This window comes from Squalius cephalus (assembly GCF_949319135.1).
Source record: "Squalius cephalus genome assembly, chromosome: 5".
NCBI lineage: Eukaryota > Metazoa > Chordata > Actinopteri > Cypriniformes > Leuciscidae > Squalius > Squalius cephalus.
Genome location: NC_137126.1, coordinates 5,256,722 through 5,400,900, shown reverse-complemented (window position 1 = coordinate 5,400,900; position 144,179 = coordinate 5,256,722). Strand labels below are relative to the sequence as shown.

General features: G+C 39.4%; 6 protein-coding genes across 9 annotated transcripts; 2 read left to right on the top strand and 4 right to left on the bottom strand.

Annotated features, from left to right (window-relative positions):
- Positions 1 to 7,946: 7,946 nt before the first annotated feature.
- LOC307158969 (cationic amino acid transporter 2) lies at positions 7,947 to 23,630 on the top strand (the record flags this gene model as incomplete). The annotated part of the gene is made up of 11 exons (XM_079872010.1): positions 7,947 to 8,316; positions 8,727 to 8,882; positions 9,007 to 9,169; positions 9,779 to 9,915; positions 10,886 to 11,108; positions 17,596 to 17,732; positions 17,960 to 18,062; positions 19,070 to 19,194; positions 19,781 to 19,947; positions 22,435 to 22,543; positions 22,846 to 23,630. The coding sequence occupies 11 exons, from the start codon at positions 7,947 to 7,949 to the stop codon at positions 23,016 to 23,018; spliced, it is 1,863 nt and encodes a 620-aa protein (XP_079728136.1). The 3' UTR covers positions 23,019 to 23,630.
- A 1,181-nt stretch (positions 23,631 to 24,811) lies between these two features.
- Positions 24,812 to 61,196, top strand: LOC307158966 (uncharacterized protein). Of its 2 annotated transcripts, none has more exons than XM_079872006.1 (19): positions 24,812 to 24,905; positions 26,768 to 27,345; positions 28,904 to 29,018; positions 39,143 to 39,189; positions 39,280 to 39,396; positions 42,313 to 42,438; positions 42,542 to 42,709; positions 42,947 to 43,068; positions 45,148 to 45,493; positions 52,638 to 52,722; positions 53,457 to 53,473; positions 53,961 to 54,083; positions 54,748 to 54,873; positions 56,823 to 56,963; positions 57,092 to 57,222; positions 58,392 to 58,509; positions 58,775 to 58,904; positions 59,090 to 59,211; positions 61,061 to 61,196. In XM_079872006.1, the coding sequence occupies exons 2-19, from the start codon at positions 26,809 to 26,811 to the stop codon at positions 61,109 to 61,111; spliced, it is 2,622 nt and encodes an 873-aa protein (XP_079728132.1). In that variant the 5' UTR covers positions 24,812 to 24,905; positions 26,768 to 26,808; the 3' UTR covers positions 61,112 to 61,196. The 2 variants fall into 2 exon arrangements, with proteins under 2 accessions (XP_079728132.1, XP_079728133.1); XM_079872007.1 differs by having other exon boundaries at positions 24,845 to 24,905; positions 26,801 to 27,345.
- Positions 61,197 to 61,387: 191 nt separating this feature from the next.
- Positions 61,388 to 71,395, bottom strand: tagln3a (transgelin 3a). Its single transcript, XM_079872009.1, has 5 exons — positions 71,035 to 71,395; positions 70,356 to 70,566; positions 68,256 to 68,430; positions 65,430 to 65,532; positions 61,388 to 63,754 (listed from the first exon to the last, which is right to left on the bottom strand). Exons 2-5 carry the CDS (start codon positions 70,533 to 70,535, stop codon positions 63,571 to 63,573), a joined length of 642 nt encoding a protein of 213 aa, XP_079728135.1. The 5' UTR covers positions 70,536 to 70,566; positions 71,035 to 71,395; the 3' UTR covers positions 61,388 to 63,570.
- Positions 71,396 to 71,568: 173 nt separating this feature from the next.
- On the bottom strand, positions 71,569 to 88,767 carry LOC307159405 (uncharacterized protein C3orf85-like). Its single transcript, XM_079872752.1, has 5 exons — positions 88,697 to 88,767; positions 74,443 to 74,522; positions 74,185 to 74,309; positions 72,601 to 72,686; positions 71,569 to 72,502 (listed from the first exon to the last, which is right to left on the bottom strand). Exons 2-5 carry the CDS (start codon positions 74,486 to 74,488, stop codon positions 72,427 to 72,429), a joined length of 333 nt encoding a protein of 110 aa, XP_079728878.1. The 5' UTR covers positions 74,489 to 74,522; positions 88,697 to 88,767; the 3' UTR covers positions 71,569 to 72,426.
- Positions 88,768 to 95,560: 6,793 nt separating this feature from the next.
- On the bottom strand, positions 95,561 to 104,492 carry abhd10a (abhydrolase domain containing 10, depalmitoylase a). Of its 3 annotated transcripts, XR_013821370.1 has the most exons (6): positions 104,343 to 104,488; positions 103,732 to 103,915; positions 101,508 to 101,619; positions 98,760 to 98,897; positions 97,062 to 97,663; positions 95,561 to 96,617 (listed from the first exon to the last, which is right to left on the bottom strand). XR_013821370.1 is itself a non-coding variant. In XM_079872746.1 (5 exons), exons 1-5 carry the CDS (start codon positions 104,425 to 104,427, stop codon positions 97,322 to 97,324), a joined length of 861 nt encoding a protein of 286 aa, XP_079728872.1. In that variant the 5' UTR covers positions 104,428 to 104,492; the 3' UTR covers positions 95,561 to 97,321. The 3 variants fall into 3 exon arrangements, 2 of the variants coding, with proteins under 2 accessions (XP_079728872.1, XP_079728871.1); XM_079872746.1 differs by having other exon boundaries at positions 95,561 to 97,663; positions 104,343 to 104,492; XM_079872745.1 differs by lacking the exon at positions 104,343 to 104,488 and adding an exon at positions 104,062 to 104,321 and having other exon boundaries at positions 95,561 to 97,663.
- A 6,545-nt stretch (positions 104,493 to 111,037) lies between these two features.
- On the bottom strand, positions 111,038 to 112,531 carry gsx1 (GS homeobox 1). The gene is made up of 2 exons (XM_079872880.1): positions 111,980 to 112,531; positions 111,038 to 111,866 (listed from the first exon to the last, which is right to left on the bottom strand). Exons 1-2 carry the CDS (start codon positions 112,353 to 112,355, stop codon positions 111,514 to 111,516), a joined length of 729 nt encoding a protein of 242 aa, XP_079729006.1. The 5' UTR covers positions 112,356 to 112,531; the 3' UTR covers positions 111,038 to 111,513.
- Positions 112,532 to 144,179: the final 31,648 nt, after the last annotated feature.

Sequence of the window (144,179 nt, the reverse complement as noted above, 5' to 3'; positions counted from 1 at the left end):
GCATATCCCTTCTCGACGGCCAAGTCCACCTGGGAGAGAGCCGAGGAGACTGAAGAGCGGAGCCTAGCGGAGAAAGGGGCAATGGCCGGCCGCTGCGCGTCGGGGAAGGGCGGGGGAGAAGGAGAGAGCGAGGCTCGCGGGAGGGGCTCCGGCGAGCGCTCAGCTGTTACATCCGGCTCGGGAGGCCTTTGAGAGCGGCGTTTCTTCTTTCGCGGCCCGGTAGAGGCAGCCGGAGAAGGGGGAGGATCGTCAAACATGGCGAGTCGAGCCCACAGGGTCGACATCGGCATCTCCTCACACTGTTTGCAGCCGCCCGAGGAAAGGGCGCGGGCTGCGTGGTCGAGGCCCAGGCAGAGAGCGCAGATCACATGGCGGTCTCTGTCGCTGAGCGGGGCTCTGCACGAGCCACAGGATGAGCGAGGCATTTTGAAACAAACGCCTCGCGCTCTTTTAGATGCAGAGTGTGTCGCGGGGCGAACACACAAACACACAACACAGAGCAATAAAAGGATATAATCGCCGGATAGCGAAGCAGGCAGGGAATGCCGAAGGCGGCGAAGACGGCCGGCTTCCTCAGGCTGAGATCCTCGGCATGCTGGTTGCTTGATTCGACGGCGGCTTCCTCAGAGTCCAGCGATGCGGAGAGCTTCGCTGAAGAGACAGAAATCAGTGAAGCAGCCTCTGAGCCTTGCTTATATACGCTAAGCCACACCCCTTTTCTTGCGGGCTGTGACGCATGAAGCGCGCCAAGCGCGCTCATTGGACATGACGTCACGCCAAGGGCTCAGCGATAGGCTGCTGCAGTTGCCGCAGGGCAACCAATGGGCATGCTAGTTAGCCTGCCCTAGGTCTGCATGCTGCCGCACTGCGTTGACAAGATTATTAAAAATTAAGGATAATTTTTTGGCTTCAGTATCTCGAGAAAGAAGACTTTCCCGTGACTTTCCCGAGTAATTTGGAGGGATGGTTGATTATGATTTCACTTTTCTAACTTTAGTTAGTGTGTAATGTTGCTGTTTGAGCATAAACAACATCTACAAAGTTACGATGCTCAAAGTTCAAAGCAAAGGGAGATCTTTTCTTTTACAGAAATCGCTTTTTATGGACTACAACCAACGGCTGGTAGGGATTACATGAGCTTCCTCCCGGGTTAGTGACATCACAAACCCTAAAATTTACATAAACCCCGCCCCCGGGAACATGCAACACAGGGAGAGAGGCCATGATGAGAAGAGTAAGAGTTGTTGTAATAGAGCATTTGGGAGTCTGCTCAAGCTGTCGCATCTGTCTTTTCACATTTATTGCAATACAGTACGTAACACAAATTCAATAGTATGTCACTCTGTGGGCATCTTAGAACAGTTCCCAAACAAGCAATTTATAGATTATCATGAAAGAACATGCTAATAAATGACTTGAGGATAGTTAACGCCACATCATGCAGCTACATAAATTCATCTACTAACCATTCAGAAACGTCCTGTTGCATTTTACGTATTGTCACTTCTTAAGTCTCTCCATCATTGTCTGACGAAGGTTTAAACATATAAGGCAGAAAAGTTTCTGACATTTTAGTGCTCGTCTGCAAGCTGCTAAGAACGAGCTCTTGAATCTCCGCCCTCTGAGCCGGGAGCAGCAGCTCATTTGCATTTAAAGGGACACACACAAAACAATGCGTTTTTGCTCACCCTCAAAAAGGGGACAATTTTAACATACTACAAAAAGTGATCTGAGGGGTATTTTGAGCTAAAACTTCACATACACACTCTAGGTACACCAGAGACTTATTTTACATCTTGTAAAAAGGGGCATTATACTACCCCTTTAAAAGACGGTTCTCTTTGTTAATTCATCTTCAAGAATATTCTTGGGCAACGTACCATGACAAAAGACAGAACCGATAACAGTGTTTATTTTGCGGCGTTTTCTTTGTTCTTTTCTTCATGGTCTTTTCTGCTATCAATTAATTAGCCTATTACTGATTTGATTTGGTTTAGTTTAGTATTTATAGTATATAAATAGTATAGTATAGTATTAAAAGTTTCCAGAGTTCAATACTGTCTTAACATCGTGATTGGTGATTGTTGCTACCTGTCTCTCTGTATTCCCCTGAGTAATTTGGATTAAAAGACTGTTCTCTTTGTCAATTCGTCTTTGTGAGTATTCTTGGGCAAAATACCATGACATCAGCTTTAGCTTCACCAGATAACCGATTGATTTATGGGTTGCCAGCTGCATGCCCTAAGTTGCAACAGGCAGGTTCTTCCCATACATCTGGTCCTGTGATCATGTGATCATCATTACAAAGAAAACTGACAAAAAGTTGTTTATATACATTTAGAGACAAGTTCATTAAACTCCAAATATTCAGCAAGGTTAATTAATTTAAACTAATTTGTATGATCTCAATACAATTAAGTTTGAACATTAGGGTTTGCAGTGAAGAAAAGTAAAAAAAAAAAAAACAAGAACAATAAATAACAGCAAAAGAGATTTTTAGGCAAATTTACATTGATTGTCAGTCAAGGTCAGAATGATTTCAGATCAAAGTCACTAAATACAGAAACAGTATTTAGTAGTAATTTCATGACTAGTGTACATACCCACCAAATAAGAACATAAGATGCCTAATTAGGAAGAAAAGCCTTAGGAGATCCATCATTAAAGATTATTAAAGAAAAATTAATGATTAGTCTTGTAACTTTGCATTCTAGCTGGCATATTAGACCTTTGGTCTTTTTTCTGCTTTAGTTTTTGCTTCTTTCAGCAAATGACTACATCAATCCACATGATCTCTTCCCTGAAAGTCACTCCAACTTTCTACCAACAATCTAAGCACATTTACTTAAAAGAAAAAACTACTCAACAGTCAAACATTTTAAGTCAGCTTCAACACACCTGTGGTTATTGGGTTGTTAAGTTGTAAATTGTAACAATCATTGTCCTTGTACCTTTGCTTTGCTGACCCTGAATAACAATATGATACACACGTACTGATTCCTAATGTGTTTTTAATGTGGCACCACAGAACCACTATAGTGGCTTTAGTTCATTTTGTTGTGATAGGTTGGCGTTGCCACATTTAGTATATAGCAGAAATAAAATGAGTAGAATTAATTCTACCTATGCTTGGAACAAAATCTTACCATGCACACTGTATATTATATAGGCATACTGTAGTCTTATATACTGTATATAGCCTTACCATGCCTTGCTTGGCCAATTATTGTTTAAAATGTAAGCTGCTCAATTGTAATTACTTGTTTAGGACTAATGTGTAAAAGCTTCGTAACATGACAGTAATATGCTATTCAGGATATAGTCATGGACTTTAGCCACTCATAATAAGAGTCAGCAAGAAGTAACAGATTTTGCCCCTTATCTTTCTAACTGTATCAGATTTAACAGTGCAGTGAACCTCAGTATTTCCATGATTCATCAGCCAGTCATCTTTATTTCCTGAAACATTCCCTGTTTAATTTATTTATTATACTATATACTTAGATATATGTTAGAGAACAGTAGTATATTTCATATGGTTAATACAGTATTTAAAAAAATACTGTCATTGCATTCATTTCAGCGTGGAATTACTTTCTGTTATGTCTTCAATGTGAAATATTTATGGGTCTTTGTCATTGTCAAGGACTGTACATGTACTTTGCAATCAGAAATGAGATCGATGTCTGGGATGTTAGAAGATGAGGTGAACATTAAACATTCGGTTGTGCCGTTTTCTCTTACACTGTAATAAATAAGTAGAATCAACTTGGTTGTACAAATTCATTTCAACTTAAATTATGTTAAACTGGCTTAAAAGTAACACATTACAAGTAACCTGAATTATGTAATTAGATTACTTTTCTCAAGTAACTTGAGTTGAGAATTTACAACAAAAAATCTGAGTTGCTTTTTCACATAACACAAGTTACTTTGTTTTCCCATGACAGCTCTCCTGTCCTCATGTTGAGAGGAATAGTGTAGAGGCATTGTGTGACAGATTCAGTATTCCTCAAAATGAATAAAAACAGTGAAATGCAAACTCAGTATGCAAACCTGCAATAATTATATACTTTTTGTATTTAATCTCACTTTATTAACCAAAGTCTTTTCTGCTGACATTTGATGATCTAGATCAACCTTTCCGGCAAGCAAAAATGTTTTAGATAATCATCACATTTATGTTTCACTTTTTTATTTTTATTGCTGAAATTTCTTATCTTTCGTCCTATTCTTCTTCAATCCAGAATGGCAGCAGCGGAAAGGTTTGTTTGAGCTGTGCCCTCTACTGTACAGACGTGAATTTGCATTTCCTTCAGCCCGAGGCTTTTTTATTTCACTTTTGGTGTGAAAGGACCGTTACAGTTGCCAAAATAGAGCTTGTTATTAATAGAATGTTATAAAAATAAAAATAAATAAATAAAGGTGAGATAAGGTAATACCAAAGTCATTTATAACATAACTTTATCACATAACTATAAGGTTTGGACAAGTGAGAGTTTACACCAAGACAAATTCCTAGTGTATGTAAACATACTTGGCAAATAAAGCTCATTCTGATTCTGATTCTGAACTTATTTATTTAGTACGTAATTTATTAAGTAACGTTATTAAGTACTTTCCAGAAAAAAAGTAAATAAGTAACGCCATTAGTTACTTTTTTAGGGAGTAACGCAATATTGTAACCTTCCCCAACACACCTAACATAAAAAAGTTTCTTAAATTATTTTGATGAGTTAAAGTTGCCATTACTTACTGATCATATTATTTTTTTACAGTGAGTCATTTTTACAGTGACCTTTACTGTAAATTTAATTAGCTACAGAATACAGGAAAAAGTATATTTTGTGAATTATACAGCAATTTAGCAGACGCATTTGCCGGTAAAATACTGTAATTTTTCTGCTAAATTACTAGATTGTGTGAATTAATAGGTACACACTAAAAAATGCTGGGTTGTTTCAACCCATGTTTGGGTCAAATATGGACCAACTAAACAATTGGTTTATATTTTTTAATTACATTTTGAAACCCAACATTTGGGTTTGTTTGTGTTTGACCCAAACATGACTCAGCATTTTTGAGTGTAAAATACTGTTTATAACTGTTGCATGTATGTGCTGTTTATAAGTTTACATATAAGTTTTTCTTTTTGCTGTAGATATAGTTTTTTTTTGGAAGGGTAACCTTTTGGCATCACAAGTTATTTCTGAAAATACTCAGTAAGCACCTTAGTTCTTCTGAGTATACACAAGTTTAACATTCAGCAACATAATAACGGTTGTTGTTTTTCCCCCCAATATTAATATTTGTGATATTACAACTTTAATAAAATCATATCCCTACACTCCACACTTTTAGAGTTATTTTGATAAATACCTTGTGTCAGGCTTACAAGTGCAAAATTCTATTTTTCAAGTGTACATCTCCTCTTCAGAAATCACACATTTCTTCTAAATGTAACAGACTCTGTCAAAAATTACACGTGAAGGTTTTGGACACGTGAGATTGGACAGGAGGGGCTCTGATATGGACTGTGCTCAGAAACTCTGCGCTGTGAGGAAACACTCACACCTTCACGCACCGCTTGGGATCTACACATGCAGGTAAGATACTTCATTACTGATGCTGTGAATAACGTGAAGATTCAGTTAGCTCTGTTCGGATATTATTCAGTTTTATATGCCTCACAGTCAAAGTCAAGATAGTTTAAGGAGACACTTTGTTTTTGTTTAAGATAAGAGAGAATACAAAAACATTTGAATGAACAACGTTTCATAACTGGCATAATTTCAGTAAAATTCCTCAACTAAAATTATTTTTGAAAAAGAGCCTTTAAAACAAATTAGAGAGATTTTAAGATAGACATGTTTTGTTGGTTTTACTGAGTTTCCAAGTTCCCATTTTATAGGAGCACATATTGTCAATTAGTCATTTTAAGCGAACATCATAAAAGCAAGATAAGAGTATTTACCATATATAACATGCTTATAATGGAAGGTTTGAGATAAGGAATATGCCTTCTGAACATTGAAAATCAGAGGATTGTAATGTAAACTATAAAAGATCAGGTGAACCAGTTTTTAGAAAAATAGTCAACCTCTTTCCAAATGAAATTATATAAGCTCTAAGCATTTGTTCCATAGTCTTTAATTAATATATTTTAAATACCTGTATTGTCATTGTATCCCCCCCCCCCTTTTTTTTCTAAGTGGTTTATGCTCTGACTTATAAAGTACTTTGATTTGCATTTTATGAATGATGGTATACATTTTTCTTTTTATTATCATTATTAGTATCTCCTGATAACGGAAGCACTGTAAGGAAATAAGAAAAATGAACGACTGAAAATTAACTTTCACTGTCAGTGTCCAAGTAGCAGGGCACTTGGCATGCTTTTTTATTGCCTTTTTCCCTGTCACATATTTTAGTAATCAACATAAATTTGAAAGCTTAAACCCTCAAAATTCATCCAACTGGACATTGTACTTTAAAACCCTTGTTTAGACATATGGCTTTGATTTTCTAGCAATTTTAGTGTCCAAATTATTTAGTGAAATACATGTATAAATGTAAAACGTTTAGTTCAGTACATTTGTTTTACAGTCAATTTAAAGTTATATAACGTTTTTGCTTTCATTTACCTATAAATCTGAGTGCTTTAAATAGGCATAATGAAGAAAACTGGTCACATTTCAACATTTAATTTGGAATAAGGAAAATTAACTGATGGAAATTGAACTAAAATGGGTTCAAAAGAATTAAAAAGAAAAAATATGAATAAAACACACAGAGAGAAAATGCTTAGTATATTTTAAGTCCCCACTATTGAACTTAAATGTCCAATTTAACTAAACTAAACTTAAGTTAACTAAACTTAATATTTTAAGTCAAGCAGGAACACCACATACTTTAAGTTGAAGCAACACATTATCTCTTATTCTAATGTAGAATTTTAAGTTGTGATAAACAATCAAAGCAATCATTTTTAACATGCAATCATTTATGTCTTTAGTGTTTAAGTGTTTATGGTCTGACCAATAAGTACTTTGAGCTGCATTTTATGTGCGAATAAAATGTATTATTGTTATCGCCTGATAACAGAAGCACTTTTCAGTACATTTTGTTATCAGGCGATAACAATAATACAAGTCTTAATCTAATACAAGTGTTAAGTCTTAAGGCAAGGCAAATAAAACTAATGGTGATTAAACATTATTTGTAATTTTATTATTTAAAATGGACTAAGGAAAATGAACGGGTTTAAAAGAATGAATAATAGCCTAAAGAAGGATAGAAGAGTTAAAGAGCAACACAGTGCTTAATTAGAGCATGCACATCTGTTTCTCTTAAAGGGGTCATGAACTGGCTTTTTAAAAAAAATGTATATTGTTGTCTCAGGTCAACTTATGACATTCGCTTGGTTTTTACATTAAAAAACATCAAAATGAATAAGTAATAGGCTATTTTCTGCCCTGGTTTTGAGCCTCACTCCTGAAACGCTCGGTTTTGCATTGAAGACTTGGAAGTAAACGCCCACTGCTATGATTGGATAACAGTTTTGCATATTATAATGAGTTTCATGTAATGCGCGAATCGGTGGGCGGGGCTAAACAGGCAGTGTTGAAGTAGGCGTTGATCTTCTTCTGTGGAGGCGGGGTTTTGATACCCTTTGACGTCATAGATCCCCACTTTGAAAAACCTGTCGTTCGCTGTGCCTGGTGTCAATAAAAGCTTTTACTGGAATAACAAGGAAGTTTTCAGTTCTGAAACTTACAGGATATTCTTATAGTATGATGACCTCTTATATGTCAAAAGCTCAAGGAAAATTAGATTTCTCAGTTCATCACCCCTTTAAATATATCCATTATTAACATAATACTAACGAATGCTAGACTAATGCTGCATATATGTGTTATAACATAATCACCTATATTTGTCTCAGGATGTCCTGTAACAAGGTGCTGTCGTTTCTGAAGAGCCTATCGAGGCGAAAGCCAGTGGAGCCCGATGGCGAAGAGTCCAACTTTAAGCGTTGCTTAACCACACTCGACCTAGTGGCCCTTGGGGTGGGAAGTACACTGGGGGCCGGGGTCTATGTCCTTTCTGGAGAGGTTGCCAGAACAGTGTCTGGGCCCAGCATCATTGTGTCATTCTTCATTGCGGCAGTGGCGTCTGTGTTTGCGGGGTTGTGCTATGCAGAGTTTGGCGCCCGGGTTCCCAAGACCGGCTCTGCCTATCTGTACAGCTACGTCACCGTCGGAGAAGTGTGGGCCTTCATCACCGGCTGGAACTTACTGCTGTCCTACATCATAGGCAAGAACAAACATTATTAAGCCCGACATTCATTGACCATGGATTGTTCAAAATTCCAGGAATCATTGGTTGTAATAAAAATGTTTTTATTGATGACACTTCCGCTTTGATAAGATATGCTGTATACACGTTTCCACACAAACAAACCAATCGTCTTCCGCAAGACGCATGATGTTACATAATGTAGCTTTAAAATATTTTGAGTATAATCACAAAATGTATTTACATAATATTGCAGAATCAACCCAGGCTGCATTTCCCAAAAGAATCGTAAACACAAGTAGACCGTTGACATTTATAGGGATATTAATCTGACAAGATTTATTTATTTATTTCTTGGGTTATAAACTTGCTTATCAAATGTCTGTAATGTATAAATGAATTGCTTGATCTGAATGACTTTATGACAGGTACATCCAGTGTTGCCAGAGCATGGAGCGGCACTTTCGATGACTTGATTGGAAATAAGATCGCAGGTTATTTGAGTGCAAATATACCAATGAATTTACCTGGCCTCGCTTCGTATCCAGACTTCTTTGCTGCTGGCCTTATAATGCTTTTGGCAGGCAAGTAAGATTTACAGTACATTTATTGTGGTGTCAATAAAAGGGCTATGGTAAAACACAGTAATACAATTCAAAATGAGAATTAACATGAGTCAGATTTGTGTTATTTGTTGTCATTTCTCAGGTATCCTTGCGTTTGGTGTGAAGGAGTCTGCCATTGTCAATAAGATCTTCACAGCTGTAAATATAGTAGTTCTGGTTTTTGTCATCATTGCTGGGTTCATCAAGGGAGACCTTGGAAATTGGCAGATAACAGAGGAGGACATTTTGAACTACACAGTAACCGCGTATGTTGCTTTATGAAATTTACAGAGCATTTGGGGTTATGGTAAAACTTAAAACTGCATGTTTTAGGGGCCGTTTTACTTCACACGACACCGTTTCCAACTAAAAACAAAAAACTTTTTATGTGTTTTGGCCGTTCATTTACACAACAACTGCGTTTATTTGGGCCCTGAAAACGGAAACTTTCAAGTTTTTGAAAATGAAAATGTTCTCATCTCTGTGTAAACTACAAAAATGCGTGAAAAGGTTGACGTCATGCGCATGTGTATTATGTGTTTAGTCATAGATGCGTAGTGTTTCTTTACAGTGACATCGCCATCTACTGGCCTGGCAGCAGAATAGAGCATTTTTAATCATTTTCGCAGATCCATGTGAACGAGGATCATTTTGACAATGGTGTCGTCTGTACGCGAAAAATACAAAGGAAAAACTTTTCCGCTTTTGGTACATGTAAACGTTGTCATGTAATGGTACCCTTAGATCTGTGACTCTGCAAAAAATTTTTATTTGAAAAATGTAGAGCCTCTTTGATAATGTGTTTGCTTGTTTTTAATTACCACACTATCTGCTATGTTGAAATAGTTTTTAACAGTGCTTTTTTTGTTGTCTAGAAATCTTTCAGTTTCAAATGAAACTTTGTCCAGTTTTGGAGCTGGAGGATTCTTTCCCTTTGGTTTTGAGGGAACGTTTGCCGGAGCTGCGACCTGTTTCTATGCCTTTGTGGGATTTGACTGCATTGCAACCACAGGTACTTCATCAATAGAGTGCAATAGTCTGGTTCCGGAAGCAAAACCTCCATTCACTTTCTCCATATAGGGAAATTGATTTTTAACAAAACCTTTAAAAACAGCCCTAATGTGAGAACTGAGGTTGTTAATCGACGCTTTATGCTTTTGCTGAAGCCATCAGGTCATATTATTTCAAAATTATCGTGATTAACAGTTGAATTTGTGGTAAAAAATGTTAATTACCCATGATTCTTTACAGAAATTTGCACAAATCAGAGAGTCGTGGGGAGCAAAAGAGCTCTGTCAAGCACCGCAAATGACATAATTGAGTTTGTCTCACTTTATATGCTCTCAAAATACTTAAATATTTGTATATATATATATATATGCATATTTTGCAATGAACTTAAAATAGATATAATCAACAACTTTAAATTAATAGTTTTATTTTTCTTCGTTGTTTTTAATTTAGATTATGTCGCAATGCTTTATGGGATTAGTTCTTTCACTAAAGCCGTAAAGTACACAGTTTTGTATCTTTTTGTCCAATTTTCAAATACGTTTTTGCTTCAAATTAAAGTTTGTAACGCTGTGATTCTCCTCATAGTAGCTGGTTGATTTGGTTCATGCCTTAAAATGCTTTAACAAACACTTTTTAAAATCCCTATGGGAAAAATGAGTGAAACAAATACTTCCGGAACCAACGCCGCTGAAAAAGCACTAATGCGCTCTATAGCGATATTTATAATTTATAAGAAACTGAGTATATAAAATTCTGTTGTACTCACCCACATGCTCCAAAACCAAATGCTGCTATTTTTTTCTGTGGAACACAAACATAATATTTTTGAATAATCTTTTCACAGTTTTTTGTAATTCCACAGTATCTTCTGATCATAGCATAGCAGGAAACATTACAAGAAGGTCTAATTCACTAGTCTAAATGATTTTTGTACTTTTGTACTTCAATCTCTGTCTCCTGTCATCTAGGCGAGGAGGTACGAAACCCTCAGAAGTCTATCCCTATAGGAATTGTGGCTTCTCTTCTCATCTGCTTCTTGGCTTATTTCGGAGTTTCGGCTGCTCTCACCCTCATGATGCCCTACTATCAACTAAATCTTCAGAGTCCCTTACCCGCAGCCTTCACTTATGTGGGCTGGGATCCTGCAAAGTATGCCGTGGCTGTTGGGTCTTTGTGTGCTCTCTCAACAAGGTAAAGCATCACATATGACCTATAAAGCACTTACTACACTAGACTCATACTATTAGGACAATAAAACACAGCATTGCATGATTAGTAGATACTACAGTAGATGCTCATGAACTAAAAAGGAAAGTGTGTCCATCGGTTTGGTAAAATTAGCATCATAAAGTCAAATGTAGTATGGATAATGCAGGACTCTATGACTGTCAAACACAGTTGTCAAGGATCGATGTTGATGCAGGACACATCAGAACAGAAGTTAATTATTTAATACCTGTGTTGGAAATCCAGGTTCATCAGGTTCTATATCTTTTTAACGATTTAGTTCTTTAAATGTATATATTTATAAAAGTCGGCATTAAACGGAAGTTGCCATAGTTCACGTACAAGTGAAAAAGCTTCTCGAACAAGAAAAAATGTAGGACGGGACTTGATTTTTTCCATAGGGAATTGATTGGATGGTGCGGTTTGCTATTGGTGGATCTCATGTGAGTGACAGGTTGCTCCGCCCTCACGCCAGTAAACAGAGAAAAGATGGGAAAGTTATTTTGTTTAAAGATTATGAGGACACATGAATTAAAAAAAAAAAAAAATTATTATTATGAATTCATAATAATTACTGCAATTACATAAAAAAACAAGAATAGTATATTTTGATTTCATGGTGACTTTATGCCCCTTTACAAAATTTTGATTTGATTTGTTTTTGGGGTCAACTAGAATAGGTTTTCATAGTTGGATGTTCAAAAAATACATTATTTTTCACATACTTGACATTGTTGCAGCTCCTTTCTTTCCAGTCTGTCAATAACACTCTGGGGTGCGTTTCCTAAAGCCGACTATGGTCGCAAGTTCTGTCATTACTAATAGAGTTCAATGGAAATTGCGATCATAGTTGGCCAACGATGCTTTTGGGAAACGCAACCCTGTTTAGTTTAGGCGGCGAGCTACATAGGCCTACCGTGCACCCCCCCCACCTCCCAACAAAACCATACTTTTTTGAAAGGTCTGGATGTGTAGAATATGAATCTGAATGTTAACATTGAAAATTTTGGGTTGCACTACCTGTTTTAGCCCTGTGAATAGGGAAACCCTAAAAAACGATTTTAAGCGATTTTAACACATCGAGATTGTCCTAGTCAATCAGAACAGCTTTTAGGTGACCCAATACACACTCAAACTTAACATATGATGACTTAGGTCAAATACCTACCATGCTGCTTATTGGTAGGTGTCTAAAATTAACATAGGTAAGGCTTTATGTCGATATAATGAGCCCATTTCAAGGCCACGACCTAGATTCGCCTATCATGCACCCCAACCCCCTCCCCTTAAAAAAAATCATGCTTTTCTGAAAGGTCTGTATGTGTAGAATATGAATCTGAATGTTAACATTGACATTGTTGGGATACACTAACTGTTTTAGCCCTGTGAATAGGGAAACCCTAATAAACGATTTTAACACGTCGAGATTGGCCTAGTCAATCAGAGCAGCTTTTAGGTGACCCAATACTCTTACTACACTAAATTGATAATTACTTTAAATAGTTGTTTTTAATTATTTTTAATTTAATATAGTTAAGGCCTTGTATGGATATAATCGATCAAGGACCATTTCCATAGCATCAGTTAATATGCTAACGTGCTAACATTCCAACATATCAAAGCTGACTACGAAATTATTCACAGCTCCTCCTCACCCTCCCCATCTTTATTTAATATAATTGACCCCTCTTACTACATTGATAGTTACTTTAAATAGTTGTTTTTAATTATTTTTAATTTAATATAGTTAAGGCCTTGTATGGATATAAAATAATATCCTTTATAAAATATATTATGGATATAATGCAAGATTAGCCAGAATGAAAGAAATACGTGACAAGAGATTAACTGAACCACTGGAATCTGCTCACAGAATGAATGTAACCTGTGAACTTATACCAGACACCATTACAGAAGGTGATGGATATCACAGAGAATGCTACCAAATATTTGATACAGAAAATAAATACAGTGGGGCAAAAAAGTAATTAGTCAGCCACCAATTGTGCAAGTTCTCCCACTTAAAAAGATGAGAGAGGCATGTAATTTTCATCATAGATACACTTCAACTATGAGAGACAAAATGAGAGAAAAAAAGTCCAGAAAATCACATTGTAGGATTTTTAAAGAATTTATTTGCAAATTATGGTGGAAAATAAGTATTTGGTCAATAACAAAAGTTAATCTCAATACTTTGTTATATACCCTTTGTTGGCAATGACAGAGGTCAAACGTTTTCTGTAAGTCTTCACAAGGTTTTCACACACTGTTGCTGGTATTTTGGCCCATTTCTCCATACAGATCTCCTCAGCAGTGATGTTTTGGGGCAGTCTCTGGGCAACACGGACTTTCAACTCCCTCCAAAGATTTTTTTATGGGGTTGAGATCTGGAGACTGGCTAGGCCACTCCAGGACCTTTAAATGCTTCTTACAAAACCACTCCTTTGTTGCCCGGGCGGTGTGTTTGGGATCATTGTCTTGCTGAAAGACCCAGCCACGTTTCATCTTCAATGCCCTTGATGATGGAAGGATGTTTTCACTCAAAATCTCACGATACATGGCCCCATTCATTCTTTCCTTTACATGGATCAGTCGTCCTGGTACCTTTGCAGAAAAACAGCCCCAAAGCATGATGTTTCCACCCCCATGCTTCACAGTAGGTATGGTGTTCTTTCTCCTCCAAACACGACTTGAGTTTTTACCAAAAAGTTCTATTTTGGTTTCATCTGACCATATGACATTCTCTCAATCCTCTTCTGGATCATCCAAATGCTCTCTAGCAAACTTCAGACTGGCCTGGACATGTACTGGCTTAAGCAGGGGGACACGTCTGGCACTGCAGGATTTGAGTCCCTGGCGGCGTAGTGTGTTACTGATGGTAGCCTTTGTTACTTTGGTCCCAGCTCTCTGCAGGTCATTCACTAGGTCCCCCCGTGTGGTTCTGGAATTTTTGCTCACCGTTCTTGTGATAATTTTGACCCCACGGGGTGAGATCTTGCGTGGAGCCCCAGATCGAGGGAGATTATCAGTGGTCTTGTATGTCTTCCATTTTCTAATATTTGCTCCCACAGTTGATTTCTTCACACCAAGCTGCTTACCTATTGCAGATTCCGTCTTCCCAGCCTGGTGCAGGTCTACAATTTTGTTTCTGGTGTCCTTTGACAGCTCTTTGGTCTTGGCCATAGTGGAGTTTGGAGTGTGACTGTTTGAGGTTGTGGACAGGTGTCTTTTATACTTAAAACGAGTTCAAACAGGTGCCATTAATACAGGTAACGAGTGGAGGACAGAGGAGCCTCTTAAAGAAGAAGTTACAGGTCTGTGAGAACCAGAAATCTTGCTTGTTTGTAGGTGACCAAATACTTATTTTACAGAGGAATTTACCAATTAATTCATTAAAAATCCTACTATGTGATTTTCTGGATTTTTTTTTCTCATTTTGTCTCTCATAGTTGAAGTGTACCTATGATGAAAATTACAGGCCTCTCTCATCTTTTTAAGTGGGAGAACTTGGACAATTGGTGGCTGACTAAATACTTTTTTGCCCCACTGTACCACAAATCCTGTAGAGTCCAATATACACAAAATTTAGAAAAATTGAGAAGTGCAAGCACAGAAAACAAGGCCAAACAAATCCAAATAGTAGAAGCTCACGGTGAGACATTTGGTGCTGTATCTCGAGTTATTGACAAGGAAATCATCGGCAGCAACAAAATGATGAAATTGACTGATCTGACCAAAATCTACATAGCTCATCTAGGATGCACAAACTTGCCTCAGCACCAAATGCCTCACCGTGAGCTTCTACTAGTTGGATTTGTTTGCTTGCACTTCTCCATTTTTCTAAATTTTGTGTATATTGGACTCTACAGGATTTGTGGTATTTAGCTTCTGTAGCAAATAGATCCTTTCCTCTAATTCTGCGAAGCAAATTTTCATCAAATTTTTGTTCTGCAACTTTGAGGACTGTTCTCCACCCATCACACTCAAACTCTCTTAACCCCTCATTCGTCCATATCACTTTCTTTTGTACCTTCTTCCGTGTAATTGAGTTGCAGAATATACAGTCAGGTGTGAAGAGCACCTTGTCACCAGTTGAGGCCCTCTGACTTTGCCTTGAACTTGCTGCTAATAGTTCAGGCTTCTGGTCGAGTCTTTTGAGATTCATGGTGAATCTTTGGTAGCATTCTCTGTGATATCCATCACCTTCTGTAATAGTGTCTGGTATAAGTTCACAGGTTACAGTCATTCTGTGAGCAGATTCCAGTGGTTCAGCTAATCTCTTGTCACGTATTTCTTTCATTCTGGCTAATCTTGCATCAGAATCTACGTTTGCCCATAATTGCAAGAGTGGTCTATATACAAGACCAGGGACATGCACAATGCATCTGGACTTTGGTTTTGTCCCATGACATACCCTATGCCTTGAAGGACCTGCAGTCACTTGGCCCACTGACTCATGTCTTTACTCAGGCATAACTGAGCAGTTCAACTATGAAGTATATATCTATCAATCTATCAAATGTAATCTAAAATAATTAAAAACAAATATTTAAAGTAAGCATCAATGTAGTGTAGTAAGAGGGGTCAATTATATTAAATTGTAAACTAAAATATTCAAACATCGAGCAATTCAGTGAAACAAATTTCTTGCTGTATAGGCAGAGGATGCAGACTTGGAGTATCTGTCTGTGTGAGTAAGAACAGTCTTTCAGGACAGTCTGCCTGACACAGAGGAAACTGTTAATGAAAATTAAAAAAATATCTTATTTTGTCATTGGATGAACAACCCAGACAGGTTTCTGATTTGTCAATGAAATTACTTCGATGGAAAGGGTAATGAGGGTTGGAATGTTAGCACGTTAGCATATTAACTGATGCTATGGAAATGGTCCTTGATCGATTATATCCATACAAGGCCTTAACCATATTAAATTAAAAATAATTAAAAACAACTATTTAAAGTAATTATCAATTTAGTGTAGTAAGAGTATTGGGTCACCTAAAAGCTGTTCTGATTGACTAGGCCAATCTCGACGTGTTAAAATCGTTTATTAGGGTTTCCCTATTCACAGGGCTAAAACAGTTAGTGTATCCCAACAATGTCAATGTTAACATTCAGATTCATATTCTACACATACAGACCTTTCAGAAAAGCATGATTTTTTTTCAGGGGAGGGGGTTGGGGTGCATGATAGGCGAATCTAGGTCGTGGCCTTGAAATGGGCTCATTATATCGACATAAAGCCTTACCTATGTTAATTTTAGACACCTACCAATAAGCAGCATGGTAGGTATTTGACCTAAGTCATCATATGTTAAGTTTGAGTGTGTATTGGGTCACCTAAAAGCTGTTCTGATTGACTAGGACAATCTCGATGTGTTAAAATTGCTTAAAATCGTTTTTTTAGGGTTTCCCTATTCACAGGGCTAAAACAGGTAGTGCAACCCAAAATTTTCAATGTTAACATTCAGATTCATATTCTACACATCCAGACCTTTTAAAAAAGTATGGTTTTGTTGGGAGGTGGGGGGGGTGCACGGTAGGCCTATGTAGCTCGCCGCCTAGTTCCTATTACTATGAACCTCCTCCTTCCAAAAAGCACCATGCGCTCTAATTGGTCGGCTGAACCTGTGTGTTGTGATTGTCACGCCCCTTTCCAACAACCGTGAGTTTCAACCATAGACTGTAAAAAAATATGGACGTAGTGTCCGTGATGTCACCCGTAGGTTTCTGAAGAGCATTTTTGAAGCCCAAAGTGGGCGGAGCCGACCGTCGCCATCTTGGCGCGTCACTCCCGAATAACCGAAAATAGGCAAAAAGGCAGGATTAGCTGAGGTGACGTGACGCTAACAGACAGCAGACAAATGGCTAGTAGTGACAGCAGAGACAATCCACCTGTCACTCAAGTGGCCACGCCCTTAATTATGCAAAACTTTAAGGCTTAATATAATTTAAACGGAAAAGTTATAAAAAAAATGTACTCCCCTCACAGTTGTCATGAAGGGCAACAGCTATATTGACCAAAATCACCTTTTGCACCAGGCTGTAAACATATTTTTTTCTATTGTAAAGTTTGGGATTTTAACATGGGGGTCTATGGGATTGACTCTCTTTTGCAGCCTGTTCTGAGTTCAGAAACAGTGTGCACTGATTTAGAGAGAATAACTCCCTTTGAAATGACTTTGCAGAACTTCTTCATGCGGCAAACATTACCCAATAAAGAAAGTTGGAAATGTAAACTAAAAATGCATAATAGGTCCTCTTTAAGCAAACTTAAAGCCTAACTTAACAGTCAATGATCACCATAGAGCAGCTATGAGAAAATAGCAGCTTAACACATGCATCACTCTCGTAGTTGTTATTTGCTGAAATGTACAAAATCATAAAAGGAAATACCTGGTTAAATGACTGTAACATCAGTGTAATGCACTTTTCTTTACAATTCAACAGTCTACTGGGATCCATGTTCCCTATGCCCCGTGTGCTATTTGCTATGGCCAGAGATGGGCTGCTCTTCAAACCACTGAGTAAGATGAGTGCCAGACAGAGCCCTGTCATCGCCACACTTGTTTCTGGAGTAATAGCAGGTATAATTCAGTTTGAGAACACAGTATAGTAACTAATCTAAGTGACGTACCTTAGTCTCATACCATAAACATATTTAGGGCCTTGTTGCTAAAAAGGCATGAAGGGATGTCCCAAAGCTCATTGAAGTTGGATACTTAGAACAACAAAGAAATATTATTTTGTTAACTATAGTACATGCAAATTTGGTTGTCTTGAAATTCTAAGAGTGAACTATTTGTGATTTTAGCAATAATGGCCCTGGTGTTTGACCTGAAGGCTCTAGTAGACATGATGTCTATTGGAACGCTCTTTGCCTACACCCTCGTCGCCATCTGCATCTTAATTCTTAGGTAAGATACAGATAAAGATACATATAATAGAAAGAATAATCTATAGCATAGATTTTACAAAAAAAAAAAAAATTCCCCCAAGAACCCATACAGGTTTTACAAAGCACACAGAAAATACATTCATACTGAAATATGTAATGCCACTGTAACTCTGTAAATCCTGACATTTATTGTCATTTAATTGTAAAAAATTATTATAATATATTTTTTTACTTTATTGAAACTTTAGACATAAAAAAAATCTACATATGTGTTTTTTTTTTTGTTGAGTACCATATTTGATACAGTACATCAGGATTTTATAGCTCATATAGTATGATATAGTGTGAATATGAAGTTCAGGAGGAGGAAAAAGACACTTTTAATTTCAATTTTATTCAGAGGCCAAAACTGAACCAAAAAAAAAAAAAACTATTTGGTGCAGTTGTGATGTTAAATAAAGCATTAGACTATTCCAACATGTCAGTTGGAAACACAGACTTCTATATTTTCCTCTCATGCAGTTACAGATGCAGAATTGTCACTGTACCACTTCTACGTAGATACGCACTTCTGCACGAGATAAGAAAGAACACACATTTTTATAATTTTTGGATCATGAAAGAGTCTTACTTTGCTAGAAAGAAAGAGTCAGAGTTGTGAGATAAAAAGTCTATATTAAGCTTATGACCTTACTCCAATAAAAGAAATGGGTGCTCATGAGATCTTTATAACAGTAGGCTATTGTAACAGTCTGGTGGTGAGCCAACACCAAGAACACTAGAACTAGAATTCAGTCTAAATCGTATAAATTCCTTCCACAAATAATGTTAACAATTACCGACAAAGTATTTTCCTCAAAAGCATTTTGGCATTGGTAGTACTGACTAAAATACTGGCAGTGCTCAGTAAAAAAAATTGCATATTATCCAGATCGAACACAAATATTCATATTCAGACAGCAAAGTTTGATGTAAATTACTGGCAACAGTAACAGTTGTGCAATAAAAGTATTTTTGTCCATGCAGGTACCAACCAGAGCAATCTGAGATCAGTGACAAATCACCAGTCCAGAAGTGGAATCCTTTTCGCCCCCCTGAATATGCTTCTGCTTCAAGTTCTAAAGCTGTGTCTCTACTGACCGTACTAACCGGTGAGTTTCGGCTTTCATCTTTTCATGCTTGAATGTGTGCAGTGATGAGAAGTATACAATTATGTTGAGTAAGAGTTGCTAATACTTCCTTAAAATCCCCCTGGTCTTTCTCACATCTTGTCAAAGATAGAAATCATTTAGGCCTATGCAACTAAACAAAGAGGGCCGGAGGGAGGGCCGCTGTCCTGCAGAGTTTAGCTCCAACCAGCTCCAACACACCTGTTTGAAAGTTTCTAGTATGCCTAGGGAGACCTTGATTAGCTGGTTCAGGTGTGTTTAATTGGGGTTGGAGCTAAACTCTGCAGGACAGCGGCCCTCCAGGACCGAGATTGGTGAACCCTGGTTTACACAGACACCAGTCACGATGTTGGCGTTCCCCATAGCGTCAATACCAAGACGCAGTGTCGAAGTTCCACCTCGAAAGGGAACTGCAGCACACGCTTACAATAAACAAAACGAATATAGTTTTCGTTTTAGTTATATTCATAGTTATCGTTCTTGGTGTGAACGGGTCTTTAATAGTTGTGGTTACTCAATGGGTATTTCAATGTTTCAACTTCTTATTAACTTTTAATGTCCTTTCTAGTTGTGCTTGCGGTTATCCTGAGTGTGATCATCACAAAAGGTCTACCAGCTGGTCTGATTGAGGAGTGGTGGATGATTCTGATAATCACTTTGGTTTTGGTGGGTTTTGTCGTGATTATCATTATTATTTGGCGGCAGCCGCAGAATCGGACCAAGGCTGCATTTATGGTAAGTTTTCACTGGGTGTAAAAGGCAACAACATATGACTTTTTATGTAATGCATAAAGAAAATGTGCCTGGATGTTGTTGCAGTGGTTCTCAACTGGTTTTGCTTTGGATCTAGATTTTACATTCGACAACTATACAGTTGTCATAACAATACAGTGCCAAATTGCACTTATTAAACTGCATTATCACAGTTAAAATCCTCCACATCCAATTTAATTTAATTTCCTACCGTTTCGGAGAGAAATCTAGTAGCATGTTGATCTGCCAGTCGTGGGTTTTTCATGCGGAGAACTCCGATTTAGAAATTTGCATAATGATGCATTTTAAAGTTAATGACCAAACATTTCATTACAAAATTTTACAATGCTGTTGCAGATGAAATATAATGTGGATAACATTAAAAATATATATATTTTCGTCAGGTTAGATACAAATTATTAATTGCGCAAACCCCTTTATCTAAACCTCTCTACATAACCGTTGGACTGACACATCCGCCATGTTTGTAGTTTTTAACACGTTTTATTCATGTTTGTAGTTCTAATCAAATCCTCGACCAAAGTGCAATGGGTTGTGGGCAATATTAGCCGTTAGCGTGTGCACGGATCTGCACTTTGGATTCTAACCGGAAAAAGTAGACCATCCGGGTATCTTTGGATTCTCATTTCATTCATACAATAATTCTAATTTCGAATACTATTTATGACGGATATAGTATGCGAATTGGGACGCAGCAATGGTCTTATTATTGGGAGAGGTACTATACGGTTATCCGTACCACATGTGATGACCTACCCCAACCCCGCCCCTAAACCTACCCGTCACTTGGGTTACGACCATAGGGTTACGACCAGAGAATGTCTAATAAGGCGAGAAGTTTCACTCTCAGTACACTTCCGGCTTCTGAACTGGTTGCAGTTCCACTCTGATTCCATATGAGGGAGCTCACAGGACGAGCGCAGAATGAATGGAGGTCTATGGCGCTATACCCATCAAAATCCACTTTTCTCAGGATATAATTTTTTGTCTAGTAATTTGAATGTTGTATTCGAAAGGAGATGCAAAGAAATTACACATTGCTTGGTGTTAGATTTTTTAGAGTCACTTATTTGCTTTAAAAAGTCTTTTAAAGTGTCAATGACGTCACACACATCGTACGACCAGAGATACTGCTTTACGGCAATCCTTCAGTCACTTTGGTGCTTTCACGGTCGCTCTGCACTTTCTTTTCTCTCGAGGCATCAACAACACAGCGGACACAGGTAAATACACGTGCTAGAAGAGTTTTTGTTTTTGTTTCTGGTCCCGCTTCGGATGCCACGATGCCATCAAGCGGTATCTCTGGTCGTAATCAGTCCTTCACTGACCAATCAGCGTTCATTAGCAGAATGCTAGTGTGTTATGGGCAACAACAACTCAACATGTAAGAAATCGAAAGGACATAAGTACTCGTTCATTCAACTTTCGACCTATAACCCATGTTGAACTTGCAAAACCTACAATCAAATCTGAGATTTCTCAACGGCAATCGGGTGAAAGAGACAAATTTAGCCGTCTAGCCTCATAGACTCCCATTCATTCTGCACTCATGGGCGATCGCCCCCAGTGGAACTCTGGTGGAACTACAACCACAATTCGGTACAATAGGACTTAATAGGGAGTGGGCAGGCTCTCCGTAGACGGGCTCTGGTTACGACCAACCAAGAGCGGTTGTGGTCACGTGTGGTCAGGTGTGGTCCGGATAACCGTATAGTACCTTGGGAGATATCATACAAGGGTCGGTTATTTTTTTACAGTCTATGGTTCTACCATTTGAGAAAGCATAACGGCTAACTTGGATCACTTGGAGTTGTGCGACAGTCAATCACTGAATGAGTGAGTGAATGTATGAGAAGTGCCGTAAAATAAAATATACCTGTCACACAATTGTCCATGAATTCTCTTATAAAATAGCAGGTGAGTTTTTATCAGGGTTGCACTAGCAGATATAACTATCTGTAATTATGAAATAAACAGCCACTTAAAGAGGAATAGGCTACTTACATTACTGTTACTTAACAAGTTGACAAATATACTTAAACACGTGTAATGTATAATGTAATGTAAAGTATCATTTCTAATTTGACCATACTTGCTTATCAGTACATTCGTCAGTAGACTTTCAAAGACAACAGAACTATGAAATTACATATAAAGATGTCCTTAAGTCCTACTAAGTGGGTCAAAATTAAATTATAATTGCATTTAATATACATTTAAATAATAATTAATTGCATTTAACATACATTTAAGTGTCCAAAAACATTACATCCAGTATGCACTTCAGTATAGTATATTCTTTCTGTAATAAGTATTTTTGAAAGTATGCTAAAGTGAACTTTTATTCACACGGTTGACTAAATAAATTTTGAGAACTACTGTTGTTAAGAACAGTTGCTATGGAAATTTTGAATTAGTCCTCAGAAACATTTTCACATTTTTCTGTAGGTTCCACTCCTGCCAATACTTCCTATTTTCAGTGCATTCATCAATGTCTACTTAATGGTCCAGCTGGGAAATGATACATGGATTCGCTATGCAGTGTGGATGGCAGTGGGTAAGACAACATAGAGACATTCATACACTGCCAGTTAAAAGTTTGAACACAATTGGCTTATGCATAATATAATACATTGTATAGGCTAGTCCATATTTCTTTCTCTCTCTCTCTCTCTCTCTCTCTCTGTATATTATATATATATATATATATATATATATATACACATATATACATACACTGTATGTGTGTGCATGTGCTGCATGCGTGTTTACAAATCTGCTAAAACTGCAAATATAGTATAAATTGATGTGGATGTGTATACTTGCTGAAGTATAATTGTCTTTCCTAATGAAACATAGGCTTGCTCATCTACTTCTGTTATGGAATGCACTTCAGTGAACAGAAGAAACGAAATGTAGAGAAGAAACGAAATCAGTCTCTCAAACAACCCATCCCTGTTGAGACAATTGCTGGTAACCTGGAGGACAAGGAAAGAAATGGATCCATTACATTGAACCAAATCAAGTTGTAAAGCCAACATTAGTCTTGTGCTTTGCACCTGGGACAGGGAAATTGTATATTAGATTTTTTTGTACTGAAATGTTTATTAATGAGGATGAATTTGTATCACAAATTTTAAAACAAAATGTTGTACACAGATGATGATTGAGACTGAGTACACTCTCTTTGTGATAAAAGTCTGAACCTATATTATATATTCGTATTAGTACCTCTGAGGGTACTGCCCCATATTTATTGTTATTGTTACTAATCGTAAAGCCTATAGATAACAGAAAATCTGGAAGCACTATGCATCAACCCATGACATTTCTCTTTCTTTGTCACCGCTGTTACGTTCAATATTTTGCTTTTGAAGATCAATGCCATTAGCTAACAAATATCATTGCACCGTCCACACCACATTATTATAGTTTATTGTTATTGTGCTTTGTGACAAGAGCTATATATTTTCTTGTAAAAAATTATTACTATGATTTTTTTAGTGTGTTCTTGTAGTTGAAATATTGAGCTTAAAGTTGTGTAAGTGTAAACACAATGAAATACTGAAAAAAGACTGTAAGAGAGATGTCTTTATGTGGCTCTGCTGTGACCTGCCCTATGAAGCATTAAAAACTTTTTCCAGACCTCTGTTATGACTGGATTTTTTTAAATCTGAGTGAACTTCTAACCTTTGAATAGCACATTGAATCTTTTTTTTAAATAAACACTTTTCAAAATGCTATCCAATATTAAAGGGATAGTTCACCTAAAAATTTAATTTCTGTCATTAATTACTCATGTCGTTCCAAACTCGCAAGACTTTCGTTCATCTTCGAAACACAAATTAAGATCTTTTTGATGAAATCTGAGAGCTTTCTGTCCCTCCGTCGACACTTTGACACTTCAAAAAGTTAAGTTATAAAATGTTATAAACATTGATCAGCGAACATAAACGGCACTTGCTTTGACGCTCAAACAGCAGCACGCGTAACACAAGAATTTATATTTGAATAAAAGCCTAAATTAAATCTGTTCATCATATAAATCAATTGTGTCGCTTCAGAAAATTTGTACTAAACTGCTCAATTCATATGGATTAGTTTTACAATCTCTTTATGAACTCTTTGAAGCATGGTAGTTGCATAGCTGTCAATGGAGGGACAGAAAGCTCTCAGATTTCATCAAAAAGATCTTAATTTGTGTTCTGAAGATGAACGAAAGTCTTACGAGTTTGGAACGACAAGAGGGTGAGTAATTAATGACAGAATCATTTTTAAGTGTACTAACCCTTTAATCTCAATGAGACTTTTTCCAGCAAAATAAAGGTTAAATAATACACAATATATACAGTGTGTGTGTGTATATATATATATAGAGATAGATAGATAGATAGATAGATAGAATTATTTGATCAAAATTATTGCTAGACAATTCAGTAGTCTCTGAATTTGGATAGGAACATGTCCTTGCATGATGCACCTGTGTATCTATACTCAAACTCGTGCTCCCTCTGTCCTCTTTACAGTTTCTTCAGAGAATTGAAACGAGGAAGCATCAGTACTGATGGGGTACTGAGAAGCACCCCATTAATATCGATGGTAAAACACCTTTTGGTTCCATGGAGCCTTTATTTCAAGAAGCAAATAGTGTAAAAGCAACACTACTAGGTGAAATAAAGGTGGAAATGCTTTTAAAATAAAGCTTAACTTACTCTATAAACTCCATCGCCATCGTGTTTTGGTGACTGGTGCCCATATATCTTTGTTTTGCCGTGCACGCGCTTCTTGCTTCAGAGCGATAGGTGGCGCTATTTGTACCATTTGCGTGAATTGCGACCAACACATTTCAGAAGAAGAAATCCAGGGATCCTTTCAGTATTTACAAATTGAACAAGGAGCGCTCCTTGACGGACATTTTGGTAATTATTAAAACTATTTGTTTTCTTTTCTCGTGTTAGAGCAATTCCAGAATGTCCTGTTATGGTCGGTTTATTAGTTATAGGTGTTGAAAAAACCAACAGTGCCAAAGTTAACCAAGCCATTTCGCGAAGTTACCACCGGTAACGTTAGTTATTTATCAGCGTGCGACAGCTTTAATGCTCGTGTTTACATCTAAAAGAGAATACCTGACAAATGTTATCATGTTGTGAAGATGCTCCTTTAGTTTCTGTGAAGAAGCTTTTGGCAAACTTCATGTTTAGCTTTGGGTTAGCTATGGGGCTAGCTGTTGTCATGAGGAGGGTGGGTACGGTCATGTTTTGATTTTTTTGTCATGTAAAAAAACTACATTGAAACATAAGATATGTCGAGTCAGCTAGAACTGTTAAATTAAACCGTGATTTTATCTACATTGACTTATAACCGTTGTCTAGTAACGTTAGTTAACATAAGCATTGTCTCGATCTTGTGTTTCTTAACCACCATCATGTGAATCGTTTATAATAGAAGGTAATTTGGTTTCAAACATTTGTGTGAATGTGTAAATATTGTATGTTAGCATGTGTACAGTGCTATAATTTAAAGGGTAAGTTCACTCGAAAATGAAAATGATCTCATAGTTTACTCACCCTCAGGCCATCCTAGATGTATTGTATAGCCTATGACTTTCTTCTTTCAGCCAAACACAATCGGAGTTATATTAAAACAAAATATCCTGGCTCTTCCAGGCTTTACAATGGGAGTCAATGGTACCTTTTGTTTTGAAGCCCCAAAAAAGCACATCCATTCATCATAAAAGTAGTCCATACGACTCCAGTGGGTTAACAAAGGCCTTCTGAAGCAAAGCGGTGTGATTTTGTAAGAAAAATATTCATAATTATAACTATTTAAAATATAATCACTGGCTTCCCCAAACGGCCATATGCGAGTCAAGTTCTGGCGGAAGAGTGACCTCATACATTTAGACATTTAAAAATATATGTATTTAAGTGCAAACTAATTGTCACATTTTCAGACACTTAACTGCATGTTAATTGCAATTAAAAGTAATTGTATTATAGTTTAAATTTATATTATATGCAGTTAGCTGAACTTTAGATTTTTTTTTTACCCACTCAAGTACATCTTTATATGTAATCATTCATAATAATTACTTTTATTGTCTTTGCAATATGGTTACTATAAGTGTACTGACAAGCATTTATGGTAAACTAAAGTATGTTCAAAGTTATTTTTATTTAAACTTGTATGTCATGCATTTAAATAGAATTGTAATTACACATGTGTAATGATTAAGTTGCAATTTAGTACATTCAAATGTATTTTAAAGTACTTTACATGTGCTTTAGTCAACAGATCAAAATAAGTGTACTTCTTTAAAGCACGACAACAGATTATTAAAACAATTATTTAAAATGTGCTTTAAAATAAAACTGCCATATAGCAGCATAGTGAAGTTAAATGCTCAAGATTTTGAGTACACTTCAAGTGCAGATTGAATAAAACTAAGTGCACTTCTTTTTCACATGGAGACTGTGTTGATCACCAACACCTGCCTTCGAGTTTCTTAATTGTCCATTATTTGTTTAAAATCTGCTGGCGAAAAGTTATTTCGCCATGATGTTGTTAAGAATAATCTCAATGTTATATAATAATAATAATATCAGCCATGTCATGTATTGTTGAAGTATAATGAATTTTTATTGTCAGAAAAGCAGATAAAAAAAATCTCTGGTTCCATTTCAGTGATTTCATTTGCTCAGTTTTTGAAACAGTTGTTTATTACCACATCCATAATCAAACTTCATTAATTTCCCTTTTCATTCTGACTGTGAATTCTCAGATGACTGCTTGACTCCCTCTGCTGTCTGTAAAGGCTTGACGATGGATGTGTTAGATGGTGGTGCCAGTGAAAACACAAGTGGAGCCGAGACTGTAGGCGCGTCGAGCCTGTACGCGGCACTCGGCCTGTCGTCAGAAGATGTGGATGCGCTTGCTCAGATTCCAGAGAGTGAAATCAGCGTTGAGACCCTCCCTTATCTGATTATGCAGCTCAAAGCGAAAAGAGCCCATAAAACATCATCTACCACAGACACTGACCACAGAGGCAAGTCACAGGACAAGCTGAACACACCCGAGAGATGCAGCAGTGACCGACGCAAAAGCCCCTTGTCTTCCATCTCAGCGAGGCGCTCTGGGAGCCACGGGAGCCATGAGCATGAGCATCACGGCAAAGGGGAGGGTAATAGGAAGGGCGAGAGGTACGCGGGAGGAAGAAAGGAGGACACAGGAAGATACAGGAAGTCATCCCGAGAAAGTCAAAGTGGGGATCACGTGGCTGGCGAGACAGAGTTTGGCGACACCCCAACGGTTTTCCCACACAACTGCTCTCTTTGCAATTGTAAACTGAATTCCATAAAGGTAAGTGAGTGCCACGATGAAGCAAAATACATAAAAACATCAAAAACACCCAGAATAGATTAGAAAATATTGTAAAAACACTCTACACGGTGTCCTCCATAAGGAATTTAGCCCATTCTTTTTGTAAGATTCACCCCACCTGTTTCCCACAATTAGATCTTACTCCTCTCATCTTTCTGTTTAATTGTGGAATCCTGCCAGTTTGATATATTTTCCAAGGACAGTCAGCCCTTTCCCAGAGGCAAGATACCTCCAAGAGACATGTATTTCACGCCTCTTAATAATGGTTTGATATCTTTGGTCTTTCACAGCCGTCTGTTGTTTGATGGAAATCCCCTGACTTTACAGTCACCGCTCAGTGCGCCACAAGACTTTCTCAGATGCTTCTCACAGCTTCATCATAATACTGCTGCTACTGTTGTTTAATATATATTGAATAAAAATACTCTGACATTAATATATTGGGAAGTGGAGGAATGTGAAAATACTGAAAGTGTCCCAGACAAGACAAGACAAGAATGAAGCTATTAAGGCACAACATAAAGTGGAGTTTATTTACTGTGCCCTCATAGAATTATTAAAAATCCATACAGATTTTCATACTACACTCCATACTCTTTTGCATGGGGATATTGTATCTATATTTTCAGGGAGTGAATTTCAGCGAGTGAGTATTGTAGCGAAAAATAACTCTATAACGCCGTCTAGCGACCAAGTTATATGATGTTAATGGCAAATTTATGTATTTTCAATTATAGCAACCATATAAATATGATTCAGCACATTAATTACATTTCATAACTGAATACTGTCATCTTCGACTTGTTCATTGGGGCGTTTGTAAGGATGTTCTTTGTAAAACTGCTTAAAACAATATTTAGTGTAAAAACTAATGAGTTGAGTGTGAAAATATTTTTATATGACAACTGTAATTTCTATTAAAAAAAGTCTAAAATACGAGGAAGGAAAATATTGACAGAGGAAGATAGATATGAAGGTGTGAAATGAACAGACTTTCATTTCACAGACATTTGCAATTGAAAAGTTATACATTTCACTATATCATAATGTGTTATCACAATACTCAGCATATTGCAAAATGTTTAAAATCTCAATAATATTGTATTGGGGGCCTCTGCCGATTCACACCCCTGAGATTTATTGTTTATGGCTATTTTAAGGCTTCAGATGTGATTTATCTATTCAGAGTTTCAAGAAAGTTTTATTTTTTAACTCCAGCTTTGAGTTTGCATCCAACAAGTTCAAATAAGAGAAAATAATCAAAAGACATCAATCTTCTTATTATACTAAAGTAATTGATTAATAATTGAAATATGGGCATTACCAGATGGATAAATATACTCTTATGTATAATTTTGGTTATTCTGTTCACCTCTTGCAAAGTCAACCATAATAATATAAGCTTGTATTTGATTTGATATTTGTATTTATTTTTTACAACAATGTGTTTTACAACTGATTTGAAATGATCATAATCCGTCATATCATTCATAATCATTTCAAGTGCTCTGTTTTTTGTTTTTGTTTTTACTTTCAGACATGGAATGAACATCTATTAGGATTCCGCCACAAATCGCATGAATCGCAGTCCTCTCCACGAATTTCCCGCTCATTTCCCTCTAAAAGACCCTACAGCGCTGACCCTGTCATGTGTAAGGAGTGTTGTTTCTATATTTGATAATGTTGCTTCCACAAAGAAAAATAATGGGTTTTTTTTGTGTGTGTAAATCATTGTCACGTTAAAATTATTAATAAGTGAATTAGTTATGTTTCATCTAGTGCTGTCAACGTTAACACGTTAGCAGATGTGATAAAAAAATTCAGTTTAACGCGTAAAAAATATTTAACGCAATTAACACAGCATCCGTTTTTTCTGTCATCCTTTGGATAGCGTTACATTATGATCCCACTCTTATTCATGCAAATGCTTTAAAACCATTCAAGCGACAAGACAAAAGAGAACGTGCTGCCTGTGAATCTCCTTACACACACACACACACACACACACACACACACACACACGCGCGTGTACACAGAAAGACGTGCACAAGTATCGAGTTCTCTTTCGCGCTTGAACAAACAGTAACACACAATTATGCTAAAATGCCCGTTTTGTCGAGTATTCTCATAAGAGCATCCTTAAATAAGTTAAAGGGGTGATGAACTGAGAAATCAAAATTTCCTTGAGCTTTTGACATATAAGAGATCATCATACTATAATAATATCCTGTAAGTTTCAGAACTGAAAACTACCTTGTTAGTCCAATAAAAGCTTTTATAGACATCAGGCTCAGCAAACGACTCGTTTTTCAAAGTGGGGAACTATGACGTCAAAGAGGATAAAACACCGCCTCCACAAAAGAAGATCAACGCCTACTTCAACACGGCCTGTTTAGCCCCGCCCACCGATTCGCCCAAACATGCTAAATAACATAGGACGACATGATGATTGCTAAACCGGATCGAGCTACTTCCAAGCAATAAACATGCTGTTTACTAAATATTGTGCAGCGCCTGTTTGTGGAAGAAGACAGTCTGCATAAGCTTCCTTCGGATTCCAGCATGGTTAAACTTTATTAAATCAGTCAATCACAATTTCCCGACACGGATCTGCCAGCAACATGTAAGTAACCATGTGTATTCTAATGCCTGATCTGCGATCAGTGATTTCTGTGTAATTATTCAAGTTCAGATTCTCTTAAAATCATTCAATACTGTTTATGCATCAGTGACTAAACGATCAACTTCACATAATTTCTCGTAGTATTATGAAAATAATCCTTTTTAAACTGTTATTAAATTATATACAGAAAGCGATCAAAGAACGATCCCTTTCCATTCGCCCAAGCTGTCAATCAAACAGCACAGCGCGAGCCGCGAGAGCTTATCTGGACACTTACCAAACTCGTGATGAAATAATGACACTGTTACACTACACAACGAAGCTCTTACTGTGTATTCACATCGTGTTTACATTGTGATTTGGTGTAAGCATTTGTGAGAGTGCAAAAATTGCGTTGCAATGATAAGATCTTTATTCACGCGATCAACAGACTGTCATCTGCTCAGTCAGTGCCTATCATGCTGCAACCTTTCATGTGATGTAATAGATTTAAATATAATGCTTTAAACGATACTTTTCACGATTTGTTCATCTCGATAGCTGTAATAGTAAAAACGTAGTAAAAGTTTTCGAGAGAGTTCATGTAATACTAGCTATTTAATATGCAAGCATGTCAGCCAATCACAGCAATGGGCGTTTGCACTGCAGTCTCACAGCAGACACGCCCCTTAAAACGGAGCGTTCAAATCTGAGGCAGAAATCAGGCTTGGAAAAATGGCTTTTATTTATAAATTATGACAATTTTTGATGTAAAAATCATACTAACATTATAAGGGCACCCCAGGAAACATTATAAAATAATAAAACAATCCAGTTCATGACCCCTTTAAATAAAGTCTTAAATGAACGTGAAGAGTTGTGAGAAAATGGGACGCGTGTGAGATCCACGTGATGTGCAGCAGCTGCAGGTCTTAAAGTCACAGCAGCCACTAATGCTGTCTGTCATTAAAGTTAATCAAAGAACAAAGGTAACACGGAAAATTACCATAGACTGTAAAAAATATGGACAAAGCGTCTGTGACGTCACCCATAGACTTTCTGAAGAACGGGTTTGAAGCCGTTTATGGGGGGTATGGGCGGCGCCATCTTGGAAAATCTTGGGAAATCCTAACCCCGCCCACCTTCTGACCCAGCGCGCGTCACTCAGCTCGCTCTGCTACTCCGGTTATCTCGGTGTATATTTTAGGCAACGAAATATGTTATAAAACACCACACTAACTCTTTTCGTTTTCATTTAAAGAAATCTTAAACATTATAGCCACACAAATGTGGTTCAGGCAACGCGTATTGATTATATTCAACTGCACATAACGTTTGCCTATTTATGAAACAAAACAAAATATAAAACACAAACCTGCCTCTTTTCATTTTAAATATAATATAAAAATATTAAACATTTTATGGTCCAGGCAATATGTGCATTTGTACTAAACAACAGATTTTGCAGTAAACAAAATTAGATCATCTTCGTTGTATTAAAATTTAAAATGACAAACCTCAACCTAGTCTCTTTTTGTTAAATTTCAGTTTTATCAATATTAGCCATTATAAAAGTATAAGTAAAAGATATAAGAAGCTATACAAATAAAGCAAACAATTCAGTCAAACAGAAAGTCAGCGCTCTAGTCTAACCATGCAACGGTAAAGTTAAATGGCTTATAAAGTTATGAAACTTTCCCTCAGCCAAAACGATTGCCCAGGGAAAAAATTATAGATTCACGAGACCAAAAATCGCCCATTAGATATACACAAGACGAATTATATTTCATGTTTAACCACTACAGAGACGCCAGAGTCCACGGCATTGGCGGCAAACCGATTAGGTTACTGACGTAACCCAGGTTCTCTGATAACATGAAGTGAGGTATCTCACTATGGGAACGCCTCTGGGCGTGACCGATCGCGGAAGCACCAATTACACAACGTCTGCCAACCGTGGCAGACCAATCGCTGCAGCGATTAGGGAGTCCTACCTCCCTGTATATAAACCGCAGCTACCTGCCGTTTCGTCATTCTCCGCATATCTCTTCTCCGTGCGAAAAGGCAAGGAGGGCAATGTTGTGAGATACCTCACTTCATGTTATCAGAGAACCTGGGTTACGTCAGTAACCTAATCGTTCTCTTTCTAACATTCGTTCGGTATCTCACTATGGGATATAGACAACTCCCGTATTGCTGATATGCTGACGAAGCAGACTGAAGACGAGAGGGTAAAAGTGCAGTTATACCAGTAACTCAGCATCACTGACCCAGACGAGAAACAGAATAATCTGAGAAAATCCGTTCTTAGAGAACCATCCTATACCACCTGACTACTCACTCCCAGAACTGAGTGTGCCAGAGAGGGTTCTGTTACATCCAGTCTATAGAAACGAATAAATGTGTGCGGAGAGGACCAGCTGGCTGCCGCGCAAATTTCTTGAATCGAAATACCTTTAAATAGAGCCCAGGACGTAGACATTCCTCGAGTAGAATGCGCTCGTAGACCTACTGGGGGCTCTAAATTCATGCTATTGTAACATAACACGATAGCCTCTACCACCCAGTGGGAAAGACATTGACGGGAGATAGGTTTTCCCTTGTAAGCGTCAGCCCACGAGACGAACAGCTGATTGCTCTTACGCAATGTGCGGGTTCTCTGTACATACATATACAGCGTACGAACCGGACATAAACAGTTTAGCCTCTCCTCCTCTGTAGATGAAAAAGGAGGTGGGTGAAAAGCCAACAAGTCCACAGGTTTTATCCTATCCGCGTGATCGTAGACCTTAGGCACGAACGCCGGGTTAGTTCTAAAAAGTACTCTTAGACCACCCGGAGCGAACTCCATACATGAGGGGTGAACTGATAAAGCATGCAGCTCACTCACCCTCTTTGCTGTTGTCAGAGCGAGTAGTAGAGCCGTCTTTAAAGCGAGCAGTTTTAAGTCCATCTTATCAATGGGCTCGAAAGGGGGTTTAGAGAGCGCGTTCAGGACCACGGACAAATCCCATAGTGGGACCATTGGCTTAGATACTGGGTGCAATCTGCGTGCACCTCTCATGAATCTACAGACCAGGGGGTGTTGACCCATAGTGCCTGAATCAAAACCCACATGACATGCCGAGATAGCGGACAGATAAACCTTAACCGTGGAAAAAGCCCTGCCTTTATCCAGGAGGTCCTGAAGGAAACACAGCACGTCCGAAACAGAACACAGGAAAGAAACAATGTTCTTCTCTGCGCACCATTCCTCGAAAACTCCCCATTTGAGATTATATAAAGAACGCGTCGAGGCAGCCCTCGCGTTCTGAATCGTCTCAATAACCCTCGGAGGTAATCCGGCTGTGCTCAGATTCACCCTCTCACGGGCCAGGCCCAGAGAGCTAGTTTCTGAGGGGAGGGATGGAAAATTTCCCCCCGTGCTTGTGAGAGAAGATCCCTGCGCACTGGTAACGGCCATGGCCGGTCGTAGAGCAGTTGCGCAATCTCCGCCACCCACAGTCTCCCCGGCCAGTAAGGCGCGATCAGAATCATCACATGTCTGCGTTCCCGAACCCTCCGTAATGTCGGCTCGATCAAGCTCAACGGCGGGAACGCGTACAGCAACACGTCTGGCCACTCGTGGGCTAGCGCATCCACACCCAATGGTGCATCGTCGCCGGCCAGGGAGAAGAACAGGGGACAGTGTGCGTCTTCGCGCGATGCGTAGAGATCTACGGCAGCCTGGCCGAATATCTCCCATAACCTGAGGACCACCTGGGGGTGGAGTCTCCACTCCCCGTACAGAGGATTCCCCCTGGATAGTAGATCCGCTCCTCTGTTCATTATTCCCGGGACATGCGTCGCGCGTAATGAGAGGAGAGACCTGCTGCTCCACGTTATTAGTTTCTCCGCTAACCTGTGAAGCATGTGAGAACGAACCCCTCCCTGCCGATTTATGTAGGCAATCACCGTTGTATTGTCTGTCCTGACCAATACGTGATGACTCTTGAGAAAATGCACAAAATGTCTCAGAGCTAGAAACACTGTCAATAGCTCTAGAAAATTGATGTGCCTCTCTCTCAGTACCGGAGACCAAACTCCTCTCACTGTTCTGCCCTCGAACACTGCGCCCCAGCCTGTGAGAGATGCATCCGTCGTCACCACTTTTCTCAGTATAATAGGACCTAGAGGGCATCCTGTCCTGAGAAAAGATGGGACTCTCCAATAACGGAGAGCGCTCGCGCATTCTGGTGAGACCCGCACTCTGCGGTTGAGGCGGCTCTTGGGGCGAATGCCTTGTGACGCTGTCCAGTTCTGAAAATCTCTCATTCGCAGTAGTCCCAGGGGAACCACTGACACAGATGAGGCCATCAGACCTAGTAGCCGAAGACACATCCTGAACGAGACTGATCTCCCTATTTGAAAAAGGGAGAGGCAGCTGTGAATCGTCTTGATGCGATCCTCTGATAGGAAAGCTCGGAACGTCACAGAATCCAGCCTGAGACCCAAGTAGACTATTTCTCGAGATGGAGAAAGACAACTCTTCGTCTGGTTTATCTTGAAACCTAATCTCTCCAGATGCGTCACAAGTGTGTGTGTGTCGCTCTCTGCCTGCCGTTGGCACGGCACGCAGATGAGAAGATCGTCTAGATATGCTGAAACTCTGAGCCCTAATCTCCTTAATGGAGTCAGGGCCCCTTCCACACACTTGCTGAATACTCGGGGGGCTAAAGCCAGGCCAAACGGAATTCTCGTAAACTCGTATGCTGTGCCCTGATAGGCGAACCTCAGATATTTCCTGTGCGCAGGAAAAATATCTATGTGAAAATATGCGTCCTGGAGATCCACCGAGGTGAACCAGTCTCCTTGCCGAATATTTTGGCACAGCGTTTTGACAGACAGCATTTTGAATTTGTATTTTCTGAGGTGTCTGTTGAGAACCCTTAAATCCAGAATGGGACGGAGACCCCCCCCCTCTTTTGGGAATCACAAAATAACGGGAGTAGAAACCCTTCTGGCTCTCTGCCGTTGGAATCACTCTTATCACTCCTTTTCTCATTAAAGAGGCTATTTCCTCCTCTAAAACCAGAGCTGCTTCCCCTTTGGCCACTGAGATTACCACTCCATTGAACAGAGGAGGTTTTACAGCGAATTGAAGCCTGTATCCCCTCTCTATAGTGGTCTGTACCCAGGGATGAACTGCGCATGCGCACCAGTTCACTGCCTGAGCAGCGAGTGGGCCTTTCCCGTCTCTGTTCACTAGAGGTGCCGCAGCACACTCTAGCGGCAACGGGGGGAATACCGCTCCAGTGAAGGAGTTATAGTGGTATTCATTTGTGATAGTTTTTGTGATTTTTTGTGATCTTTTTCTCTTTTTATCCCACTCTGCGCCCTCGGTCCTTGACCTGGATGCGTCAGAGAAAACTTTATTTTTGATGGGATGCTTGTGAACGTTAGACCTTCTCCCCCCATAACAGACCTCGAAGGTGGAGGGGGAGAAAAACTCTTGGGGGGCACTGGTAGAGAACTGGCCACATTCCCGCACATGCTGAACTCTGAACTGTCCACACGAACACATTTTATCCTTGCATTCCTTCTCCTTTTCCCCGCGGGAGGGAGAGAGGAATCGCTCTGAAGGGATGGGACAGATAAACCCTGGGTGCTGTCTCCCAACCCTTCCTGTCGCCGAACTGGCATATCAGGTAGACCGCCTCTTCTTATTCCCCTGAGGGGCAGCCGGTCGGTGTTTCGCGGCTGCGGCTGCGAACGACTGTTTTGGCCGAACGAAACCGGGCTTTGACTGCGGAGCCGCGTTGCCCTGCTGTTGCGGTGGCGCGGGGCGGGAAGGCTGATAAGCAGAGTGCCCGCCTCTCCCTGAGGGCTTGAAATTCGGCCGGTTCGGGTGATAAGGCCGATCGGCCGGTTTTCTGGGGAGACAGACCTGGAAAGCTTCTCCCTCCTTCTTTCGCAGGTCACACTGCTGACGCATTGCCGTCACCGTCGAGCCGAACATGGCCTTTGGATCTATAGGGGCATCCAAAAACTCCACTTTCTCTTTGTCAGAGAGTCCTGACAAACCCAGCCACAGCGATCTCTCCCCCACAACTGCTAAGCCCATACTTCGACCGCAACTTTGAACTGCTCCGCGGGACGTGCTCAGGTTTAAATCTGCGATGACGCATATCTCTTCCCAGAGCACTGGGTTGGGAGATCCGGAGTCCAGCTGACGACCCATCTCCTCTAACAGCTCCGCTTGATAGGCAGTAAGGAGGGACGTCGCGTTCAAAGCGCGAACAGATAGTGCAGTTGATTTGTAGATCTTTTGAAAAACGGAGGCAGCAAAGCGCTCCGTTTTTCCTGGCAGTGAGGCTCCGGTTGAAGAGAGCGCTGCCCTGCGGCTCGGGTGCAGATGATTAGCTACCGATGTTTCCACAGGGGGAGGATCTGCCATCCCTAGATCCTCCATTCCCTGAACATCTAGCCTTGAGAAACCCTTAACGGGCACTCGATGTGAAAAAGGCTTGTCCCAAAACTTCTTCATCTCCGCCACACAGGCCGGGACGGCTGGAATAAACTGCCTGGCCGGCGGGAGACGTGACGGGAGCCTCTTTCCATCATACAGGTCTCTTTCAGCTCCTTGACCTGCTTGTTGTGAAGGCCAGTCGATGGATAATCTAGCCGCGGCCCTGCGACAGACCTCGATTAGATCAGCGTCCACCTGTACAGGGGAGGGTGAACTCTCATCCTGTGCACTCGGTGGCCGAGACTGGATCGGGGGAAGAATGGCATCTTCCTCGTCGTCATCCTCGTCCTCGAGGATGGTCGACAATACCTCGTCATCGTCATCTTCCTCTCCCGCTAACGGGTCGTCAAACAGCGGGGGAAGGACGGGTGACACTTTCTCCATCATCTCTGCCCATGAGCTAGTGGTTTGCGGACAATCCATGGGTTCCTCTCTGGGTTGAGCAGAGAGGCATGGGTCCGATTTTCCCGCGACTGCCACGCGAAGTCTCCTTTCACGGATCTTAGTCGAGAATGCAGCACAGTGCGGGCAGCCCTCGGGGTTGGACAGCGCTGCCTGAGCGTGTTTAGTGCCCAGACAGGAGATGCAGAGGCTGTGTGCATCCCTAGCAGAAATCCACATTCCACAAGCACACGGGTGCGGAGGACGACCCTTTCCTCCGGGGCTCTCCGGTTCTATCGCAGTAGCCATGATAGAGCTAGCACTCTCTTCGTACGATGAGTTACACCACAACGTGACAACTAGTACGGAGCTGTGCTGCGATTAGAGAGCTCTCTTATTCCTATCTCTTTTGGAGCGTGGTGAGCGCACCGAAAAAGACTCGGAAATAAAAGGAAAAAAACTTAAGAGCAGGAAAACTCGTCTTGACACGTTAGTTATCTTACTCTTAAGTGACGAAGTCACTCGACAACTTAAGAATTGATTGCGTTAGGGACGTTACCTCTCGGCTCCGTCGAGAAACTGTTAAGCAATAATTCCCAAGTCTGCTGAGGACAGCTTCCGAATCTTCCACGGGGAAGAGAGCGAGAATGACGAAACGGCAGGTAGCTGCGGTTTATATACAGGGAGGTAGGACTCCCTAATCGCTGCAGCGATTGGTCTGCCACGGTTGGCAGACGTTGTGTAATTGGTGCTTCCGCGATCGGTCACGCCCAGAGGCGTTCCCATAGTGAGATACCGAACGAATGTTAGAAGGAGAACTCAGAACGTCTAGCCGAGAAAAGTCTGCTCCAGGCGGGGTACATGAACGCCGAGCGCCCGGTCATCGCTGGATCAACTAGATAAAATTTTCATAAATCTTTAAATAAACCACAGATTTGAGCTTTAAACAACTACATTCTCGCCTGAAAAACTCTTAAAACTACATTTCATGATACAGAAACAGTAGTATTATATGTCAACTGTATTAAAAAATGGCGCTTCTTATGTTGTCATTCTCCGTGGCGCTGCCTTGTGAGCTGTCAATCAAGCTGTCAATCAAAGTTAACCACACCCTTATTGTCATACATTTTATATCTAAATACGATCTAAACTAACGAGATAGAAAAAATTCACCCCCCTCACAGTTGTCAGGCACTCGGAAGCTATCGAAAAATACAATAAAAGTCCATGGGACCAACCTGTAAAAACATGAATTTATGCTGTGAAAACGGACATTTTAACATGGGGGCTATGGACATTTGCTCCCTTTTGGGACCTGCCCCTAGCGGATTTTCGATGTATTGCAGTTTTTCGCACTTCCGGGTAGGCTTCATTTTTCAGATCAGAATGTTGCCGCTTGAAAATTACTCACTGCTTTTGACTGAATAATCTTTGTAGCTTTAATAAGGAGTAATCTAAATTTAATTTATAATTTATGCTGTGAAGACTGTTTGATAACTTTATTCAATTTCTGTATATTTCCTACCTGTTAGACAGGTGTGGCCACAGGTAAATATGACATTTATTATGGGTTTATGTGAGGATTGTTTAAAGCTCACTTACATAAAAAGTTGTTATATTTTTGAAGCCTAATAAATGTAAAAAAAATATATATATAGCTTTCAATTACTCTAATGTTGAATGGCTATAATTAATGTTTCAAATAATTTTCGAGACATCAGTATCTGTATTAGTATCAGTGATACTGGCTTTCATTCATAAAAACATAACATTAAACAAGTATTTAAAATATACTGTCTTAATGCTGTTTCTACATTAATTTGGAGATTAACTGTGAAATTATTACATAAAAAAAACGTATAAAAACGTTAGTGTTTTTAAACGCGATTAATCACAGAAAAAAAATTGTGATTAATCTAGTTAATTTTTTTAATCGATTGACAGCACTAGTTTCATCACTTAAAGTGGAAAATATTAAAGCGAATTAAAGACCCCAGAAAAGGGTTTTGTGGCTTTTACTTCACATCTGTTAAAATGCTCTCATGATTGTGACATAAGCTAAAACCTATTGGCTAATTTAAAAAAAGCCAAGCTCTTCAGTATCTTGCTCCCCAACTTCCTGTTTCAATAGGAAATACATCATCACATGAAAGAAAACAGGCTCATCAAGCCATTTCATGGGGTCTTTAAATTTTAATGAAAGACATGTTATTCACTTTAATATAGGTACTGTATAAAATTTATAATAGCAAATATGTGATGATAAATTGATTTTTCTCTTTAAGGGGATCAGTTCATGTCCACCACATCAGACCGTCTATACCCTCCTAAGGTAATTTTATTGATGTGGTACTGTTTTATGTTAATTTCCATTATTTGTGCTGTCAAATCAATATTTGTCTTGTGGCTATATTATCCTCAGCCAAATACAAGAGTGGTCGTTGCCAAGTTTTCTATGGGCGCTGTGACAGTGGAGGAGCTTTTAGTGCTTGGCAAACCATTCGGCACAATTGTGAAGCACCTAGTGTTCCCAGCAAAGGTAATAACACACCAGAAAGACATTTAGGATCATACACAATGATTAACCATTTAGTAATTTCATGTAACTTGGTGTCGAACTTAATAAATTGGTGTCGAAGGCACCTGGGCACTGAAGCTCATGGGCCCCCCTCCCCTACTCTACCTGACAACCACACCCTCCAAAGGAGGCACCAGAATTTCAGAATTTTTGGTGGTGTTTCCACGGAGATATTGGCCGAAAACCACCGGTGCGCTTCAAAATGACGTCCGCCGGTGACGTCGCGATCATAGAAGAAAATCGCTCGTATCTCGGCAACGTGAAGACCCAGAGAGCTCAAATTCGGGAGAGGAGGTCCCACGGGGACCCTTGCTCGAACACGAGAGTGGCAGGCCTCGGGGACCCGGGCGAGTTGAACATCGTGGGTGGGCTCGTTCAAAAGGCCTTGTCCAGCACTACGATCAATTAGAGTTTGGGGAATATTGAGTGAGGGGTTCTCGAGATATACCTTCATAAATATAAGGTATTTTCATTCACCTTTATATTTTTATATAAAAAAAAAAAACTCCCATTACGGAGGGCCCCTCTCTGCGCAAGGGCCCCTGGGCACGTGCCCAGATTGCCGGTATGGTAGATCCGGGCCAGTGTTTGCCTCACTATTGCTTTATCGTATTGTGATTAAAGAGGCTACATGCAACTTTTTCCCCAAAATAAACGTAACAATAGCCTTTTTATTTGACCATTTATGACTCAAACAGCTCCTGATGAGCATACTGACACCTTGTCAGCTCACAGCGGGTGCACCTATAAGCCTGTATCCTATTTTTCCTATTTTCTGTCGGGTCGGATTTTTCGCGCGCTGTCTGCGGATATGACGTCAAGCGTGTTCATGTTGTGTCATATATATTGCAAACAAACTTAGTTTCTCAAACAATATATGTATTTGACTGTTCTTACCTCTGTAAACATAATTTTGACTTCTTTGCAGCGGATGACTTGTGAAGTGTGCACGTACGAGCGCGAGCATAAAGGAAGAGCAGTTCCGTTTTTTGGCCACAGGTGTCAGTCGCGAGTTTAAATTTCAGAAAATTGCATGTAGCCTCTTTAAGCAGTAGACATGTTTACTGTGTCCTGTAATATTATGAAGCCTGTTCACACCAAGGATGATAACTATAACGATAAAGTTCTAAAAATCATCCACACCACACCTATAATGATAACAGCACAGAGAAACGATATCGTTGGGATCACTTTCAGAACGATTTTTTCCAGTTGATGAACAAAAAAAACATTGACAGTGATTTTTTTTAGCACTAGTCAGTTCTCACCACAGTTTTGAGAAATGCTACAATAGTGGGCGTGGTTAGCCGCGGAGTGGAGCGGGAAGAGGGGAGACAGCAATATGGCTTCATATTCAGACAGTTTTATTTTGCTCTCATTGAGTTAAAAGCATCAAAGCTTCCCACAAATGCACACTGCAATTTACTATTACACGCAACACAGTATACATATATTATACATGGTTTTGTAAGTTGACTGTAAAATTACACAAATGCATACGTACATGCTATATGAACACGCTGTTGCATCTTTAATAACTTTTGAGGCATATTTTGAAGTACCTACAGAACAAGAAAATGTCACATCTGTGACGTTGACATGAAGACTAATTTAAACCCGGAAGATGAAGAAAAAAATTAACTACAGTAGTCAACATTTGAAGTGGATCAAAAAAGTTCATCAAAGTTGTCCTAAGACAAGAACGGGTATTGTTCAAAATTCATGCATAACTTTGATGAAAGGTTTTGATCCACTTCAAATGTTGACTACTGTATTTTTCTCCTACACTTAAAACTAACATATGGTAACATTGTCCTCTATAATGTTCAACACCCATAACTCTGTTAAAGTTTATTGTAGGGTTTCAGACCTTTTTAAAGGGTAACTCTCGCCAAAATACAACCTAGGGTCTTTTTGTTATTCTACCTGAGGCGAACTTGCATTTAAAAGCATAATTAGAATGGAAACGCCACTTTTAAGTTTGACCGTATTTTCGTAAATTGCCTGTGCTTGGGGCACTTCTTTGATAGCATCAAAATCACTATTTTTAAAACACTAAGAAGGCTCGACACATTGAGAATTGAGCATTGAGAACATTGTTTGTGTACACAGAGTTTACTAAAAAGAAAGATTTTGAACAACTCACAGTAGCTGTGTCCACCAGCATTTTGACAGTCAAAAATAGTCGATCTCCGAATGCGACGTAACAGGGAGGAGAGTAAAGATGGAAAGCTCCTAAAGCTTAGTTCCATATAAATTCACAGATAATTTATTGTTTTGTCATTAGTGAAAATCAATATTGACCTTGTATTTGAAAAAGGATGCTCATATAAGAAGCAATACTAAAATTCAGAGTCAGTTCATTCACATTCGGAGATCGACTATTTTTGACTGTCAAAATGCGGGCGGACACAGCTACAGTGAGTTGTTCAAAACCTTTATTTTTAGTAAACTCTGTGTACACAAACAATGTGCTCAATGCTGGAGTTCATGTGTAGAGCCCCTGGTGATACTTCGAGCAAAGTTTCATGTTGTATCGAGCCTTCTTAGTATTTTAAAAATAGTGATTTTTGATGCTATCATAGTAATGCCCCAAGCACTCCCATTCAAAAGGCAATTTGACCGAAAACGAAAATACGGTCAAACCTAAAAGTGGCGTTTCCATTCTAATTATGCTTTTAAACAAATGTTCGCCTCGGGTAGATTAACTAAAATACCCTAGGTTGCATTTTGGTGAGTTACGCTTTAGAGTTTAGTTTATCAAAATTGAAATATTGTCATATTGTTCCAAATCTGCATGTTGTGTTCCAGAAATCAGTCACTCTCATACGCACATGTGAATACAGGTCTGCAATAATATTGTTTGCTGGTTAACAGGGTTTTTTGGAGTTTAGTTCTCACAAGGAAGCTCAGAATATGGTCAGTCACTTCAAGTTGAAACCAGCCTTCATCAAGGAGAACCGAGTCATCCTCTACTTGTCACCAACAGTGGAAGGCATTCATGTGAGTAGGAAGCCCACAAATCACATCCTATATGCTTAGTTTCGCAATGTTTAAAAGTCTATCCATTTAACATGGATTTCCTATACATATTTCTGATTTGCAGTCACCACCCAAGTTTGATGAGCCTTCACAAAAACGAACAAAACGTTCGAATGCACCTTCTGTGGTTTGTTTTTCGCGTTTGCCTCCTGGCGAGGGCATTGAGGATGAAGTGCTAGAGCTTGCAGGCATGTTTGGGGAGGTGTGGCAGTCAAAGTTCACAGACTGTAAGGTAAGGTTAAGGTTATGATGGATTGAAACTTAAGAGACTGACCTGTGATGAACGTTGAGATCTCTGTGAGATATATATTTGCATATATATATTGACCCTTCACAGATAGATTATACTCTCATATTGAGTCAATACATTTTCAAGTGTTAAAAACGTTTAATTGATTTCATGTGCTCATTTTGTCAGCCCTTATACAAATTCATCACGGTTGTTCATTTTGTTGTTGTGTGTGTTCAGGCTTTGATAGAGATGGTTGACTGGCGTGATGCCGACATCATGGTGAAGTATTACTACAGTAACCCACTGAGGATTCAAGGCAAAAGTGTCAAAGTAGCCATGTCCCACATCACCAGCCTGCGGTAAGAGACTTCTGATATCCCGAGCCTGAATTTTCCTTCCTACATTCCAGAAAGAAAAAATAAAGAAATATCAAATATATCAAAGTGACTGATCACCACAACAAGCTTCTAAACGCACAAACGGATAACCTTATCTCTGCACAGCTGCAATTTAGACAGTATCTAGACAAATCTCATGACCGGGAGAGCAAAAAAGGACATGGTCTTCGTTGTTACCTTTTGGCTTTGTTTTTAATTTTGACAAGTGTCTCTCTCCATCCATTATGTTTTTATTTGCGTCATTAACATCAAGCATGCTGTATTTTGAAGTGACAGGAGAGAGAGTTCACATTCATTTATCATGTTCTATAATTTACAGATTTTTTTTTCTTTATTTTTATTACACTCTAGTTAAATGTGTTTGTGTATATAAGATACAAATAAATAAATAAATAAATAACTACCGTATTTTCCGGACTATAAGTCGCACTTTTTTTCATAGTTTGGCTGGTCCTGCGACTTATAGTCAGGTGCGACTTATATATCAAAATTAATTCAGACTGAGATGAACCAAAAGAAAACATTACCGTCTACAGCCGCGAGGGGGCGCTCTAGTTGGCGGAGTTGTTCAAAAGCGACGCCAAGGATGAAGAAAATGATTTGGAATGAGATCGCGGGAGCTTGGTGAAGTTGTTTACTGGTAAATTTCTTGTTGGACTCGCTGGCTTATGTTAATTTAGCCTATTCAGCCTCCCAGGTATATGTTCTTTATGCTATTGTGTAGCTGAATAACTGTTAATGTGTTGCATTAACACACCGGACACCTATTCAGCCTGTTGTTCTGTGTAGTTGAATAACTTGCCTATATTGATTAAATGTCTGTTCTTGGTCTTGGATTTTGTGAAATAAATTTCTAAATAAATGCGACTTATAGTCCAGTGCGACTTATATATGTTTTTTTCCTCTTCATGACGCATTTTTTGACTGATGCGACTTATACTCCGGAGCGACTTATAGTCCGAAAAATACGGTAATTGCAAACTCGTGAGCATCCTAATGGGCCCTAATGTTTAGCGTACTCTGAGTCTGCACGCCCATAACAACACCTCTATCTGTCCTTCACAGCCTCAATTTCATCCACATCAAATTATATATAGCTTTTTATTTCACGTCATGAACATAGACAGGGTAGCTGGCATGGCGTTTAACTATAAACAAACAAACATATAGCTTTTACTCTGATTAAAGTCCATTACTTCCTACAAAGCAACTCTTCACATTTTTTTATTTAAAATAAAAATGAGCTTTTTGACCAACACTAAAATCGTGATACATAGTTGTTTAGTAGACGCGTTACTTTAAATCTATAACACATTTATAACCACAAACTTTTCCTTTAAATCAAATGTCTAAATGTAGTTGCATTAAAAATTATGACATTTCAAAATTAACATACTGTCCTAATTCATTTCAGAAACAAAATACTTTTCAAATTTAACCAGTGTTTTTAATAAAGAAATGAATACAATTCTCAGTCAGTTAAATAATGAAATACCTAATTAAATAAAAAAAAATAAAAAAAATTGATGGTTGTTTTTCATTTGTAAATTTGATTTATAGCATGCTAGTTATCACTCACCAAATCTTAAAATAAAAAATATATTTTGTAAAGATAGTGTAAGCACCTAAGCATAAACCTTCAGAGCAAAAGGTTTTATATGCATTCATAAACATGCATTCAGTTTGTGCAAATATTTGACTGTTTAACGTTTAGGTCCTGTGGGCACACTTTTAAAACTGTATTTTAATATTTAATTATGTTGCAGTGACTCATTGTAAGTACCTTACTGTAAACAACAATAAAAAAATAAAAAAAATGATTCATGCATGATTCATATTCATACCTAAATCTGTAAATGAGTTTCACATGAAACAAAATGTGGTGACCTAGTAGATTTATTTCAGGTGATGTGTGTTGTGGGAAATTTATGAAAATAAGTGAATCATGCCTCCACAGCTGTGATAATCACAGAGGCTGTCAGTAGAGCTTAATTTAAAAATGTCAATTGAAAACCTTTTTGTTTTTTCTCTCTCTCTCAGAGAAAACAGTACTGAGCCTCCGTCCAGAAAGTTAGACTCAAGCAAATACAGCAGACAACGAGACGAGTCCACGTCTAGCAACAAGGACAAAAGCGACAGCTCTAACCAGGAAGCCACAGAAAAAGAAAAACAGTTAATTGAAAGTGAAGACAAGGTGATCGATAATGAGGAGGGAATTCAGCTGGAGGATGAATCTGGGCTGCTTGATGAGGGGACAGATGACACTGCGGTTACCACCGAGGAGGAGGAAAAAAAGGGAGAGGAGGAAAGGTTGGAAGAGGAGGGGGCTACTACTGCTGACGAGGAGAACAGAGAGAGAGATTCACAGCAGAATCAAGACGAACGGGTTAGTTTGACACTGTACCACATGAAATTTGCATGTTAAAATATGCTATTAAAATAGCAATAAGTAAGTATAAGCACTGTTCCCCAATGATCATCTCAGTAATGATGCTGAAAATTCAGCTTTGCAATTTGATTTAAAATGTATTCCGATCGAAAAAATTTATTAATATTTCACACTATTAGTTTTAATGTATTTGTCATCCAATAAATGAAGCCTTGCCCCAAACATGAACGGTACTGTAAAATGCATGTTTGCTCTCTTAGGGCCAGATTAACTAAACGGGGCAAATTAGCATGAGAGCACAATTCCAAAAAAGTGGGTGTTCTGCGCGTGATCCACTGACATGCAAATTTAAGAACACAGACGCAGCCGGATCATTTCCATAATGACCAACACAATCCACCGAGAGCATCTGGTTTAAAGGGGACATATGCTAAATCCACTTTTTTAGCCCTTAAATGCATTTTGTTGTATATTTTGAGTGTTTAGAAGTACAGAAAAGTTGAAATTATTCTCTTCAGGTGCTTCGTTGATATCTTTATATTCTGTTTTGGCCTTATTTTTCAACCTGTTCCGATTTTTCTGTTATCTATGACGTTTTGTGAACTATTACGTCACAGTATTTGCAGCGGAACTGCCAAATAAGGACATTGACTTCCAGCCCAACACTTCGAGCAATCCGCCATTTTTATTTCTCGCTGCAATTTTGTAGTCCAAGCTCAAAGATGCAGAAGTTACGAGAGGGTAAGTTAAAATGTTCGGTTGTTGGATGTAGTAACCCACACGCTTCATTACACCGTCTAATGTAGATGAACTGCTGCGCTTGTGACAGGGCGCATGTTTAACTGAAAGAACGAGCAGAGAGAGAGAGACCCAGTCGCGCGCACGCACTCTCTCTCTCTTCGGAGCCAGGCGAAAGTGTAAACAAGACACCGTCTCCAAACTAGACGCTGTCTTGCTCTCTCTCCCTCGCACATATTAATCAAAATAAATCGACACGGTGGTAAAAGGTCGGAAGACCAAAGTTTCATGTGTAAATACAGTAACACACCATTGCGATACATCCATATGAAGACGTTGTTCTGCAGGTTCGTCGTCTTCATTTTCATCTCGCTCCGGCTCCGACTCTGGCTCGAACATGTAAGGCTGGCTGGACAAGTCTTCCGTTGTTGACATTTTGTTAATAACGTGTGAATAAAAAGTTTCTGTGCTGCTAGATAATCGTATCTCTGCTATCAAACTACAAAAAATGGCCGAACGGGGTGGAGTTGAACCGAGTGTCACCTCTGCATCCTGACTAGGGTTGGGTATTGGTTGGGTTTTATCCGATACCAGTACCTACTCGGTATTTTTCAAACGGTTCCGGTGCTTAAACGGTTCTTGAAACGGTACTTAAGAAAACTAAACCGCACACACTTTATCAAAAAAATAATACCTCTGTGTGTGTGTGTGTGTGATTTTCTGAAAAAGATTTTCTGATTTCTGATTAAATGAAAAATTGTGCCCTTTAAAAGGCTACTGATGTAGCACAAAACACTTGAGTTAAGATAAAAATTTTGTCTTCTCATATTATGACTTTTACAAAACAGAGAAATATCTGACACTGAGCAGAAATATTTAACACACACAGTATAGCCTCATATAAATATACTTGATATTGATATACTTCATACTTGATATGCAAGATTTGCAGTTGGCATTAAAATGCTAGACTTACCCGAAGAGGAACACTGGCAGCTGAACTTGAACTTTAGTCAAGCGTGTCAGAGGTTTTGGGTTCTAATCCGCATTCGTAGTTTTTTTATTTATTTATTTATTTATTTATTTAAACCGATTATGCTCATCAGTGGTTGTATATCAAGCAGGGACACTTTGTGTCCATTATATTTTGAGATTTCACCAGAACGAATAGATATGAGGCGCCGTCTATAGGGCTTAAATCAAACTTCATTCACGCACATATGAAACCCTTGCATACACATATACTAGGTAGTCACACATACATGTATACTGCTGAATGCTCAAACTAATACATATGAAATGCACAATGCTCACGCACACATACGCAAACTCTACACACACGAGACGCGCGGAACTCTCCGCGCACATACTCATCTGAGACGCGAGCACGCACACACAAACTCTCCGCGCACATAATCATATAGACGGCGCCTCATAAATAGATCGATCTCCGCAGCGTATTGAAGCGCGCGTCCGAGTGAAGACAGTGTGGGAGCCAAGAGAAAACACTGTATCCGCGCCACTGATCGCAGCGGCAACGAGCACTTTGATCACTTGATTTAAAAAACACATTTCAGCGCTAGATCGTCTCTTATTTAACAAACGAACTAAATGAATGCTCTGCTGGTTAACTGGAGATGTTTTATTATTGGATCATTCGTGCCGCGAGATGTTTTATAGGGGGCGGTAAAAAACGTCAGGCACCGAAAGTTTCGTTCTTATTCGGTCTGGTTATTACCGTTTACGTTGGAACCGGTTCCCTATTGGAACCGGGTTTCGGTACTCAACCCTAATCCTGACTGATATAACTGATATAAATACTAGTGTAGAACATTGCATAGAAATTGTGTCTATTCCTCGTTTAGTGCGATAAAATCATAAATCTACTGCAGGATCTAGGAAAAATCTAATTGTTATTAAAACAGAAAATGTTGCTATTAGTAAACAAAAACAATTTCTAAAGCTAGGTCTTTTAAACATTAGATCACTCACACCTAAGGCAGTTATTGTAAATGAAATAGTCACAGATTATAGCATCGATGTACTTTGCCTTACTGAAACCTGGCTTAAACCAAATGATTATTTCGGTCTAAATGAGTCTACTCCATCAGGATACTCCTATAAACATGAGCCCCGTCTGATTGGTCGTGGCGGCGGTGTTGCAACAATCTATAGAGATTTTCTTAGTGTTACTCAGAAAACGGGCTATAATTTTATTTCGTTTGAATTACTTGTACTAAATGTTACGCTCTTAGATGCTAAAAAAACATCCCTATTATCTTTAGCCTTGGCTACCGTATATAGACCGCCAGGGCCGTACGCTGATTTTCTAAAAGAATTTGCAGATTTTCTCTCAGACCTATTAGTTAATTTCGATAAAGCATTAATTGTTGGAGATTTTAACATACACGTAGATAATCAAAATGATGCGTTAGGGGCTGCGTTTATAGATTTATTAAACTCCTTTGGGGTTAAGCAAAACGTTACCGGACCAACTCATCGTTTTAATCATACACTCGATTTAATTATATCACATGGAACCGATCCAACCGATATAGATATCATTCCACAAAGTGATGATGTCACTGACCATTACATGGTAACTTGCATATTACGTACTCCTGTAATATATCATGCTGCGCTGCGTTATCGATTAGGCAGAACAATCCTTCCATCCACCATAGATAATTTTTCAAATTGCTTATCGGATCTGTCTCAGATGCTCAGTGAACCCAAACAAACAGATGAACTAGAGGAACTAACCAGCACTATGAGCACCATTCTCTCTGGAACACTGGATATTGTTGCACCTATTAGACTAAAAAAGGTCAGAGAGAAAATTAAAGCACCATGGTACAACAATACTACGCGTGTTCTAAAGAGAGAAACCCGTAATTTAGAGCGTAAATGGAAACAAACTAATTTAGAGGTTTTTAGAATCGCTTGGAAAGACAGTACGTCACGTTATAAAAAGGCCCTAAAAGTAGCCAGGGCTGAGCACCTCCGCAATCTAATAGATAATAACCAAAACAATCCTAGGTTTTTATTTAACACCGTGGCTAGACTAACAAATAAACAAGCGTCACCTGAACAAAATATTCCGTTACAGTTTAGTAGTAATGATTTCATGAATTTTTTCACTGAGAAAATAGAAAACATCAGAACCACAATTGTAAACGTTCAATCCTCAATCGCGCCTTATAATTCAGCATTGATTATCACCCCGCAAGAACAACTACAGTGCTTTACAACTGTAGAACAAATAGAGTTAAATAAACTTATCACTTCCTCTAAAACAACAACATGTTTATTAGATCCCATACCAACTAAACTACTGAAAGAAGTGTTACCTATAGTGGAAGAGCCTCTCCTCAATATTATTAACTCGTCTTTAACTTTAGGTCATGTTCCAAGAACATTTAAAGTGGCAGTTATAAAACCACTCATTAAGAAACCACAATTAGACCCAAATAACCTAGCAAATTATAGACCAATTTCAAATCTTCCTTTTATGTCTAAAATACTAGAAAAAGTTGTGTCTGCCCAACTAGGCTCTTTCTTACAAGAAAATGACATCTATGAAAAGTTTCAGTCTGGATTTAGGCCGCACCATAGCACTGAAACTGCGCTCGTTAAAATCACAAATGATTTACTTTTAGCTTCTGACCAAGGCTGTATCTCAATACTAGTTTTACTTGATCTTAGTGCTGCGTTCGATACTATAGATCACACAATACTCTTAGATCGACTACAAAATTATACTGGTGTTCAAGGACAAGCATTAAGCTGGTTCAGATCATACCTATCTGACCGATACCATTTTGTCTATTTAAATGGAGAAAAATCGATCATAACTCCAGTAAACTATGGAGTGCCGCAGGGATCTGTGTTAGGCCCTCTATTATTCTCAATATATATGCTGCCACTTGGAAATATTATAAGGAAACATGGAATTAGTTTCCATTGTTATGCTGATGACACTCAAATATATATTTCATCACGGCCGGATGAAAACGCTAAATTATCCAAATTGACAGAGTGTGTTAAAGATATAAAAGACTGGATGACGCGCAATTTTCTTTTATTAAATCCAGACAAGACAGAGGTACTAATCATCGGTTCAAAAAACCGCCCACAAAACCTCTCACAATACAACTTTAACATAGTAGGATGTCCTGTTACTTTATCCTCTACAGTAAAAGACCTGGGTGTTATACTAGACTGCAACCTGTTTTTTGAAAATCATATTTCATATGTTATAAGAACAGCCTTTTTCCACCTTAGAAACATTGCTAAGCTACGTAATATGCTATCTGTTTCTGATGCAGAAAAGTTAGTTCATGCGTTCATGACCTCGAGACTAGATTACTGTAATGCTTTATTAGCTGGTTGTCCTGCATCCTCAATAAACAATATACAGTTAGTCCAAAATGCCGCCGCTAGAGTTCTTACTAGATCAAGAAAATTTGACCATATAACACCAATTCTATCATCACTACATTGGTTACCTATAAAGTTCCGTATTAATTACAAGGTATTGCTACTGACTTATAAAGCCCTAAACAGTTTAGCTCCAGTTTATTTAAAGGATCTTCTATCGCCCTATAATCCATCGCGCTCTTTAAGATCACTAAATTCGAGGCTTTTGGTCATACCTAGGATATCCAGATCATCCAAAGGAGGGAGATCATTTTCACATTTAGCTCCAAAACTCTGGAATAGCCTTCCTGATACTGTTCGTTGCTCAGACTCGCTCTCCCAGTTTAAAACTAGATTAAAGACGCATCTCTTCAGCCAGGCATTCATATAATACTTTTAATCTTACAGTTAAATCCGGTCTCTAGTTCATAAACGCCAGAGGAGAACTGGCCTCCGACTGAGCCCGGGTTCTCCCAAGGTTTTTTTTTCTCCATTAGGTCACCTGATGGAGTTTTTCGGTTCCTTGCCACTGTTGCCTTTGGCTTGCTCAGTTGGGGATACTTAATTTAATCAATCATTCAACAATACTATTGATCAGCATTACCAAACGTGGACGTTTTACTCTAGAAACAAACACTGATGTACTATTTTATTTGATACTGTGAAGCTGCTTTGATACAATCTGCATTGTGAAAAGCGCTATATAAATAAAGTTGACTTGACTTGACTTGACTTGCATCCTGGAGAGGGGGCGGGGTATGAAGTTTCTCAATTGTATTTAAAGAGACCGCACCAAAACGAGTTGCTCTCAGACGCACATCAGAAAAGGGGTAGAAAAGGGGCCTGTGGAGCTATAATAATGAGGAATTCAGACCCAAGCATTGCAGTTCTGCTTTATATAGACTACAAATGTATGATTTATATGTAAAAAGGAACTATTTAAAAGCATGATATGTCTCCTTTAAGACATGCTTTTTTTGGCCGGTAAATAATGGCGAAAATACCAGTAAATTGACGAGCACAAACCTTTTTTTAAAAACTCTCCTCCCATAAATGTTTGTGTCTGAAAAGGAAACTCCTATAAATTCATATGCAATAAGTTCAGCAGCAAAAAGATTGTTCACACCTTTTCAGCACTAATTTTTCACTGCGTGTCTTTAGTAAATCCTGACAGTATTTTTTAACGCCAAAAGAGGGTTTGCGCTGGAGTGAGCTGTTAGTAAATCTGGCTGTTAAAGTTGCACAATAACAGGTTGCTATTAACAACTCAAATTAGACCTTTCAATTGGCTTATACAAAAGCCATAAAAAAAAGGATCATAACAAAAAAATAAACACAGCTTTGGCGTTAAGCGGCAGCAGTTAAGAAACTACATACAGGCCACTATGTGTCAGTATAAAGACCTAATGTGACAAAAAGTGCACAGTGCACCTTTAAAAAAATTAAAAATGTTGTGCACCTGAGGAATACTGTAAATAATGACTGTAATGTGTAACTTGTGTCTTCACAAGTGTGAACAATTCTTCACCTATGTTTTTTGGTGTAGAAGTTTCACATTGACACTTACTAAAAAATGTACTTCAATTTATCTGGATTCGGTCAGATTTACTGAATAGAAAAGTGCTGTTTGCGTACCTGCATCAACCCTGACATTCCTCTCCCGCCAAATATTTCCAGTATTTTGATTGATTCATAAAAGATTGTGTTGATTAATATGTTGAAAAAGTACATTTTCACTGTATGTGTATCTTAAATGGGTTTGGCATGAAACTCTACTTGCAGCTACACCTCTGCTATGGAGAGCTGTGCTGTTCTCACAGGGGATGTGAATGACGTGACTGTTACATGGGTGTCAAATCAAATGCATGTGTGGTGTGAAAGATTTTAGTAAACGTGAAAAAAACAAAATATGCTTAAACAAGAACAACATGAACATTCATTTTGATGCAGTGTGACTAAAAGCACTTATGTCTTATTTCTCCAGGATGATGCAGAATTTCCAGAGAACATGGAGGATTTTGTTACATTGGATGAGCTGGACAACACTGCAGGGGGTGATTCAGCTTTAGGTAAGTACAATTCAAACAGCTCCTGATATCTATTTAAATTACTCAAAGGTGTCAAATCATAAGTTAAAATGTTAGTTTATTGCACCAAAAACAATAATTCCAATCATTTGTTTTCATGGCCATTTTCTACCCTCTCTTTGACCCTTAGAATTAAATGTGCTATTCTCAACATCACAAAAGCAGACATTTTAGATGCTTTTCTAACATTTTCAGCTTTTGCAGCTTAGTTTCGATAAATTACTTTTTTAGACTTGGAAAGAGTTTTACAGTAAAGTCGTAATGAAATGAAAGTAGCAACATATCTTTTCTTCTGTATTGTGATGAACGTCTGAGTGAAATGGATTATTGAAAAAGAAAAGATCTGGAGCGGGGACTAATATATTGATTGTTATTTGGATGGAGGAAGATCTACTCTCGCATTGGCCGGGTTTATGCAGACTAAATGATTGGAGAAGTCAGGAAACGTCAGCAGGGAGAAGTCTGTCATTTCACCGGAAGACCAAGTTTTAACGTTTGATTAAATATTACTAGGAAATTTAAAAAAATTAAACGTATGCATGGATGTTCACAACAAGATCACTAACATTTAGCAAATAGTGACTTTTCATTTCATGTCAACTTTTGATTCAAATGATCATGGAAAATTCTTCATGATATGATCTCTGTAATATTTAGAGTTCTCCCACAATGTGCTTTTTATCTATGACAGTAACACTTTTGCCCATTTATTGCAGAATCCTCTGTGTCACAGGTAAGCATCACATCTCTCATTTTACTAACTTTACTTGTTGGATGTTTTTTAACATAAACATACTGTATAAATGTGACCCTGGATCACAAAACCGGTCACAAGTCGCACGGGTATATTTGTGGCAATAGCCAACAATACATTGTATGGGTCAAAATTATCGTTTTTCTTTTATGCCAAAAATCATTAGGATATTAAGTAAAGATCATGTTCCGTGAAGATATTTTGTCAATTTCTTACCGTAAATATATAAAACATTTATTTTTGTGAGTGAATGCAGCACAATCGCCAACATAAATGCACAACTTTAAAGGAGATTTTCTCAATGTTTAGATTTTTTTTGTCCTATCCTAACAAACCATACACCAATGGAAAGCTTATTTATTCAGAAAAATGACCCATGTGACTGGTTTTGTGGTCCAGGGTCACATATTTCCAGTTCAACAGTTTTGAGCAATAGCAATGTGTATTTTTCTGCACACGCTCACAGGATGGTAAAGTAGTGGTGGTTTGGCCCGTAAAGAAAACACGTGACTTGATGAAGGATCTTTGCAATCTGGCCGCACCCTTTGGCAGTATGGTGAAACATAATTTGTCCATGTTCAATCAAGAGGTCAGTGTTTTGTGTTTGCGTTTGGTTGAGTTGAGTACAAATATAAATTTTCCTTTAAATACAATCTTTATTTGAACGGAACATGGAAGTTTTCCAGAATATTTTCAGTGGATGGTTGAAACATTTTGTATTTACAGTTAAGTATATTATTATCACAGTATATTAAATAACCATTATATGTTGAACAATACTGTTTTTCATTATTTTTAATAAGACAGTAGTACACAGGACTCTATTCTTAGTGTGTGAAAACATAACTAAACCTAATGTTTGTGTGTGAATTTTCTTACTTGTATAACACTTTAGGAAAGGTTGAAAATTGTAACATTAGTTTCCCTTTCTATGTTTATTAACCTTGAATTAATTATTTAAAAATGTTTACTTTCTACATGTACTGCATTAAAAAAAGCACTTTTTAACATTACAAGTTAAAAACAAAGGATAAGTTTGCATTAGGAAATGAGCTAGAAATAAAGCTACAAAAAATAATGAATTGCAAATGCTAACATGAAATAAAATTAAAGCCAGAGGCCTTGTGATTTGCACAACAGCTGTGGTTAGTACTAGTTATTGTCTATTTACCATATGATTTCCGTTTTACTAATCAGTTATCACACAATTTTCAAGTTTTGCCTTTAGACGTCATGTGTGTGTGTTCTTGTAGGCTATGATTGAACTGGAAACAGTTGAAAAAGCCCAAGAAATGGTGCAGTTCTACAAAGATCACAAGGCAAGGATGTGTGGCAGACCGGTGTCTGTTTCCATGTGCCGTACCATGAAAACAATAGAGGTATGTGTTATGAAAACATACTAGACAGAAAAACATCCAGTTTATTAGTGATCACGTTGTTTCAGTCAATATAGTGGTAATGTCACTGCTTCCTTTAAGACTTGGTTCACTACAATAAAAGAGAAAAAAACATTGTTGTTTACTCTCCCTCATGTGCTCTAAAAATTATATGATTTATTTTTTCCATAGAACACAAGAATGTTAAAGTCCCCCTGTGCTGAAAATCTAGCTTTTAGTGTTGTTTATATGTCTATGTGGTGTTTTTAATCTGCTTTAAGACAAACCATGTGTAAATTCAAGTCAACACCATTGCTGAGTATTTTCTCCTTAAATCTGCAGTGAACCAAAGACAGTCTCAAAAACGCGGTTTAAAATCACATTTGTAACACACCAATCATGTCAACATGTGATCGTTAACGAGTGAATCTCTGAGCTGAGTGAGTGAGTGAGTGTAGGTGGGGCTAATTTGCATATTCATTGAACTAAATGCATATTCACAGTATATATATTCATATACTAAATGAGGCAAGGGTGTAGTGTTACATTCAGCTATTTTAAGGCTTGAAGATATTTTTTCAAGGAAAAGGCGTTTAAATATGTAATTTTAAGTGATCAATGATGAGTTTTAAGGGATACAATTATTGACTACAGGGGGATTTAAAGATTGCAGTTATAGACATTCACAAGAAAAACTGAAAAATGGAGGATAACAGTATGATAAATACAAAGATGTAAATAAGAACAGTCAGTGTATAGATGCAGTCCAGAACAGCGTTTCTCAGAAATCGCTTGCTGCATCCAACCTGCAGCCCGCCGGTAAAACAAAGAGAAGCAAAACACGTGCCAAAATGTAAAAAAGGAAGGGGTCTGAATGCACTCTATGTTGGCTGTAGGAAACTGGGCAGTGCTATATTCATCTGCCACATGCAGCACTGATCCAAAGTATGTGCAGAGTATACAGTAGAAAGTTTGTGTGCACAGCGGCTGAAAAGGAAGTTAACTTCCTGAGGAGAGAATATATGAACAACAGCAGATTTATTGAGTTTACAACAGCCTAATTTTTGAATTTGCATCTGACAAAAGAGAACCATCATAATTTTGTTTGTTGCTTTTTCATTGAATGGCTTTACCCTTAAAATCTGATGCACGTGTATTTTTTGTGAACTTGGAATGACATGAGGGCGAGTAAATAATGACAAAGTTTTCATTCATTCTGTGAACTGATCCTTTGCTTATATTAATGACTGTAAACAAAACAGTCAGGATACAAAATAGTGTTATATAATAGTGATGATGTGTTTTTTTTGGTTGGCCAACCCAGAATTTTGCATCACTCTGGTATCCTCGACAAAAACCCAATAAGATTTTTCACGTTGGCTTTCGGATTATTGCCGATAAACAGTTCTTTGACTAACAAAAGTTTATGATTCTTGCACGTTTTGTCCATCATGATTTTTGAATTTTGAAGTGTAAATATAATCGGCGGAAGTCGAAAGCTAAATATAGGCTATAAACAAACTACGCCACGGTCACATGACTTCAACGTCACCAGCATTTAGTTTGCAAAAGCGTGATTGTAAACACAACCAGGCTGTGAAAGCGACTAGTGAGTAGATGAGTTTATCTGTTCAGTGCGACGATATTTAATGTCCCGACAACCTCTGGAGTCCCATTTAGACACTTGTTAGCAACCGCCTTTTTCAAGACACGTAAAAGCGTTAAAAAAATCACAATGGAGTTTTACTGATTATGCCGAAGAATAAAATGTAAAAGTGTCTTGAGCTTGTGTTCACCACCGACCTTAATCCAGGCATTTAACCAAAAAGACATTGACTTTGAGACTTGGAAATCACGTTTCCAGGTTTTGGCCGACAAAAATGTCATCCCTGCTGCACTCAATTCAACTAAAATGATTGTTGTGGTTTCTTAATCCCTCATTCCCCTTTTAGAGCCCTAGTGGGAGATCCATTTTCATCAGCGGTCTTCCCAACCAGAGATTTCAGCATAAATACACAAAGGAATCCCTTTTAAATCTGGTTAAGCCCTTTGGAAAACTGACTGCCTACTCTCTATCCTACTCTCAAGCAACGGTACGTATACACACATTTTCCCCTCATCACGATCTATGATGATCAGCATAGAGTAGTTTTTTTTCTACTCTAGATTTATTTTTATTAATTTATTTTTCCTGAGCCGCCCCTTTCTTGTTCCTTCTCAGTGTTACATGCAATTGGACAGTGTCAAGGCAGCTGAACTAATGGTTGCGCAGTACAGTCGGCGGCCTTGCAAGTTTTGGGGGTCTGTGCTGAAGATAGCCATGAGCAGGAAAGGAGACTCTCTGATTCGTTGGTAGGTGAATGTGTCTCAGTCATTTCAATGTAACTCTGAAATCATGTTCTCATTAACCGTCACTGAATAAAGTGGATGCACAAATGACACAATACATTTTCATCCTTGTATTTGCAGTAGAATGGACTAGTACAGGCATTAGCAGGAATGTACAGTTGGTGTACAGAATGCACACTTTAAAATGTTATTGTTGCAATAGATATCAAAATATCAGAGCAAGTGGAATCTGCAAAGAAATCATGCTTTCTTCATAAATACCACTTTTCTATAGTTCAGCACATTACATGTCCATATATATATATATATTATTTTTTTTATTTATTTTTTTTATTTTTTTTTACAAAATACTTTTTTGGTACATTTAGGGTGTGTTCACACCTGTAGTTCAGTTTTCTTAGTTAATTTGGTCTGGACTGGGAAAAAAGTACTGGTCCACTTAGCGTTCACATTGGCATTTTAACACTGAATCTAAAGGCATAGGGAGGGATATGTTCACAACCTGCTTTTATTTTGTATATTTAAATAAAAGAGGAGAGGAACTTACAGAACATCCAAAACAATGCTGTGTCCTTGGGTAAATGCGCTCGTATGTGTGTAGCCGAAACTATGATGGTATTTTGACTTTGTGAAGAGATCATAAAATGTGTAAAGGAGTCAGCGGCAGGAATCCCTCCGACAACATCGCGACTGTCACGAGAAAAAACTGTCCTTTTTAGGGTCGCATCTTGTGACATCATGTCCTGTTTTTGGTTAGTTTACTTGTCTTTGGTCCGTGTTTGTGTTCACATTTCATTAGAACCGCACCAGAGTTGGTTTGATAGTGGAGCGAGACTCATCTTTTCACTGTCTCGGTCCGCTTGTTTTCTGCACCAGGGTCCAGATGGCAGCGTTCACTTATTCAGATGAAGCGCATTAACAGAGCAATCGCACCAGGGTTCGTTTTAATCCAACCAAACATGCCAAGTGTGAACACACCCTTAGTTTGAAATGTTTGCTTGTGCTGTTTTTTTTAATAAAAGGCACTGACATTAAGTGACTTACAAAGTGGCATCCGTAGTTAGACAACAGCAACAGTCAGATGAGTGGGGGAAAATATACAATATTTCATGTAACTTGTGACTACCATTGTGAAAGTAACAGAAATCATTTTGTTTGCTCTATTATTACAGGAGATACACTTTAGAGCAAGAAACTGAGGAGAAAGAGTTAAAAAAGGAGGAAAAACTAATTAAACCAAACTCTGAAAGAACAGGAAATGACCAGGAAATCAAGAGTGACGCAAAGGAGGTGAACATCACACATGTTGGACACATCTGACAATCTATTCTCATGATCTTAGAAACATTTGGAATGATTGATTGATTGATTGTCCACCCCTTTGATCATTTCCCTTTGGCTTCTCATAACATTTCTGATCTAAAGTGTCATGCATACATGCAGAACTAAACTTTTGGTTTACATTTTCAAACAAATTGAAAGGAAAGGAAAAGCAGCCAAGTGTCAGGCTTATATGGTATCGATACTGGTTAAAAGAGAAATTCCGTGTTTGCAGAACCAGCAAAGTTCTTTACCGGATTGTGAAGGTGCTGGTGGGGATTCAGTTTGTGAAGGAAAAGGTTCGGAAGAGGTTGATCAACAGGACAAAACCCCTTTGAGCCCTGATCAACCTGACAACATTGTGGGTAAGTCCATCACACACTTGCTTGTAATAGACTTGATCAGTGCCTTATTATAACCTCTGGATCTTCATTTAAAACATAGTGTATTTATAGTTTAGTCTTTCTAATGGTTTAAAATGTTTGCGATTTAGTGTGTAAGCAATTGAGGGAAAACTGTAAATCCTGAACACTTCTCCGCCTTATTTCAGGTGTGAACTACGTCATCCCAGTGACTGGTTTCTTCTGCAAGCTGTGTAACATATTCTACACTGATGAGAGCAAAGCAAAATCCGAGCACTGCCGCAGCCTGGAGCATCACAACAACTTCAAGGTGCCTGTAATAGAGTTACAATAGAGATTATAAAACGGGCTGTGAAAGGTCTTTTCTTCTCCACCTGTTTTTTGTGACTGCTGCTCCAATGAGCATTTCTTATCCAATGGTCACACCTTTTTTTTGCAATTTCTATAGTTTTGCATCCTCCTCATGGGCATTCAATAATTTTTTACTTTTCAGTGCGAGTTAAATCTCTATTTTTGACCCATTTTACCTGTAAAAGAAAACCTGCTTAATAATTATGCACTTCTAAATATAAGGCGTTTTTCATGATCAGAATATCGACTTGACATATAATTATGCATGCATGCATGTGTGTGTATATATATGGGGTATATACTGTATATGGGGTATATATATATTAAGGGTGTACCGGTTCTCTGTAAAAAATCATCGTTCTCCACCCACGGTTCGGCACGCACTTGCACCGTGATTCATCTCAAATCTGACGACGCATACGCATCTATAATATGGTTTAGGGCTGCACGATATTGAAGAAAAATGCGATACGATAATGCTTTAAGTGTGTAAAAAAACTTAAATTATCTTAAAAATGTATTTAAAATTATAGAACCTACATGCTTCACATTCTTTTTGTGACGAGAAAACATCCCTACAGCTTCTGAAAGTGAACATCAGTGTTTTACTGTAGTATAAGAAGTGTTATTTTAACATCAGTGTAAACCTCAGGGGTTCAGGTTATCCTACATTAGATTTATTTAACAGCAGAAACTGAATAATCAAATGTAAAAATAAAACACTGCTTAGTTTTCACTGTATGAATTAAATATATACTGATTCTTATTAAAGCTACAAAAGTTATTCAGCCAAGAGCAGTGAGTGATTTTCTCTGTCTTTTGTACATGACCCCAGTTATTGCAAGCCGTTGCGATATTTCAATAATTTCGATATATTTTGCAGCCCTAATATGGTTTGTTGAAAATAACGCGTAAAACATTCTGGCTTCCCCTAAACTTTGTTCAATGCAAGTGCCGTTTTGCTTTAATATGACCAGTCATTCACGCCGTCATCTCCCGAGTGTTGATAGGCGAGACTGAACAGCACACGTTGCTATCTGTGTTTTAAATTGAGTTCTCTTTCAAGTCTTGCGCTTAAACGGACAAATTCACACAAAAAAATAAATTGTCAATATGCGCGTCTTGGTGAGTATCCTACAGCAGTCGGTTATGTCTCAAGTGGAGGTAAACAGTCGAGAAAGACAAGGCATATGAACAGTATCAGTGTATTATGTCTTAAAGTGACTGCAGCCTAATATTCCGGCTGTCTGTGTTTTTAATGTTAATCAAATGACAAAAAAACAGGGAAATCACTCACTGCTCTTGACTGAATAGCTTTTGTAACTTTAATAATGATAAATCTTTTATACATTGAAGATTATACGCAATCTTGTTTTACATTTGATCACTTTATTCAGTTTCTGTACCTGAAAACTACTGTTAGATACCTGAAAAGCACTGTTTATTTTATTAGTATCTTTGCTCTATTGTAATAATTTGTGCTGTTTCTTGTAGTTTTGATTATTTGTTCTTTATTTTTATTTGACAGTCGTCTTTTTTTACATAGCATATACCGAACCGTACCGAAACTTGTGACCCTAAAATCGTGATAAAAACCGAACCGTGATTAATCTGAACCATTACACCCCTAATAATATACAGTTTGCTCTGCCTCGGAAATTACTTTCCCAAGTGAAACACATTTTAATAGCCATTTTTCCTTTTTCACTCTGTAATACATCAGATTATAGAAGTAAGATGGGTTTCAAGTTGCTATACCTCTCGTGCTGGTTGTGTGGATGAACTCACATTTTCGCTTTGATTTTCAGCTCAAACATGCCGAAGCAGTGGAGCCGGCAGACGGACACCCCGATGGTTGAAGAAAAGGGTGAACATGAAAAGACAGAGACATTGTACTTTTGCATCATTGTTTTTTTAATTTGTTTTCATTCCAGTGAGTTTCCACATTCTTTCTGTTCAAATGTTTTGTTTCTGAAAGCGCTTCAAGAGTGACTGTGTGTGAGAGAGAAATGCGTGTGGATAAAATTGTGAAGTCATTGTAATGATTTGGATGTGCATTAGTAAATAGAATGAAAAATGTATATCAGCTGACGTAGAGTGTTACAATAAGCTCTTGAAATAAACTCGTTTGTTTACCATCAGGTATGTTTACTCTCACCTGTATCATAGTATGCAAGCTTGTGCATTTCCACCTTGATAAGAGCAGGTTACCTTTAGCTATGCAAGCCTCTCTGGTGGTCATGATCTGTAATACTGTGTGCGTGTGTGGTCAAGTGCATGAGTGTGTGTGTGTGTGCGCACAATAACACTGATCAACATCTAAAATAGTTAAACCTCACAGCATTGGATCTGATTAATTTGTAAAGAAATTAGTCTTGACATCATTTATGAATGCGTGTACAATTTTCCATCAGTTTAAAAAATGTTACAAATGTATCTTACCACAAACCAATACATTATTCCTTGCAACCTTTGTCTGTGAAGGTCAAAATGAAATGAATGTGCAATGATTTGTACAAATAGTGGCACATTTGTGAATAGAGTTATTATCTTTTGTGTAAATGTATTGTTATTTGTGCCGACAACCAAAGGAAGATGTTCCGATTCAAACACAAAATGATCTTGCACAGACAACACGTATAACTACTAATGAACGCCAAGATACAGATGCAACATTTTGATAGATATTTGTGCACACGTTTAAAAGTTTAGACTAATTTCCTCCTCTGTCTAGTCCTCTCTTTTCAATACAATCAAACCCTGTTGAGTCAAAATAGCTACGTTTACATGCAACCAAATGATCCGTTAGTAATCAGATTCATGGCTCAGTCAGATTGAAAAGGATTCATATAAACACCACAATTGATCCGACTGTGCTCAATCTGAAAACTTTGGTCTGTAAAAATTTTGAAAGGAGTAATGCAGACCTGAAGTAATCCAATTGGGGGGGGGGGGGGGGGGGGGGGGGGATAAGCATGTAAATGCTTGAATCTTACTATTTTCTCAATCTGATAAAAAAAATTGCTTGTCGAACGTGTGTGTATTATTATATTGTTTGTTATACTTTGGAACACTAGTAATGCACATGTAAATTAATATGTAAATCAGATTGCAAAGTTTTAAGTTTACATAAATATCTTTTAGAAGCTGAAATCGGATTGGATTCATACGGTTAACAAAATTCGTGCATGTAAACATACCTAATGAAAAAACGACTACATTCCATTACATTAAAAACATCAACTAAAATGAATACATTTACCAAATAAATAATGAAAAATAGTGTAAATTAAATTCAAGACTATTATTTTTTCTAACAAATAAATGAAGTGGATTTAAAATCAAAGCACGGAAATAAAAACAAGAAACATTGAACTAAATATCCAAACATCTTGAACTATTTCAATCATGACAATTGGAAGGTTTTTTGATTGTCAAAGGTTCTGTATATAGATAAAACATGACACTCCACAAAAAAATAATTGTGTAATCAGCAATACAATCTTAGCATCATAAGCACATTTACTTTACATGCACGTTAGTTAATGCATAAAATTAATAACATTTGAAAACAGATTTCATAAACCACAATTTTTGTATCAATTTGACGTGATATTGACTCTTCAGAACACTTTTTCTTTTCTCACATCTCTGGAATGTATAGCATCAGTTCTTTACAGTGACATCAGAAAAATTATGCACAACAATAACATTTTGGACGCGTTCTGGTAGCAGGAACAGTAACCTTTGTAGTTAGATGGTATACATCAATAATAGTGTACATTTGACAGCAATAGCACAGCATCACCTCGACCAAATACATTTATATCTTGAGCACGGTTTATCTCGACACACACATACATATGGCTTTAAGTTAAAAATAGACTTTGCTTTTGAATGTTCCTATTGCACAGCATGCATGATTCCCAGGACACTATACCTTGAGTTGCTTTGGGTAAAAGCATCAGCCAAATATGCAATTGTAAATGGACGTTAGATCTTCAAGAGGTACCAGATTGTCAGCTTACAATTTGTAAAGGGCTACACATTTAATAGTTGAGTATTTAATATAGTTGATACTAATATTCAATTTATTTTGCACATATTGGACTTAAAATCCGGAGCTTGCCTGAGAAACAATAACAGACGGCACTGGTGCATTGTGGGTGAAGGGACAACACTAATGTGTGTAATACTAGGACTGGTTTAAGCGCAACTTTAGTTCACTGTATATCTATACACATGTACACATTCCTCCTACAACTGGAGCGCTAGTTTCGGCTCCAGTCGAGGTTTTAAATATCAAACGGGTTAGTGTTTAGGGATTGCTCTGATCTCCATTGTGTCGAGGAGAGTCGTACCGCATGATTTGCCGTGGGGTGCCGTACCCTGACATGCCAGCTTGAGATGCGCCACGATTGCTTCCCATCTGCATCCCGATAAGACTCCGGCCTTGACGCAGCTGCTCCTCTGAAAACTCCCGCTTGTGGCCCTTGGTTTTCCTAAAACACAATTCAAAATATTTAAATGCAGAAAGTGAGTTCTTAGAGGACGCATGAGATGCTGTAGCTGTGTTTCATTTGATTAATCCAGACTTTTGACTAAAGTCTGGTCCGGTTTGCAGACAAAGATGGCTAGGAAATTACAGGGAAACATCTGTGCTTTTGTAAACGCAAAAGAAAATGTCTGAATGTTTCAAAATGATGAACGTCACCAGTAATTATTCCTTCTTCATAGGTGCTCATTGGCCTTTTGTAATGTCACGATTGTAAGCATTAAACCATTGTTAATGTTCCACTGCTTATTATGTAATTTAAAAGAGGTCTTTGCAATCTAATAAAATCTTCTGCTCATGAAAGACGTAATAAAAAGGCTACGGAAGCCCAATTAGCCGCAACATAATAAAAAAATATGCTTTAGGTAATCATAACTATGACATAAAAACCTGAAATTATTAAACAATAAGTCATTATTACATAACAGTTGACCTATTGATATTAAAGTCATTATTATGAGATAAAAAGTCGTGAATGTCGTGAATAAAAAGTGATGACTTAAAGTCAATTATGAAAAAGTCAAAAGTAGGACATTCTAAGTCATAATTATGACATAAGTCCACACCGATCCATTTAAAAGTCACTAAGAGATTAAAAGTTGATATTATGAAATAAAAATTCAATATTATGACATACTATATTATAATTATGAGATCAAATGTTTTTTATATGTCATAGTGCTGCCCACAAGGCTATGGCTCTGAAACAAAAGCTTATTTTAACTTAAGTACTTACAGTACCAATGATTATTTGAATTGAAAATAAGCCCTCCTTTCATTTTTAATACATCAGCAGTTCTTACAGAACGTCTCTCGCACTGTTTACACTCTAATTAGCTGCATTACTTTATGTGCGATCGATTTAAAGCCAGCCAGACAGACTCTGCACAGACTACACTAACCAGGTACAAATAAAACTATCTGACTGACTGATTCATCTGAATTTAGATTCGATTTGTTTGCACACTGTTGGCAATTCTGCAAGCTCTTAAAGGGATGGTTTGGAGTAAAATCAACCCAGGGTCCTTTGCACCATGACCTCGAGCCAAACCCCCAAAGCTTATATAGAGATATCAGCCGAATGGCTTAGTGCAGGCGCTAATGGATCCAAGTTTGTATCTTGTAAATTACCCCACTAATAATGCTTAGTTACCCCTATTTGTACTACTGTAGAAGTTTGGTACCATTCTGGGCATTATTAGTGGTGTAATTTACGAGATACATCATTGGATCCATTAGCGCTGCACTAAGCCATCCGGCTGATATCTCTAAATAAAGTCTAACTTTAATGTTCGACCAAGGGAAAAAAGGCTTCTGGGGGGGGGTGTTTGGCTCGAGGTCATGGTGCAAAGGACCCTAGGTTGAAATTACTCCGAACCATCCCTTTAAGTGATAAATGGATAAATTCTGATTAGATCAACTTTCGGTTTATACACTGATAAAGCTTCAAAAGACAGAATCAAGAAAGTTGGAAATACATTGGCAAATAAAGATAAATGAGAATGAAAACGTTTTACACCAGCAGAGAAGGCTTTGCTGGCCCTGATCGTTTGCCCAATGGGGTCTCAGTCCGTCCCTGGGCAGAGTGCAAATGAGTAACACCCTTTCTCTGTCCAGCTCACCTGTGAAACCAGTCTTTGTCCCCGCGGTAATGTCCATCATCCTTTGTGAGAGCTTCACTTCCCAGAGCCGTGAGTGTCCTCTGGACCGCAGCCATGTCCTTTCCTTTAAAACAGACCGAAAGGCTTATGAACACGATTTCGGTGACAACGCCTGGCAGAGGCATCTTGTAATTTCCTTTATACACCATGTTAATGACAGCAGAACCTGATTTCCTAGATCGACATCTTTGTTGATCCTGGACCAACTTTCCAATCAACCAATCAGATTTGAGGGACAAGTTTAGAGTCATGTCAAGTTTAGGCTTAAAGCCAGGGTTATGTGCGTCTACATTAGTGTTATTCACCATCTTTTTACTCTGATTTTAGGGGTAACTTATGGGTATGGGTAAGGTTTAGGGGTAGGGATATGGACTACATTTTCGGACAGGAATGTTGTTCCAGGATCAGCAAAATATGTTGACCCAGGAACTCGTTTAACTCGGCTAAATCCTATGCCCATTTCCAGATAACATAAATGCTTCAAAACAGTATGCATCACCTAGGAGGAGGTTAACAAACTTATCACTTATCTAGTTACTGTAAGTTTTTGTACCATACCTAAGAGTTAATGTAAGTTATGTTTAATAAAAAGGTTAATGTACGGTCAAACAGATCATCACAAAATAAACCCTGACAGGGTGATCTTGATCCCAGTGCAAAGCTGAGGTGTTATGTAAATAATTCATGATGATATAGTGGAAAATGTATATAAAGGGGTCATGAACTGAATTGTTTTATTATTTTTTATTACACGGCTCTGTGGAATACTTGATTCTGATTGGTCAATAGTGCCATCCAGCGGCACGTTATTCCCAGATAACAACCGCTGAAAACAGAAACACAGGCTCATACGGGTCACTGAAGTCAGCAGCGCTATACGCCTGCTAGGAACGGTTTTTCTTCGTGGAAGTTTTGCGTTTGGTGAGCTAATAAAATATTAAAACTCAGTCGAATCAATATTTTGTGTACAGTTATTTAATTATGCCATCCAGTATCGTGGACTCGCTCTCTCTTGCTTCATACAAACGCAGCTGCCGCCATTTTGTGACTATTGTTTTGTACACTGTTGGATTATGAGATACAAACAGGTACGATTTTAAAACAGTTTAATCTGAAATCAATATATCTTATCCCCATAACTATTTATGTGGCGACATGCTGTGTAATAAGTGATATGACTGTATACTGTATCTCTTAAATGTCCGCCTAGTTTGAACTTGCCGCGCTGCGACTGCTCTCTCCATGGAAACTTTGCGTTTAAAGACCTAATCAAATATTTCAACTCAGATCAATATTTCGTGTCTAATTATTTACTTATGTGGCAAGTAGCCGTGTAATAAGCGGGATAATGTACATCCAGCCGGTGGTTCTCTCAAAATAACCCTTCAGGCGGATCAAGACCTCCGCTTCACGTCCTCATCATCCTGTCGGGGGTTATTTTGAGAGAACCACTGGCTGGATGTACATTATCCCTTACATAATGTTTCCTGGGGTGCACTTGTAATGTTAGTATGATTTTTACTTCAAAAATTACTTTGTAATTTAGAAATAAAAGGCATTTTTCCTAGGCTGATTTTAGCTTCTGATTTGAACGCTCTGTTTGAAGGGGCGTGTCTGTGTGAGACTTCAGTGTAAACGCCCACTGCTGTGATTGGCTGTGAGACTTCAGTGTAAACGCCCACTGCTGTGATTGGCTGTGAGACTTCAGTGTAAACGCCCACTGCTGTGATTGGCTGTGAGACTTCAGTGTAAACGCCCACTGCGGTGATTGGCTGTGAGACTTCAGTGTAAATGCCCACTGCTGTGATTGGCTGTGAGACTTCAGTGTAAACGCCCACTGCTGTGATTGGCTAACAGCTTTACATATGAAATAGCTAGTATTACATATGGAACTTTCTCGAAAACCTTTAGCACGTTTTTACTATTACAGCTCTCAGTGTTAACTACTCGTGAAAAGTGATAATTATAGCATTACAATTAGATCTACTCAGATCTACTTTACTAGATCATTACATCAGAAATCACGGTCACAGATCAGGCATTAGAATGAACAGGGTTACCAAAGAATCCAGTGAAATGTACTGAATACGAATAAATAATGTTTGACTGAGACATTCACATTGTTGAAAATAAATATCCACAGTCCTAGGATTAGGATCCTTTGGAGGGTAATGTCATTATTAGTCCAGTTAGTGACACTAACTCCAGTGGGCGGGGCCTAAGCTGATCTTCTTCTGCAGAGGCGGTCTTTCACTGCCTTATTACGTCATGAAGAGGCATATTCCAGGACGAGTCGTTCGCTGGGCCTGGTGACAATAAAAGCTGATTTTGGACTAACAAGGAAGTTTTCAGTTCTGAAACTTCTCAGGATATTCTTATAATATGATGACCTCTTATATGTCAAAACCTCAAGGTTCTCTCTTGATTTCTCAGTTCATGAGCCCTTTAAATGTAACTTTATTCTACTGACTTTCTACAGTACATTTGGGGCGGTAAATGTTTTTGAAAAAGGTCTCACAGAGGCTGCATTTATTTGATCAAAAATATATCAAAAACATTAATATAGTGAAATATTTTTACACTTTAAAAACTAACATATTTGAATATATTTTAAAATATAAACTAATTGAATCATCAATACCAATATTTTTTATTTTATTTTAAGTGTATATTCAAACAAACTGTTGTGTGCGAGTGTGTGTGTGTGTGTGTGTGTGTGTGTGTGTGTGTGTGTGTGTGTGTGTGTGTGTGTGTGTGTGTGTGTGCGTGTGCATGTGTTTGTTTTACCTTCCCAAAGATCAACAGTTTGGAATATGTCTCCCCTGTTAACACCATATTCTTCAGCCGCCTGCAGGAACTGAGAAATCTTCTCCATTTGTTTAAAGACCATTTTAGTTTCTGTAATTTTCTTAATTGGTTCCTCACCGCTGGGGTATAGACTGTTGATGAGCCGGCAGAGAATCTGGGATGGGGTTAAGAGGGGGAAGGGAGAAAGGAGGAACATAATCATTTAGGTTCTGTCAGATTCTTAGTCCTAGTGATGACTAAAGCTGTGCGTCGGGGTCCTGATCACCCTGTCAGGGTTTATTCTGCGATAACAATATGCTGGATTTACTTTATACCATACATAATAAATTTTGTTAAGCCTGGAAAACATTACTCGACTTTTGTAGAGATTTTTGTCTGATTTACAGTCTGGACGTGTCAACAGTAGTAGACGAAAGTAAGAGCCAGACTGCAGATTTGAGTCGGAGTTGACAGATTTCACAGAAAATGGCACAGTGTATTATGGGTAGAGACGTTTTAGCATTTTTGGGCAGAGATTTTTTAGCTTCAGACTTCAATTCCATCCAGTCGGAGGATATCAGACATGTTTGATATTTTTAGCCGATTTTAGAACACGTATTGTTTTCATTTGTCATGCGTCTCCAATATGATTCCCCGTTTTTCTCTGTAACAATTTACTAAGTCAACAAGTGTATGATGCCTTTAGATGTTAATGCTTACATGCCAATTCAACAATAGTAAGTTGTGTGGTATCAAGACAATTTCATGGCAACACAGTATTTTCTAATACTTGTACACTGTCTTATTACTTATTCAAAAAAGTGTACTTTTCCATCATCAGCAAAGTGAATGCTTTTAGTGCAAAGTATTTGAAGTGGGATGCAACCATAAATTTAAACTAATACCATTTACTCCTGGTATTAAGAGGCGTTTTGGTCGATTGGATCACAAGTAGACGAGGGAGACACATTCCCGTTTACACCTGGTGTTTTAATCCGTCTCTTTTGTCCACTTTCAACCACTTCTGTCCTGATTTCTTCGAGGGGAGGGTCTATGGGCGGGTAAATCTATGTGTTTTTTCAGATCTTTCGATCTAATGGATGAAATAAGCTCACGCAATTTACATATGAACAGAAAAGGAGAATCTGGAAAAACATACGGAGAACATCAGCTTTAGTTTCCGCTCTGACAGACGCAAGATCACGCCGAACACTGTGAGTGTGTGTTAGAAATCAGGAATGCTGAGAGAACATCGTGATTGGTACATTTTTCCTCTTCAAACCAAACTTGGGTCTCCAGCCGACAAAGTTTAAATCCCGTCTGGCTAGAGCTCTTCCCATAATGTTTACGCATTAGTTCAGTAGACGGAGAGTAGACGGTCTTCTGTGTCTGTTTGAACACAATATGATCACATGAGCGTTTACACTACGAAAGCAATCTGGTTAAATACGTTTTCGACTACCTCTGGAAGTGTTCGAAAGTGGACAAAAGACGTTTTAGACCCGATTACACCTGTAAACAACGCATCTTAATGCCAGGTGTAAACAGGGCCAAATGTGAATTCATCAACACATGACAATGCTGTAAAAAAAATATTTAACTTAAAAAATAAACTAAAAACATTATTGGAGAATGCTTATAAGAATATACAATTTCAGTCTTTCTACTTGAAAATTGTACACTTATTCAATGTGTTACTTGCCATTTCTTTATAATTATTTGTGAAGTTTACTAGCAATTTGAGAGAAAATAGTTTCTAAACCAAATTTTTCACACCTCCACAAACGTTTTTCTGTGTAGTGTCATAATCATCGTTCTTAAAATAACTTTTTTCTTAGTGTGAAGAAATTTTTAATAATCTTTTCTAAATAATCTTTTTCCACTATAGAACGTTTTGTGCTTTTAGTTGTTAAAGGTTCTTCATGGAACCATAGACGCCAATAAGGAACCTTTATTTTTAAGTGTGTATCTACTGACAAATGTTGTGTTGTTTCAGGCACCCCTTGTTAAAAATGAGTCTCTGACATTAATATAACCAAGGTTACTGGAATGTTTGATCTAGAATTTAAGTTCCTTCCCCATTCCATTTCCAGCACATACTGTTCCACTCGTGAGCCATTTCTGGAAGTTCTGTTTGCCAGGTTCAGGTCGCTCCAAGTCGTCACCACACTGGATCAGGATCCATTCCACAAGCCGAGTCTCCAACTCCACATTATACTTCTGGTCAATCTTCTCTTGGACCTCACGGCTGAGCCCATAGCTTGGTCCCCTGTTTGCCATGGCATTAACACTGACCTGCAGTGGTGATAATCTGAAACACACACACACATATGTCTGAATAGACTAGATTTTATTTTCAAACACTATATGCCTATAGACTATGTAAAATAGATTAGAGCATTGGCTACTGCTTACTCTGAGACTATAACCCTATTGACAAAGATTTTTGTCCGTGTTTAACTGGAACTAAATGGTCTAAATTGATCAATTTGATAACGCCATACAAAAAAAACGGATTGGTTTCCATTGGTTTCCATGCAACACACGTCGAGTCACTCCGAAACATGAACGAGCAAAATCATCATATTATTTGCGCTGTTTTAAATCGACTACAATCTCAATTTGATCGAGATTATCAACAACAAACTGACCAAAACGCCAACTTGAGCCTGACGCACTCTAGTAAAAAAATGACAGTATGCAACTGCGCATCACTAACTGATTGTGTAATGCAGTCTAATTTTCCGACAATGCAGTGAGACATTGTGCATCTACTCACTATGATGGAGGCTGTTTGTTGTTTTCCTCGCCCGTGTAATGTCCGTCTGTTGGCACCATGGATGAGCACTCGAAGGGCCAGTGAAGGGGGAGGGAGGGAGGGACTGGAACCAGCTCAGCATCCGTCAAACCAGAGCATCACGCGTGCTCGCTGATGGAGAGAGGGTTGGCTAGGAGCTGGACAGTAAGTGTTACGTAAAACTCAAGGTTGCGCGCATCATTGGCTTGACATGTTGCAGTGTGTAAAACGCGTAAAGCTGCGAGCCAAAAAAGGCATTCGGAAGAATGGCTTGTGTGTGCATATTAAAGCATCAGTGTGTGCGTACATGAAAAGCAGGCCATGAAGAACACGGTCTCTATATGCCATATATGCCGTCGGGCATGATGCAATAAGGGCACGCGTGAGATGATGTCATCTTTACTTTACTGTAATACAATCTATGCTCAAATGCAGAAATGTTTTACTCTTCTGAAATGCTGAACATTGGTAATATTTCTAAAGCAATTTTCAGTGAATACAACAAAGGTGTAAAATGCACAATTTATTGCTAGTAACTGCAAAAGCACTCTGTCTTTACATTCAACTGAATATATAAATATAAAGTTGGCAAATAATAATACATCATGATTTTGCATTAAAACATAGGTATGCTATTATTAGCCTATGTAAAAAGGGAAAGTATAGGCTTTTTTAGTTGTTGACATGGTCTCCATTGATATATTTTTTTTAATTACATTTAGATTTTTTATTTATTTCATTTTGCGGTTATCTGTCAGTGCTCCAATAGTCCAATAGAGTTAAGTAGGCTAAATATATTTCGTGATGTCTGAAGAACTGCGTAATTTAATAATTATAGCCTACCAGAATAAAAAATAAATAAATTAAACAGTTTTAAATGTAGTATAGCATGTCACACCACGTTAGCTATACAGAAGGTGCCACAATTTACTTAAAAATGAAGAAATCAACGACCAATTAAAAAAATGTAAATAAATAAATGTTCAAATTGAAGAAAAAAAACTTGATTTATTTATTTACGAGAAAAAAGTTAATAAAATAATGAATTGCTAAATCATTTTTATTCAACTTTTTGCATTAAAACTACTTTTTTTTAAATGTGTTTTCCAATGACTTTTCTTAATCTCAAAAATATTTAATAATTACTTAATAAACCAATAATGTATTTCTTTTTATTTTATTTTAAAGTGGCTCTCCTAGTCCTCCATTCTGCATACGGTATAAAAAGCCTTCCTGCAAACTAATTAATTGTAATCTCTGAGAGAACTCTATGCAACAAATATTGGCTGCTGTCCTGCCCACATCCCTTAGATCAGCAAAGCAGCCTCAGCACTCTCCATTGACTTAATCAGTCAATGGGTTTGTCCATATCAATCACTGTTGGCCCGTGTGTGCATCCAGCTGTGCTCTTACATTCCTCAGCATATCCATGTAGAGCCTATTGTTCTCACTATGGAGAGAAAAAAAGGACTTTCATTTCTTTGTTGTTTTATTGCATTGTACTTTTGTTTTCACAGTCTTATAATTTAGAGTACTTGGGATACTCACTCAGCCAGAGAACGGTCAAATACCAGGTTTCCCATGTCCATATAGTATTGAGCATTTGCTCTCAAATCAGTCCAGTACTCATTTGCCTGCATTCAACATAGACATCATGTTCCAGAAATAATATCACTAATTACTTAATTTCATTAGAAATGTTTTATTCATTCTATTCAATCTATTGCAGCATACTTTAATTTGTTTTAATCACTTTCCTTATGCCATTTTAAATGCAGGCTACCTTTATGACTGCTGATGTCTTAAAGGTGCAGTGAGCGATTTTTGCTTTAGAAAGTGGTTTGGACCGAGCAGCACAACACACTTGTAGCCAATCAGAAGTAGGGGGCGTGTCCAATCATGATAGGGGAGGAGAGAGAGTGAGCAAGACTGATAAAGAGACAAGGGTGCGTCCGAAATCGCATACTCTCTTATTTTGAATAAGCAATTACTTCACGGCCGCTAAAAAAGTATGTTCTTTAAGTATGAATGTGTGTAGTATGAATGCAATCTGAACTTACTACATTCGCCATGTTGTCATTATAATGTGACCTACCAGCGTCAGTTGCGTCGCCTCACTGCCATTCATAAATCCTCTCCCGTGGCCTCATGGGATAGTAAAGTGTCCATCACATGCACATTCAAATTCTCGTCGGAAGTACAAGGTCATCCAGGTACTTTTTCCCTACTCTTTTATGAGGACTGTGACATACTTCCTTTGTCACATACTGTTTTTCGCCTACTATATAGGGAAGTATGCGATTTCAGACATCCACTCTTGCATTGCATGTTAAAGCTACACTGTGTAATTTTTTAAGTTGATTCTTAGAAAAAAACACTTTGTTCTTTCAAAAATATTTGTGCTCATTAATGTGTAATTACTTCTACCAACTAATCAAGTATTCTCGTAAGCGTAGAATCTGCCATTTATAATACATACGAGCGAGTCGCTCGAATGGCGGCAGCCATGTTGCGCCTCCATCTTGAAAATACATTAGACAAAGAGGGACATACCTGGAAATTCAAGCTTCGCCTTTCGCGTTTTACACTCAGTGGCACCGTGACGAATGCGAGGGGGAGATTACTCGCGACTGCCGGCAGATTTGAAATAATACGGCCACCGTAGGAGTTAAAACGCCCTCGGAATGGGAGGGGCTAGAAAGTAATATTCAGTTGGTAGTCATAAACAATTTCACCGCTAGATGGGAGAAAATCCTACACAGTGTAGCTTTAATGCAGTTTCGAGGCTCAGCAATGAAGGGAGGGGTGTGTTTGTTTGGGTTCAAAAATCAACAGTGTTTCTCAGAAATCGCTTACTGCACCTTATTTAACTAAATAATGACTGTATAAAGAGATTCTTAATTCAAACATCCAGGATAAATATAAAACAAAAAGGTTTATAACCTCAAAATAGAACATGTAGAACTGTTTTGCAGGTAAATGGTGCTATAGCTTAGAGGTTCCAAATACGAAGCAAGTGATTTGGTTCAATTTCACTTCTACATACAAACAATATAATCAGCTGAACAATGTCTGCAGCTTTCACTAAACAAATCAAATGTGAGGCTGTGGATAGATCGCTATAGTGTTCACCTGCTCTTGTATGGTGTAACCCCATTGGTTCTGAGAATAACTGGGATCCCAGTAGTCAGACTGTCTCTTTACACGTAAAAATTTCGTGGCCTGCTCCCCCTTCACAAATGGAGCGGTGAACACACCTGTGTGTAAAACTCCATTAGTCATTTGTTGACTTTACGAGTCAAATACAGTTCCTATTTACATGCACACAATTCATGAATAGTTTTTTGCTATACACATGCAGCCACAATTAAAGTGCATTGATTAACTCACCACTTATGAGAGTCATCAGAATCACTATATGCTTCATGCTTTTCATCTGTGCACAAGCAGGGAAAATGTATCTGTGCTCTCTAAATAAAAAAATATAAATATAAAATATAATAAATATATACTCTGAATGAGAAAAAAAAACATAAGCCTAATTTGGTAACATTTACAATAAAGTTACATTAATGCATTAACTAACAATGAGTATTGCATTTGTTACAGTATTTACTATTTATTACCATTTGTTAATAAATGTAACTGTTCATTGTTGGTTCATATTAGCCCAGAAACATTAAATAGTATTAACATATGCAACTTTTTGATTTTAACCCTTAATCACTGTTAAAAAAGGATAACACTTAAGGTGTTTGGGGTCAAAATGACCCCAAACTTTTAAAGAGCGATTACATAAGGAAATATAAATTTTTATATGGAAAACTATATATCATTTTTTTTATTTACTTCTCAACTATACATTTATGCTGTGTTTTTGTGGAAATTTTGAAGTTTTTTAACTATTTACTGCACAATTACATAACTAGGCCATACATTGGCTCATGAAAAAAGATATTTTAAAGAAAAAATCACTTAAATGATGATCTTAATTAAATCTAAATAGTTTTTGGACATTGCTCTATGTGTTAGGGATAGAATACTGACATCTGCTGGTTTGTGGAAAAACTTTAGAAATTATAATTAAAGAAAGAAATTGCAATGACCACATATATCCAATAGAGGGCCATAGAGACTCATTCATTTTCACTTCATTTTTCTTGATGCTTAAACTTCTCCTCACAACTTTATGATATATATTTTGTGAATATTTATTTAAACATTTTGAAATACATAAAAAATATGTAGTTTTGTCAGAGTTATAATTTGTTGTTGTTTTCTGATATATTTTGAATTATCTTGCTTTTGCAAATTATTATACATACATTTACAAGTCACCACTATGACATGACTGTAGTGTGTGTATGTGTATGTGTATGTGTATGTGTGTGTGTCACAGGTCGGGATGGGCCGAACCAGACTATGCCCACCCCTAGACCCAGAACACTTTGAGGAGCGTGCCAGAGACGAGACCAGAGTCAAGGAATAAAGAGTAACAAATTTTATTAAGAATAAAACAATTGGTAATCCTAATCTAAAAGTCTTCTTCTCTCCCTCGTCCAGGGAGGAGTCCAAGACGGCAAGAGGACACAGTCTTCCCCACAGACGGCGATTCCCAGTAAGGAGTACCGGACTGGTAAGTATCTCACGGTATGCAGGTTAACAGAGTTCCTTTCTCCAAGCAGGTATCAGGTACACAATGGAAGGTGATGGACAGGTGAGTTCTCCGGCGAATGGATGGCCACAGCTTCCTCTCCTCTTTTCAATAGAGAACAGTTCACGGCAGTCAAATATACAGGTAGATATCTTACGGTAAGTAGATCGACCAGGCTCCTTCCACGCTGGTATCAAGTTCGCAATGGGAGGTGATGAGCAAGTGAGTTCTCCAGTGAGCGGATGACCACAGCTTCCTCTTCTCTTTGAAGTAGGGGACAGTTCACAGCAGTTGATAGGGTACAAGTAGGTATCTTACGGTATGTAGGTTAACTGGGTTCCTTCTCCACGCTGGTATCAGGTACGCAGTGGGAGGTGATGGACAGGTGAGTTCTCCAGTGAGTAGATGAACACAGCTTCCTCTTCTCTTTGAAGTAGGGGACAGTTCACAGCAGTCGATAGGATACAGGCAGATGTCTTACGGTAAGTAGGTTAACCGGGTTCTTTTCTCCAAGCTGGTATCAGGTACACAATGGGAGGTGACGGACAGGTGAGTTCTCCGGTAAGTGGATGGCCACAGCTTCCTCTCCTCCTTTCAAGTGGGAGACAGTTCACAGCAGTCAATAGTATGCAAGTAAGTATCTTACGATATGTAGGTTAACTGGGTTCCTTTCTCCACGCTGGTATCAGGTACGCCGTGGGAGGTGATGGACAGGTGAGTTCTCCAGTGAGTAGGTAACCACAGCTTCCTCTTCTCTTTGAAGTAGGGGACAGTTCACAGCAGTCGATAGGATTCAGGTAGGTGTCTTACGGTAAGTAGGTTAACTGGGTTCCTTTCTCCACGCTGGTATCAGGTACACAGTGGGAGGTGATGGACAGGTGAGTTCTCCAGTGAAGGGATGACCACAGCTTCCTCTTACAGGTGGGCTTTGGGCTGCAGCGAACTCACGATCACAGACTGAGCTGGGCTTTCTCTAGGGCAGACAGAGTCAACACTTCACACAGCAATATAACGTTCTCACATGTGTCGTGGAGAAGACAGAAACTTCACACCATACAGGTGGGCTTTGGACTGCAGCGAACTCACGATCACAGACTGAGCTGGGCTTTCTCTAGGGCAGACAGAGTCAACACTTCACACAGCAATATAACGTTCTCACATGTGTCGTGGAGAAGACAGAAACTTCACACCATACAGGTGGGCTTTGGGCTGTAGCGAACTCACAGTCACAGACTGGGCTGGGCTTTCTCTAGGGCAGACAGAGTCAATACTTCACACAGCAATATAACGTTCTCACGTGTGTCGTAGAGAAGACAGAAACTTCGCTCCATACAGGTGGGCTTCGGGGCTGCAGCGAACTCACAGTCACAGACTGGGCTGGGCTTTCTCTAGGGCAGACAGAGTCAATGCTTCACACAGCAATATAACGTTCTCACGTGTGTCGTAGAGAAGACAGAAACTTCGCTCCATACAGGTGGGCTTCGGGGCTGCAGCGAACTCACAGTCACAGACTGGGCTGGGCTTTCTCTAGGGCAGACAGAGTCAATGCTTCACACAGCAATATAACGTTCTCACATGTGTCGTGGAGAAGACAGAAACTTCACGCCATACAGGTGGGCTTTGGGCTGCAGCGAACTCACAGTCACAGACTGGGCTGGGCTTTCTCTAGGGCAGACAGAGTCAATGCTTCACACAGCAATATAACGTTCTCACGTGTGTCGTAGAGAAGACAGAAACTTCGCTCCATACAGGTGGGCTTTGGGCTGCAGCGAACTCACAGTCACAGACTGCGCTGGGCTTTCTCTAGGGCAGACAGAGTCAATACTTCACACAGCAATATAATGTTCTTACGTATGTCGTGGAGGAAACAGGATTTCACGCCAGCTGTCCTTCCCAAACCTTTCCTCAGTTGGACGTACTCGATCTCTCCAAGCTCTGAAGATGTACAATATACCAGCCTGCCTCTTGGGCGAGCGCACGGCGGTTAAAAACAGACTTTTACACACCCACAGGAATTCCACTCCAATATACAACGCGAGGGAAGAGAAGGAACGGCAATTCAAACACTGCAAATCCACTCATTTAGTGTACTTAAGGCCAGCACTCACCCTGGGTCTCGGTTTTAAAGCAAAGGATCGGCGGCGAGAGGAAGGAGATTTTAAACACTTCTTCATAGGCATAAACTGGATTCACTTCACCGTCCGAACGGGAAGAGGAGATAAGAATGGTAGAGAATCAGTTTAATTCACTCAGTGATATTCGGACAGCACACTCCAAGCACTTCAACCCACATCTATCTCAATATCAAACGTGTGGTAGGAGATTCAATTAATCGGTTACTTATCTTCGCTCTCTCATCCAGACGAGGCACTTCCCTCTTTCCTTCTCTCTCTCTCCGTCTTCAATTCCTCATACACACGACATTCCTTTTTCCTCGCAACGAGCCCTCAACGACACACTTCTGAGAACGCTTCCTAACAAGAGCCAGCCACATCCAAACGGGAACAAAAGCACCACAAGCAGGAGAAGAACAACACCAACTTTCTCTTCCTCTGACTTTTTATACTCTCATGAGTCAGCGTGGCCTCATTCAAACGCTCAGCGCAAATTACCCACACCTGCGGACAATCCGCCACTAATTACCATGGCGGCAGGCACTCACTCGGCTTTGGGACGGTGTTTCACTTCCCAAATCTCAACAGGGACGTTTCTCTAGCGGGGATCGTCCCGGGCTTATTTGTCACCCCGTGACATACCCCCCCGCCAAACCGTTCTAGTCCCGAGAACGGTCTCCTGACACCCAGTCCCCATACCTGGCTGGTGGCTGACCCCGATTCCCTCGTTGAGACCGTCGGGGAGAGGAGACAGGTGCTTCCGGCCGTGGTCCCAGGCCTAAACCTCTTGGGATTACTGCCCACCCTACCAGCGGGGGTGCCCATGACGTGTCGGCCGGCGGGTCTCTTACCACTGGCTTTGGGAAATACGGGCAAGGGCGAATCAAATTGCGGTGTAACACCCGTTCAGGGCCTGCCCTTCCTTCTGGCCGTAGTGCGTATACCGGTTGGTCTGGATGGGGTTGTCGCTGAACGACGTACGGCTGAGCCTCCCATCGATCGCTCAACTTCCCTTTTCTTTGCCGGCGATTATCTCGCACCAACACCCTCTCACCGGGCAATAACGGGGCCTCTCGAGCCGTACGGTCATACAACCTCTTATTCTTCAACGCCGTTTGGTTTATCCGGCCAGCGACTTGCTCGTATGCCGACTGCAGGCGTTGATGGTGATTTATCACCCAAGCGGATAGACTTCCTCCCTCTTCTTCCCCGGTGGTCCCCATAAGCATATCCATTGGGAGTCTCACATGCCTGCCGAACATTAGGTAAGTAGGGGCGTAACCAGTAGTACTGTGTATGCTATTATTATACGCCTGTATCATCGCTGGAAGCCTGTCAGCCCAGTGGCCCTGCTGTTCCTCCTCCAAGGTACCCAATAAGCCCAATAAGGTCTGATTGAACCTCTCACACCCCCCGTTCCCTTGAGGGTGATAAGGGGTCGTGTGGGTCTTCTTACATCCGTACAGGAGGCACAGTTCGCGGATTACCTTGGACTCAAAATTAGCCCCCTGATCAGAATGGAGGATTTCCGGACAACCAAACGGCTGAATTACATATCTCCAGAGGGCATTGGCGGTAGTAAGAGCAGTTTGGTCCACAGTAGGGACGGCCCAGGCGTATTTAGTAAACAGATCAGTGATGACAAGAATATTCTGGACCTGATCCACCGGTCGCCCCAGAGTGAGGAAGTCCATGGCCACTATGTGCAGAGGTGCCTTGGCCTGGATCGGGACCAACGGTGCCCGGGCCTCCTTCCTAGATTTAAACAAGATGCAGCGTGGACACCTCTGGAGGTAAGCCCTGGTAGTACCCTCCATCCCGGGCCAGTAGAAATGTCGTCTCAACAAGGCCAACGTCCTCTCTTGCCCCTGATGTCCCATCCGGCCATGATAGGCCTCCAACAGAGCTTGCCAACGTCCTTCAGGGACCACGATCTGACGGACCTCCTCTTCTCGGCCGGGCTCCTGCAGTGCCCTACAAAGCACCCCTTCCTTTAGGCACAGCCTCGCCCTCTGTCCCAGCAAGCCTCGCACAACTCGAGTCTCAGCTCGACGTTCCGCCCCCTCGGGCCAGATCTCCTGTTCTACCCACGTCCGTACCTTCAGCACATCCCCATCTTCGCCCTGCCACGACCTCCAGCGTGATGGATCCCACCCCCAACATGGAGGGGGGTCTTCAGACCCTTGTCCCGGTGCTTCAATGACCCCCACCATCAATCCCTCATCGGACCCCGCTCCGGGGGCCTGTAGATGGCCTGCCGACCCTTCACCCGGTAACCTAGATAATACGTCAGCATTGGTGTGTTCCTTTCCTGGTCGATACTGGATCTGGTAGTCAAAATTGGCCAGTTGTGCCACCCAGCGTTGCTCTACCGCCCCCAGCTTGGCCGTTTGTAGATGTACCAGCGGGTTATTGTCTGTGACAACCTGTACCTTGGCTCCCCAAAGATAGTCTTTGAACTTTTCGCTTAATGCCCATTTCATGGCTAACAGCTCGAGTTTGAAGGAACTATAATTTGAGTCGTTCTTTTCGGCGGGGTGTAAGCTTCGGCTGGCGTAAGCAATTACTCTTTCCGCTCCTTGCTGTTTCTGTGCCAGTACTGCACCCAAACCAAGCTGGCTGGCGTCGGTGTATAAAATAAATGGTTGTGTGAAGTCGGCATAGGCTAGGATCGGGGCCTGCAACAGCTCTTGTTTAAGCCTTTGAAAGGCAGCTTCACAAGCTGGGTCCCATTGGATCGTCGGGGATCCTCGACCCCGGGTTCGCCCGGTACCTCCAAGCAGTTGGTTAATCGGTTTAGCAATCTTGGAGAAGTCTTGTATAAATCGCCGGTAGTAACCCACAAAGCCCAGGAATGACCGCACTTGACGCACCGTCTGGGGTGATGCCCACTCTTGCACTGCCACCACCTTCTCTGGGTCAACCGAGATCCCCGCCGCACTGACCACATGTCCCAAGAACTTAACCTCCTTACGGAGGAGCTGACACTTATCGGGCTGTAGCTTCAACCCGTAACGCTCAAGGGAGCGGAAAACTTGCCCCAGATGTTCCAAGTGAGACTTAAAATCAGGAGAATAAACGATAACATCATCCAAGTAGACGAGAGTGGTGTCCATCAACTGACTGCCCAGACAACGCTGCATCAGCCGTTGGAATGTGGCTGGAGCGTTGCAAAGCCCGAACGGCATCCGGTCCCATTCATAGAGGCCGAAGGGGGTAGTGAATGCCGTCTTCTCTCGGTCATGCTCGTCCATTTGCACCTGCCAGTAGCCGCTGGCTAGATCGAGGGTGGAATACCAGGCAGCTTGAGTGAGGCTCGTGAGGGAATCTTCGACTCGTGGTAGTGGGAAAGCATCTCTTTTAGTTACCTGGTTTAACCTCCTGTAGTCCACACAGAACCTCCAGGAGCCCGTTTTCTTGCGGACCAATACTATAGGTGCGGCCCAAGGGCTGCTGCTCTCACGAATAATCCCTCTAGCAAGCATTCCCCGCAACAAGGTACGAACCTCCGGGTACAAGGTCGGGGGTACAGGTCGATAACGTTCTCGGCTCGGCGCCGCGTCTCCGGTCGGAATTTGATGTTTTACCGCATCTGTGCGGCCATAGTCCTCCTCGTGGGTGGCGAACAAGTGCTGCCAATCCTTCAAGAACTCTTGGAGTTGTCTCGTTTGTTCTTCCCTCAACTCTTCGCCCCGTAAAGACTCTCCCTGCAAATGGGCCGGCAATCCTCTCCCGCTCTCCTCCACTCCCGAACCGACTCGGGCTAGGGCCACTTCAACCACCGTTGGACTCACCCGCTCAAAACTCACTTCCCCCTGCTCGTGAACCTGCTGTGGCTTCACGGATGTCACTCGGGCCAAACACTGGTGGCGGTATAGAAGCACCGGGAAGGGGTTTGTGTTTCGAACTCGGACGGGGATCCTGCCCCCTCGGACGATGGTTAGCCCTCGAGCTACTTCCACCTTAGGACCCTCGTCATGGGGTTCCACCAGGACCCATTCGTGTGGACGGTAACGTCTAGGGGGAAGCCTAACTCGGACCACAGCCTCGCTTCGAGCTGGAATAGACAGGGCATAGCGACAAACCATCCTTCCCACACTCTCTCGGTCATGCTGTTGTTCGGCCAGACAAATCCGGCGGCAATCGGCCCTGACGCGGTCCCACTCTTGGCCGGCAGGTGTTGCGGCCGCTCGTGCCGGCGCACTTCGAAACAGTTCCTCCCAACAGTCCGAGATGACATTCATTCCGATCAGTGCACGATGGGACCCCAGACATGGGTCTCGGACGACCACTACCCCCTTCTGAGGTACTAGAATTCCATGGATCTGTAAATCGGTCACCAAGTATCCCACATACGGGATGTCCAGCCCGTTTGCCCCACGGAGCGTCAGCCAGGGGGCCTCTGCAGGGAGTTGGCTTCCGGAACCAAACAGCTCTTGGGCCAAACTTTCTGAAAACAGGGTCACTTGGGAACCCGTATCCAAGAGACACCGGATTTTCTGGCCATTTACCTGGACCATAACCACCGGACAACGGCCTACCAGGCAGCTCTGAGAAGATATCGAAGGAGGGGGGTCTGACAAGGGGGTCCCGACCACTTGACCCACAGTGGCCGGAGACTCTAAAAACCCCCTTGTGATGCCCGTCGAGCGGAACACTGGCGAGCATAGTGCCCCGGCTCTCCACAGCCGTTACAGATGGGACGCCCATGTGCATCCCACTGAAATCGAGAGCCCACTGACCGGGGAGGACGATGTTCAAACGGGCGACCCCCATCGGAGTAGGCCCGCTCTCGAGAGTGAGGAGGGTACTGGGGCCGTTCTCGACGTAGTTCTTCCCTCACAGACTTGGATAACTCAGACATTTGCTCACGGACATCCCTCTTTAATTCTTCCCGGAGGGCCTGCTTCCAATCGGGCGCCGCCGGGGCCGGAGGAGGTTCAACAACGTTCGTAGCCAGGCAGCTGGGGACACCCGCATGCTCCGCCTGGTCATGCTCCAGGGCCAAAGCTTCCCGTCGGAGCTCTTCGAAAGTCAAATTCGGCTCTCTCCTCAGTTGTACCCGCAAACTCTGCCGAACTGGGCCCTCCCGTAGCCCCAGCACAAATTGGTCTCGCAACAGGACCTCTTCGCCCCCCAGGCCATGATCCTGTCTCCCCGTCAGCCTAGAATACTGCTCCCGCAGTTGTAAGGTGAATGCCCGAACGGATTGTCGAGGGCCTTGCCGAGAATTAAAGAACTTCGCCCTCAGTACTGCTACCGGGGTGGTATCCCCATATTGCCCTGTGAGAAAGTCGAAAATCGCCTGGGTTGTCGCTCGATTAGCTTCTGGTGCTGCTTGGACTTCCCTTCTTGCATCCCCTTCCAGGGAATTCAACACAAACTGGACCCTCTGTGTGGCGTTCAGACCCTGGAGTCCTGCCAAGTACTCGACCTGGGTTCTCCACTCCGACAGACTCACTTCAGACCCCAGGCCTCCATACCTCGGGGCCCATGGGGCACCCATGAAAATCGGCATAACAGGTGGCCGAGCCCCCGGTTCTTCCCCCTCTGCCATCCCCAACTCTGGTCGCTCAACTCAAAGTGTAACCCTGCCGACTACGCCAATTTTCTGTCACAGGTCGGGATGGGCCGAACCAGACTATGCCCACCCCTAGACCCAGAACACTTTGAGGAGCGTGCCAGAGACGAGACCAGAGTCAAGGAATAAAGAGTAACAAATTTTATTAAGAATAAAACAATTGGTAATCCTAATCTAAAAGTCTTCTTCTCTCCCTCGTCCAGGGAGGAGTCCAAGACGGCAAGAGGACACAGTCTTCCCCACAGACGGCGATTCCCAGTAAGGAGTACCGGACTGGTAAGTATCTCACGGTATGCAGGTTAACAGAGTTCCTTTCTCCAAGCAGGTATCAGGTACACAATGGAAGGTGATGGACAGGTGAGTTCTCCGGCGAATGGATGGCCACAGCTTCCTCTCCTCTTTTCAATAGAGAACAGTTCACGGCAGTCAAATATACAGGTAGATATCTTACGGTAAGTAGATCGACCAGGCTCCTTCCACGCTGGTATCAAGTTCGCAATGGGAGGTGATGAGCAAGTGAGTTCTCCAGTGAGCGGATGACCACAGCTTCCTCTTCTCTTTGAAGTAGGGGACAGTTCACAGCAGTTGATAGGGTACAAGTAGGTATCTTACGGTATGTAGGTTAACTGGGTTCCTTCTCCACGCTGGTATCAGGTACGCAGTGGGAGGTGATGGACAGGTGAGTTCTCCAGTGAGTAGATGAACACAGCTTCCTCTTCTCTTTGAAGTAGGGGACAGTTCACAGCAGTCGATAGGATACAGGCAGATGTCTTACGGTAAGTAGGTTAACCGGGTTCTTTTCTCCAAGCTGGTATCAGGTACACAATGGGAGGTGACGGACAGGTGAGTTCTCCGGTAAGTGGATGGCCACAGCTTCCTCTCCTCCTTTCAAGTGGGAGACAGTTCACAGCAGTCAATAGTATGCAAGTAAGTATCTTACGATATGTAGGTTAACTGGGTTCCTTTCTCCACGCTGGTATCAGGTACGCCGTGGGAGGTGATGGACAGGTGAGTTCTCCAGTGAGTAGGTAACCACAGCTTCCTCTTCTCTTTGAAGTAGGGGACAGTTCACAGCAGTCGATAGGATTCAGGTAGGTGTCTTACGGTAAGTAGGTTAACTGGGTTCCTTTCTCCACGCTGGTATCAGGTACACAGTGGGAGGTGATGGACAGGTGAGTTCTCCAGTGAAGGGATGACCACAGCTTCCTCTTACAGGTGGGCTTTGGGCTGCAGCGAACTCACGATCACAGACTGAGCTGGGCTTTCTCTAGGGCAGACGGAGTCAACACTTCACACAGCAATATAACGTTCTCACATGTGTCGTGGAGAAGACAGAAACTTCACACCATACAGGTGGGCTTTGGACTGCAGCGAACTCACGATCACAGACTGAGCTGGGCTTTCTCTAGGGCAGACAGAGTCAACACTTCACACAGCAATATAACGTTCTCACATGTGTCGTGGAGAAGACAGAAACTTCACACCATACAGGTGGGCTTTGGGCTGTAGCGAACTCACAGTCACAGACTGGGCTGGGCTTTCTCTAGGGCAGACAGAGTCAATACTTCACACAGCAATATAACGTTCTCACGTGTGTCGTAGAGAAGACAGAAACTTCGCTCCATACAGGTGGGCTTCGGGGCTGCAGCGAACTCACAGTCACAGACTGGGCTGGGCTTTCTCTAGGGCAGACAGAGTCAATGCTTCACACAGCAATATAACGTTCTCACGTGTGTCGTAGAGAAGACAGAAACTTCGCTCCATACAGGTGGGCTTCGGGGCTGCAGCGAACTCACAGTCACAGACTGGGCTGGGCTTTCTCTAGGGCAGACAGAGTCAATGCTTCACACAGCAATATAATGTTCTCACATGTGTCGTGGAGAAGACAGAAACTTCACGCCATACAGGTGGGCTTTGGGCTGCAGCGAACTCACAGTCACAGACTGGGCTGGGCTTTCTCTAGGGCAGACAGAGTCAATGCTTCACACAGCAATATAACGTTCTCACGTGTGTCGTAGAGAAGACAGAAACTTCGCTCCATACAGGTGGGCTTCGGGGCTACAGCGAACTCACAGTCACAGACTGGGCTGGGCTTTCTCTAGGGCAGACAGAGTCAATGCTTCACACAGCAATATAATGTTCTCACATGTGTCGTGGAGAAGACAGAAACTTCACGCCATACAGGTGGGCTTTGGGCTGCAGCGAACTCACAGTCACAGACTGGGCTGGGCTTTCTCTAGGGCAGACAGAGTCAACACTTCACACAGCAATATAACGTTCTCACGTGTGTCGTAGAGAAGACAGAAACTTCACTCCATACAGGTGGGCTTTGGGCTGCAGCGAACTCACAGTCACAGACTGGGCTGGGCTTTCTCTAGGGCAGACAGAGTCAATGCTTCACACAGCAATATAATGTTCTCACATGTGTCGTGGAGAAGACAGAAACTTCACGCCATACAGGTGGGCTTTGGGCTGCAGCGAACTCACAGTCACAGACTGCGCTGGGCTTTCTCTAGGGCAGACAGAGTCAATACTTCACACAGCAATATAATGTTCTTACGTATGTCGTGGAGGAAACAGGATTTCACGCCAGCTGTCCTTCCCAAACCTTTCCTCAGTTGGACGTACTCGATCTCTCCAAGCTCTGAAGATGTACAATATACCAGCCTGCCTCTTGGGCGAGCGCACGGCGGTTAAAAACAGACTTTTACACACCCACAGGAATTCCACTCCAATATACAACGCGAGGGAAGAGAAGGAACGGCAATTCAAACACTGCAAATCCACTCATTTAGTGTACTTAAGGCCAGCACTCACCCTGGGTCTCGGTTTTAAAGCAAAGGATCGGCGGCGAGAGGAAGGAGATTTTAAACACTTCTTCATAGGCATAAACTGGATTCACTTCACCGTCCGAACGGGAAGAGGAGATAAGAATGGTAGAGAATCAGTTTAATTCACTCAGTGATATTCGGACAGCACACTCCAAGCACTTCAACCCACATCTATCTCAATATCAAACGTGTGGTAGGAGATTCAATTAATCGGTTACTTATCTTCGCTCTCTCATCCAGACGAGGCACTTCCCTCTTTCCTTCTCTCTCTCTCCGTCTTCAATTCCTCATACACACGACATTCCTTTTTCCTCGCAACGAGCCCTCAACGACACACTTCTGAGAACGCTTCCTAACAAGAGCCAGCCACATCCAAACGGGAACAAAAGCACCACAAGCAGGAGAAGAACAACACCAACTTTCTCTTCCTCTGACTTTTTATACTCTCATGAGTCAGCGTGGCCTCATTCAAACGCTCAGCGCAAATTACCCACACCTGCGGACAATCCGCCACTAATTACCATGGCGGCAGGCACTCACTCGGCTTTGGGACGGTGTTTCACTTCCCAAATCTCAACAGGGACGTTTCTCTAGCGGGGATCGTCCCGGGCTTATTTGTCACCCCGTGACATGTGTGTGTGTGTGTGTGTGTGTGTGTGTGGGTGGGTGGGGACGGCAAGCTTGTTCCATGTTGCATATGTGACATTTTTCAGATTTATGCCAGTTTAGTTGATTTTTATTTGCCAATTTCTATAAAAATGCTCTCTGTTGCAGTGACATACGTGTGTGTTTGTGTGTGTTTGTGTGTGTGTGTATGAGATAGAAAGTTCATTCCACTTTGGGTTTATGCTCTAGGACCAGACCTTGATTTAAATGTAATTTTTTTTAGATTTATGCCAGTTTTGTTTATTTTATTTGCCAATTTCTGTAAAAATGCTCTCTGTTGCAGTCACTTACATGTGTGTGTTTGTGTGCGTGTGTGTGTGTGTGTGTGTATGAGATAGAAAGTTCGTTCTACTTTTTATTTATGCTCTAGGACCAGACCTTGGTTTATTTGTAAAAATTTTCAGATTTATAATGGATTTACTTTTATTTTTTTGACAAACAAAATTTTAAAAAGTCATTTTTTTCATTTTCCCATTCATTTTCAATGTGGGGTCATTTTGACCCCAAACACCTTAAGTGGTACTTTTTTTTTTACACACCTTTAGAACAACCAAATCAAGCCCAGTTTTTTTGTGCATGTTTAGATAGATTATTTAGGAAAAGTCACAGAGTTTCATGCCCCTGCGATGAAGGTAACACTTTTAAAAAATGAAGGAAAAGTCCATTGGGGTCATTTTGACCCCAAACACTGATTAAGGGTTTTAATAATGTATTAGTAAATGTTGAAATTAACATTAACTAAGATTTATAAATGCTTTTGATGTATTTTAGTTCATGTTACCTAGTATACATTAGTAGCCAAAAGTGATGACTGGCCTATAGGAAAATTGACATCTTCACTCTTTATTCAAATATTATTAAAATGATTTTGTAAGCATATTCGTAGTTGTGCTTTGAGTCAGTTTTATTTGTTATAATAATGCAATGAAACATGCCAGATTGTGCGGACATAATTCTTTGGCACAATGGCAAGGAGTCATACAATGATGAAATTATGAACACATGCAAAAACAAGAGAGAGCCAAAGAAATATTAATAACTGATTATGTAGTGAGTCTATGCTTTTTCCTGTGAGCTTTTTGCTTTTCTATGCATATTTTTTGTATAGTAAAATTAAACCTGTAGCTGCAGTTTGCCTTTTTTTTTTGCCAAATAATTTTGTCCATTTAATACCTTAACCAAGTTTAGTGTTTTGTTCTTCTCTCATATTTAAATAAAATTAATTTTAAATGGAATATTTTCCTTTTGGTAATCACACTTGTAGGGTAATTGAAAAGAAATATCACCTCCGGAGATCATCTTGACCACTACGGTAGTTAACTAATGTTAACAAATAAAACCTATTGTAAAGTGTCAGCCCTAATTAAATTAGCTCAACACTACACTATACTCTATACACTATTAGCTGTATACTAATAAACTGCTTTCAAACAAAGTAATTATCAAATGTAAAGTAAACATCAAACAAAAACAAAAAAAAGGTCTGGCAAGAACATAAGCAACTTTGGCCTCAACTATTACAAGTCGCACCTTAATGCAAAAAAAGAAAAAAACCTTATGGCTTTCTGCTGCTAAATAAATGAAAATGTCAAAAAATTAGCTGTGCTGCGTCTCTCAAAAGTAAGTCGATTGCAGACCCATTGGCACCAAGCTCACGATGCTTCTGAGAAACGCAGCCCAGATTTCTTACAGTATGTGCCTCACAAACTGTATTAAGGCAACTCAAAATGACCTATGCTATCATTTTTTACACAAGGTTTGCTGAAACTCGAGTTTAGAGTATTGCTGTGAGTTTTACCTGTACAGAAGTCTCCAGAGCGCGGATCACGAGACGCAGCTGCTAGAATTTGGAGCTGTGGTGTGAGAGGGAACAGGAGACTCTTTCACAACAGATCTGAACACACAACTCTGTGGGAATCATGACCAATCAAATAACTATATTGACCTAGAACAGCAATAACATTCACATAAGCAAATATATCAGCTTAACACAAATACAAATATACACTACTAAAAAGTTTGGAATAATTAACATTTTTAAAATGTTTTTGAAAGAAGTTTGTTGTGTTTGCCAATTCTGCATGTAATTGATGAAAAATACAATTATATCGTGAAACATTTAAAATAACCATTTTCTGTTTGAAAATGTTTTAAAATGTATAGGCTAATGTATTCCTGTGATGGAAAACAGCATTAGAACCAGGAAGTATGACCATATTAGCCCGGTTCTGTCAACACTGCATTGGCTCCCTATTAAACATCATATAAATTTTAAAATATTGTTGATTACTTACAAAGTACTACATGGTTTAGCTCCCCAGTACTTGAGTGAGCCATTATAGTCCTTCACGTCTATTGCGATCTCAAAACTCTGGCCAGTTGATAATACCTAGAATATCAAAATCGACTGCTGGTGGTAGATACTTCTCCTATTTAGCACCTAAACTAAAATTAGTTTTCCTAACATTGTCCGGGAAGCAGACACACTCTTTCAGTTTAAAAACATCTCTTTAACCCGGCATACACATAGAAAATTATACATTCCTATTATTCAAATCAGTTAAATGATTATTAGGCTGCATAAATTAGGTCAGCCGGAACCGGGAATACTTCCTATAGGCCTAACACCCGATGTACTCGTTACATCATAAGAAGAATGGCATCTACGCTAATGTTAGTGTTTCTGCTTATTCCGAGGTTTACTGTAATCAGCTGGATCCGGGCCGTATCCAGACCAGATGGAGGACCTGCGCCTAGACACGACCAAAACGCATGATGTAGTCAGCCGGATCCAGGCCGTATCCAGACCAGATGGAGGACCTGCGCCTAGACACGACCACAACGCATGATGTAGTCAACCGGATCCAGGCCGTATCCAGACCAGATGGAGGACCTGCGCCTAGACACGACCACAACGCATGATGTAGTCAACTGGATCCAGGCCGTATCCAGACCAGATGGAGGACCTGCACCTAGACACGACCACAACGCATGATGTAGTCAGCCGGATCCGGGCCGTATCCAGACCAGATGGAGGACCTGCGCCTAGACACGACCACAACGCATGATGTAGTCAACCGGATCCGGGCCGTATCCAGACCAGATGGAGGACCTGCGCCTAGACACCACCACAACGCATGATGTAGTCAACCGGATCCGGGCCGTATCCAGACCAGATGGAGGACCTGCGCCTAGACACGACCACAACGCATGATGTAGTCAACCGGATCCAGGCCGTATCCAGACCAGATGGAGGACCTGCGCCTAGACACGACCACAACGCATGATATAGTCAACCGGATCCGGGCCGTATCCAGATCAGATGGAGGACCTGCGCCTAGACACCACCACAACGCATGATGTAGTCAACCGGATCCGGGCAGTATCCAGACCAGATGGAGGACCTGCACCTAGACACGACCACAACGCATGATGTAGTCAGCCGGGTCCGGCCCGTATCCAGACCAGATGGAGGACCTGCGCCTAGACACGACCACAACGCATGATGTAGTCAACCGGATCCGGGCCGTATCCAGATCAGATGGAGGACCTGCGCCTAGACACGACCACAACGCATGATGTAGTCAACCGGATCCGGGCCGTATCCAGACAAGATGGAGGACCTGCGCCTAGACACGACCACAACGCATGATGTAGTCAACCGGATCCAGGCCGTATCCAGACCAGAGGGTGGACCTGCACCTAGACACGACTACAACGCATGATGTAGTCAACCGGATCTAGGCCGTATCCAGACCAGATGGAGGACCTGCGCCTAGACACGACCACAACGCATGATGTAGTCAGCCGGATCCAGGCCGTATCCAGACCAGATGGAGGACCTGCGCCTAGACACGACCACAGCGCATGATGTAGTCAACCGGATCCAGGCCGTATCCAGACCAGAGGGTGGACCTGCACCTAGACACGACTACAACGCATGATGTAGTCAGCCAGATCCAGGCCGTATCCAGACCAGATGGAGGACCTGCGCCTAGACACGACTACAACGCATGATGTAGTCAGCCAGATCCAGGCCGTATCCAGACCAGATGGAGGACCTGCACCTAGACACGACCACAGCGCATGATGTAGTCAGCCAGATCCAGGCCGTATCCAGACCAGATGGAGGACCTGCACCTAGACACGACCACAGCGCATGATGTAGTCAGCCGGATCCGGGCCGTATCCAGACCAGATGGAGGACCTGCACCTAGACACGACTGTAGTCAACCGGATGTAGTCAACCGGATCCAGGCCGTATCCAGACCAGATGGAGGACCTGCACCTAGACACGACCACAACGCATGATGTAGTCAGCCGGATCCGGGCCGTATCCAGACCATATGGAGTTAGTTAGTTAGCTTTATTATCCCCCATGGGGCAATTTAGTTTACAGCCAGCAGTCACATACAACGTACCATCAACACAAAACAAAGAACACATAATAAAATAATACATTAAATATACTCATTCATTTAAAAGACTAATCGCTCTGGGGATCATGGACTTTTTGAACCTGTTGGTGTTACCCCGTGGAACATTATAACGACGCCCAGAAGGAAGCAGTAAAAACTCTTGGCACAAGGGGTGAGAAGGGTCAGCAATGATAGCCTTAGCCTTCCTCACACATCTGACCCTGTACACCTCGCTAAGTTCATTTAAGGCAATTCCAGCAATTTTACTACACACTTTAACGACATCATTAAGACGGTTCTTTTGCTTCTCCAAGAGGGAACCGTACCAACAGATAAATGAGAAAGTAAGAATTGAATTAAATTTGTAGTTCTCTACCTGATCCCACAGCCTGGCTGTTGATAAGAGCAGGTGGAAGAGACACAGGTGACCTGCCAAAATTGATGTACATTTCTTTAGTTTTGTTTACATTTATGTTTAGAAAGGCAGTTTCACACCACTCAACAAAATCTGATAAAACAGGACCATGCCCACAGTCTTTCTGACTTAGAAGTGAAACGATGACAGAGTCGTCTGCAAACTTAACAACATGACGACCTGCATAGCTGCTCTGACAGTCATTAGTATACAGGACAAATAAAAGTGGCGACAGTACACAGCCCTGCGGAGATCCGGTTGATGACAAAAGAACATCCGATTGGATCCCATTCACCCTGACTCGCTGAGGCCGCTCTGTTAAAAAGTCCATCAGCCAACTGATCAAGCCTGGATCAATGTTAAAGTTTTGTTTCAGTTTATCAGCTAAAACATGAGGCTGAATACAGTTAAATGCGGAAGAAAAATCAACAAAAAGCAAACGGACCAGAGAACCTGCCCCTTCGAGATGTTTAAAAACGTTCCCGTGGCATCATCCACACCTCGACCTGGTCTATAAGCAAACTGTAAAGGATCCAGTCTGTCCTGCACGGAGTCCATTATGGCAGTCTTCACCAGTTTTTCAAATGATTTCATCACCAGGGAAGTGAGTGCTACAGGTCGAAAGTCATTCAGTAGCTTTGGGGCTTTAATTTTTGGGACTGGAACAATTATAGAGTCCTTCCAAAGACGAGGGACCATATGCAACTGCAGTGATAGTTGAAAGATGTAGGTGAAGATATCCGCCAGCTGCACAGCACAGTTTTTAAGAAGTCGTCCTCCAATATGATCAGGACCAGGGCTTTTCCGCTCTTTGACTAATCTAAAAACTTTAATGACAGCACATTTATCGATGTGAACATTAGGGGGAGTACAAGCAGTATCCTTAAAGACAGACACCTCTTTGCTAAAATTATGCTCATCATAACGATTAAAAAAAACATTAAATTCATTTGAAAGTTGTAAGTCATTTATCCCATTAAGTGAGACTACACTCTTCTTTGTTGGCATACCCATCATATTTTTCACACCTTCCCATGCAGGGCGTGCATTACCTGCACTCAATAAGTTTTCAACTTTATCTTTGTAAGCGAACTTTGCAAGTTTAAGTTCTCTCTTAACTGATCCAGACCAGAGGGTGGACCTGCGCCTAGACACGACCACAACACATGATGTAGTCAGCCGAATCCGGGCCGTATCCAGACCAGATGGAGAACCTGCATCTAGACACGACCACAACGCTTGATGTAGTCATCCGGATCCGGGCCGTATCCAGACCAGATGGAGGACCTGCACCTAGACACGACCACAACGCATGATGTAGTCAGCCGGATCCGGGCCGTATCCAGACCAGATGGAGGACCTGCACCTAGACACGACCACAACGCATCCCTGAAGTGTCAGCAGAGATTGTGTCAATTAGACTCCCCTGTGAAGGCCTCATCGACACGACAGCCATCGGCACTGATCCTCAACAAACCCATCTACATACCGGCGTTACTCCGATCTTCAACCAGATGGTAGCAAATTAGCTCTAAATAAATATTAATAATCAATCATAACTTGTTATAATTGATTATGAATATTTGGATCAGTTAATAGAATTAACTTAATGTAGTAAAATGAATATTGCAATCAATTAACCTGTTCGTGCCGTGAATACTCTGAACACTGTTAATTGTTTATTAATTCTAAGAAATGTACGTTTCCCAGGCAAAATGTGTTTCTTACTGTACAGTACTATTCAGAGTCTGTAGTCAAAATCTTTGATTAGGGCTCCAGTATGAGCTTGAGACACGGACAACTTTACGTGTGACATGAAAAAGATTTTATTAACTAGACTAAACACTTAAACTACTCTAACATACACATACATACACTCACCTAAATGATTATTAGGAACACCATACTAATACTGTGTTTGACCCCCTTTCGCCTTCAGAACTGCCTTAATTCTACATGGCATTGATTCAACAAGGTGCTGAAAGCATTCTTTAGAAATGTTGGCCCATATTGATAGGATAGCATCTTGTAGTTGATGGAGATTTGTGGGATGCACATCCAGGGCACGAAGCTCCCGTTCCACCACATCCCAAAGATGCTCTATTGGGTTGAGATCTGGTGACTGTGGGGGCCATTTTAGTACAGTGAACTCATTGTCATGTTCAAGAAACCAATTTGAAATGATTTGAGCTTTGTGACATGGTGCATTATCCTGCTGGAAGTAGCCATCAGAGGATGGGTACATGGTGGTCATAAAGGGATGGACATGGTCAGAAACAATGCTCAGGTAGGCCGTGGCATTTAAACGATGCCCAATTGGCACTAAGGGGCCTAAAGTGTGCCAAGAAAACATCCCCCACACCATTACACCACCACCACCAGCCTGCACAGTGGTAACAAGGCATGATGGATCCATGTTCTCATTCTGTTTACGCCAAATTCTGACTCTACCATCTGAATGTCTCAACAGAAATCGAGACTCATCAGACCAGGCAACATTTTTCCAGTCTTCAACTGTCCAATTTTGGTGAGCTTGTGCAAATTGTAGCCTCTTTTTCCTATTTGTAGTGAAGATGAGTGGTACCCGGTGGGGTCTTCTGCTGTTGTAGCCCATCCTCCTCAAGGTTGTGCGTGTTGTGGCTTCACAAATGCTTTGCTGCATACCTCGGTTGTAACGAGTGGTTATTTCAGTCAAAGTTGCTCTTCTATCAGCTTGAATCAGTCGGCCCATTCTCCTCTGACCTCTAGCATCAACAAGGCATTTTCGCCCACAGGACTGACACATACTGGATGTTTTTCCCTTTTCACACCATTCTTTGTAAACCCTAGAAATGGTTGTGCGTGAAAATCCCAGTAACTGAGCAGATTGTGAAATACTCAGACCGGCCCGTCTGGTACCAACAACCATGCCACGCTCAAAATTGCTTAAATCACCTTTCTTTCCCATTCTGACATTCAGTTTGGAGTTCAGGAGATTGTCTTGACCAGGACCACACCCCTAAATGCATTGAAGCAACTGCCATGTGATTGGTTGATTAGATAATTGCATTAATGAGAAATTGAACAGGTGTTCCTAATAATCCTTTAGGTGAGTGTACATGCATACAGTTTACCAAGGAGCTGAAGCAGAATACAGGAAAGCAAGAAGTTATAGCATTGTTTGAAATTCAGCAGATCAACAGCCTTGAGCAAACCATCAGTTTCTAACACGCCTTTCTTAAAAAGGGGTAAGGATCCTTAATGTATCAAATAATGAGACCAAGTTCGATACTTGCATGTCTTGCCCATTTGAATTAAACTGTCCTGATGCAATTTGTTGAGGCTCCAGTTGATCTTTGCTGATTTTGTCTTGATGAGAGAGAACCAATGGGAGTCAGAGGATCTTTGGTGAATGGAAAGACAAGGCCGCAGCCTGGCACAAGCTTGGGGGTCCTTAGAAACTTCTAGTTCAGCATCATCTTCACGTCAGGATTTCAGAAAGGGACTAAGAGAGTAAGATCTTGTGAACTTTCAGTATTTTTACATTTCCAAAAAACATAATAAAAAAAAAAAAAAACCTTAAGCTGTTTTCCTCATGGGGACCAAATAAATGTCCCCACAAGGACATAAAGGGGAAAATAATGTATGGTTTACCTGACACACACACACACACTAATAATATTTGTAAGAGACCATTAACCCTACCCTTAAACCCAAGCCTCACATAAACTCAACGATAAACGTCATTTGGTCAAGTCTCAAACTTTTTGACTAGGATATATGACAAATTTACATCAAAACAAGCACACAGACAAGAAACAGACAAACAAATGACACAGAAAACCTGCAGTTTCTCACTGTCCAGTTTAATAATGAAAACACCTATTTTTATACATGGCATAGATTTATACATATCTGAAAACATGACATACATGTTGCCTTTTAAACTTTATAACATCTTTAAATGTTTAATATGAGCTAACAGAAATCTACATATATATATAATAAATGAGATAAATAATAAAACAAGCATAAATCTGACAAACAGAAGAGAAGGGTGACAATACTTGTGGTAATCAACCTGTGGCGATATTAGTGAAAAAAGGAAAAGGAAAAAGGAAGACAGCAAAACTTTTGTCACACTATCAATGGATACTCTAACAAACACATATAATACCAAAGTTGGCGGTAATAAAAACAACAACTCAGAGATAAAAATATATAGTATTTTTGAGTATATATATTAAACAAGAGAACAATTTGAAGAGACGATATTGTTCTGTGGCTGCATCACTTCACTAGTGCATGAAGAAAAAACAGGTGGTGAAACAGACAAAGAAGTCAAAATCAGCAAAACCCTCCTAGCGTTTACACTCCTCTTCCAAATAAATGGCTTTATACAGTGTTGTTCACCAATCTAGTCTGATCGTGTAGTCTGTAGCACAACAGTGTGTTCTACTTCTATATTTTTCATTGTCTGTGCACAAAATACAGAACTCAAAGTGATTGAAAATGCTTAAATATTCTGTCGCATCTGAATACCTTGTTATATTAAAAGCAAGTACTAGCCATTCCTTTCCGTTTTTCGCATTCCGTTTTGCATTAAAAAATTACAATGTTCTTCAGAAGTGTGTCCTACTGGAAGTGATAAGAAAAGACATGCACTCTTAATATGCAAGGCACAGACACCGTGAGCTACTGTCCCACCCTCACCAAATGAAGTGAAAGACGATGTTATGCTACTTGCAATACTTTGAAAACAAAATAACAGTTGAACAATAGTTTATACCATTACAAAAATGAGAAACAATACTAAAAATCAAGGCAAGACAAATGTGGAGCTCTTTTTACTTTGTCTACAAAGGTTTGGCATTTTGTGTTGTGATGAAACTGGAGTAATGGTAACACTTTACAATAAGGTTTCATTAGTTAACAACACAAACTAACAATGAACAATACTTCTACAGCATATATCAATGATTTATTAATATACTTTTATAAGAAAAGTACATTTACTAATGTAATAGATCAAAAGTTGTATTGGTTTACATTAGTTAATGCACTGTGAACTAACATGTTTATAAATGCTGTAAAAAATATATTGCTCCTTGTTAGTTTAATGTTAATGTATTAACTAATGCTAACAAATGAGACCTTATTGTAAAGTGTTACAGAAGTGATAAATCACTGAAATTCTTGCCCCGTCAAAGCTCTGAAATCGCATTAGTGCTTGTGCATATTCAAACTTGGAACGTTGCATTTGGTTATAAGGTTTTATCAAATTTGCTTCTGTTGAGCTATAGGAACAGGCAAGATTTTCATTGAATAATGATTTAAATGTTGGCCTATACTTTACACAAAGCTATCGTATGGCTTCAGGAATAGAGCGCACGAGTATGGCAGCAGCTGGTCGCTGTATGTTCTTCCATGATGGAACAAATAAAGTCCTATTGCTCTGGAAGGAAATGAGAATTTTCACTTTTGGTTGACATCCCTTTTAATTACTTTGTTTTCCGTCACTACATCTACCTCGATTTTCCAGAAACCTGACACCCGTGTACACGGCTTTTCCCATCCCAACTGGTCCATCCTTCACGTTGTCACCCATTCTTCACCCTAAAGTGGTTAATTTGTCGATAAGGTCATCAATAGTGTACACTATGAGCTTAATATCATCTTTCTCTGACATGCGATGAAGCCCATGCTTGCGAAAAATGACATCCACGTCATTGCTGAGCACCCGCTCTGCGACCTGCATGGAGACGTGCCAGGGTACGTCCGAGTCCTTGAGGCCGTGAATCAGTCGGACGGGACAGGACACAGGGATGGGGCTCTGGAGTATGCAGTGGTTCTCGGCCTCCTTCAGAAAGTCCATGCTTAGAGTGTAGAAACCCTCTTCATTGTGCTTGGTAGGGAATTTCCAAAAGCCCTGTTCCTCTATCTCCTTCTTTGTCTATTGAAAAAGGGGAAGATATGGATCAAGAGGCAAAGGAGGTGCAGTGCCAGCTCAAAAGAACTTGAGAGAAAAAAAATCATATTTTTAAATTGGTCATTTTCTAGTTTCTTATTTCATTTAAAATTGAAAAACAACCATGTATAAAGATGAAAATAAACAATATTTACAATAAAAAAAATTACAATGAATATTTAAACCTCTGATACAAATATTTTTTGTTGTGTTAAATCCTTAATAGTATAAAAGGAGATATCAACAGAAAAGGCGTAAAACTCTCATTTACTTGCTGAGGGTTGTATAAGTATGAGCAATAGAGTGGCGCAGGGATGACGTATTTTTGTAGGCCAAAACGAGTTAGCATTTTAGCACTTACATTTCCACCGTCCTGAAATCAATGGGTTTTTTGTTAAAAGTCCAAAATAAGGTCTGTAGTGAGCAGAATATTCACTACATTATTCTACAACATAAAATACACCAACTTTGTCGCTAATTTATCAACTTTTCACGCTCCTTTAGAAACTTTTCTTCGAAATACTAGCGAATATCAACAAATCTAGTGAATTTTTGGACTGCTGGTTAACATGTAGTCAGTCACTATATCATACTTGTTCAGTTGTCTGGTAGAATATATCTAAATGAGAACAACTTTATTGGACATTCGGCTATACGTTACATTAAAATACAGTATGTGAGCACGGATTACGAGAATAAAAAGACGTAAAGTGTAAAGTAAGGGAAAATGTTTTTAAATAAAGACTGAAAGAGTTGACTAAAGCTTAATGGTGATGGTTAACTGAAATCATGTGACCAATGTGTAATTCGTTTATAGCCTACGTTTAGCTTTCTACTTCTACCAAAATTCATAAAAGTTGTTAATTTGTGAAAATGATCATGGTGAACAAAGAATATGTATAAGAAGCATGTACTTTTGTATGTCAAACAGCTTATTTTCTGCAATAATCCAAAAGCCAATGGAAAATCCTACTGGTTTTTGGTCAAGGGAATTTCGAATAATTTGTGAAACTTGTAACAAATTACTTGTATTATTATCATTTATCAATATTTCCTGAAGTTTCAAAGAAGTCTTTCGTACCTCTATTGGTAGGGCGTTGAAGGCCATGACGAAATGATCTGCAGCGGCTGAGATGCCCACTAAAGCAGCCGTCTTCTCTGGCCGTGCAAGAGCGGCTAGCAACATCAGCCATCCACCCATGCTGGAGCCAACCAGGATCTTGAGCAAGTGACACCACAGAGAAATTGACCATTTGTGTGCGAGTTTGAGTAAAAAGGGAGAAAAAGAAGAAAAAATACATCAAGTTCCAAACAATTGTCAGCAGTGTTGGGGAATAGCTAACTGCAAGCTAACTACGACGCTACTAACTTAACTACATAAGTAGCTCAGTTGCTTTTACAATGCAGCTTTTCCAGTAGCTAACTCCTTTTTCCAGCAAGTAGAAGTGTAGCGTGACCAAAAGCGTTTTTTTGAAGAGCCTGCAATGCTCCAATCAATACTGAAGCGTCGTCGTCTTTTTAGATCACAAAAATTGTGCATTACCGCTATCTATTATTTTATCACACATCTTGTGGCTTTACAGTTCACTGAGAAGACATATTCTCATGATTATGTAAAGGCACGTCTTTTTATTCTCGTAATCCGTGCTCACATACTGTATTTTAATGTAACGTATATCCGAATGTCCAATAAAGTTGTTCTCATTTAGATATATTCTGCCAGACAACTGAACAAGTATGATATAGTGACTGACCACATGTTAACCAGCAGTCCAAAAATTCACTAGATTTGTTGCTAGTCGCTAGTATTTAGAAGAAAAGTCTCTAAAGGAGTGTGAAAAGTTGATAAATTAGCGACAAAGTTGGTGTATTTTATGTGCTAAAGGACGTACAGTGGAGATTTCACATGAATCGATTAGTAAAGGTTACACTTATGTAATTTATGCAAGCCAAAGATTAAAATGCAGTCTACGTCGAAGACTTCAAGCTCATACAGGTGAATAATAGCCTTTTCAAAATGTATTAAAGGTACAATATGCAAGAATTGTTGCCGCTAGAGGGCGCTACATTCCAAACAACAACAACGGCATAGCTTGATGACGATGTGAAGGAGCGTGGAATGATGGGAACTGTCGTTTTAAACTCCACCGTGGATGTAAATCAGTCAGACGGGAATCGAAAAATCATGTTCATGGATGAGGCTAAGTTCTATTTTTATAATGACATGCTTTTTGTGGCGAGGGGGGCGTGGTTCAGCGCGGTCTGTAATGGGAGAGAGAAGAGACGAGCGAGACACAAGTAGGTCAAGTGCAAATGACGAACACCTGTGTCTTATTGCTGTGATCCGCGTGGAGAGACCGCTTATAAGCCGCGCGCTGGAACGAGAGAGAGACTGAAGAGAAAATTGGACGCAGAGAAAGAAAACCGGTGGATCCGAGCTCTCATTTTTGAAATGTTTCGTGCCGTCGCGGTGTCCGCGGTGAATGCGCGTTGTGCACGACTTTTGTTTGTTTTGCTTTATTTTAATAAAGTACGAGTCCCAGTCACGCCGACCCCTGTCTTCTTCCTTCCTGACTCTTGAACCTCATCACATTTTTATTTCATTAAAATGAATTAACCGCAAGAAAAGTAAGGTTTAATACTATATTGGTTATCATAGATGTTACTGTATATGTCGAATTCATTGTTGTGATAACGCTGCGCAGTTTTACGTGTTCTAAACAATTGTTGTAAAAGTATATTCGAACATACCCACATCAATTGCCAAAATACTGATTAATCTTTATGTATAACACATGCTATATTTATTTACATGGCCATAAACACCAGACGTGATAAACAATGTCAATAAACTAAACACAAACCTAAAGCAATAATACTTCCCTTACATAAACATAACTATTACCGAATGCTACATTTGGAAAATATAAAATTAAGCATGCTATGTCGACAGAACCAGCTGCAATCGGTAAAGAATAATTGTGTTCCATAACGACTGCACGAAACAAGCTAACGTTTGTTGCTTGATAGACGCTACAAGTACAACTTCCGCCTTTGTCCAGGACTCCACGCAGTACGAGCGGAAACCGAGGGTAACGCGGATATGACGCGATTGACTGGCGACTCCCAGCTCCCCCCTGCTCTAACGCCCCGTTTCCTTGGTTAAAATCGCCATTTTCTCACGATTTAAAAATAGTTGGAAACATTTGGGATATTGTAAGTAATCAACTTAACAAAATATATAACACTGGCCTTGAGATTATGGGATATTTTAATGCAAAATTCTTACATATTGTACCTTTAACTGTCCTGCTTTATATCAAATGTCTTTTTCTGATTTTATGATGACCCATCATAGTTTACTCTGCCACAGTTTTGTAAAACAGCTTTAGCAAAGCATCTGTGAATCGAAAACAATTATTCAATTATTTGTAATATACGTCTTTGTAAAAAAAACTAAAACTCAAAGTAGTTTCAATGTAGCTAGCTAGTTTTTAATAGTAATCTGTAGTTCGGCTAACTTCTTTTTCTGAAGAGTAGCTTGACTGTAGTTTAACTACTTTAACTTATGTGTAGCTTGTCAAACTACAGTTTCAGAGTAGCTTCCCCAACACTGCTTGTCAGAACCTTTTAATAGGGAAAAAACAATGTGAACATGGGATACTGATGACAGAAAAAGTTTGTAATAGGGCTGATTCCACTTTGGTTATGTGCATAATTTGATTCATTCGTATTCAAGTAACTGAAGGCATATTTGTCAATAAATGATTCCTGGTCAAATTGTATTCATCAAGACTCTCCAGTGTGGTAATGCTGTTAATCCACTCACCTGTGGCCCTTCTACTAATTCATCCAGTACATAGAGTACGTCCTTCTTCCAGGCACCCATGTTGTAGTTACCCATTTCCCCTTCAGATGACCCGCAGCCAGAATAGTCAAACCTAAAGGAAGAAAATGATCACAATAGCATAGCATTAGAGTTAAAATGTAAAGATGGATAGAGAAAACACTGTATCATCACGGATAATAGTGACACTCAGGGCTTGACATTAACTGTTTTGCTCACCAGCCACTGTGGCTAGCAGTTTTCCAATGTTACTAACCACTCAGCATTTTCTCTGGCCACCATTTTGACATCAATACCGTGGGGAAAAACTGCCATATAGATATGTTTAATACTATATCATAATTTGGCAGTAGGTATATTAGGCTGCTGTCACTTTAAGACCTGATGCACGGATCCATTATACATGCGTTTTCTTTCTCAACTGTTTTACGTTCACTTAAAGCAAAACTAACTGTGTTTACGTGAATACTCGTCAAGACAGACATTGTACCGGTATTTGACTGTTTAAAGGGATATTTCACCACTGGAAAGATGAATGTGTATTTAAATTGGGTCATTTATGTAGTAGAAATGTGAAATTATTATTTAAAATTATTTACATAAAGGGGTGGTTCAGAATTTTGGACATCGGACCTCATTTACAAGTTAGCCAGTGTGTTATTTATCAGTGGAGACAGTTTTCAAAAATTTTCACCCAGTCCTCCCAGTTGCATAGTTCGCTGGTGCTAGGCTAGCGTGAGTCAACGGTAACTGCTAGCCTGCCATTAAAGCCTGCTTTTCGGCGCAGTACTAATAACCGGAGCAAAGTAAAATTCCACCGCTGCTGAGAAACTAGTTCCTGTAAATGTAATGCGATCATTGAGATGCAAGAGTAGTTTGATTTCTAACATTATTCTCTCAACAGACACTTACATCGGTAGTCTGGCGTTATAATTTATTTGCTTTTGGTGTACTGTGGAGTGGGTAAAACTGTTTTAATGGCAGGCTAGCAGTTACCGTTGACTCGCGCTAGCCTAGCACTGGCGAACTATGCAACTGGAAGGACTGGGTGAAATTTTTTGAAAACTGTCTCCACTGATAAATAACACACATGCTAACTTGTAAATGAGGTCCAATGTCCAAAATTCTGAACCAACCCTTTAAGTTGGAGCCTTCTAGACTGAGAAAAGCCAGAAAATGTATTTTTGGCTCATGTGGATGAAAAACAACAACTCCCAGAATGCATTTGCTTCACTGCACTAGGAGGCCAAGCTTACCGGTTACAGAGGGCAGTATCGGGAGAAAAGATACAACTAGGCTACTAGTCGACTCGAAACTGAAAAGTCTGTGTTTTATCGTGAGATCCCCCTATGGGCGGGTTGAACACATGTGGAACGAGCTCCCCCTACTGGCTGGAGTCTCTCGCCTCTGGCCAAAAGAGCCCCTGATGACACTAAATGATGATTTTTGCATCATCAGAGTTTTTTTCCAGACACACAATACAGAAATCTCTCGTCTCAGGGGGACATGAGGGAGGGAAGCACGGTCACTCGAAAATACTACCGGGTTTCTACTGATACAAAGCTTAATGATAATCTGTGAAATATCCCTTTAAGCACAATAAACAGCGATAAATAATAATTTCGGTATGGAAAATGGAAATGCGGCTAGTGAGAGCAGCAATAACCCCCCTTAGGGTAAACAGAACTTTTTTTAGTGGCTGTTAAACTCATTCGACCACATGAGCGTTTACACTACGAAAGCAATGCGGTTAAATGTGTTTTCAACTACCTCTGGAAGTGTTCGAAAGTGGACAAGCTCAAAACTTTTAGACCCCGTTTACACCTGTATTAGGCGTCATCCACTTGTGATCCGATCGACCAAAACGCATCTTAAAGCCAGGTGTAAACTGGGCCTAAAGACTGAAAAGTTTTTATGTGTTCTGGCCATTCACAAGAGTTGCGTTTTGGGGGCCTGAAAATGCAAGTTCTTGAAAACGATACCGTTATCGTCTCCGTGTAAACTACAAAAACGCAAATTTGTAAAAATGGTGACGTCACGCGCATGTGTTCAGTCTAAAGATGTATAGTGTTATAGTGACATCGCCAACTACTGGCCTGGCAGCAGAATGCTTCATTTTTAGTCGTTTTCGTGGATCGATGTAATTTTTTCACCCGGATTTTTGATTTACTTGATTACAAACTAATTCTACTAAACAGTGAGGCACCTGAGGTATGAGTGACCCAAAGACTTGCAGAACTCCTCTAATGCTTCTGCTTTCTGTCCACCCATGTGTGAGGCAAAACCAGGCAAGAAAACCACTCCTGGACTCTTCCCCTTCAGCCTCCTGTAGGCCAGCTTTGGCAGATCGGGTCGTGTGGCATACTGGATTGTGCTCTTGTGTCGAACACCTAAAACAAAGCAAAAATGCTATTTAAATGCAATTTAAAGCCTGAGAGCTAAGCATACTTAAAATAAGATATTACAAAACACAATTCATTTTCTTCCTTGCAAGCTTTCTCTCTTTATTACAACAGCAACAACAAAAATATTTAACTTGATAACTGTTGGTGGCGCTTAGATAGGAGACCAAACACGAATGACTTCTCCTCCGGTGTGTCAGCTGCCATCTCAAACGCAGGTTTGCAAGATTTCTCCATTTTAGCAGAGTTCAAGCTTCAAATTACGAAATCGACAACGGTGAGTTAGATCAAGACATCACACCGTTGTCGCCTGTGCTTTACTGAACATGCTGGCCACACCTCCAACATGTACGCCCCCTGGCCGCAACACATCGAAGCTCTTGCATAATTACGTTTCGTAAGGACTTCTGCTTACCCGTAGAAACGTGCGGGAGGGTGGTGAATTTCCGGACGTTTATTTTAAGAACATTTGAGCAATTTCTGAGCACAGTTGACGCCATACTGCCCCGCTCTCTGCGGAGACACAGGAATCCAGTCTGAATAGTGTCCTGATGGAGACTGAGACCCGACCGCACATCACCGCCCCCTGCTGCCGTGGAGCGCCAGTGACGCGCGCGCGCGCGCACACACACACACACACACACACACACACACACACACGTGCACATCCTAAACAGTATGTGAGATTAAAAAAAGTATGTCTCAAAGCTTGTCTTCTTCTGCTACACACTCAAAAGTATGCACTTTTTTGTCACAAAAAGAGTAGGCTACATACTTTTAGGGCGTTGTAAGTAGGCTAGCCTCAGTTACAAAAAGCTATGTTAAAAGGATAGTTCACCCCAAAATGAAAATTCTGTCATAATTTATTCGCCCTGAAGTTGTTTCAAACTTGTAAGAATTGCTTTGTTCTGCTGAACACAAAAATATATATTTTGAAGAATGTCACAAAATATTTGATGGGCCCCATTGACTTCCATAGTATTTTTTTTCTCCATGCTGTGAAAGTCAATGAGGCCCATCATCTTTTTGGTGACCCATATTCTTCATAATATCTTCTTTTGTGTCAGAAATTCATACAGGTTTGGAACAACTTGAGGGTGAGTAAATGATGACAGAATTTTCATTTTTTGGTGAACTATCCCTTTAAGACAGTGTCTAAGATTTAGCAGTCAGGGGCAATCAGGCTTACTTTTTGGATCAAATTAGACCAATCTACGTAGCCTTTTCTATGGAACTGACTCAACAAAGTTATGATTGATGACTAATTATAGATAGACAGACAGACAGACAGACAGACAGACAGATAGACAGACAGATAGATAGATAGATAGATAGATAGATAGATAGATAGATAGATAGATAGATAGACAGACAGACAGACAGACAGACAGACAGACAGACAGATAGATAGATAGATAGATAGATAGATAGATAGATAGATAGATAGATAGATAGATAGATAGATAGACTGACAGATAGACAGATAGACAGATAGATAGATAGATAGATAGATAGATAGATAGATAGATAGACTGACAGATAGACAGATAGATAGACAGACAGACAGACAGACAGACAGACAGATAGATAGATAGATAGATAGATAGATAGATAGATAGATAGATAGATAGATAGATAGACAGACAGACAGACAGACAGACAGACAGATAGATAGATAGATAGATAGATAGATAGATAGATAGATAGATAGATAGATAGATAGATAGACTGACAGATAGACAGATAGATAGATAGACAGATAGACAGATAGATAGATAGATAGACAGACAGACAGACAGACAGACAGACAGACAGACAGACAGACAGACAGATAGATAGATAGATAGATAGATAGATAGATAGATAGATAGATAGATAGATAGATAGATAGATAGATAGATAGATGTGTCTGCTTAACTAAATGAAACAACTGGGTCTTGTGCAGTTTGTCCATAGAATGTAGTTTTTGTATTGTCCATCAGGTGTCGCTGTAACTCCACTGTAGAGCAAACGCTCATCTCAGCCTGAGAGACTGGCCACTGGAGAGAGAATGACAGCAGACGATTAACGAACTAAGTTGAGGTAATGAATTCACCTTATTTTCCTATTAGAAATAAAGTGTTTGTCAGATACAGGCTACAATTTTATTAGGCTATAATATAAATATAAATATAAATATAAATATAAATGGGGCTCAAAACTTGCTTTACCTTCCATTGATGTTAGATGTCATTATCTCTAAATAAAGTAACTTTAAATTTATGTCTTTATAGAAACACTTAATTTATATGTCTGCATGCAAGTGAAGTTGGTTTAAAACTGTTTAGAACCCTGTAGTTTTATGAATGGACAGCAGGAGAGAAAGACAGACTTTTTTTTTTTTTTTTTTTTTTTTTTTTTTTTGTCACGGTAGGCTAATCATATTTTCCGCCAAGGTTACTTGCTACAGTTATTCGAAAGTAGTACAATAAAACTGTGGAAACTTCCTGTCATAAAAAAATAGCCCAGATAAGATAAAATGACGTATAGCCTAGGTTAAGGGGTTAGTCTGAAGAATATGCCATATATGTTTTTTAATAACTTTATAGGGAGGGAGGGAGTCGTAATCGAGAGAGAGACTCTTCTGAAGTGGCTAACCGTGGCGCTCTGCAACTCTAAATGTACATTTTGTCATTAAAAATGTGGTTGCTAGGATTTAGTGGATGATATCTAACTATAGGTCGGCTATCAAAAGCTCTTGAAAGTGACACGAGCAACATTAATTGTGTTTCCATGCCTCACTAATACACTGTGCCCACCCTCAGAAGTGTTAGTGAGATGATTTGTTAAACTAAATGACAGAATCCGCTCCAAACTGAAATGATGCAGCTTAAAAAAAATAAAATAATAATAATAATAATAATAATACTACAGCTTCAACCCCCTCCTCCTCTTCGCTTTTGCGCGTGCACGCCCCCTCATTTCCAGAACGATTCCTTGTTATGACATCCCGGTAAAAGACAGCCACAGAGGTCTCTCACCTCGACGCTAAATTCAATCTAATGAATGCAGACCCCAGCGCTCTCGTCGCTGAAAAGAGGCCAACAATTTAGCAATTTCTGCTGCTTGTGACAGGGCTCATGACTAATTCCCATATTTAAATGTGAACAGGCAAAGCTGGCCCATTTGACGGCAGCCAAGCGCATTTTATCAGGTCAGAAAGACATCAATGGCACCGGGGGTAGGAGGTGGCTGGAACTGTTTAACTGTGCAAAATTCAATCAAAAAGAGAATTTAGAAGGCTGTGAAAGTTTGGAAGGCGCCGCTGAAAACATACAGGCGGATACGCGAGTGTTTTTCCCTTAGCATTATTGTGTGTCTTGTCTCTTTATATCAGTTTACAAGAGTTAACACTTGAAAGCGCAGTTCTAAGTCAGCCCTGTTCATTATTTCTCGACCTCTTGACATCGCAGGTGCAGATTCTCTCTCTCCCTCGCACTGGAGTGATTCAGTTCTGCATGAACAACATCAAACTGCGTGATACTGAGTAAAACGCTCACTGAAAAACACTGAATGAATTGTAAGTTTAAAATGCTCAGCTCTGTCTGTGAGACCGTGGCACATTGTGTTGGGAATGTCTTATTAGATGTTTAGTTTCTGCATGCGCAAACTTGGATAAAAGAATGAGAAACTGCTGGTAAACAAAGTCAGATTTAACATGTGTCCTAATCAATTTTATAATAAAAATGATGTATAGCCACCATCAAGATGGCACTCTCTGGCTTCATAATTTATGCCTGTTTGTTCTCAATCGCTTATTTCAGAGAGATATCATAGTGCAAAAGTAAAACACCACCACGGAGAAAAGAAAAAAAGAAAGAATGTTCATTGCTGAAAATGGACTATTATGGGGAAAAAAAAAAAAAAAAAAAAACTCGAATGTTTCTAACTGTTTATCTGTACACAAAACGCATCCAGAAACCGTAAAAATGTCCAGGACAGGGTCTCGCATTAACATTTTTAAAGCATTTCACGCCTAAATAACTGATGTTGAATTCAAATTAAGAGTTCTGTTTAAATAGGATTTCGAGTCTCGTACAAAAACCAAAAAATCTAGGCTGTATATATTTTTTACGAAGATAAAGGAAAGTTACAGCCACTTGAGGATTACTCGTTAAATTTACATTTATTAACGTTAACGTAGTATATATATTTTTTATTATTATTATTATCGTCGTACTATATTTAACTTGACCTAGCTACTTTAAGAATCTGAGAAAATATCCAGTTTAAACCTCGTTTAAAGTTTGTAGACGCGCTGCGAGCCACGCGATTCCCAAGAAGCTCTCATTGAGAGGCCACGTGTCCGTTTCCAAAGCCTCTCCAACTTAACCACCTCCATTGTACGTCTAACCCAGATCGGCAGCGTCCCTCCACATAAAGGGATTTGCAATTTCAAGATATTCCAGCTTAAATGTTTTTGACAGTTCCCTCGCTTTTGCCTCAGCCTGCTTATTTTAACTGTGCCAAATGGGTCACCTTGGGTAGCTGTCTGCGCGCAAAGGGCTTTTGCGCGCATTCAGTCCGAATTTTTTCCAACTTTCCTTGACAGGGAAACCAGCTGCTGGTCGTGAAAAGACGGCTTATTAATTGTCCTTTGTCATGCAGAATTGCTTGATTTCTAAAGAAACATACAAAGGCTCTTTTTCAGGATTCAAGTATTTTGTTTCGTGCGCATTTTCAACTCATCGAATCAGCTGCAGCGCCTCACCGTCTACCAGACTCAGGTACTGACGGCCTGCCTCTTTTGTCCGCTTTTAATGCTCTTGTAAATCGGGCAGACTGATTTGTTACAAGCTGCTCTTTTAATCTGATAGATAAGAGACAAGTCTAAGAAAAGCCGTAAATGAAAAATTAGTTGGAAGAAAGACAAGGGCGAGTCTGCTAGATGGGGGTCTGTTGACTCAAGCGGCCCTCGAGCGTCAGGCAAGCCCTCTCAGCAGCCCCTGTCAGGGTCACGTCAACAATTCGCCTTTCTTCCCCTAAAAAGACACTGTAGCCCTTTTTTGCTTCAATGAATTGATCGGCGCAAAATTAAGAATAAATAAATTGAGAATTTGGAGCAGCATGCAGGCTTTAAACTCCCCCAGGGCGCACGTACCCCCGGGCTATTGAGCGGATAAAGGGCGCTTTGCAGAGGACGCACGGTGCAAAATGAGACTGTATGGTGTAATTAACAAAATGGCCTAATCCTATATCTTCACAAATGCAAATATTAGAGTTTTGTTAAAAATGTTTAAGTGAACAATTAAAGGAGAGTTTCCACGAGCAATCCGGGATCCCGAAGACACAATGACTGGAATAATTTAGTAAATGTGCCCGATCTTACCAGACCCTTTGTTGACACCGATAGCTGATGATAAATTCCCAGCAAAGGAAATAACATTTAAAACCAATTCAATTATTTAAATGAAGATTTAAAGTGCCATGGTATAATGGAGCAGGGCGCGTCGAGTCCAGCGTCCAAGAGTGCGGTATAGCGCTTTGCTAAAAATGTAATGTGAGCTCCAGTTCTGGTGCGCGTGAAGGAGATGAAAAATAGAAATGCACGGGAAATAGCCTTTTTTTACGTAGGCCTAAATAAAATAACTTTTTTTTTTTTGTCACAGAACGCAAGCCCGCATGTCTTTCTTAATTGTTAGGGATATTAGTTTCTGATGTCGACACGAACGATCTTTAATTTTTGAGACCTTGAGCAAAAAAAAAGTGAAAGCTACTTTTTTGAATAAATAACCAATTCATATTATAGTTAGGCTATATGAGTTTTGAAACGGAATGGCCGTTTTTATTAAACGCAACAAGCGAACACAATAATCACCCTCATCATCATCATCACCACCACCAAGTGTCCGCTTAGACCCCTTTAAATAAATTTAAATACAAACATCGATTAATCTGTCTCGTTGACTCGCATATTTTATTCATTTGCGCATTATTGTCTGTGTATTAATACACTACTTTGGGTTTTATTAACCCGCTCTCACGAGACTGTTAAGAACCGTGCGCTAAAGGGCTCAGTGTTTAACGGAGAGGCCCCGCGCCTGGGGGACACCAGGCGCTTTCAGCTGCGTCCCCAGGGAATGCCACAGGGAACCCGATGAATACGCGTCTCTTTGGACTTCTTGACGGAGATCGATCCCGATGCACTTGAGTTGTAAATAGAGGAGCTCGGTGATCCAGTGATTTAGATAAGCGCGCAGACTCTCCGCGCACCCGAACTCTCACAACGATAGTGTTTTAAAAGGTCTAAATCTTTTATCAGTTGTTATCTTTACTTAATCATGGTCATCTATTACAGACGGCCACGGACACTCATGTTTCTCCCCTTTAAAGACATTATAAATGTTTTTTTATTTATTTGTTGGATTGCGCTCAACACGCGCGCTTGTCACATTAGCGAGTATTAAATTACGCCTCGAGGTTTACTTCCCTTGGCGAAGACTTTATATGTAGATATACATGATGCTATATATAAAATACATTCATTTAAAATTGCAGAACATTACAACCCTTCATTGCGCACGCTTTATGGATACTTTCCCTTGAATAATCACCATAGTCCCAGCGCATTTATAAAGTGTCACGTATCCTTGCAGTCATGATTAAGCATATGTTTTTAGCGTATACGTGTTTTATTTGTTAGTTTTTTTGGGGGAAACAAAACTGATTATATTTAATATTGCACGAAGATGCGCAGAACTTCCATTGTGTTCATCCACTGTTTCGGATTTACACTTTTCCAAGTCACACGCGTAAGAGAAAGTTTTCTGTCTGACGCTGAGTTATTAAAATGAAGGATTTTACGCATGAATATTACTAAAAGCTGTTACGATTCAAAAGAAAATTCAAGCCTTATAAATTATAAAATTAGAAGGCTCGGTCTTATTAGGAAGAAAAAAAAAAGAGAAAGTCATGTGTGGCTTTTGTTGCTTTCAATGTGACAGGTTCACCCAGCTTTGTGAGTTGTATTGGATAATATGCTTGTAAAACCAACTGATACGAGACAAATTGTGTCACTAAGAAATATTCTTTATTTTCAGCATTAAGGTTTTTTAAATAAATAAATATTCTCATTACAATAAAAGTACAACAAATTCCGTCACTGAAGTGACGTACACATCAGATACATCCCATATTTCCATTCTGTCCCCAAAAAATGTGCTTAAAGCTACCCTGTACTCACCATCCATACAAACAAATCTGAATATCTTCTAAAAAATAATACAAATACAAATTAAAAAGTCAGTCGAATCAGCTTTGTTCTTGTTGGACTGATTTTAAAATCTTTTGGTGACAGGAAATGTATTTGGATGCGGAACTACGGTCTTAAGTTGTTTTCAGAAAAAAACTACAAACATAGAACATGTATACAAATATACAACATTAAAGGGATACACAGACCCCGAACATATATAAAGTTTTTCTTCTCTCTCGCTATTTACAGGTGACGGCGCGCGCGTCGCTTTTTGGCTGCATTCAGGATTCCACTGGAGTCAGTGGCGCACAGAGTCTTTTGAGGTGGTGGCTATGAGCAGTGCGCAAAGAGTTCACGGGCTAACGGACAGATCTGCGTCCTCTTTTTCTGATGTCGGGGGTGACATGGGAAGGTCATCCTCTTCCTCAGAGCACCGGGCGGAGGACAGGGACGACGAGCACTTGCAGTTGTGCGCGCCAGTCCTGTGGGAGCCGCTTTTGCCTTCTTTTTTGTGCTTGACGCGGCGGTTCTGGAACCAAATCTTGACTTGCTTCTCGGACAGATTGAGGTAAGTTGCGATCTCTATGCGCCGAAGTCTCGAAAGGTACATGTTGGAGGTGAACTCCCTTTCCAACTCCAGGAGTTGCGTGCTGGTGAACGCAGTGCGCATGCGCTTGCTGCTCTGAAGTTGACTGCTGTTATTCTCTGTTGGAAAAACAAAAAGAGTTAAATGATGTGGGTGACATTAAAACAGAAAAGAAGTTACAAAAGATGACTTTTTATGATGACTGGCGACGCGTCTGGCACAACCGACTCACCTATGGATATGCAGTGGAACTGTCGTGGATCTGGAACCGGATAAGTGGCTTGGTATAACCCCGAGCCGCTGAGGTTTACGCCGCTGGATGTGGAATGCTGTCTGGAGAGCGCGGTGTGACAGTATTGGGAGCTGAAGGCAGGAAAGGAAGCCTTGATGAGCGGTAGCGCTGGAGGAGACGAGTGGAGCTGAGATGTGACGCACAGCGGGCAAAAGCACAGCAACCCCGCTTTTCGAGAGTGGCAGGAGCCGGCGGAGAGACCGTGGAGTGGATGAGACGGATGCATCGCGTAAGGAAACAACGGCGGGCTGTTCTCGGTTCCTTTTTCGCTGTTCTCCCTCAAAATCAAGGAATCCACAAGGAAAGATCTAGGCATCTTGGCAGCCCCGTGTCTCTTCACCTAATATCTGAGAGTTTGTAAAAGTTTCTCTTTGTCAGTCTCGTACCTAAGGCTGGATGGCTGAATGGTGCTGAAGAGAAAGTGTTCCTGCTTAAATAGTTGGAGAGCCAGTGCGCCCATGTGACGGTTACGCTGAGAGCTCTCAATAGGGTTTTGTGCCTTTTCTCTCGGCATTCACTCTGCACGCTTCCCTATTATTTCACTTGTTAACTAAATGAACTGCATAATGTAGTCTATTCTTGTCAGCCCCACCCACACTGCAAGAGGCGGTACTGCCCCTTCTCCCTTTTAAAAAATACCCACGTTTTATACTATTACTCTTTAGTGTCGTTTTAAACTTTATTTTCTTTCTCACGCGATCACATGGACACTATTGCTCTTTTAATTAATTTCATTCAAAGAGGCTCGTCATTTGTTCAGCGTGAACTCATTAGACATTCTGTGCAAATGACGTGCGTCACGAGGCGCATCGGCCCGGATCCACCTGCAACTCAGCCCATCATTAAGTATTATAACTACAATTATAGGACTGTTTCTGAGAGAGTGTTTCAGGGGGTGTTCTAAAAATTAGATTGCATTATTTGTTGTCTATTATATTGAAATAATATTTTCATAGTTGTGGATAGAACACAGCTGTCAAAATCTGATCAAAGTTTTGTTTTTGAAACGGGACTTTTCCTTCACGAACCAAAAATTCTAATTCAGATATCGATCGTTTGCTCCCTTCATTTAGGATGTTATTTTTCACTTGAACTCTATGCCCGTTTTTATTATTTTACCTTTACAGGTAGCCTATACTTTTATTTAACGAAGATAGCCTACTAAATGGATACATGTAAATTGATACTGTTTTAGTGAAACGTTCTATTTGGATTATATTCGATACATCCTCAGTTTTGGATGCACACAAACGAACAGAACAATTTCGAGTATTTCTAAAACCGTATTTTACAACAAGAACTATTAAAATATAGGGTTCTAAGGCAAATGTAGGCTATCATTTCCAGTCTCTCTAGAGAAAGAGAGAGAGAGAGAGAGAGAGGGAGAGAGAGAGAGAGAGAGAGAGAGACGCGTCGCGTCACAACCTCAAAGCGATGAGGTTAAAAAACAGTGATTAATTCCTGCGCGCGGGCCCCCGCAGAGTCCGGGAAGGAATATATAAAAATAACCAGGTTTTCACTCTCCCAGCCCTTATTGAATGTCATTGTGGAGAGTTTTCAATGCGAGAGAGAAAGGCTCGAATTAAAGTGTGTGACAGCGGCGGACAAAGTGGCACAAAGCCGACTCTGTCACTGAGGGCCCGAATGCACGGCGAGTGAAAGCCCCTGCCCGCCGCGCCCTGATTGAATTAAGTAATAGGAAAACAGTTTCTTTCACTTTAGGTTTGCTAAACAAGATGTTCAAAGGAAAAGGGGATTCTAATGTGTGAGTAAACATCGAAACGTGGATTCTAATTGGAATATATTTTAAAGTTCGAAATCATTACTAAATGCATGGAGAGCCAAAGACAGCGCATTATGTAGGTATAGACTCTGAATAACATAACATATAAAAAAGAAAGATCACTAGACTAGCTAAATTTAATTTCAGTGAGACGACATTCTCAAGGCAACAGAGATGTGTAGGCCTATACCTCATGTTTAGGCTAAACAATCTGAAACACCGCATTGCAAATTTAATTGATTTTTAGTCACTTTAATTCTTTCAGGGAGAGTTAAGGCCCATTGAAGTGGCTTGGAAAGAGCTGCATTATTCAACGTGTTGACATCATTTCCACTAAAACAGGAAGACAGGGCAGTATCGAAAAGCTCCTCCCCCTTTAAAAAATAGCCAGTAGTGTTTCGTTCATATCACAGATCGGCCATAGCCGTTGAGCTTTGTAAAGCCGCAGTTTCCTCCTAATAGTTTGCACTCCTAATCTCCTCCATATTGCTAAAATATAGCATTCTGTGGCGGTTCCAGTGACACTAACAATAGTGTGTGAACAAGTGACCGATTTTAGCCAGCTTCAGGGTCTATTTATAGTGTAGGGGGCGGGATGCTTCAGATTCTAGAGAGCATTTGATTGGACAGAAAATCTGATGAGAAGCTGAAGTGCAGAGTGATGTCTTCAAAATCATTGATCCATATTGGCGGAAGTGAGAGACTGCTTAAATCTTCTAAATGCACATTTTGTCATTGTTTTGGAGCACACTTTACAGATAACAGTCAGTAAGGCTAACATATTCATACTAAAAGCCAAAAAACTTCAATTTTGATTTCATGGGGACTTTAACATCCTTTATGCTACCACGTATACAGTTTACTGTTTCAACTCTAAAATACTACCAAAAAAAATCTGATCGGCAGGTTTGCAAACCAGGCTTGCAGTGAAAGCTTCGATCATCTCTAAATGCACACTACGGATGATGATGGAGGCAACAAAACAGCATACCGTGCCGTTTACTGGACCGTATCAGAGGTATATACGTACATGACCTAAACATACGTCGCTAATATCAGTCTGGATGGTTCTTGACAAATGCAACAATTATTCTTTCCCTGTATATCCCCGGAACCGAGCCGGCTCGCCTAATAGAAAGCTCTTGTGTTCAGGACCGCCTGGAGCCTGATGGTAATGGACTGTATAGGCCCAGCCATTTGTTTTATTTTCTGGAAAATGACGAGGGACCCTCGTCTATCGCTCCCTCCCACCAATCCTCACTCCACTGGAATCACCACTCGACTCACATAAGGGGTATAATTTGGTTGCAACTTTGCAGCACCATAATAGTAGGTCTTTGCCGGATAAATTAGGAGCAATTAAACCCTTAAACAAGCAGCAGGTACAGAGTCACACGGACAAGAGCCTGTTATCCGATAGGGAGTGAAAGAGGGATGGTGAGATGGGGGATTGAGCCTTTCATTTTCCTCGACACCGCATGCCAGGCGCGCACCATTAACTAATTGGAGAGTGAGCTTCTATACCTGTGCCCCACCAGACCTTGTTTTATTCCAAGTCAATAATTACCCAAATGGCTTGATGATGTTATTATAATGTAAAGCGGACTTAATATCAAGACATTTTGCTTTATTTTGATAACATCGATTACTGCCATTAGAGTCTCCTTGGGGATTAGTTAGTTCGACTATGTAACCAAGTTTCAATTAGGGTATGCCTGCAACAGGGCTAAAGGCGCACCGGGGTAAAAGGCGCCTTTGGTTTTTATTTTCCTCCTAACCACTAGATGGCACAAAACTTGCAGCACTTTCCCAAACATCAAGATTTGGCTGATCCTTGACACTCTGCTAACTTGATCTATAATATTTGATGTTTTTTAAAATGTTGTAGATTTAAGTAGAAAAGGCGAATCGCTAAAATTATTGAATATATTTTAAGACAAAGGTCTTGTTAGTGATTTTCAGTTTTGTTCAAGGTAATTAAAGCAACAGTTTTTCAATAACGGAAGAACATGTAAAAGTATTGGTGTAAAAAGCGCCCCAAAGGTTAACATGATAATAAACAGCTGGCTGACTTTTCCATTTGTTGACATGCATTGTTAGATTCAGATGGTGAATATCATATATTAGGTTAGGTGTCCACTTTAGAGATAATCACCATATTTAGAATGAAACCATCATCTTTAAAAATGTGATATTAATCATATCATAAAATATAATTGTTGAAATATATATTATTACTGTAAAGGTATTATACCTTTAATATTAGGTAACCTATACCTTTAGGTAAATATTAAATTATTATGGGATCTCCTTCAATGCTTTCAGAATCTTTACTTTTTAAAATAAGTTTGTTTCTGTTTTTTTGAATTAACATATTTTATTGACAGTATAGTAGTAATTGAACAAAAATGAATTCTTTTATTTATCAAAATAAACAGAAAATAGTACAAACTTTGCTCAAGTGGTTGATTTGAACAAGCATTAACTTAGAGATTATTCAAAACATATAATTTTAGCTAAAGTATTAGTGTAAATAATTTGTGTCTGTGGGGTAAAAGGTCCACCTCTTACATTTATACGATTTTTAAACGAAATAAACCACTTTTATAATGTATTTTCACACAAAATCTGTTGCTCCATAAAGATTCAATACAAACATATTTTTTTTCCTGCAAGCATACACTATGAAAGTAGTGAAAAGCATTTTTTTAGTTTAGCCCCGTTGTAATCTACTCTAAAATATTGCTCTTGTTAGATTTTGAGTCATTGTAGTTTCCATGGAGAAGCACCTGCGATCTCTTTATCAGCGAGTGAGTGCTTCTGCTCAGGGAAGCTCATCCTCATTTGTACTCTCGACTGGAGACCGACAAATAAGTTTGACCTCCGCGGAGGAGACGCACACTGCCCTCCAGAGGAGCTCTCCTAAAGCGCAGGACAACCGCGGAGCGGGACGCGCGTCAAGCGCTGCGTTTGAAATATCGAAATATATAATCATATCAATCCTGGATAGTGTGAAATAATCTCAACAATATTCGTGATGATAGCCTGGATTATTGGATTATTTGGCCATATTTATAATCATCTGCATAGAGCCACAAAAATTTACCAGCACATTAATTCAGTTTGTTATAGGCCTATGGTACGCCAACAAAGTAATATTTGAGCGCACAGTTTTTACATTTCTAAAAATTGTTTTTAGAAAGCTTCATTAACTGTGTCCAGAATCACTGAATCTAGAAGATAATAAATAATAAGGTTCCATTAGTTAATAACAAAAATAACTTCTACAGCATTTAATGTCATTTAATATTAATTTAAACATTTACTCTTAAAATCAAATGTAGTTGTTAACATTAGCACTGTGAAGTGACAAACAATGAACAACTGGATTTGTGTTAACTACCATTAACAAAGATTAAAAAAGACTGTAACAAATGTATTGCTCATAATGCATGAACTAATGTTAACAAATGAACCTAAAGTGTTACCAATAAATCAAATAAAGCAAGAGGGTAGTTATAGCTGTAATGTTGGCTAATCAACAAATAAATGCATCATTGATAATCTCTACCCTCATGAATTCATACCTCATCCTTGACAAAAGTTGCAAATATCAATAATAAAACCCCATTTAGCTCCTCAAGTCATGCCCGGGGCTCTTCTGGGATGTTGTTTTGTTCTGCAGGCCTGCAGCTGCCAGATTCACCAGGCTCCTTTCTCACACCATTTGTTTTCTCCCCTCTCAATTGTGAGTAATAAAATAAAATTAAGTGAGCATTAAGTTCATTGGGTTTGGGGGTCAATGGCTTCCGTATGGTGTGAATTATTCATGGTTGGAGACTGTATTGGTTAGAGACAGGTTGAAGTGCATGCTGGTCCTGTTGCCCCCACTTGTCTGTGTGGAGGGATCTGTCGTGAGCTAACAGTGAAACAGGATTTAGAGTCCCACTGGGATTTGGCGTAGCTGGACGGGGCGCTGTGATGTCTGTGGTCCCCCTCCTAGATCCTGCCCTGGGGCGATGACACAGACTGCAGGTTTATACGGGATGGCTGCTGAAAAGGTCTGAAAAGTATCTTTCATTTGCTGCTCAGCCACCAGCCCTTGTTGCAGTTCATTATACCTAACCGAGAGGCCGGTGTTATATTGTCATATCGAACTATAATACGTCCACGACCAAACACCAGATGGTACGAAAGCACATGTTAACATCAGATGGAAATAATCTTGTCTTTGTGCATCCATGACATTATTGTGTTTCAAAAACATTTCTCATGGTTGCATTTCTCATTGCAAGTATATCAAAATGGCCCGATAATGATCATTTTTAATTCATTGGTGATAAAAGCTTTAATTTTAAGCTAATTAAATGTAATTATGTTAATTTATATAATACCAAATTGCAAGGTAATGCAGTGCAAAATGCAACATTTATCATTCAACCAGCGTCATTGAGAGATTGATCAGTTTTATCTACAGCTTATGAATATTATACTTTTTTTGACACTAAAAAATGCATCCATGTCAGTAAATAATATAAACTAAGGGAAGTTTGTTTGCACTTAAATTGCTTAAACTTAAAATGAGGACAGATCATTTTAATGTTATTAAGTGTCATTAAGTAATCATCTTTTAGGCCAATTTCTTAAATTTAAACAATAAATTCAATTAGAATAATAAGACACTATAGAGCTGTTACCAAATGAATGAAATCAGTACCAACAAGATCCATTATTGATCTGCAGAGGCTGCATCTGAAGTGACATTTAATATTTACACAAGCTGTTTAATGCAGCTCAGAGGGCACGAACACATTTACACAGCAAAAATATTACATTTTGAATATAGACATATGAAATGATGGATAAAATGGATTCATTCAAAACGGCCGATTCATTCAGGAACGAATCCTAAATCACATTCTCTCTGTGTAGGTACTTGTTTCGATTAAGGATTTACTTCGTTGCTGTTTCAAAAATTAAGTTCTATATATAGTGTGAATGTGTAGTGTGAATGTAATACAGGTGTACTGCATTCATCATGTTGTCATTGTCATGTGCCCTAGTCAGTTGTGTTGCTTCACTGCCATTCATAAATCCTCTCCTGTGGCCTCATAGGATAGTAAAGTGTCCATCATATGCAATCATCCGGGTACTTTAAACCGAGGTCCTGACTCTCTGTGGTCATTTAAAATCCCAGGATGTCCTTCGAAAAAGAGTAGGGGTGTAACTCCGGCATCCTGGCCAAATTTGCCCCTTGGCCCCTGTCCATCATGGCCTCCTAATCATCCCCATATACTGATTGGCTTCATCACTGTCTCCTCTTCACCAGTATGCTGGTGTGTGGTGGGCGTTCTGGCGCAATATGGCTGCCGTCGCATCATCCAGGTGGTGCTGCACATTGGTGGTGGTTGAGGAGATTCCCCCTTCCATTGGTAAAGCACTTAGAGTACCTAGAAAAGCGCTATATAAATGTAACAAATTATTATTATTACTTTTTGCCTACTGTTTTATGAATGCTATGAATCTGGACTGCTCTGTTCAGATTCTGTTTTTGCCTTAGTGAAGTGTGCATATTTAGATGCAGCCGTTGACTTTATGAATGGGTCATTGAATCATTCGCTCAACCGATTCATTCAAAACGTATATTCATCAGTAACGAAATACCACTGTGTTGGCCGGAGACACATGGAACTATTTTTGCTGGTGAAAAAATATCACATTTGCAATCATGTTGATATTCGGGAAAACCAGCACTCTTGCTAACGACATTGCTTAACTATACAAAAAAAAAAAAAGAACTCTAACTAGGGATTTTAAAATAAAATCATTTTTTTGCCCCAAGCCCCTGTTAATTTCCAACCCTGACTCAAACACTTTTCTGGAATGAAAATATATACACTGTCAAAATGAAGACAAAAAGTATTTGTAAAAATGGTTGTCAAATGGATGGTTGTCAAAAAAACATGTCCACAGTCCATCCTCAGCTAGACACCTGTGTGAACTTGAGAACTGACTTCATTCATCCTCTGACAATCACATTAAAACCAATTGCAAAAATCAAACAGAAACCTAAAGCTAGCCCTGAAAAAGTATTTAATGCAATGACATTTTGACATGTGTGTTTTAAGTGGCCAAACACCTTTTGGGTCGAATGTATTTAAAATGGCTTATTTGCACATTTGGAACATTTATTACAAAGAAAAGTATTTATTTTAATGGGCTTTCCCACAATTCCCATACAATTATATTTTTGAAACACAGAACATGGATATCGATGCAGTCTCTAATCACAGGGTTATGTGGAAACATTTAGAAGAACAAGCCCCAACATACTGTTGTGTGTAAATTTTATTCTTTAATTTGTTGTCTCATAGTGTAAGTTGCATGATTTAGCTAAATAAAATATTTTTGTTTAAACTTTATTTTGATAGTTTACTTCTACGAACTATAAATAACTTTGCAATATGTCACCAAACTCATTAATTTACAACTTCATGTCAACTAACTTTCACTATAGTATTAGTAGACTGTTAGGTTAAGGTTAGTAAACTAAGTTGACACGTACTTTCAAAGTTACTTATAGTAAAATGTCTAAAGTAGACTATAGAAATAAAGTGTTACCATATATATTTAGTAAATTTTTAACAATTTGTTAATAGTGCCAAAGTTTACAATTTCCTGATATCCTGGCTAGAATACAACCAATATCAAATTAACTAGGGAGCCAACATTACTTTTTAAACTACCATTGTATTAACAGATCATGTCAAAGATTTTAATATCTCATTGTGAATTTGAATTGCCATTTGATGTGAATCCATTTGTTATGGTACAGCAAGGATTGAGAAGTCATCTTTTTCCCCCCATTCTGTGTTAAAAGCTCTGACACATGCTTCAAAAGGGGTTTGTCTTTATCCATGGAAGTTAGTTTCCAATTCAGTGGACATTTGGTCTTTAAAAAAATGGTGGGTCAAACCAATGAATTTAATGAACTCTCTGACACAAAGAAAGTGTTTTGCCATTTGAACCCTCATAAAGGCAGATAGGCAGGTCAGCAAAGTTCTTTCAAGAGGTTTGTACACATATGTGACAATGTTGAGAATGCAGACCTCTTCAGTGTCCCCATTGACAAGATTGTTCAAAGTGTTGAGGACGGCAGTGATGGTCCTGTCATCCGAGGTTTCGCTATTGTTCTCCCAATTTGAGCCAGTTCCTTTTTCACTGCCCAAAACACTCCCGCACAACAAAAGTCAAGGAATGCAAACCACATTTTCCACCTCTCAAGAGTGACTGGCCAAGCAAAACCAGTCTGAGAAGCTCTTCAGATGGTTGTAGCATACAGAAAACTGTGTTTGACTTTTCTCATCATTTCCCTTTTTTATTTCCCCCTCCTCTGTTTTTTTCCCCCTTAAATCTTCCTTTAATGGCCTGTCCTGCAGCATCTTCCTTCCCTTATTCTTTCCCTCTTTTGGGAAGAGATGGTGGGAGGAGTAGAAAGAGGGATCAAAAGGGAGGTACAGGATAGGAATAAAGGATGACGGATGGGAGGGAGTTTGATTCGAATCACCTGCTCTCTGATGTCCGTGTTTAAAACAATAGTTTTTACTGTTTTTTTAACATGTGCTGTTGTTTCTTAAAGAGCTGTTTCTGCTATTTCTAATAAATATATTGTTCATGTAATGTATCAGGTTGATTTAATCATATTTACTTATTTTGTAGTTACAGTTAATTTTGATGCTACCACATTTGTAGGTTACTCGATAAAACTAATTTAGTTTCTGTTGACACGTGTTCAGTGTTGGGTAAAGTTACTTTTAAAAGTAATGCATTACAATATTAAAGGTGGGGTAAGCAATATATAAAAAAAGGAATGTACTGTACACAATAGTAATTACAAAGAGTTGGTTGTTAGTTGCCAAAAGCACAGCAGTTCCAGACACACAATGACACTCAAACCCAGTGTTACTCACATGTTACTCAGTGTGTTACTCAGTGTGTTACTCAGAGTTTTACTCACGCGTTACTCACGCGTTACTCACGTGTTACTCACGAGTCACACATGTGTTACTCAGTGTGTAACTCACGTTACTCAGTTTTACTCACGTTACTCAGTGTGTTACTCACGTGTTAGTGTTACTCACACGTTACTCAGTGTTACTCACGTGTCACTCACGTGTTACTCAGTGTGTTACTCGCGTGTTACTCATGTGTTGTGTTACTCAGTGTTACTCATGTGTTGTGTTACTCAGTGTTACTCAGTGTGTTACTCACGTGTTACTCACATGTTACTCACATGTTACTCAGTGTTACTCACGTGTCACACACACACACACACACACACACACACACACACACACACACACACACACACACACACACGTTACTCAGTGTGTAACTCACGTGTTACTCAGTTTTACTCACGTGTTACTCAGTGTGTTACTCACATTACTCAGTGTGTTACTCACGTTACACGTTACTCACGTGTCACTCACGTTACTCAGTGTGTTACTCGCGTGTTACTCAGTGTTACTCACGTGTTAGTCAGTGTTACTCACGTGTTACTCAGTGTGTTACTCACATTACTCAGTGTGTTACTCACGTTACACGTTACTCACATGTCACTCACGTTACTCAGTGTGTTACTCGCGTGTTACTCAGTGTTACTCACGTGTTAGTCAGTGTTAGTCACGTGTTACTCACGTGTTACTCACGTGTTACTCACGTGTTACTCACGTGTTACTCACGTGTTACTCACGTGTTACTCAGTGTTATTCACGTTACTCAGTGTTACTCACGTGTTACTCAGTGTTATTCACGTGTTACTCAGTGTTACTCACGTGTTACTCAGTGTTACTCACGTGTTACTCAGTGTTACTCACATGTTACTCAGTGTGTTACTCAGTGTTATTCACGTGTTACTCACGTGTTACTCAGTGTTATTCACGTGTTACTCAGTGTTACTCACGTGTTACTCAGTGTTACTCACGTGTTACTCAGTGTTACTCAGTGTTACTCACATGTTACTCAGTGTGTTACTCGCGTGTTACTCGCGTGTTACTCAGTGTTACTCATGTGTTACTCACGTGTTACTCAGTGTTATTCACGTTACTCAGTGTTATTCACGTGTTACTCAGTGTTATTCACGTGTTACTCAGTGTTACTCACGTGTTACTCAGTGTTACTCACGTGTTACTCAGTGTTACTCACATGTTACTCAGTGTGTTACTCAGTGTTATTCACGTGTTACTCACGTGTTACTCAGTGTTATTCACGTGTTACTCAGTGTTACTCACGTGTTACTCAGTGTTACTCACGTGTTACTCAGTGTTACTCAGTGTTACTCACATGTTACTCAGTGTGTTACTCGCGTGTTACTCGCGTGTTACTCAGTGTTACTCACGTGTTACTCATGTGTTACTCACGTGTTACTCAGTGTTACTCAGTGTTACTCACGTTACTCACGTGTTACTCAGTGTTATTCACGTGTGGAGCGAATCAAAGCAACATCCGGGTCTGTTTTCAGGCCTTCAGCGCTCTCTCTCCTTCTAGCTCTCTCCAGAGCTGGAAAGCTTTTCTAATATTAATGCGCGTCCCAAAGCTCTTGTCCATTCATAACCCTTCATTTTCCAGTGATTTATTCTGAGCTTTTCTCTTTTGAATTGTGCATCATCTCTATTTCTGCAGTCTTTCTTCAGATCTACCTCTTGCTCGTTTTCTCTCCTACACCGTCGTAAGCCCCCTAATGCTGATTGGCTACACACGTTTGTTGTTGTTTGTTCGTGTGTAGGTCCGACTAACTTCCAAACAGCGTTTTTCAAATATCGCATTACTTAGTTACTTTTTATGGAATGCAATGTGTCAGTCAATAAAAAAATAAAAAAGTAAATTTGATATTTTGTAAATTTAAAAGTAATGCGTTACTTTACTAGTTACTTGAAAAAAAGTAATCTGATTACGTGACTCATGTTACTTGTAATGCATTATGCCCAACACTGCCTGTGTTCAATTTCACAGCATAAGACAGGAAATTTGAGAACTGTTATTGTTCCAATGCAGAATTAATAAAAGGAGCATGATTTAATTCCAAAATTAATGTTAAACTTGTATGATATCAGTGGCCGATGCCAGTTCTGATACCATTAGTAGGGTGCATATAATTCGGATTTACTGAGTATAACATACATATGTGATATTACTAAATGTATTATTCATACATAAAATCATTTTGCACTATTCAAAATTCACTAGGCGCAATAATAGAACAACAGTTTTAAAAAGGGATTTTTCTCTATTATTTACAACAGGGTCTACATTTTCATGGGTTTAAATAAAAGATTGTTTTAAGAGAACAATTTTGTTTTTTAAGAGAAAATCAATTAACTTGATTTTCAAAAGTCAATGATTTTTCAACAGCTGAACGTAACATTTTTGACAAGCCAAACCGTTCAGTCGTCGAGTAACATGTAATAAGCCACAAAATAAACCTCATTCCTTAAAATAAGTATAATGAACTGCAAAAAGCACTTTGAATGTCTCCAGCTAGTTTTATGGTAGGACTTTATTTTGATGCTACACTTTAGACATTCTACAAAACATTATAGGAACAATAAGTTATGGGTATAATAAGTATGTTTTAACATTGCTTTTTAACTTATCAAAGTAGGTAAAGCAATTTTCAACTTTGTTTTATAAGTTATTTAAGATTCCACTCATTTTCTTAAGTCAGTTTAATGTAATTTAAGTTGAAATGACTTAAACATCCAAGTTTATTGTACTTAATTTAAGGCTGCAACTTTTTTTTTACAGTGTACAACTATGTCAACTTAATCCACTAACCCAAACCCTAACACCTAACAGTCTATACTCTAATGAGAGTTAGTTGACATGTAGTTGCCAATTTACTTACAGTTCGTAGAATATCTAAAATGGGCCATCGAAATAAAGTGCAACCCGTTTTATAATTACCCAAAAAATATCAAATAGTTCACCCCTCACGTATGTTATCATGTCTGTCAAAAGTAAACTAAAAACACTGACAAAATGCTTTCAACATGCTGTCTGTCAGAGATAACATACGTAACGCATGCGAGCATAAATTTGTTGTTCTCTCGCTGAAATTGAATTGGAATAATCAGGGACGAAAAACTTCACACTGCATTCTAAAGAGAATAATTTTTCTAATTGAAAAACTTTGCCAGGTTAGTGAACATTGCTCAATATGTGTTGTTTTTGACAGACATTTTGTAAGCACGAACTACACATTCTGATTCTGACATTCCTGATTTGAATACTTTCAATCATTTTCTATTCTTGACTCTTTTTATTTTATAATTTTGGCAATAGATAAAGTCGTCCAATTTGACTCTTATAGGCTATATTATAAAATTATAAAGCTTTTTTAAAATGTAGTTTGATCACTATCTTCTCAGTTGTTTGAAAGGTTAAGGCAATAATCAAAGTTTGATAAAACGTTTAATTTTCCAGTAAAATATGATACATTTTTACATGGTTTGTTACAAGGGACAGTTCACCCAAAAATGAAAATTCAGTCATAATTTACTCAACATCATTTCCACAGAAAAAAAGAAAGTCATACAGGTTTAGAACGACATGAGGGTGAATAAATGATGACAGAATTTCATTTTTGGTTAAACTTTCCCTTTGAGTTTTCAAACCAAATATATTCTTCTCATATTATTCAGCATATGTTTTGCACGCAAATTTTTGAAAATCATTAGTTATTTACTGCAAGACCCATCGTTAAAATGAACAAAAACATGAATGGTTTTTCCATTGTATCGTGACCCGTGTTGTTGCTATTTGCTTGACTAAATGTGAAAAAGTCCTAAAAGAAAGACTAAATATAAAAACATCATTAGGAAACACTAAATAAAAGCGATGTTGTGGTGCCGTCCATCACAGCGCAGTGCTATAGCTGGGGTGTGTGTATCAGAGTCTGGCTGTACGGACAGCGGGTTGAAAGCTTCTCTCTCAGGGTAATAAATGAGAAATCTAAAAAGCCCCATTTGCATGTGCAATAAAAGCCCCCTGATTCATTTTCATAACCCAATATCCCCTTTTCTTCCCAAATCTCCATGGAGTGTTTTGTGTTTTAGGGCTGCCTTTTGTTTAAGGTTTCCTTTGATTTTTTTTCTCCCTAGTTTCTTTCATTCCTGCATCTGACTTTTCCCCCTTTACTAATGACCAGGGCAACCTCTCTCTCCCTCTCTCCCTCTCTCTCTCTCTCTCTCTCTCTCTCTGTTTTTTGTGTGTGTATGCATGTGTGTGTGTGTGTGTTGAGTTATGACAACAGGCGGTGTTGCAGAGAAGGCCTGTGCTTGGGGTATAAAATTTGTTGGGTGTGTTTTTGTGTGGCTGCAGTGTGAACGGGTCAGTGGGCAAAAGCAGAGGCTCCCTGCCTTTCTGCAGATGCGCTCTATTGAGGGGTCGACACGCGGCGGGACGGCGGGCCGCTGACGACCCCCTCCTCCTCTCCATCACCCTGGAAACCAGCTTTCAGTGGACCAGAGCAGACCAGGGGTGCAATGACACAGACCCAGATCCAGATGAAACCCGAACGGACCTCTGTGTGCCAAATAATACCCCATTTGTACCCAGTTTGTCTGACATAACAAGAGCCGCCGGCATCGCCATGACAGCTCATCATGAGAACGTCAGACCTAATAAATGAGTATTGTATTGTGCGGCCACCGTTCTCATGCATAGACCACACCAGAGAAACAACACACAGAGAGTACTGTCCACTTTACAAACAAAACTTGCACTTGTGTGATGACTATGACCCTTTTAAAACCATTAGTAAAAAATGCAAGTTAAACAATCAAAGTTTTGGCAAAGCATAACGTCTGAATGGAAGCAATAAATATGTAATATGTGAGTGAATCATAATTCACTAGTATTGCACACAACACACCCCAGCGCCCCCTAAAAAAGATTGTGTAATTACATTGGAAATAAAATTACTTATGGTGGTTATTAGTGGAAATCTGTTCACACAGGTCTCCATCCTATAGCATCACATATAGAAATATTCTACATTTTGACAACAAGAAAGAGTCCATTTGTCTTATGTGTAGAATGTCTATAGAGTGCTGTATTTTTGTAGGCCTAAAACCTGGAAACGAGTTAGCATTTTAGCACACCATCCTGAAGTCAATGGGTTTTTGGTTAAGAGCCTGAAATAATAATTCATTTTTTAAAGCATTTACTTGTCTTGAAAAAGGCGGTTGCTAACAAGTGTCTAAACGGGACTACTAAGCATCACACTGAACAGGCAAACTCATCCACTCACTAGTCGCTTTCACAACCTCATTATAATTATGCTCTCGCAAACTATTCTAACTCTAACGTTCAGAGAAACTGTTTTTAAATACAGACTGAAAGAGTTGACTGAAGCTTAATGGTGGTGATGTTGAAGTCATGTGACAGTGGTTTAGTTCGCATATTGCCTACTTTAAAGTTCCCCTTGTGGTGAAAATCAAGCTTTTAATGTTGTTTATATGTCTATGTGGTGTTTTAAACATGAATTTGCACATGGTTTGTCTTAAAGCATAAGTCGACACCATTGCTGAGTATTTTCTCCTTAAGACTGCGGTGAACCAAAGACCACTGGTGTTTCTGACGTCACAAACTACCTTGTAACCAATCAGGTCAATGTGTAATCAACCTCTGAGCTGGTGTGAGTGAGTGGAGGCGGGGCTAATTTGCATATTCATAGAACTGTGTATACTAAATGAGGCAATGGTGTAGAGTTACATTCAAGCTATTTTAAGGTATGAAGAAAACATTTTTCAAGGAAAAAAAAACGTTGAAATATGTCATTTTGGTGATCAAAGATGAGTTTTAAGGGGTAAAATTATTGACTACAGGCCTTTAATCTTTTTACTTCAGCTGATTATATTTAGGCTTCAAAATGCATTAAATCTGTGTTCAGTTGTGAAGATTATCATGATGGAAAAAACATGTAAGAATCATAAGGTTTTTTTGGTCACATAAGTTATTTTCTGTGATAGAAAAAAAAAATTGACAGTGTTTTACAATAAAATTAAATGATATATATATGTTAAACTATTTCCAGTTTTATATATGGTAAGGCAACTTACAATTAACCAATTAACAGGCGTTTACAGTGTTGGAACCATGAGGGAAAACCATGCTTAAAAAGTGGATACATTTTTTTATATATAGTTTAATTGTATGTTAATGTGTTAATCTCACTTTTTTTTTTAAAGTTGCTGCCTTAAATACTCGTACTCATAAAATACAATCAACTTGAATGTTTAAGTAATTTCAAATTAAATTATATTAAACTGACTTTAGTTAAAGCAATGTAAAAGCATATGTTGCCATAACTTATTGACCATATGATTTTTTTAAGTTGCTACAGCGATTGGTTATTAATAAGCTAGTTTGGCTAATGAAATATATTACTGGGCAGAATACTTTATTATTGTAATTTCTGTTATTTACACAAGCAATTATTTTAAACATTGGTGTCTTTTGTCATTTACTGATGCCCCTTTTTTAAAAAGCAATGAGCCATGAGATGCTGTATGTTACAGTATTTTACCATGGATTTTAGGGATTTGCTTGATGTTGTGCTTGACATCTCTCACCAGGGTAAAATCACTGTAACGCAAGGCGTCGGTCAGTCTGATGATCACATGATCAGCGCTTCTGCGTGCATTACAGTTATCCAGGGCAGGTTACCATTAGCAGGGCTCTGAGGTCAGTTGGTCAGAGTTCAGCACTTCAGACACACACACACATACACACTCTCTCTCTCTCTCTTTGGGCAGGTGCAGCCCCTGAGAGAGAGGGATGGAGGCCCTTTGCCTCTCCCACCTCTTCACGCTGCTCAACCGCAAAATAAGAGGGGTGTGAAAGGGTGCACTCCAAAAAGCCATCACCTGCTCCCTACAATTTGACCAAACACTCGCTTAAATATGCACAGACATACATCCACCAATCCCTACTCACCAAGAGCTGAGCAATCACACTTCAGATTGGCTAAACATTAACACACACACACGGTCACGGACATGAGTTAAGGAGCGACAAACAAGAGGAATCTTGGTCCCACGGCAGTGCAGAAGACTGACCTTTTCCTAGATCATTTTTACACAAGCAACTGTAATAGCATGATATAACTTGGTAAAAGTTTTTTTTTTTTTACAGAAAATCATAAAACTAATAATTAAACCATAATTTAAGCTAAAAAAAATAAACAAATATCAAGTCTTTTAAGAGCCCCTCATTGGTATGCATTATTTGAGCATTTCCATGACCACTATACTCACGTTTGTATTGTTATATTGCTGTTTTCTGTCTCTTTAAAGAAAAACATCTAATGTGACTCAACTCTGACTATTCTACCGGTTGTTCTTCAGCCTGTATTATGATATGTAGTTTCATTAGAGCACTGGTAATCCAGATTAGGTCAATTGCAAAAGTTTGTATATCTGGATCAGCGTTTTCCAATCCAATATCACTTTGAAAAACCAGCACAAAAGTACAGATGGCCAAGGAGTTACAAATGAGAGAAATCTTGAAAACAAAGAAAACATATGTGACCCTGGAACACAAAACCAGTCATAAGTCGCACGGGTATATTTGTGGCAATAGCCAACAATACATTTTATGGGTCAAAATTATAAATTTTTCTTTTATGCCAAAAATCATGAGGATATTAAGTAAAGATCATGTTCCATGAAGATATGTTGTAAATTTCCTACTGTAAATATATAAAACATTTATTTTTGTGAGTGAATGCAGCATAATCGCGAACATGAACAACTTTAAAGGAGATTTTCTCAATGTTTCGATTTTTTTGCACCCTCAGATTCCAGTTTTTCAATATCTCAGCATCCTAACAAACCATACATCAATGGAAAGCTTATTTATTATTTATGTATAAATCTCAATAATTTTTTTTTTTTAAATGACATGTGACTGGTTTTGTGGTCCTGGGTCACATATAGAGATGGAATGAAATTTCCCTGGATTGGTTCTACAATAACACAACATCATTTGCAAGACTCCTACAATGACTGTCACAGTTTCTCAACAGAACCTCACCTAAAAACCAATCAACACACCACAATACTCTTTAAAAAGCGGCAAAAAGTCAAATACCAAAGTCTTCAAAGAGGCCATTGCCGGCAAGCACGTCTGAATGTCTGAAATTGACTTCACTGTCATGTCTATAGTCTTAACCGAATCGGCTCACTGAACGATGGGAGAGAGAAGTCAGGACAAATAAGCAGAATCTTGGTCGCAAATGCAACAGTTGGAGATGTGGGATGGCATTTTTCAATTCTCGATCTAGAAAACACGCAAACAGCTGCATAATACTGCGACAAACCTTTTCTAAAATCCCCAATACAATTGACCAGAATGCTCACTTAAATATCAAAGTCTTCAAAGAACTTGTCGCCAGTATGCACGCTTCGAGCATCCTAAATTTACATTGGTCATGGCCATAGAGTTGGCTGAATCGGCTTTCCAAGCGATGGACGGGAGCTAAAGAGAGTGAGACGGGGAGAAACGAGGAATCTCGGTTGCAAATGCAACATTTGGAGAGATGGGAGGACATTTTCCAAAAGGTACTTCTAAAACACACACAAACAGCTGCATAATAAGCACCAAGCCAATCAACGTGCCGCGATCCCATTGACTGAAAGTCAGAATCTTCAGCAGAGACAGCCAAAAAGCCAAATATCAAAGTCTTCAAAGAGCCTATTGCTGGTATGCATGCTTTGAGCGTCTGAAATTTACATTGGTCATGGCCATAGAGTTAGCTGAATCGGCTGTGAGAAGAACAGAAAGCTAAAGAAGGAGGTGAGGGAGGTTGTGCTTTGACTCCTCGCTCCTCCCAGCTGCAGCCCAGCTGCCCCCCCTCCATTGTGGCAGTGAGTGAGTGTGTCCTCCCGTTTAACAGTGCTGGAATGTCGCTCCTCCACACCACTGATGGATGAGACCTTGTTTCACACTCCTCCGCCCCTCCCTCTGAATGCCTCTTTCTCTCTTTTGGACCCTCTCTCCTTTCATCAGACTCTTTTATTGCTGGACCAATAAAAGTCACCCATCCTTCACTTTTTTGCGTATTTGAGTGTGCGTGTTGTGTCTTGGAGATGAGGGCTGGACGGAGAGTGTGTCCTGTGCATACAAACACCTACACAAATTCATGAAATGAAAACTCAAGGATAGAAGCCCTGTTGGGCATTTGGACCCCAGTTGGACCCTCAATACCAAAGAAATGTGCAAACTGCATTAGATGCAAACTATGTGCATTCAGTGGCATTGTCAGCGCTGTTTGTCGTGTACTTTAAGTAACGATACCACAATGGTGTTAGACGTACCATCTATTGACGTGGATCAGCGTGATTGTTGAGTTTTATGTACAGTAAAAGACTCATTCCTTTACCGGTCCAACATAAAAAGATGCAACCTTAAAAATTCAATTCATTCTGATTTCAAATTGTCCTAAAGGCACTTCATATATAGAATCGTTTTTAGGGGTTTGCATCATGGGATCATTTTATTAATGGGATCATTAATTGTTTTAGTTCATTTTTAAATCAAATGTAATTTTTTTTCATTGAACAGCTTAACATGCAGTAACACTTTATTTCGATGGTCCACTTTAGACATTCTACTAACTATAAGTAACTTTGCAACTACATGTCAACTTAATCTACTAACCTGAACCCTAACACCTAACAGTCTACTAAAAGTCCACTACAGTCTATAATACACTAAAAATACAATATAGCAAGATCTAAGATAACACTTTATTTCGATGGTCCACTTTAGACATTCCACTAACTATAAGTAACTTTGAAACTACATGCTAACTTATTCTACTAACCTGAACCCTCATAACAGTCTACTAATACTCTAATGAGAGTTAGTTGACATGTAGTTGACAAGTTACTTAAAGTTAGTAGAATGTCTAAAGTGGACCATTGAAATAAGCATACTTTATCACCGAGTGAATAACCCGTTAAACATGAAACTATTATGCAAACAATCCAGACATTTCTCCTAATCCTCCCATAGAAAAATAATAGTTTTGTAAAAAAACAACAACATTGTTTGTATTATATACATCGTATACAAATGGCAAAAAAAAAAAAAAAAAATCAGATTTTTTATTATTATTAATATATTATGATTCAGTTAATAAGAAAATGAAAACAAGACTATAACTAAACAATGTTTTTTTCTTCAAATATATTTATCCTATACCAGTTAATTTTTAGTTTTCAGTCAATTTGTTTATTTTTTATAACTTGTAAAAACAGATATGAGAATAATGTTGATAAAGATGCTTAGAAAATGTTTATATTTTGCATTTTGTATGCATACAGTGCCTGCGTTTAATAGGCGTTTAGTGTAAATCAGGGTTTTCAGGACTTCGTTAGCTCCTGAATCAAACTACACACATAGATTTGTACAAAGATTCTCAGCTATGGTATGAAAGATATAGGGAATTATTTGATATACTATTATGCGTTTAAACATGGCCAAAAAGGCATTTTCCCCATACAAGGCATCTATTCATTGTCTCTAATTTACGGGCAACTTGTAATGAAAAAAGAAGTAGCTAATGAGAGTAATGACATTGTCATAATATCCCATTATTTCATAGAAACATTGATATAATATTTCTTCCCTATACACTCATTATGTCTTCCTAAAATGCCTGATAAGCACGCTGTAAGTCCTAGTGTTTGAAACTGATGCATGTCTCATAACAGACAGTCATATTCTGATTTGAAACCCCACTAAAGCTGTCGTGAGATGTTAAACAATATAAAAATGAGTCAGATTTAAATAATTTACAAAATATTAAATTTAGTCATTCAGTCAATGTCAGTCATATTTACAGACCAAGGAGAGGAAGATGTCATGTTGAATCCTCCAAACATTTGGTATCTCTGAAAAGCCCAGAATGTGCTCTTTACATGACATTAAACTGGCTTATGGTCTCAAAGAAATGTTCTTAAATATAATGTCCCTTACAGAGGAAAAAACGGGTCTCGGGAACCTTTTTGGCATAAAGGGTTCTTTAAAATTGAGTCAAGAACCCTAGGGTTTTATATAAACCAACATTAAACCTTTTTCCCCCCTAAGAGTGTACTTTAATGTTTTGTCAACTGGAATTTGTTTGTTCACTAAGTGCAAAATGCCTCAACTATAGTTGTCAAATCTTCAAATGGACATTAACTGATTCTCTAAAGCATGATAATACGTGTTCACTTGTCTAATTAAATGTATTTCAGAAATGCACCATCCATCATTAAAACACTTACGAGTCTTAATCTCATGTGAGATCATGCAGATGACTCTTCACAAAACAATACATTTCTTAATCTGTAAAACTTTTAACAGTAGCCCAAACTACTGTTCATACGGCCACGAACGATCAGTTTGAAATCATTTGGTTAATAGCAAAAAAGCCTAGGAAATGCTCCAGCATAATTTATTTGCAAATGCTACTTGGACTGACATTTTGTATCTAATGCAATGAAATTCATCCATTTTTAAGTGTGGCTTAAGTACTGTGTAGGGCCACTGAACACATCTATCTAAATATGAACCTTCTAATACCCTGACAAGATTAATTCAAATTGTTACGCACAATTAAAAACGAGGTCTTACCATTCAGTACAATCCACAAGAGTTTAAATCGTTTATGTAAAATCATCATAACATTCAAATCTAATGCTTTGGCCCAGTGGGCGACTAATATGCTGAATCCAGCTTTGCTGGGCTGTAATGTGGCACCGCTGTGACCCTCTGGATATAAAACGCTGTTTTATTGAGCAGCGGGTCGCTTCTGTTGGCTGACAGTTCCGCTGGGAAGTTTAAAGAGAGTTGTTTAAAAAGTATTATTAGAGAGCGGTTACACAACACACAGCTCACAAGAGCACAACATTCCCACCAGAGTCAAAGCACTCGTATCAGTGAGTCACACTGAACCAACAGCCTCAGAGTGCATCGACGCACACACACACACACACACATAGAATGCCATATAGAAACATGCCATATAGAAACATTTACTGGACAAATGTGTATGCTGAATGTCATATTTTACATATGCATGTTATTATATTACAAACACGCCACTTTTATTAAATTATTTTAATTATTTATTTATTTATTTATTAATGAGTAATAATAACAGGCACTTTGGCAGAATGTCTTCTGTTAGCAAACCTATCATACATCTGGCTTTGCAAAATAAGAGCTTTATTTAGAAAGAATATGAGTGATTGTAATGAGAAATCTGTTAAATAAATAAAAAATTCTCATTTAGGCGTAAAATAAAAATGCATATGATTGATTTAGGAGATTGATTAAGTCAGCAGTGAATCAGTGCAAGTTATTCCAAAATAAAAGTTTGTCTTTGTAATCAAAAATAATATCAATTTCAATTATCTTTCAAAATAAATCAGTTTGCTCTGCCTCTAAAACAAAAGAGTAAAATGTACAATGTAAGAGTGAAATGTCATGAATTTTTAAAAAAGCATCACAGAATTCCCACAATGCACTGCTACTTGATGTTTCTTGGCTTCTTGGATCTTTCTCACGTCTTTTTCTTTTAAATAAAGGAATTTAAATCCTTTTATTATGTCTTTTATTTAAAGGAATATTCTAAAAGACTAACAAGGTGGAACATGATGTTAAGGACAAAAACATTATATGAATTGATAACCAATTAAATATAGGAGTAGCCTACTTGAACAACTATACTCTATTATTATAATTAAGTATTATTATTGTTATTATTATTTACTTTACTCAAGTAGCCTACTATTGATATTGAATACTAAAAGATATTGTATATAAATATACTCAATGACATTTACAAGAGAAAATACCATTCTTTTAGTCTTAGCAATTTTATTAATACATTAAAAGTACAAAATGCATATTTGGCAGGTCTTCATGAGTAAAGACTGCTAAAGTCCAAGAGTTAAATACAAATAAAGCTCTTTCAATAGAATATGTGGGCTGATTATCATAAAGTATGCACCAGTTTGTTAAAGAACAGAAATGGTTTTGTTTGTTGAAAAGTTTAAAAGCAGAAATTTTTGCTAAAGCACTTTCATTAATCTTTGAGTTTATTTCCAGCAGATTTTTCAGGTGCATGCTGGACGTATTATAGTTCTGTGGGTGGAGTTCAGTCCAAGTCAAACATGCTTGAATAGTTTGTATCTCTACGTCCCATCCTTTCAATACCTCTTCATTGTATCTCGATGGAGAAATAAAGCAAAATAGATTTCTTTTTGATAGCTGCAGTCTGGATGCTTTCACATATTTTCCATCTTCTTTAGAATATAATAATTAGTGTGTAAAATCAATGCATTACTTTTAAAAAACATTTAAAAACAGTGACAAATGTGAGGTCAGAGTTGGTTTTAAATGTATGAGGTTTAATGCAATATGTGTAAAAATTAAAGTAAGAGAGTAATTTGGATATTATGATTTATTTATTTTTTCTATAGGCCTATTTTATTCAATATATAAAGACAAACAGAAACATGTAAAAATGCACAGCATTAACTCATACTCACTATATTTGATTTAATTCACATTGCAAAGTAAACAATTTTCCATACGATTCATAATGTATTTAAGGTAACAATGACAAGCTTTCATAGTCTTTACCACAGCATTCAAAACACAGACGTGCCAAATGTTTCTTGTGTGGTTAGGGTGAGCAATCTTGAGAAAATTATCATTAAAAAAAATTGAGAATTAAGTAGAGAATGAAGTAGATAATTTGAGAAATTAAGATAATTAGAACTATTACAACCCACTTTAAAATGTTGTGGGTTAGTAATTAGACTAAGCACTTTTTCATTTTACATTTTGTGTTGCATTTAAATGAAATACAGAGAAAGGTGGGTGATTAGTAATTAGACAGGTGGGTAATTTGAATAATGCTTATTTTCAGTGTAGATGAACGTGCTAAAATCATCCTTGCCAATAATGATAAACCCCATGCATTATCAAAACTATTTCATGCACAGATAAGCTTTAATGATAACATTTGAACGGGTCCATATCAGACCTTCTAGCCTGCAACTTAGATTAAATTATTTTTTATTTTATTTATTTTTTTCTGTTATTGACACTCCTGTCATCTAAAAAGATGCATCAATGTAAACTCCTATAAATTAAATAAATCCTTTGTGAAGATCTGAATGCATGGAAACATTTTACAATGTGATCGTGTTTCTTTAATAATGTCTTCAGCTTTTATAAAAGTTAAACAAATGTGTGTGTTGTTTGATGTCGGCAAACTGAATGTAACTACGTCGCCCCCTGTTGATAAACCAAAGCAACAGCAACAGCAACAGCAGGTCCCGGATCGTGGGACTCTGTTGAAGCTAATGCTTGCAGTCATCTCCGCAGGACTGATTCACCATTAGGTCTACTTTGCTGTAATGTCATTTTAAATTATTGGGGGAAAGGTTCCAGCATCCCCGAAACAGCTGCATTAGTGCGCTAACAGCACTGAAATACACACTTGACAGTTCTCATCCACATCAGCAGCAGCAGTAGCAGCAGCACCAAAGTAATCTGACAACATCTGCTACTATGAATATGGTAGTTTTGAGAGTAGCCTATAGTGTTGATGTGTCAGTATGCATATCTCTTTGTGAGTGAGTGCGTGCGTGCGTGCGTGAGCGCATAACTGCACAAGAAGACATGCGCGCGCGCGCGTGTGTGTTTGTCTGTCAGTCAGTGCAATCCTTATAAAACCACTTGAAGCAGAGAGAAATGTGATTGGGCATTAGAAACATAAAGGGGAAACAAGGGCAGTAATGAATTTAGGGAAAATGAACCCTAATGGCACTGGCATTACTCGTGTTCCATATAACAAATTATTGGAAATTTGACAAGCACACCAATTTAACTCCTCGTGTCTGCCGGGAGCTCGACGGAGTCCTCTTCGCCTCGCCACAGCAAGACAATTTCGGCTCATTTTCCTATTTATAACAATAGAACCAGCCATTAAGACAAATTAATGTCATTATCAAGTCCCTATGAAAATGACAACTACCGGCGTTTCGAGCAGCTTTAGTGGCTATTCACGATAATGAAATCCGCTGTACAGCTACTGAAAAGAAACACTCCAAGTAATTATTTTCTAGTAGCTTGTTTGTCTGCCGGCCGTTCGTTTGCTTTCAGCTCAATTATCGGTGCGAGCGGTGGCGTGGAGGCGCGGAGAGAGCGGTACGGGCCGCCGAGAGAGAGGCCTAATTGGGCAATTACCGTCCCGTTCCAGGGCTTTTAGCTCGAGCTGAGTGGGGAGAGCGAGCGCGCGGCCCGCAGTACTCCACGGAGCCACACACACACACACACACACACAGAGAAGCGCGCGCACTCAGATACTCACACAGACAGACGCCAACAGAGAGTGAGACACCCGAACGCCATCATCATCATCATCATCACACCCACATAAAAGTCTGCATAGGACGCTGATAATAGAGACACCTTATGAGAACCCGTGTCAGGCGAAGTAAACTTGCGTTTCACTTTCAAAATAGCACTAGGCTACTGTTTTGTAACGACGCTGAAGGAACTGTAGCTATTACCTGACCTTTACTGTAAAAAAGTGAAACTGCAGTTAACTTAAAGGGTTAGTTAATCCCAAATTATTCCATAATATACTTACCCTAAGGCATCCTGTATATGATTTTCTTCTTTCAGCCAAACACAATCGGAGTTAGGCTATATTAAAAAATATCTTGGCTCTTCCAATCTTTATAATGGTAGGCTATACCTTAGATTAGCCCATTCTCTCTAACGTTGGCCTATGCCAGACTTCTACAATCATTTTGTCATCATAAACATTCTTAAAATCAGATCTGCCTCCAGCCAATAAACAAGCGATGGATCAAACCCCGATAGATAATAATCTGTTTCTCTCGCATGTACTTCACATTACGAAAGAAAATATCGGAAGTTCCCTCCATTACTTACATCAGAGGTCTTCAACTGCGCCCAAAATGTAGCAGGGTTTGAAACTTACTCCACGACCGTTAAAAAGCTCTATAGGCCTATGTTGACTGTCCATCATGCGACCTACGGGTTCAGTTGCATTGCTTCACCGCATTCACAAATCCTCTCCCATGGCCTCCTGGGATAGTAAATGTTGGCGTACTGTGATAGGGAAGTATTCGATTTCGGAGGCAGCGTCACCGTCCTCCAAAGTTTATTTCTAACCTGCTTCAGCACACCTGTGATTTTCAGGCATTCCTGAAGAGCTTAGCTGGTTCAGGTGTGTTTGATAAGGGTTGGAGCTGAACTCTTCAGGACAGTGGGATCTGAAAACTTAAGCCCTATTCGGACAGGATTAGTTTTACGAGGGTAGATGGAGTAATGTAATTTTACCACAGGACGTCTGTAATATTAACGGCCAGTTTGCACGGGAGTCACCCTCATGTCGTCATGTGTTTATTACGTTGCTTACTGATATCTTGTGCTCAAATATAACCTATATTTATGCATCAAACAGTAAGGTCTGGTCGAACGATGTATTAATTCAATTCAGATTGGATTGTGTTGGTAATAGGCACTTATCTAACGCTAAAAGATGTTTCGTGCCTCTAACAAGTGCTTTCGATCTTCTTTCCGATCTGAATGGTATGTAGAAAACACTTGAGTTTTACCACAGACTTGTCCCAGCGTCTAGAACGCAACTGAATGCTTCAAGCGCCTCCATACTTGAAAAACCGTGGAAAACTACTTTTAAACATGGAATATTTACAGTGGGTGTATTCGCACGGGATTAGTATTACCTGAGGGAATTTTTCCAGACCGTTTTACAGAAGGTAACATCGTCCGTGATGATCACTGAGATGCACATTCGGATGGAACTAAAATCACTGTGAAACTCTGGTAATAATTACTTTACCCCACCTTTCCATGTAATCCCGTCCGAATAGGGCTTTACGCGATGACTTTGAAGGCAGCGTTTGCGCAAGAAGGTACCTCACGGTTTGATGATCTACAGCAAAATACAGGGAGCTTTGGTGTCAATGATGGGTTAACTAAACTACACTCTATATCCAAAACTAAAAGTACAAGGGGTGGCACTCGCCCCTAAACTGATGTACTAACACAGTGTATAATCTTACCTGTCCGCTTCTCGTAACACACAGTGTAAAGAAAAAAAAAACACCACCACCAAAAGGGATTACAAAATGACGGGGGAAACAATAGGGAGCATTAAACATATACGGCAAACAAGCAACACAACAAAAGCTGGTCTCCTAAATTCATCATGTCCTGTCATCTCGCTCTCGACATCTCTTTATTGTCCCTTTCTTTCATTCATTGCCTTTCTATCTGCTCCTGTTTTGATTTTTTATTCTTTCTTTGTATTTACTCGTTTTACATTTTCCCTCATCCTCTCGCTCTCCCTCTTTCTCTCTCTGGATCAGAGAGCATGTGTTAATTAAACACTCTTTCAGATCATTCTCTGTCTAAAGTGGCTCCAGAGGCAGAAGCCATTAAGTAGAAAGCCCTGCTATCTGCATCTCCCACATTTATTAAAGTGAAATTCATCCTGTAATTACCCGCCTCTGCGTTGCCCCACGTTTGCCACTCACCTCCACCATCAACACCTGCTCGACGCGCCACCTTGTGCTATTTCCCATCATGCCACAGGGCCAATTAGACCTTGCGGACCCCACAAGCCGCTGAGAGCTGGCTAATTATGTTAATACAGAAAAAAAAGGATCATTATGTAAAAATAACAGCTAATGAAACATTACCTTTGATTTTATTTGGATTAAAACAGTTAGAGGCACAATGGTGTAATGATAGTGATTGGCAAGGAAGAATTTCTTTCCCATTTCTTTAGAATTTCAGCAGGGGATTCATTCTTTTTCACTTGTTATGTATAAGACTTTTGGTTGATGAGAGAGAATGAGGAGCAGCAACAATGTGCTTTCCATTTACATTGCATCACGGGTCAGAGGTCACTCTTCCACTGGAACTAGACTCGCGTATGGCCGTTACTGAAAGCCAGGGATTATAAAGTTGTAAATATGGATATTTTTCTTATACAAATATGCATCGTTTCGCTTCAGAAGGCCTTTATTTTACTCCTGGAGCCGTATGGACTACTTTTATGATGGATGGATGGATGCACTTTTTTTGGCTTCACAATCTTATGTCCTATTCAATCCCATTATAAAGCTTGGAAGGATATTTTTTAATATAACTCTGTTTGTGTTTGGTTGAAAGAAGAAAGTCATATACGCTAAGATGGCTTGAGGGTGAGAATGTGAATAGGGAAATAAATTATAAATAAATATTCCTATGAAATATTAATATTACTATTATGAAAATGTTCATTCAATCAAAAAAAATAGTGTAAATCGTTTCCTGTGTATTTCTGTTTTAAATTTATTATCAGTTTTCACACTGAAATGGTTTGGTGTAAGTTTGTTATTGTCAATACTGGTAACTACATTACATAGAGCTAAAACATAATAATTCTGAACAGTGTGAAGTGTAATTCATTACTAAGTAATTGATTAATTACTGTAATTTAAAACGTAAAGTAAAAAGTAAAGTAAGGGATTACTCTTATTTTTTCTGTTATTTAATTACAGTTTATAGTCTATAAACTGTGTCTATAGAACAATTCTATATAAAACAATAGTGGATTTAACACATCTAATGTTGTCTAAAAAAAAGCTGAGAATTGCTTAAAGGGGTCCTATTATACTTTTTCACTTTTTCAACTTTAGTTAGTGTGTAATGTTGCTGTTTGAGCATGAAAAAAGATCTGCAAGGTCACAAAGCTCAAAGTCCACTCCAAAAGGAGATATTTTATTTAACAGCATCCACTTGTCAAGAACTACAACTAACGACTCATTTGGACTACAACACGTTTTTTCCGGATCTTTGTGAATTCACAATGTTACTAATTTAAATAGTCCCCGCCCACAGAATACACACAAAAAGAGAGACTGTTTTTTTCCAGCCCATTTCCAAAACTCATTTGTTTGACCTTCCTAAGACTGATGAACTGGCCAGTTGAAATTTATTTTAAACACTGTTCCTGAACATTATAACCTCAACGTTTATCAGTGCACATTTTATGGAGAACAGCTTCCAGAAAGAGAGTTGGAGACCGGGGGCAATTGTAACAAATTTTGGTCATGTTGTCATTACTCAAAAACCTTGAAATATTTGGGTAAAATTTTTATGTTGGTAACTTGTATCTGTGTTCTACTTGTTAACAGTCACCAAATGTTTTACAAGCAATGCTAAAGTCACAATATTGATTGAAACATTAGAAGTCAAATGTTACATCAGCCCTCACATGCGGGGGCAACTGTAACAACACATATAATACCTTCAGATAAATACCAAGGACCACAATAAACTCCAAAGAATATAGATATAGGCTAGTTAAAACTATTTAATATCCATTAGGCTACATCCATATTATCCAGAACAATTAATTCCAGTTTAATTACAACAGTAAGATGAGTCAGATAATTATACAAACATAAAAACAATTTAAAATGAATAAGCAACAGAGACCGCATCACACAAAAAAAAAGGTTTCCCCCTCATCAACATTAAAAAGTCAGTGTAGCTGACAACAAAAGTGAGTCACATCTCCACTCGATAATTCATAGAATTGCCAATGCTCCCACCCTGCTCAATTTATCTCTACAAAAGAATGCATACAAAAACTATAACCAACAGTTATAAAAAATAACAGGAAACTAAAAACTATGGGAACACAATCACATAGAGTTAAAACAAATGGAGGAAATCTTACTTGCCTATCTTATTCTTATTGTTTTCATTAGGTTGGCAGGGCACGTGTCCCTCGCTTTCACAGTTGAGGCACAAATAGTATTTGCTCCCATCTGTGCATTCTTCATGGGCCCAGGCGTCGCATGATACAAAGGAAATCCAAAACTCCTTTGATCTGGAGTATCTACAATATGTAGAGTATACATAGATATTTAGACAGAACACAAAACACTTTTCTTAAATTATTGGGAAAAAACTATCTATTTTAATGTCCTAAATAGACATGGACACTATTTTGATGGTGTCGGGAGCACGACTGTACCACCCCATGACAAGCTACCCTGCAAGCTAGAAACAACGAAACTAATGTTTGACTAAGATATCAAATGTTAGACATCAGAATGGCCAGCAAAACAAGACAGATTTAAATTAATATACATTAATGGTTAAGACAGTATGAGGAAAATACTGTAGAAAAATGACTTTCATACCTCAAGAATGAGTCTTTGCAGAAAAACTTCACAAATCATGACTCAGTGCTTGTCCTTCGGCAGACAGAGAGGGATCTCCACAGAGCAAGTGCAAAATGAGTTTCAAGATTATGTCTCGTTTCTGATTGGTGTACATTGGTGTGCAGGCTACGAACAAAATCTTCTCCTGAAATGGAGCAGTTCCCACTTTGTCGGGACAATCTGGTGTTTGTGGATCACAACTTATAAGTAGGCCTATGTCTTATTATTTCCAGTTGCGTTTTCTGTTAACAGTTTGCTCGCCTACTAGCCAACATTAGTGTTGATGATGTAGTGTTTTCTGAAGCGTTTGTGAGCTCTCGCCTTTGTAAGGCTGTTCACCTCTCCGTGGGAAAATTAACCATGGTTTTGTAATCGATTACTGTGTGTATTACCATAGTTTCCCGACAAAATTCATGATTAAATGATGTATTACTATCCAAAATATATGAAAACAACAACAACATACCACTCTGAAACGTCCCGTGAAATCCGTGCTTGCAAAGTCGGTGGCGCATGAAATCCGTTCTGGACGATCCTCGTGTTTTGTTTGTTTACATTCTTAAGTCTGAATCAGGCTTGCATTGGATTGAAATTGGCGTCATCCAACATAAAGTTGGTTTGACGTTGGACGTTCCGTCGATATCCACAAATTTAGGGACCGTCTGTAAAGTTACACTCGACATTGGTAGACACGTTTCTAACTTCAATATAATTTTAAGAGAATGACTTACAGTCATAAAACCAACTGTAAAGTGTTCATCTAGGTGTCAGGTATGATGCACACTTTTAGATTTTTTGATGTTTATTCAAATAAAATGTCAAATCATATGTAAACATTGCTATGTATTTCATGACTGTATGGGATCATATTAACAAAAAAAAATGCCATTATTTACCATAATTATGCATAATGCATGAATTTTGTGGAAGAACATTGTTTTGGTTGTGCATCGCTTCTGCGTGACTGCAGATTAATATAGTTATCCTGCTGCTCATAAAACATTCACTATAGGCTTAAGAGATTTAACCAGTTTAGATAGAAAGGATCTCAAGCTGACTAGAAGACGTTACTGTAGCTTTACCCATTAATAGACACGCTACTTTCTTGAGAATAAATTCCAGCACAGCGTTACAACAACCATAATGAAATAATCCTTCACAACTGATGATGCTTTACAATCAACTCTGTTAGAGAGATACATATGGCAGTAGCCTGATGTCGTCATACTCAGATTCTAGTCAGAATGTGAGTCTGATCTGCTCCATTGGGCTGTGATTATGGGGCGTGTTTCAACCAAACCAGGAAAGAAAATGCCTCTGCACTCAATTGGATAGACCTACAACCAATCAGAGCAATGGAGTAAGTGACCTATGTTTTTCATTCATCTTTCCGATCGACAAATGCCTTGAACGTGGTTCTCTGTTCCTTTTTTAAAGCAACACTAAGGAACATTTTTTACCTTAAAATAATGTTTCCAAAATCGTATCAGTGGTTCATCAAGTCGTAACAGGGTGAAAGGCACTTCTGGATTCGCGCACGTTCAAATAATCAATCCAATCAACTTGTCATCAAACAATTACCATGTCTACCCTATCAGCATGAGAGGAAGCATATATTCACGCTGTCAACTCGCCTAACATTCCTTGACAGTTTTCAGCATCCCTCCACTCACTCTCGGCTTGTTCTTCCACAGCCAGGAATACGGGGGGAGTACTTTGGGTTCAGGCCGAATACCAAGCCCGGAGCCTCTCCTCGGACAGCACACCAAATATGCATTTATTCTATCTGACTTATTTGTAAGTGTGAACTCGTGAAATCTCAATTCTCCAGCGGCAGTCATGTTTGTTGTAAACAAATTCAACCCAAGCACTCTTTGGTGACGTGGATGATTACGGTACCGTTGCTCATCTGAACATCATTGTATAAAGCCCGCCCTGACAATCTGATTGGTCCGAACAGCTTTTGTTTGGGCATAATAGCTCCTCAACGGATCAAGTCCAGACTGAACTT

Bases quoted from the DNA above. Each gene is read 5' to 3' on its own strand.
- LOC307158966 (XM_079872006.1), top strand. From the start codon at position 26,809: ATGGATGTGTTAGATGGTGGTGCCAGTGAAAACACAAGTGGAGCCGAG. The intron at 39,397-42,312 runs GTAATAACACAC...GCTGGTTAACAG, and splicing joins ACCTAGTGTTCCCAGCAAAG to GGTTTTTTGGAGTTTAGTTC. The intron at 57,223-58,391 runs GTAGGTGAATGT...CTATTATTACAG, and splicing joins GGAGACTCTCTGATTCGTTG to GAGATACACTTTAGAGCAAG.
- tagln3a (XM_079872009.1), bottom strand. From the start codon at position 70,535: ATGGCAAACAGGGGACCAAGCTATGGGCTCAGCCGTGAGGTCCAAGAG. The intron at 68,431-70,355 runs GTATGTGCTGGA...ACCCCATCCCAG, and splicing joins AATGGCTCACGAGTGGAACA to ATTCTCTGCCGGCTCATCAA. The intron at 65,533-68,255 runs GTAAAACAAACA...TCTGTTTTAAAG, and splicing joins AACTGTTGATCTTTGGGAAG to GAAAGGACATGGCTGCGGTC.
- LOC307159405 (XM_079872752.1), bottom strand. From the start codon at position 74,488: ATGAAAAGCATGAAGCATATAGTGATTCTGATGACTCTCATAAGTG. The intron at 74,310-74,442 runs GTGAGTTAATCA...TTTTACACACAG, and splicing joins TCTGATGACTCTCATAAGTG to GTGTGTTCACCGCTCCATTT. The intron at 72,687-74,184 runs GTGAACACTATA...TGTTGAATGCAG, and splicing joins GTTACACCATACAAGAGCAG to GCAAATGAGTACTGGACTGA.
- abhd10a (XM_079872745.1), bottom strand. From the start codon at position 104,164: ATGGAGAAATCTTGCAAACCTGCGTTTGAGATGGCAGCTGACACACCG. The intron at 101,620-103,731 runs GTGCCTCACTGT...TTCTTCCTTTAG, and splicing joins TTGGGTCACTCATACCTCAG to GTTTGACTATTCTGGCTGCG. The intron at 97,664-98,759 runs GTACGAAAGACT...CTTTTTCAATAG, and splicing joins TCAACGCCCTACCAATAGAG to ACAAAGAAGGAGATAGAGGA.
- gsx1 (XM_079872880.1), bottom strand. From the start codon at position 112,355: ATGCCTAGATCTTTCCTTGTGGATTCCTTGATTTTGAGGGAGAACAGC. The intron at 111,867-111,979 runs GTGAGTCGGTTG...TTTTTCCAACAG, and splicing joins GTTCCACTGCATATCCATAG to AGAATAACAGCAGTCAACTT.